At 43.0% G+C, this 133,924-nt stretch overlaps 2 protein-coding genes across 3 annotated transcripts; both read left to right on the plus strand.

Moving 5' to 3' along the window:
- The first annotated feature begins 14,123 nt into the window (after positions 1 to 14,123).
- On the plus strand, positions 14,124 to 109,991 carry CHN1 (chimerin 1). Its single transcript, XM_084288952.1, has 13 exons — positions 14,124 to 14,319; positions 33,456 to 33,494; positions 36,281 to 36,336; positions 43,907 to 43,938; positions 45,056 to 45,169; positions 61,068 to 61,356; positions 82,554 to 82,631; positions 92,849 to 92,933; positions 103,127 to 103,300; positions 104,015 to 104,092; positions 105,275 to 105,412; positions 106,401 to 106,506; positions 109,068 to 109,991. The coding sequence occupies exons 1-13, from the start codon at positions 14,301 to 14,303 to the stop codon at positions 109,237 to 109,239; spliced, it is 1,380 nt and encodes a 459-aa protein (XP_084145078.1). The 5' UTR covers positions 14,124 to 14,300; the 3' UTR covers positions 109,240 to 109,991.
- An 11,697-nt stretch (positions 109,992 to 121,688) lies between these two features.
- On the plus strand, positions 121,689 to 131,948 carry CHRNA1 (cholinergic receptor nicotinic alpha 1 subunit). 2 transcript variants are annotated; one of them, XM_084289211.1, is made up of 11 exons: positions 121,689 to 121,767; positions 122,296 to 122,472; positions 124,023 to 124,168; positions 124,291 to 124,335; positions 124,755 to 124,864; positions 125,062 to 125,257; positions 125,681 to 125,918; positions 127,070 to 127,293; positions 128,419 to 128,658; positions 130,508 to 130,668; positions 131,059 to 131,948. In XM_084289211.1, exons 1-10 carry the CDS (start codon positions 121,704 to 121,706, stop codon positions 130,637 to 130,639), a joined length of 1,572 nt encoding a protein of 523 aa, XP_084145337.1. In that variant the 5' UTR covers positions 121,689 to 121,703; the 3' UTR covers positions 130,640 to 130,668; positions 131,059 to 131,948. The 2 variants fall into 2 exon arrangements, with proteins under 2 accessions (XP_084145337.1, XP_084145338.1); XM_084289212.1 differs by having other exon boundaries at positions 131,183 to 131,948.
- The last annotated feature ends 1,976 nt before the right edge of the window (positions 131,949 to 133,924 follow it).

Genomic DNA, 133,924 nt, shown 5'->3' on the forward strand with positions numbered 1-133,924 from the left:
CAGCTACTGGAATTACAGAAGTAATTTGCTTAGAGACAGACACAAACATTTTAATTGGTCATCATAAATGATAATGAGGGGAAAACATAGTGAAATTAAGTGCATCCTAATAAAGTAAGGTATGTTAAATTATGCTGAAGGAAACTCCAGCAATGCTTCTTGACATGATTAATATACTCATGACAATGTGTCTAATGAAGGTTGTTTGCATTTATGTGCTGCCTGTTGCCTCCCTCAGTGGAGAAATAATTTGAACTGCACTCATTTACATTGCAGAGCAGTAAGCGTAAGATACCTTGGAGTAGTATTTTCTTTACATTTATTTTTAACCACTGTGCCAACAGTGGTACGGGTATGATTTATTTAACCTGTCTTATATAACACTGTGTAGGGATAGGTCTAGATGATACCATCATGAAAAAAATTGGATTTACATTAATCATTGATTTTATTAGTTTTTAAATTAAATTAAAAAAAAAAAAAAAAAAAAAAGGTTCTTGTCCTTTCAACTCCAACTTTTAATGTGACTTTTTTTCTCCCAAAATTTAAGATCATGACCTTTCTTGTTCTTTGTTTGCTTCCTCTCCAAAATATTGCTCTGTTTGGTGAACTCAGGAAAGTGTGTGTGTATATATATACATATATATATATATATGTATATGTATATATATACACACACACATACATATATATATATATATAATATATTTAGTGTGGAATGTCATGGTTTTGCATGTTGCTTTCTTCCTGGTTATGTTTGCTTTCTATGGCAACCTTTATTTCCAGAAGTTAGTAGTCAGGAAAGCAGTTTCTGCATGCTGTGTATCACATCTTCAGCTAAAAAGATTATGAAATCTTGACATCTTCCTAGAATTAAGTATATTACAAAACCTGTATTTAGATTTGGAAGGACTTCCTGAATTTCCAGCAATGTGGAATGTTTGGTGTTGCCCAAGTCATCATTAGAGATGCTCTGCAGAAGTCAGGAGCGCTACTGGGGAGCACAGGGTGTATGCTGATGGTTTCATAATTGTGCAAAATGCAACTGCCTTCAGAGCTTCCCATTTCCTAGGCAGGGGGTTAGTTACAATCTGATTGCAGGGCTGTCAGTAGAATAACAAGACAGGTAAACTTGATACAGTTTAAACCTTACTCAAAGTCTCTGTCCATCTACTGTTAATCATTTTTATAATGATGCATGTTTCTCCAAGCACTTTTTTTTCCTATTCATTTTTGGGGAAGAGGAGAGGGAAGGTTCTTAAGTTTTACAGTGAACTACATATAGCAGAATTTAATCTAGGAATTAATCATAAAAGTCTTGTGATTATGGAAGTATATTTGTTACTTTTTTTTTTTTTCCTGATGTGTGCACCTATCAGATAAGGGTGCACACACCCACAGAACAGAAATGGCTGTTAAAATATGCCAAGCACCAAGAGCTCAAGATACCAAGGATCTTGTCTGCCTAAGAAAGCGTCACTACTTTGACATGGTTAAACTGGCATAAACACGCAGCTTTAGAGAACGTAAACTTTTGTTTTGATGTCTACTGGTTTATTTCAGTCCAGCTCATGTTTCCTGAGAATGACAGTATTAAGCTACATTTAAAAATAAACAAATAAATACATCATTATCTTACAATTATTTAACTTAAACTAAAGCACCTTCTGTAATCAGGCTTTCCCAAATAAGAGAACAGAATCTGCTTTAGCTGGCTGCTAATCACCATCTATGCCTCTGTCTTGCTGGTAAACAATAATTTAGTCAAAGAAAATGTGAGTGTAAATGACTTTCTGTGTATCGTGACCTACTGATCATATGTCTTTTTTTTGTTGTTGTTTTTTTGTTGTTTTTTTCTTGTAACCCAATATTGCATCTTTCCAAGGCTGAAGTTGTTCCTCTGAAGTCATTGTCAAACCTAGCACCTTGCAGTAGCTTAGACTAACAGGGAAGCTTTTTCCTGAATATTTTCTCAATTTAGATCTTCAGCTGCTCAAAAATCTATGCTGTTAGTGTTCGTGGGTTCTCTGAATGCTGCCATAAGGCTCCGCCCTGAAATGTGTGGAGAACTTGCCTAATTTAGCTACAGCCATTCAGACCCTTCCTTGTCTGTGGCAAGCAGCGATTACCGTGCCTGTTGCCAGTGGAGCTGAAGAGCTGTTAACAGCAAGACACTTTGGTGTGAGATGTATACTTGAGATACATTGAGCATATATCAAAAAAACACCTGAGACTTAAGTGTTCCTGAAGCATGTTGGTATGCAATTTTACATTACACAGGAACCTCACTTGTTTTACACACAGCATGTGTGGAATATCTTTCGGGTTTTGTCTGGGGATTTTTGGGGCTGGCTTTTCTTTCAGAATGCCAATGGAAAATGGCATTAACTACAGAAATAGGACTAGGAACCATGCTGACCAGGAGGCAATTCTATGGGGCTGATGCACAGCCTTGGGGAGGGACAATGGGCATAAGAAGGATGTAAAACGTGCCTAGGCAGGTCTTTACGGTGTGGAGAACCTGGGCTTTGGTCTTCACCATGCTTATGTAGTAGATAGTTTGGCTTGGGGATTGCTTTATGCTCAAAATGCTTTGTATCCAGAAAATGATTTTTTAATTTTTTTTTCTCCTAATTTTGCCTGGTAACTTATTGCAGCCTAGCTAGTTCTGGGCTTCCAGCAGCAGCCCTCCTGTTCCTGTCCTGTGCTGCATTTCTTTCCTTTGCGGGTTCTGCATCATCAAATGGCTCTCCTCCAGCAGTGCTTGTGCTACACTGCAGAGGTAGGGGCAAAGACTTCCTGAGAATCTTTTCCAAAGTTTCTCTGACCTTCCTAAAGCTCTGTCAGTGTGCTGGCCTTCATACTGAATCCTCTTGTTTGGTTTCACAACGATCAGAATCCAGGTGCTTGGGAAAACACTAGCTTGAAAATAACTTCTTAAAAAATAAACAAACAAACAACAAAAAAAAAATACCTACAATTTCAGTTGTCCATCTCACAACATGTATCAAGAAAAATCTTGTAGTTCAATCTAAGTACTGTGCACTGATCACTGCACAAGTATTTCACAGAAGTGTAAAAAGCTGGCACATGGCAGTAAACCATAAACAAAGAAGCTTAAATAGGATGCAAATACATTTTCTAGTCTTGTCATCTCTGTAATTGTGCAAAAGCACATTTCAAAACAGCTTCTCTAGACATGCAAGTCTCCAGTCTCTTCAGCATTTAGCTGCAAGTTGCACAGGCTGTGCCTCTTGTATGCAAACGTGCTAATGCAGATCACCCTGTCAGTGTGCAATCCCATTTTTGACCCTGCAGTACTCCTTAGAAAATTGAAATAATGATATTTTTTATTGTTCTTACATGGATGGTTTTCAGACATTTTCTCATAGAAGTGCTGGGTGTTACGTTGCTATTCAGATTGTGAATTTTGCTCTGATGAACTGTTGAACAGGTTCCTATGTACTCAGAGCAGTGGTACTTAAGATCACAGAATCACAGAATCACAGAATTTCTAGGTTGGAAGAGACCTCAAGGTCATCGAGTCCAACCTCTGACCTAACGCTAGCAGTCCCCACTAAACCATATCCCTAAGCTCTACATCTAAACGTCTTTTGAAGACTTCCAGGGATGGTGACTCCACCACTTCCCTGGGCAGCCTGTTCCAGTGCCACACAACCCTTTCAGTGAAGAAGTTCTTCCTAACATCTAACCTAAAACTCATCTAATGAGAAAAAAAACATCCACATATATAGATTTGTATAAATGCAAAATTAAGTAAGTATGTTTATTGGAGCTGTTTTGACTCCAAGAGTAAAAATTAACTGTGCTCTAGTCTCTTACTCCTTAGAAGTTAATGGTTCACCTCTCAGCCTTCCATTTTGCTGCACAGTAAGGGAAATCCTCCTGCTTGTTTTGTTCTCATCCAGCACCAAGCAGCTTGCAGATGCTAAACAAGACACCTCTGTACAACTCCAGGGTGTGCACAGTAGAACTCGATTGCACCTTGGAGTATGGTGTGACAAAGAATGGAAATGTCATCATGTACATCACAGCTTGCCTGTACATGTTGAAATTAAAATGTCCCAGCACAAAGTATAATATCCATAACTGGGGCTTCTAACAGCTAGTCCTGATTGGGAATTATTTTTTTCTACTGCAGCCTGTATTGAGGGTTTATCCAAAAATAGCACAGGAAATACAGTGCACAGTTACTGGAGCAAAGCATTTGTGGCAGTTGTCCATGGCACGCTCCAAGTCTGTGAACTGCCTCACATTTGTCTTTCATTTAAAAATGTGAAGATGACTTTGGTAAGTGCTGACTGCAGCTCAGCTCCCTGCCTACCAAGCAGGGGGCTGGAGAGAGGAGTTGCAATCTATAGTTAAACAAGGAGGATTTATAAATTGGCAAGTAAAATTATCCTGTGTTAGTGATGTCTTGCTTATACAAGACAATGGATAATAAATTATTAACGGAGTGAGGTAATTCCATTTTATGCTATTTCCTGCTGTCTGTAACGAATAATTCAAAATCTGGGGGTTTCCAGTTTCTCAGGAACGAAATGCCATCTAGTGGTAACTGCTAAATGTTTTGAGCAAGTACATTCTTTACATTATCATAAAACGTGTAGGTATTTGTGCTGATATCCTGCATTTTACAGCACATTGAGCTGTAAAAGCGCTTGAGAGAGGAAGATGGAGAGGCTGGGGAAAGGCGCAGCTCCCATGAGTCTGCTCCTCCATCCCCCGTTGTGCAGCGCTGCTGAAAACTCCCTTCTTTCCTCTGCTCCTGGTGCAGGCAGCCGGGCTTTCCCCTGCTAGGGGCTGGACAAACTTTCAGACGAGCTGGCAGGCGGCTGCGTCTCGCCGTTAGCTAGTAGTAGCAGACAAAAACATTAATTTGGCTGATGTTGTATGAAGGGAAGCTGAAAGCTGCCTTCGCCGACTCCATGCTCACCTGTCCCTCTCCTGGTAGGGGGCTTTTCCCTCTGGTTCTTCATTCCCAAAGGAGGTAAATGGAAACTGTTCCCTCTTAGTTGCACAAGCCCCTTCATAGCACAATTTGTTTATATTCTCCTTAGAGAATATACATGTAAGCTTTAAAACACATCAAAATTGAATTTGGCCTCTCAAATACACTCCTGGAAGAAGTTGCTGCCATGAACTAGCTGCTGTGCTTTGCTTCCACAGCACAAAAAAAAAAAAAAATTATTATTTTTTTTTTCCCCTGAAATTATATTTAAATGTGAATGTGAGCTGGGGGTTGGGCCCAGCAGTCACACCCTGCTTGTGGTTTGAGCCCCCTGGTGGGCTCTGCTTCTGTTAGAAGCAGAGCTGACTGAAGGCAGAGCTGCACTCTCATCTTCCTGTGGTTTTGTGCTTCATTGTGATTGGGGCAAGTTCTGCTTTTGTTGATGCATCTGCTTTTTTCCACAGTTTGAATAGCTCTATCTACTGCTTCATGCTACCCTGTCTCAACACAAGATGATCACAGCATCTGCCTCACCAACCGTACTTTGCCCAAACTTTCTGTTAGCAGTGCGTCCTGGATGTAGCCACAGGCCTGAGGTTGGTGCAGCGATTTGCAGATCGCAAGACCAGCTGTGCAAGCTGATCGCTGACTTGGCTTCAATTAAAACTGCCACATGCACAGCTGTAAAGAGGATCCAGCTGCATCTCATCCTGTCCACCCGCAGTGTGAGGAGCTCTGTCCTGCATGGAGTTAACTCAGCTGCACTTTAGGAATTCCCTGACAAAGGAGCAAAACTTGGTGACTTTGGTGGCAGGGCTGCCTTTGCAAGGAGCCTGCAGACACACGGTGACCTCTTGCTGTCAGCATCCCAGCCCAGCAGTACGCCAAACGGCTGCCAAATTCAGGGAAAACCTCGGACTTCACCTCATGAGCCACGTGAACGGCAAAGTGGGTTCAGTACAAAAAGCAGCCCCAACAGTGCTGAAGGCACAGAGTAAGGTGGGAGATGAGCTTCTTTAGGCCTGCTAACAGAAGAGCTAGTGCCTGCTGTGTGTTTTAGTTCTCCCTGCCAATCAACACGACCATCACCCAGGTATGGGGTCCAATTTCCTGGCATGCCAGAGGGGAGTTCAGGTCAGAGGAGCAGTGCCTGGTGATGACAGAGCTGGAGAGAGCTGAGGGCTCAGGATCTCTGTGTGGGAGATGGAAGGTCGTTTATAGGCAACGGGGTTTCAGGCAACCAGGATTTCAGCTTAAGGGGTGGGGGGAGTTCTACCTTTCCCTCCCTATTTTCTGCTTGTATGGACTCATTTCTCACCTCTGTTTCCTCCTTCTCTGGTGATTTTTCAGGTAGAAAGCAAGCTGTGTTAGAAAAAGCAGGCACATGGCATTTTCTTGGCTCCTGGCAGTAATGGCTGATGAGAGTCAAAGTACTCAGCTCTAAGGGGTCTGTCCCAGCCCCATACCACACCTTCCCTTCCACCCACACGAGCTTTGTAATCGCAGTGCAAAGGTCCAGTGAGCTTCAGCTGCAGAGCTGAACTTGATTCAGCTGCCACCTGCAGTGCTGGGGTGGGCATTACTTGGTTGCATAGGTCCCCACGTGTCGTACCTTGGATAAAAGGACCAGGCTTCTAGCACAACTCCACCTCCTTTGAAAGAGCAAGGTTGATCAGTTTATAGGGACGGATGCTAGTTACAAGGCTTGCTTGTAGCATAGCACATTGCTTTGACACCTTGGAACAGAAACCCACAGGTTCTTTAGCAAATCTGGTGACTCACAGACCGTCACAGCAATAGCCAGCTGTTCTTGCACCTTACAACAAGCTTGCTTTCCTCACTGTGTATAGAGCTGTCCAAGTAACTGATACATTTTATAGTCCTATAAAGAGAATCAATAACACACCAAGTCTTAGTAATTGTCTCTGGCACTGCCAATTTAGGACCTGGATATCTGTTAATTTAGTTCTGCTTTGCGAGGAGCTTTTCACATGTCTTAGTTGACAATAAGCAAAACATTCACAGTCAAGGGATGCAAGTGTTTTATTGTTAAAGGAAGGGGAAATAACACTCTTTTCTCCCCTTTCTCTGCCCTCCTCTCCCCAGCAAAATGGTGGCATCAGTTACAGCAAAGTTTCTCTCTATGGAAAGCACATAATAAGTCATGCCTTTTGGCACAGATAAAAGGGCTTAGAAGGGATCAGGTAATTCTGTCCTTTCATAAGGAATCATTGCTGTAAACTCACCTTCACTAGAAATATTTTGAGACTGGCAGATCAATTAATGAATAGTGAAAATCTCAAATCCTAATTAAATCCCACTATTACTTCCAAGGGTGGTTTGTCTCCTCTCCAGGAATACTTGATTTAAACAGCTTGTTTGTTTAACAGGAAAAGCTATTGATCCCTTCAATAACACTTTAAAATCATTAAGAGAAAAACTTTAATCTATTTCAGCTCTTTGAAGTTGCTTTAGTTAATGTCATCTCCCTGTGATCCTGAAGAGCTAACACTGGTCTTGAAAGCTATTTCCAGTGTTACTCCGTGCTTCTCTTTGTGCTCTGCTGCTGTTACCTGAGTGCTTGCAGAGCTGGCTGTGATAAGTGCAGTAAAGCTGAATGGTACCAGCAGTGCGTATGTTTGCTCGCTCAGTTTGAAAGGTTTTATGTTCTCCTTCGGAAGTCTTCCTGGCAGAAGGCACAGGAAACATGGCTGAGCTGCAAAGCAGTTACCTAAGGCTTTTGTTATCTAAACACTCTGAGATTTGAACTTGGGAGCATCTTCAGCCCATCAAAGTTCATTCTACAAGGGCAGTTGCACGTTTCCACTTGACAACTAGGTTGCATATGTCAATAGAGTAGGAAATTCTCAGAACATTACTAAAGTTCAATTCTTACTCATATAGCCCACTTCCTAAATTTTTGCAAAAACTGCATTAGATCAGGAGCTGAATTTTGCCTTACCGGTGCCTATCCACCCTTATTCATACAAAGCAAGTTACTGAGCTTTAAAATACCCTTACAAATTTCATGTGCTTTTAAGCTTGAACATTTTTCAAAGAACCCTAAGTAGCCTAGATGATGCAGCTCTGAGAAGCAAGATGCGTGAGAACTGCCAGATAACTAAATCCCTGATTAAAAACATTCTGTTTTTATTTTTGAATGGCTTCAGTAATATTGGATTATCTAAGAATGTAGAAATAATTTAGAGGGCTCTGGTATTAGAAAATCAAATAATTGCACTAAGAGAGAAGTATTTTAAAGAATGTGGTCTTAAAGTAGTTAAAGAGTAAACAGAATTTTTCATTATTTATTGGGAATAAAAGCTGCAAGTTGAAGATCTGGTACATAATAATTCTCCCTTGTGGATGTTCTACGCAGCAGCTCTTTAGAACTGCAGGTCTGGGTTGCTTATGAGAAAGTTTAATATCTTTAGCAATTCTTCAAAGCCATGCAGTGGATCTAGAAGCCTTGATTTACTGCACTGAGACCACCGCTGATTCTGTGGCATAGTTTATGGCGTCGAGTAGGAGCTCATCTGCTTGGGGTTAAAGATGTTCTGAAAATCAAGACTAGAAATGTCTCGAAGATTTTTTGATGGCTTGCTTGTTCTTGGTTTCCAGTGTTTATGGATAAAATTATATTCATAACAGTTTATTCCCAAGACTGTTTGGCAAATGGCTTGCCTTATGCTTTTTAAATTGTAATTACCAGATTTTTTCAAATACATACATGCTCTATTTCAACTAATGCCTTAATATGTATTTTTAAGCATGGTGTAAAAAGGAAATATTATGAAAGTTAAATAGAAGCTACAAGCTGCATTTTAGAGGCAATATAAACACACTTGGGTGTTTTACAGCCAACAGTATTATCTCCTTTGACACTTGAGGCTTGTCCCTAGGAGACAGAAAGCAGAAACTTCCTGGAATTTCTTTAATTACCCTGTTCATTTCACTTAATAAAACAAGCAATCAAAAACATATTGTGGGTTTTGTATGCAGAACTCTTAAAAACGTAACTTGGAGTGCATGCCAGTGTACATACAACTGAGCAAAAGTGCAAGCAATTTTGAAATTTCCTAATATTTTATTAACTTCATGAATAATTGATCATGCATTAGAAGTAGCTGATGATAGAACACGCTAGTAAGAGTACACACAAGCAATAAGAAAGCTTGCTGCAAGTCTAGCATTAAAGAACATTTAGACCACAAATAAAAATACTGTTTAGCAGTTCTAAGTGGTTTGGTCACTTGCCTGTTCACATACCGGTTGCTCTCAGTGTCACCTGGAAACTGGTGTGGGAGGGAAGCTCTGAGTGCCACCGTCGGTCCTTCAGGGCTCCAAGGACCAACATGCTGCGTGACCGTAATCCCCAGTGGGAGCTCTGGCACCTCGTTTGTGTGCTCACACCCGCAGGAACATCACACCCTAATGGGAGGTAAGTCTCACTTAGTTTTGGTCACATCTAGCACTCTATGCAATAGCAACTATAAAAGAAATTTGGGTAGCTCGGGGTAGCTCATATAGCACACTTTGTTTTCCAATGCTTTTCCAGCTCCTGCTCTTAGAAAGAGCCATCTTTCCTTTGCAGGGCTGTAGTATTGGAAGTACTTTTACATTCACGTTTGAAAGTATTTGAGGAGTTTGGGTGAGGTTTATTGAATAAAGAGACCAAAAACGCTTAGACCGTTTTAGGATTCTGCCTCATTAATTCATTTGCATGACAATCACCTTTAATTTCACCCCTACAGCACTCTTAAAATCAAATGGACTAAAGGTGTGAAAGCTTGGGGAAAAAATGGGAATGAGGCTGTTCTTGATATGAAAATGACCTTTGAACTGGACAACAGGGAAGAATTACCTATCTGAGAAGCTTCAGGTAGCCACCTAATTCAGAGCAAAAAAAAAGGAATACTTCGGATGTAGCCAGCCCAGCATCTTCAGTGCTCCAGTGTCAGCGGTGTTAGAGCAAAGAGGGGGCAAAGGTGGTTATTCTTGTAAGGTGTTGCATGGGAAAAGCTGGCTATGAAGAGTAATTTGGGTGCAGCCTTTCTTTTTAAAGGAAATTACATCAAAGATTAAGATCATAGGATTTTCTCAAGATCCATAGATCGTATCTACTATCGGTATTATCTGTTCATGTTGTATTTCTCATCACATTTGTGTAGATGCCTTGGAAATCCCATTTAGTGGGAGCCGTAATGTGAAAGTCTTTAAGAATTATTTTGAAAAGGGTTTTGCTCCGGCAGCATAGAGAAGAATGAGCTTTTTTCTTTTGATGCTGTCAAAGTCAGTCAAAAACGGCATGATGTCTCATAGCAGCAATCTAAACACAGCAAATAGTTTTGATGTTAAGCAAACAGCTTTCATTGAGTCTTGAAATTAGGATCATGTTCCTGTGCTGCTTCCCCTTAGATCTTGGGACATTCACTTCTAGGGTAACCAGAAAAAAAAACTCGTTCTAAAGGTTGCTGGTGTCACTTTGTCTGTTAAACATTTCTCATGACCCAGAGAGCCAAAAGCAGTCCTGTTAAGCTCATTTTTCACTTCCCTGATGTACATCACCCACTGTAAAGTTGTTAGGAGATACAGTGCAATGCCTACTGATCAGGACAGGACGCCAAATGTGATCTTATAATGTTGTGGTTGTGATTTAAAACAGAAAGAATGGTGGATATGGTGCACGTATCTTGCTTTCCTTGGCAATGATCATCAAAATCAACGAGCAGGTTTCTCCCTGTAGCTGCTACTTTGCTCATCTGCACCCTGCAGATAAAAGAAAAAATATCTTGACAGCTTAAAAAGGAAAAAAGATTTTATTGCCGCAGAAATCTACAGACTGGTGCAAATCTGAGCAGGGTGCTGAATACGTCTGGTTTGCAAAGGTTGCTCGTGGCTACTGTGCTTGGCGCAGGGATTATGGCTCCCTCTGTGCCTGTACAGCGTTGGACAATGCTAGGTTTAAATGACTTCGCCATTAGTAATGAACACCAGTGGCATCAAAAGGCTGGTAACATGCAATGCCAGTTCTCTACTTGGTGATGGGCTTGATGTTACATCGAAGTAGCTGCCGCTTACAGAAACATTAATTTCAACCAGAAAGCTTAAAAAAAGCTTGGTAGTCAGTCTTCCAACTTTTTATTGATGACTTCTAAATTAGATAGAACAATTGAATTTATCTTACTGAGCAAGTGGTAGAAATCTGCCTCACCGTTTTCCAGGGAGTAAATGTTGCATTGCAAATAAGAGGAACTGGGAGGGTGCTCAGTAGCACAGCCGCTGGCTGCTCCCCGCCCGCTCCAGGCACTCCCAGCAATTACACATTAGAAACTAAATTAAATTCTGCACATGACAAGGCTTCTACGGAGCTGTTTTCCTGCTGTCAAGGGGGTCTGTTGCATGAAGACAGTAACTGTGATGAGATGCTACCCCTATTCAGGTAACATTTCACCATGTCTTCATTTTTACTATTTCCCATTAATGCTGGACAGCTTTAATTTATGTGCTTTCTTTTTTTTTTTCCTTCGCACAATATTATATTTACAAACTGGAAACCTTTCTTTACAGTTGTGTATAAATCTTTATAAATGTCAGTAATTAATTTTAAAATCTCATTTATCAACATATGATTAGTGAATTAGTTAAGGTTTGAAGAATAAATGTCTAGTAATTAGAAGCAATTTTGTGCCAGACCCTCAGACAAGGTGATGGATCAAAGGAAGACCACAGTGGGTAGCGGGCCACTGTGCTCTGCGCTCAGCAGCAAAAGTGAGGGGGCACAAGGACAGGAGCCAAAATGAAGACCTAAACACTGGAAAGCAGCCCTAAATCCCAGGAAGGAAATTTAACACAGGGAGTGAAGCAGTAGAAACTGCCTGTGGGATTTAAAGAGCCTTGAGGCTTAGGGGACAAGGCAAGAAACCAACTGAAAGACAACGAGCAGACCAGAGAATAGCATCTTACATCTCTATTACTCTTCTGCAGACCTTCTTCTTAGGTACAATCTCAGTAAATGCACCCCCAGAACATTCCTACCAGGTGGCAAGTGTAATGCTTTTCCCAGAGGATGTGATGCTTACAAACCGATTTTTAAAAGGAGGGCTCTTCAAGGGCTGCAGATCGAGGGGAACAGAACACCAGCGTTGTCCTTGCTTCTATTTAAATCAGTGGCAAACTACTCGGTAGTGCCAACCTGGGTCCTCTTCTGCATGAGGGAGCAGCAGGCGGGGGCCTTGTGCTGGTCGCTCCAGCGTTTCCTCCCTCCTCACCCCAGCAGCAGACGGCAAGTGAGTTGAGCTCCAGCTCTCTAATGAAATTCCCAGGCTTGTTGAAACGTTATTACGGGTGCACTATGATGTGCTGGCCTGGAGAGGCACGATGTAGTTTTAGGACAGTGTTATGTGCATGCTGCCTGTGCCACCACCTACCAGGGCAGGTGGGGAGCTCTGGGTACGAGGCTGACCACAAAGTCCCTTCCAAAGCCGCTGCTGTTCTTCACACGCCAAAGCACACTCCTGAGCCATGCAAATAATTTAATAAGAAATAATGATCCGGCTCAGTTTGTTTTGAAAACTCAGATCAGCTGCAGAACTCTTCCTGGCAGAGTAAAATATGATGATAGCAACTAAGTGTGGAATGACCAACACACTTCCTTAAATCTTAGCCATAACTGCATTAATACCAAAGACTTGATTAGACAATTGAAATGACTGTTAAGGTCAGCCTGAGTAATTTGATCAACTGCAGTATTGATAATGCTTATTATGAAAAACAGTATTACTTTCTCTGGAAAAGAAAACATTTCTAATGTAAACAAGTAGTTCGCTAGATAGTGATAAAGATTTTGGAGTAGTAGAAGAATAAGAGCTGGTTATCTAATTCAGGGACATTAAAGGGAAAGGTTGCTATTTAATTCCAGGAAATGCGGGGGGGGGGGGAGTATGAAAGTTTAATCCCTTTCAAAAATAAGGGAAGCAAAACACTCTGTGCATGCAAAGATTAAATTGTGGAGGCAGAATGGCAAAGATTATTTGTGTTGCTTCTTCCAAACCATTTTCCATCTATTTTAATCTCCTTATTTCTCAGTAGCCCAGCTGCTCAACAAACTTTCACACGTTATACTTGCAAAATTAAAAAGTTTTGTGAAAGCTACTATTCATTTGGGAGGAAATGACTGTGTTGAGACGAAGTGTTCCTTTAAAAAAAAAAAAAAAAAAAAAAAAAAAAAGCTTTGCACACCCCCTTGAAAGAAAACGCGTTGCAGGTACTGGCTGAGCCTGAGCACAGGTCCCGCTGCTCCTCAGTGCCCTCACCGATGCCTCTACCCTTCCCCTGGAGGCTGCGGGATCTGCAGGGCTGCAATTAGCTGGATTTGAGTGAACTTCTCGTGCTGCCCGTGCTGGAGTTGCACTCTGTGCCTGCGTGGCGGGGCGATGCTGCCGGGCTGGGAGCCATCGCGGCTCGCGCGGGTGCTGGGGGAGGTGGCCGAGTGCTGTCTAACTGCTGGGGTTGGGGGTTTGGTTTGGGGTTAAAGTCGCAAACTGCGGCACAGAGGCACACCGGGCGCGATGCTCGTTTCGCTCAGATGGTTCCGCTCCTAGGATGCACGGAGCCGGGCAGCTGATGGCAGCCGGGCTGGTCGGAACTTCTCGCGCCCCAACAGCTCTGAGAGGGGCTGCACAGCGCCCTGCGGGACGTGCCCGCTGTCCTTCCGCCCTGCCCCAAAAAGTTGTGTTGTTTTTTTTTTTTTTCACAGGAAAGGGGTGTTTGTTGACAAGACCGCTCTTTCTTTTGTACCAGCTGCGCGCAGCTCCGAGGCGGTGCCTCAGGAGGGCTGCGGGGACGCGGGCAGACCGTCGCCCTCCGGCCGGCAGCTCCCCTCGCCTCGGGGGCACGGGGGCCGCTCCCCCGCCCCACAGCCGCCCGGAGGGGGGCCGCGGGCTCCGCTGCCGGCTCCTTCCCTTTGTGCCCCGGCGGCGGCCGCGTTGTCACGGCAACCGTCCCGCGGGCGGCGGCGGCGCAGGCCGGGCGGGCGGGCGGCAGGAGGCGGGCCGAGCGGCGGCGCAAGATGGCTCCCCGAGGCGGCGGGCCGCATTGAGCGCGGGCAGGCAGCGAGCAGCGACGCCGGGGCCGCGCCCGGCCCCGCCGCGGCCCCCTCGGCTCCGCGCGTCCCCCCCCGCCCCAGCCCCGGGGCGGCCCCGGCGGCGTCAGCCCCAACGGCCTCGCCTCGCCTCGCCTCGCCCCGCGGGCGCGTCCCGCCGCTGTGCCGTGAGCGCCGCCGCGCCAATGCCAGCCCCGCGCCGCCCGGCCAGCCCCCGCCGGTGCCATGGCTCTGACCTTGTTCGGTGAGTAGCGGCCGCGACGCCCTTTGTCTGCCGCGGGGCGCGGTCCGCGGGCGGCGGCCGGGGGGGGCCGGCGGGAGCTGCCCCGGGGCGGCCGGGCAGCGGCGGAGGGCTCGGGGCGGTCCCCGCCCGGCAGCGGCAGCGGCTCGCGGGGCTGGCGGGGGCTGGCGGGGCCCCTGCGCCCATCGCGGTGCCCCAGTGGAAGCGGTGCGGCTCCGTCCTGCTCCCCGTAGAAGTTGCCACCTGTTCTGCCGGGGCTGGGCTGGGCGCCGCTCCTCAGCCCGGGCAGCGCCGTGCCGCGGGGTCGGGGTCCCGCAGCCCCGGGTGCCGGGCGGGGGCGGAGAGCGCTCAGCCCACAGGTGTGGGTGTCCCGCAGCCTGCCCTGCCTATCGTGCCGTGTCACGACAGCGGGAGCGTGTTCGGGAAACCACGGCTCGTTACACGGGGCAAGCGTTGTAGTTTTGTTAACAAAAACCCCAATCCTGGACTGTTGGACATACACACTTCTGTTGTGCGTAGCTAACGTGTCACTGCGACCTTTGGCTGCAAAACCGAGGCTATTCTAACGTCAGCTTCTGAATAACGCGGCGTTTGTAAGTCAGGTGCCTGTTTTCTAAGCTTACCTGATTAGTTTTTAACTCATGCGCATTTTATCTACTTAATGACGTTTTTCTATTAATATAAATTTGCATTACAAAGGAAATTGAATCAGATGCTTGTGTGCTATTGCATCTGCTGTTAGAGTAAATGACATTGATGCATGTAAAAGCTAATGAGCAAACAGAAGATGGAGTGGGGTGCCCTGCTGTGCCTGGTTTCTAAATAAAGTCTTGCCAAGGGTAAAAAACTCAGGACTTCATCCTTAAAAAAAAAAAAAAAAGTTACAGTAAAATGGTGTAGCAAATAAGATTACCGTGTGCTGATAAATTAATATGAAACCCTTCATAAATGTAAGAGCTTTGGAGTACACCTTAACACCATCAGTGCAAGAGCCTGAGCAGGATTTGCATGAAGGCAGAAAGCACGCAGGGTGTTTGCAGATGAAGTTGTGATTAACTTACCATTTAGTTATCGTGGCTTCCTGTGTTGCTCTGTGTCCACTGAGCTGATTTAGCTTGCCACACTTGGTCTCTTAGCGCACAACTAAGACAGACCAAACATGCTTTAGACTTAAAGAACAGCCTTCAGCTTTTATCCTAAATTTTGGCTGGCTGCGGGTGGGCATGTTTCCAGTCACCAAGCCGCAGCTGACCTGTAGTAACTCATTGCACATGTAAGCCATGGAAGAATATTTTCGATTAGTGTTAACATGAGCCTCTTTCCTCCAAACCAACATCAGCAAATGTGGGAAAAGGTGGGGGGGAAAAAAAGTACCTGAATGAATGTATCTGTTTGAGGGATTAAACGGCTGTAATTGTACTCTTTTAAGGTCACACCTCTCTGATACCAGTAGAACTGTCCTGAGCAGACACCTCCCTCAGGACCTGTTCGCTTTGGTTCTATGCATTCACACAAATTCTAGGCTCGATATAGCACCTTTTTTTTCTCTAACCCATAATGGTGTATTTGAAACTTCAGATGTTCTATGTCTGCTTGTAATAGGATGTGCTATAAAGCGTATAAAACTTGAGATAAATGACTTTGTCAGCTTGGGGAGGAAAATCCACCAACTTTGCAGGGATCCTCTCAATTAATGTGTGAGCACAGCAAGAGGAAGAGGAGAGGGATGGGAAATGTCTTAACGTGCTTTCATCCATGCTCCCGATGCCTTATGGCTGTTTCAGTGCATAATCAAAGCCTGTGCCGAGAGGGGACAGAGTGAGAGCAGGGTGATGTTGTCGGGGCTCCAGATTAAGACAGAAGCCTGGTTATCCAGCAGCTGGGAGGCCAGGTATGCCACATTGTTTCTCCTCAGCAGAGAGGATGGGAGCTCTCTGTTTGCAGGAGATCGCCCTTTACCACTGGCTACTGGCCATGGTTCGCACCTTCAAGGTGTCACCGTGTGGCTTTCGGAAAGCTGGTTGGTGAGAGAGGAGCTCATGGTGTGTCAGCAGTGCTTTTCCTCCCCAGGAAGAGGCTGTTTCCCTTGTCCTGACTACTTCTTCCTTTGCAGTCACAGCTAATTGTCACATTTTCTTCCTATGTTGCATAATAATCTGGACAACTCGTCACTTTCTCAGCCTTAGTTACTTTAAAGTTCTCTGCATCCTGTCCTGTCTACCTGGTCATGACCTTCCAGGGTGTCCTGTGCTCGCTGCTGCTTGTGTGGGTGTTGATGGGGTGCTGCCCACGGTCCCTTGACACGGGGTACAGCAGCCTCAGCCCTCAGCACCTTGTAAGGGAGAGGAGAAAGAGCAGCCCCTGCTGGAAGCAGTCGGAGAGGGGAAGGCATGGAAGCTCCTGGTGGAGCAGGTGTGCAGGTGTAGCGCTGTTTTTCGTCCTGCAGCAGGTTCACCACACGCTCAGGTTGTGGTCACTGAACGTGTAGCCCCTTTTCTCTCCTGTAGCCACTTCTTCCTGCCTGCTGCAGCAGGTGGAACAGAGTTCAAGCTGTGTCCATCCCTGTCCCCTTGCAGCCTACCATCAGTGGCTTTGTGTCCTGTCTGCTGTCATTGCACTGGGATAACTCGAGTGCGGGAAAGATGACAATGTCAAGGAAAAAGGGGGAAGTTGTCCCATTGCTACAGCTGTTTGCTAAGGGTGGTTTTGTTTCTGGCTGTCCTGAGAAGTGTTTAAAGCAAGTCAACATCGAACTTTGAAAGGAAAATGTTTTTTCATTGTGTTTCAGTGCTTATCAGTTCACTTTCTGTTCGTTTGTTTGCTCATCAACTGTCTTGTGTGAACAAAGGAAGACATTTCAAGATGGCCAGGAGAGCTCTTCGTGACCATATGTATCATTAGTTATTCATGCTACTGCCTCCTTGCTCAGAGCACACCCGTGGCTGAAAACTCCCCTCCTGCATACTGGTGGGAAGAAACGAGAAGTGAAATGATTCCCATTGAATATGCGGAAAGCCTGATCCCTGATGAGTGGCTGCAGGTGAATGGGATTAGAGACAGAGCTGTAGTCAGAGTGACAGATACGGTTAGTTAAGGAGATGGTGAATAAGGACAGTTTAAAGAGAAGTTTATAGGCAAAAAAGCAGAAGAAAAGAAAAAAAGCAATGCGGTCAGGAAGGGTAGGGACAATGCAGCTGATTATGCCTTCATTTCGGGTGTGCATAGGTTGTTGAAAAGGCACCCAAGTATTAATTTGCCTGCTTAACAGAATTCTTTTCCACAACTATGAGCTCTGGTGTATTGCTGCACAGAAGTAATTTTCTATTAATCTGTCTATTGCCGTGGGTATGAGGCAATCCTCTGAAATAGGCTCTGCCATACTTGAAATGCTAATTAACAACTGGCTGTGTTCAGCTCTGTGCATTGTGGTTACTGTTCTCCACCGAACTGCACTGTCTCACTGCCGCTTCGAAAAGCAGGCTGTGCTCAGGCTGCCACAAGCACATAGATGTATTTCCTGATGGGACAGCCTTGAAGTAAAGGTGTCATATAGAAGTGAAATCAGCCCTTGTTCTCTACATGCTTGTTTTGCCTGTGTGGGGAAGACCTGTAAATTTTTCTGTGCTTGGTTGGCTTAGTCAAAGGAACGTGGCCAAAGTTCCTCTAAAAGCAGCTCACCAACGTGTCATCCAATGTGTGGAGTCGCTGAAGTAGGAAATACGCAGGACTGGATCTGCTTACTTCTTGCTGTCTGTACAGAACAGGAGGTAAACAGATGGCATGCAATTCAAGTTGTTCACCTCTGTGTTCTTAGATGTAGCTCTGAACTTCTCTTAAAACTTGTGGCTAGCTGTGATGGCAAAAGTTTACCAACAGAGCAACTTAACCAAAGGGACAGTTTGTCCCAGAAGAGTGGGTTTTGAACCTGTTCCTTCATGGGAATAGGAGAGGTAAGTTTTTCACAGCATTGGTGCATTTATGACGGGGCTTTTGGCACTATAAGAAATGTAAGTGTGGTGTGCTATAGGAATGGTAGACACAGACTAATTTTAAGGGAGATTTTGGCAAGTTAGCATTAAGTTGTGATAGGAACTTGAAATTCTTTAATTAGACAAAACAATAGGCAAGGGCAGTGGTTTTTGTCTTTTTTTTTTTTTTTTTTAAGCAAGATTTAAAGATTTAAAAGTGAAGGTGGTTTAAGCGCGGATGGAAACCATGTTAGAGGTGAACTTGATCTTCCAACTCCCATTCATGTATCTGGGATGGAAAGTTGCCAAGTGCTGAGAATCATAAGATTATTTTCTCCTAGTTGCTGTCCTAACCTTACCTAATTTGCAGAACCTAATGAAGCAAATAAGGAGAGCAACCTTGAAAAGCTTTTGCTGGCAATGCAGTCTCAAGAAAAAATCGAAAGGGAAACCTGCTTAGGAACTAGGAAAAGAAGATGGATCTATTAACTGGCAAATTGGTATCAATTGATCAAAATATCACAGAAGTGACACTAACACTTATAAATGAGGTTGAAAAATGTCAGTCATGGCTTCTCAGCTCAGTGCTTGAGGCAATGGCTAGAATAAAATTGTATTTTCCATGAATTGTGAATATTGTACAATAATCTTGAGAAAGCAGAGGTGTGGGGATTATTTCTGAAGCTGGAAAGCTTGTGGGCACGAGTAATTAATATGGGGTTTGGGAATTTCCTCCAAAGAGAGAGATTTCTAGTAACCAGTAGAAGATATTATTGGTTTGCCTTGGGCTCTCCAGGAATCTATCTGTTCTTACGGGAATATGTCAAAACACCTGCCCAGGAACTGTAGGCTAGAATTAAGTCAAGAATTGTGTGTAATAAACAATTTCCCTTCTCTTAACTAAAGGGAAGTAAACAAGGAAGAGAGGAAAATGTACACGGGTAACTAAAACGGAGCACGGAAAGATTTAAAATCCTGCCAGCATCAGCAAGAGCCCTCTGAACTTGTCCCCTCCTAACGATTGTCTGCAGCCAGCCTTTCCTCTGATAGAAACCCTCTCATGATGCAGCCAGCTCAGGCAGAGCACAGGACAAATTCACCCCTTCCTCCTTGCCGTCAGATGATGACCTGCTCGGACCTGGAGACATCTGCGTAGCACAGGATCTCACCAAGCAGGGTCAGAGTAAAATGTCCTTGGGATCGGAGGATCAAGGAGGAGCTCCCAGGCTTCACTGATGTGGAGTCCAGCTCAGCTGAGGACTGATGTACCTGTAGGTTTTCTTCTGTTTGTTTTGGACTCCCTTTATCTTTCTGCCTTGTTGGGTGTGGGGACTTTATTTTCTCACTGCTTCTCTCCAGGAGATCTTAGCTGCTTCTTTGAGATGTATTAAAAGATTTCCATATAATGGAAAGCATGTCTCAGTGTCAAGAATGTGTTTACATAATAATGGCAGTACCCTAGTTAAATACTGTGTTAATCAGCAAACTCAAGGCATAAATGCAGTACAAACCTTTTGGCAGATCCTATTATTTGTGCAAAATACAAGCACATTAACCGGAATCCTTCCAGAGTACAGGCACAGGTAATTAAAAAAAAGCGCCATTCCTTGTCAGATGATTTTCTTTCTTGTGAATTTGGGGCGTAGCGTGTGCATCTCGAGCTGTTTAGCTGCTCCACCTTGTGGGCAGATCGCGCAGCTCTGCAGGAGCGTGTTTGTGGATGAAGCAGAACAAGACAAACCCAAGAACTGGCCAAAGGGCTGTTTTGTAGTTATTTAACAAATATAATCATAAACTGGCTTGATGTCACATGAAAAATCGAAGGTCTCCATGTGAGACTTTTGCAGATATTCAGAATCTGTCATTTCAGTCTGATAGATTCTGCATTGCACATCTTCGTAAATGATGGCAGAAAATTAGCCCTCTAGATTTTGCCTTTTAATTCTGTCATGAAACTAAGAAAAGCATAATATAAAATCACAAAAATGTTTGTTAAAGCATTTAACAGTCCTAGTGGGACCCTATAGTTGTCTGACATCTGGGATTGGAGCATTTGCTCTGGCCAGATGCAGGAAGGTGCTGGGAGGAGTTCCCGTCCTGTGCTGGTCCCAAGGATTTAAATGGAAGGTGGAGCCGTGGTCAGTGTCTCAGTGTGAGGAGAGCTGGGGACACCCAGCTGGCCAGCCTGCAGTGCTTACTGGATGTGTGACAGCCTCTGCGGCTGTGAAAGAGCTGACTGATGTTTGACATTTCCAGCACTCAAAATATTTGTCCATCCTATATCTGAATTTAAAAAAAAAAAAAAAAAAAGCAAAAGCAAAATCTCTGAAGTGACTGCAGCATTTCTGGAAAACGTGCTCACAAAATCCTACTTATTCCTATGGGAATCTGTTTTCCATGATTTATTTTGATTCCTTGGTCCCCCAATCTATTTTTGTGTCTTGGCTAGCAGCTCTGTGACAAGCATTGCAGGGAGGTCTGAGGCTGCTGTGACAGGCAGGGCTGGTCAGAGCTTTTGGTTGCAATTGTGTTTAATGCTGATAGGATGTGGTGCTGTGGTCTGTTTTTTTGTATGCCCCTGCATTCTCTTGGTCCGCTGGGAGAATGTGTTAGGAGAACTGCAGCCTCTGCTCATGCCCCCCTGGCTGGGCTGCAGGCGAGACCTTGCTGCTGATGGTGAGCAGGCACTTGGAGTCCCTGGCATCACTGTGGGGAGCCCACGGTCACGTTCATCTGTGGTGCACGTGGCAGGAGTGGGCTCTGCCCAAGGCATCGCATGATTGGGGCTGGCTGCAAAAGTAAAGGTAAAAGACTGCTTCCTAAATACAGGAGGTGGTTGGTTGCATACTGCTTAGTGTGTGCTGCAGTGGCCAGCAGAGTTACAATTGCAGCAATTTAAGTTGGATGGCAAATGCAATAAGGCATCATGTAGCAAAGTCTTAGAGAACTTCTGCAGCCGTGGAAAAAGTTACCAAGTTATTCTGAGAGCAGAGCGGTTGGGGGACTGTGAAAAATGGAGTAATGGTAGAGGTCTGAAAAGCAAACCCAGTTTTAGCGCAGTACCTGACAGCTCCTGGCTCTCACATTGGCAAGGTCCAACTCGGTCTCCTCAACACTGAGTTAGTATCTGATAAGTATACAGTCCAGAGCAGCCTATAAAAGTTGCTGATAATTATTTGGTAGGGGCAATCTTCCATACGTTTTCATCTGCACTTTATGGCTTCCATATGAATCTGGACGCAATACTTCAGTGCAATGTTGGATCATTTTTCATTGGGGGGAAAAAAACACAACAGGATGTAGCTCTTCCTTGCCTCTGCCTTATGAACTGAACATGCACACAATAAAAGAAGCATGATTTTGACACAGCAATTAATTTTGCCGATTTCCTTTTTGGGTTTTCCAAAGAGTATGTTCAGAAACATGACTTGAAGGTGTTGAAACAACCTTCAGCATTTTAACAGAAGCAGGGAAATATTTCAAAATAAAGCAGAGATTTTTCTTTCTGTTGAGAAAATACTTGGAAATTTTGTGCTAAGTATTACTTCAATGCCAAAATCTACATGGTAGAGGAATTACATCAGGTACTGGTTATCTGAGAAATAACATTTGTACCATAAGAACGGCTGCAAGTATGTAAGGAAGAATTACTGGCCTGAAAAACAGAGGAAGGAGAGGGAACTAATGAGGGCTTTTCCCGTTGTGTGATCCTGTGCTGGTGGCACCACCTATCTGCCCACTGCTGGTGGTGTCGGTGCCGGCTGTGGTCACAGCCCCGTCCCTCCCCGGTGGCAGAGCAGCAAGCTGTCCATAACCCGGTGCAGCATCTCTTGTTCCTTGGCTTTTGCTGAAACTGCCCTGTACAAGAGGACACCTCTTCCACAGGCCACCTCCAACCCAGCAGCAGCCCAGGATGGTCGCCTTGCCCTAACTCACTCCTCTTCAGCTTCAGACGTGGGTCCATGTTTGGGTATCCCTGGATTGTTTTGGGTGTCCCTGCCCCACTGTGGCATGGCAGGCACTGGGACAGGGGCAGTGGGCACAGCAATGCTGTGATGTGGTACGGGTGGCTCTGCCAGAGCAGGCTTTGGGGTGGTGGGTTGCAAGCTGCTTGAATGGAGAGCGCACACATGAGGAGCTGCTGAGCTTGATGGCATCTCTTCCACCTCCTGCAAAGGACCATGAGGAGCAGGAAGGGCTTTTCTCTGTTTGTTTGTTTATTTATTTATTTATTTTTAACTTTTTTTTTTTTGCTGGGTTAGCCCTGCTATTATTTGTCATTCTGAAACATAAAAATGTAAACATTTTTTTTTGGAAGGTTTCCTCCTTCTGCTGTGCAAAAGCAAGCATGGAAGATCCAGGCAGGACTTGCCGTGTCGCAGAGCTGTGTTGCATCTGCACTTGTCCCTGTACGGAAATCCTGTAGATCCCAATCTCTGACAATTGCACGAACACTCTGCCTCGCAGCTGTCCCCATCTAGTCACGTAGGTAGGCCAAAATCATTTTTTAAACTATAAACTGGAGTCTTGATCAGTCACATCCTACAGCTTTCCAAGTGTCTGGTTTTTGAGTTTTCCCAGGTTGCAAGTGGCCACAATAGAGCTCTCTCTATAAAGTCAAAGTAGAGCTAGATACACCAAAAGAGCTGTTACCCAGAGAGGCAGTGCTGCCTAGGGGATTGTTGGGTTGGCAAGATCGGAGAACAGAGATACCGATCTTTGATCTACAGGGTGACTTCGTCTCTGTGGGCCTCTGCTGCTGTTGCCAGCAGCTGTTCGTGTCTTTTGTAGGACACAGTCTGCTTTTTGCTTGTGGACACTGCCATGGGCTCTCATTTCCACTGAGGATGGGCCAATATCGCAGAAATGCATCTGGTAATTGCTGAAGACCTTCTGCTTAACGTGGTGCTGGGGTAAATGAGAGGTAATAAACCCAAGCTCCCATTATTTGGTGACCCATTTCTTGTTCTTGTAGTTTAGTGGAAAAAGGGAGAAAGAGGGTCAAAACAGAGTTAAGAAAGCCCTGGAAATTAAGTACTTGGAGAGGAAAAAAATACAGAGTTACCCAGGAAATGACTTGAGGGTCAGCTTCAAGCATTGATCATACAGAGCTTTCCCGACAGCTCTCCTGTTCCCAGCGGGCAGTGGCAGAGCTCTGTGCCGAGCTCCTCTGCCCACAGCCTGCTCCCTGCTCACAGAGCTCAGCCTTCATCCTTGGGAGCGCAGCCAGAGCCAAGGACAAATGGAGAGTCCACGCAGGCTCATGCTTCGCAGGCTTGCAGAGCAGCAGGTATATCTACGGAGGAGGGAAAGATTTATGAGAAATAAGTATTTAATGCTATAAACAGGGAGAGGCTGATGGGTAAATGTTTTTTGCCTTAGTTCTTTGACTATAGTTATATTGGTGAGACTTGGAATCGCCCAAAAGGAATGTGAGATTTTTATCTGTTCTACCTGGAACATCCTATTTGGCGTCACTGGAGGCCTCTTGAAGTTTTTATATGAGAACAGAGGTAAGGAGTGACACCTCCAGCTTTTGGACTGGGGAATAGCTTGCAGCAACCGGATAATGAAATTTGGAATAAAAACCTAATTCCAATGCAAGAAAAGGCATCCCACCACACTGCGTCCATTTCCCTTCCTCCAACCCTGCCAATAATGTGTTTTAGGAGTTTCCTTCATAATACTGTAAAACAATGCTGGTTCCAGGCAAGGGTACTTTACTTGGTAGTCTGTCCTCCTCCTTCCAGCCATGAGTGTTGATGTATTGCATCTGTTCTGGAAATAAGGACGTAAATGCAAGCCATATTTTTGCATGAGCAATGGCTCATATTATTGACGACTGTTTTAGAAAATGAAAAATCTGTTTGTAATAAGAATCATAATTGGTTTGTTATAACTCTGATGGTCTAAGAATGTAAATGGGTCAAGTTTGGGAAAGGAGAGGCAACAGCGTCTATTAGACCATGACAAAGAGAGAGAGAGAGAGAGAGAGATGCTTTGGAGCACTGAGTCCGTCTTGAGACTGCTTGTAATAGCAGTCAGAAATCAGATCTGCTCTTAATTTTCTCTGGGGTGATTCTGGTTTTGCCTGGGCTGCTAATGGGTGGTTTTGTTTTGTTTGTTTTTTCCCACAGGAGGCTAATGAATTCACAGCAGCTATCTTGGTCTGAAATGCAAGGGAGGACAAGTTCTCAGCAGATTTTTACCAATGCATGGGGAGACAGGGTCAGCATTGTGCTCTTTTGTTGTGGTTCAGCTTTTAGTAAAACCACAAGACTGTATTTAAAAATGCTTTTTAGAGCAGGAAAGTGAATGTATGTTCATTATCTCAGTGCTGGATGTGAAAAACATTCAAAGCATCCAAGCGAATAGTGATAAAACATGCCTCCCCATTCAGTAAATTAGGGCATTATGCAATGGATGGAGGGGTTGTATTTCAGAAGTGCCTGAAAGCTCTTCCTTTATTTAGGGTCTCCTCTGCTCAACCTTGACTGGACAGATTTCTTATTCAGGGGAAGGGATTAATTTACGGCTAGAAGACACTTTTATAACATATCATATTGTTCTTTTTCATTATTAGGGTGACCGGTCAGAATATTTGTGTAATCGAGCTCCGCTCAAAATTCCCTCTTGGAGGATATGTTAGAGAAATGGAGACAAAAAGGTATTTTTGTGAATGCCTCTAGGCTGCGATTATAGAAGTTGTCACTGGCTGGAAGTTAGGGTAAAACTGATGTGCCATTGCTGGTGCCATTAATGCTTGGAAGAGCTAAAACAAGTGATGGGAAATGAGCTTGGTCTCTGTGCAGGAACGTTTTTAAAATGGGACAAAGAAGGATTTGTGGAAACAAAGAATAGGAAAGGAAATGTAGAAGGGCAAATATTTTCTCCTACATTATGACTCGCTCTGGTGGGAATGAAAACTGAGTAAGAGTGATAGCTTTGACAGGTATTGGTGCTCACTTCCATGCAAACTTACCTGACCATGATCAAAACAGTGTCTCTAATAAAAGCCAGCCTGGATTTACAGTAGGGAAGCTTGACTACAGTGTTTGAGTTTGTGTTACCAGGCATTAATCTGAACTGCTCTGAGACTTTACTGTCCTAACACAGAAGTTATTTGAACAAAGCATCTGTCAAATCTAAAGAGGTGATTTATCCAATAAAGGCTATTTTGTCAATTTCAAACGTGCAAAATTTTTTTGCAGATGACCTTTCCTGTACCCCTCGGGAATGACAGGGAACTGCCCAACTCATTTTCCCAGTGCCTTGGGGCTGCAGACACTGCATTCAGCTTTACTGCAGTGGGTTAAATAAATAATTGACAAGTGTTTTTTTCTCTGAAATGGAGAAATTAAAGAGGCAAATTTGATTTTGATAACATTACCAATTGGGAGCTGTCTACCATGTAAACCAGGCATTTCAGGATACCTATGGGTCTGTAGAGCTATCATCAACCTTATGGTGATACACATCAGAGGGTCAGAGACAACTGGTGGTCAGGCTCCCCTGTCAGCACCCACAGCCACGTTAAGTAGTTATTCCCACTGTATGGCTTTTTTTTTTTTTAATTACTATTATTGAGAAGAGAAGATGGTGTTTCCAGAAATGCTGGAAATTCCCTTCAGCCTGTTGTCTGAAGGCAGAGAGACTGCTGTAAACTGAAAGCAGAATTAAATTCTGTGTTTGTTAAATGTCCACAAGGTGGCACTTGGCATCTTTTTACCTCTCTGAAATCTTTTTTTTTTTTTTTAATGCTCACAGCAACGCTAAGAAATAATTTTAGAGGTTATGGAACTTTTCTTAAACAGTCAGCTAACCGTGCTTTCATGGGAAGTGTATTTTTTCCCTTATCAAACTGCAGTCAAGAAAAGGAAAGCAGCAACTGCATACTTTGCTCGTTATTGCAGACATGAAAATTTCAGCTGTTAAAAACATCTAAGTAATTTTTTTTGTTATTTTTCTTTTTTTTTTTGATTGTCGTATTTCATTCTTCTAGTCAGATGTGACTGTTTGTCTGGCAAAAAGGAGGAAAAACAAGTTCTTGCTTCCCTGGCTTCAGTTCAGTGAAGATCTAGAAACAGATCAGCTGCAGCCTGTTCTAATCACACAGCAGATGAATTCATTTAACAGCAGCAGTGCCTGTGATAGGCAAAATATTACTCATTAAAGTTTTCCCATTATTCATAAAGAGGCAGTAATAGGAGACCTGATAATAAAATGCACTGAACTCTAGCTGTGTTCAGTGGATGCCTCGTTCAACCCCATTAGAAGCATTTCCACTGGATTTATCATCTTCAGAAAAGGCACCAGGATGGCAGTGTGATTCCCCACCCACTCACCCACCATCAAGAATGATGCCATTTTCAGAGCATGGCCTTCTTTTAGCCCCTTCATTTTCATTGAGAGTGCTTAATTAGTTATGCTTGTTTGGAGTGGTGTAAGCACAAACACGTGAGGACAGAAGGGCAGAGGAAAATAACTCTGTTTTGTTGCATTAAAACATTCCCAAGGCACAGCCTGTGCAACTTGTGCCATGCTGCAGCCAAAGGGAGGCTTTATTCTGAGTTCCCATTTTCACTTGTTTGTAACTTTCCCACAAATTGTTTTGTACTGTTACATTCCTCCCAGATGGGAATGCCTTTGGGAAATATGAAGAAAATGCGTTCAGCTGTTTCCGTTCTCTTGCTTATGTAACTCAAGCACAGCTTAGAAGTCTGGATCTGCCCACGTGTGTGGGGTTTGATGGGCTGGAGATCAAGGCAAAGGCTTTGAAGATGGAGGATTGTTGCTGGTGCCCCTGCCTGCTGCCCCATGGCCTGGGGCGCGTGCAGGCCTGGGACCGCTTCGCTGTGGCTGGGCCTTTGTCCCACGGGAGGAGAGCTGTGTGAGACGCAAGCAGCTCCTCCTCGGACCGGGTGTGCAGGCTGAAGCCCAGCTTCCCGCTGTGGGGTGTTGTGCTGCCTGGCCTCCAAAATGTGTTGGAAGGGAGAAAAACGACGGTGGTTTATGTGGGAGCTTTTGTGCTGCAGCTGCTTTCAGCACGTCACGGTGCCTTGCCTGAGGAAGAGCAAGACGCGTCTGCAAGTTTTCTAAGCTTTTCTTTTTTTCTTAATTCAAAAGAATTAGTCTGCCAAGAATAACATTAAAATAGCTTCAAAGAGTTGGTAACAGTCTAGAAGTGTCAGTCATCGCGGCTGAGTGTCAAACAGTGTATTGGATATTCTGGAGAGATGAGAAGATGCCAGGAATAGCCTCAGCCCTGCAGGGATCTTCCTGTCCCCTTGGCAGATCCTGTGATGCCCTGCTGCAGCAGTCATGAAACCCATTGTTTGCCAGATGGGTACGGGTTATCTGTACCCCAAGGTACTTGTTCTTGTCTCTGCTTTTAGGAACGAATAGAGCAGCATTTTTTTTAGATTAACATTTTTGTTGTTGTTTTATTGAGTCACTTTTAAGCCCCAAATAAAATGAAAGCATTTCTTGTAACATGGTAATACAGTAGTTTTGAAGAGAAAGGGAACATACCAAAAGTTGCTTGAGGTCTCTTAAAAAACAGGAGGAGCCGCATGCTAAAGAAGTCCCTGTCTGTAGGAAAAGACTTGGCATGAGGCACAAGGCCTGGCCACGAGGCGCAGCAACCACCCCCAAAGCCTTTGGCCACGGCTGGCTCCTAGCACCATTGCTCTGCCCCTGGTTACACTGATCGGCTGTGGGCAGCAGGGGGATAGTGGAGGGATGGCGTCCTTGGAGAAAAAGCTGTGGGACCCCAGGTCTCATCTGGCAGTGGCAAAAGACCCATGATGTGTTCCCTCCTTACCACAGCACGTGTGTGAGGACTTGTACAAAACGCTGTCTGTGCCAGAGACCTGCGTCTCCTATCTACCCTGAAACCGTGGTGTAGTAGTCCATCTGTTTTACTGCTGCTGCCTCGGGCGGTGGCTGCATTCATCCTTTAATTACCTTGATGCTATTTGAGTTTTATTTTAGTTGGAACGCATAAAAGCTCTAACTGCTGGGGCCTGTTTGGCTGCCGCTTGAAACGTTTCGTGATGGCTTGAGTTTAGTTTCTGAAATGTTGTTGGCACTTGCTCTCTGAAAACAGAGATGAAATGACATTTTGTGTTCAACTTTGATGTTTTTGTGGCTCGAGAATCTCACCAGCTATATAAATTATAGCTTTGTTTCTGTAAGTCAAGTCCTCTTATGTGAGCCCTTTGGGCATATAGAAGGTGCTAATAAGCAACATTTTGAGCCTGGGGAGGGATTTTCCAGAAGTTGTTTTTTGGGCACAAGAAGGAGTCTGTTGTATGGGTCAGCAAATGGCCATGGCTGCTTGTCATCCGTCTCTCCGGGAGTTCAAATTTGATGCATGCTGCTGCCAAATAAAGCAAGATACAGCATCTAAAAACACATGCTAATACTTATTAGGCCGTAGCATACAGAAGAAGGTTTTATACTTGCATCTTTTCCTATTTATCACTTACACCATTCTTTGGTCCTATAGCTGTTCAGAAAATGTGAAATTAGATTTACTTCTCCTGATCGTGCTGAGGTTTGGTCCCCATAGCTAAGGATCGCCCTCTTCCACAAGGTTTGCCATTTGAGGGAGGCCTCACCAGTGTCTGACAGGGATATTGCTGAATACAACCCGCGTTTGGGTCAAGAGCTGCTGTGCCAGCAGAGAGCTGGTTATTTCCTTCCAGACAGCATTAAACTAATTTCCAGCATGATGTTACGGATCACCATGCTGCAGGGAATGACATGCGGTAAAAGAAAAACAAAACCAAGTTCCCTATAGCAAACCTCACGGTAAGCCCTCAGCTGCTTCATGGGGTTACCATGCATGGTTACGCTGCTGCTGCTCTGCCCTAGAGCTGGCTGCTCTGCAGTGGGGAGGCAGCAAGAACCATTTCAAGCAGAGGTAAACACTTTTATTCTGTCTATAAAAGGAATACACAGAGACAAGCAGTCTAAACAGTTTGAGGCAATAGTAACAGTTTTCATTTCTACAGTTAAAACGTGCACTTGGAAAGTACTAAAGTTGTCCAGATTATATAAATGGATAAAATGGCAGTGGGTAGGAAAGAGCAAAATAATGAAGGGAAATGCTACGTAGTAGTGTTGCAATTAGTCATATCTGTGTTTATGGAAAAATCAAGAGAAGCTTTCAGGGCATTGGTGTCTGTATATGAACTTCTCCTAAGTTGCTGCATGTTCTTCTGTTGGCAGAAACACTTTTCTAGTGCAAGCACAGATTTCTGACAGTCATCTTGTGCTTTTCACTTCTGAATTGCAGGTGTGCCATGCATGAGTTTGGGTAGTTCCCTTTTTCTGTCATTAGTGGGTGTGCTTCAGGGAGGGTAAGCCGGGCCCACACAGCAATGCTTCTGTCCCACTGAGACATTTCTGCCTGTGAAGGGTCTGCTGCCTGGGCTGCTCTGGCTTCTTCTGCCTCCCTTCTCTTTGCCTGACTTTAGGCAAGTTTCAGGGAAGCCTTGAGTAGAGGTGAGACAAGATGCTGAGCAGGCAGAGTGGGCTGGCTAGGTGAGTCATAACAGGGCAGCAGAAATAGGCAGTGATCTCTGCTGTCCTTCTCCACTGGAGAGAGGGTGGGGGGCCAGCAACCCATGCACAGAAGCGGAGACAGCATGACACAGTTGCACAGGGGTGTAGGTCCTTGCCCAAACCAGAGGCACCGCAGTGAGCTTCTGCTGTCCGGACTCGCCAGCTGTTACAGGTCTGCGATGAGGTGCTCGCTTTGCAGAGTAGTGTGATTTTGCTGTTGACTCAAGAGTAAAAATCAATCTACAGGGTAAAGGACTGTGCATTTACTTTCACATGTCCTGCAGCATTATTTCCCTGTACCCTTTTACCTTGCCTATTGCTTTAGGATTTAAACTGCTTTATCAATTTAACATATTCTTACTCTTTTCTGTACATATACATATACATTTATTCTCTGATGGTCCTCTGAGGAACTTAAAAGTACAGGTTTGGAGCAGGCAGCTGTTTCTTTTCTGATCTATTCTAGGCTGGAAAATTATTAAAGATCAGTATGGATTCAGGGTAGAGAACTTGAAGAAGTCCTATTATATAAAACTAAAATCTTGCACCCTTCTAAAAGAAGCAAAGTTCTGAAGAATCCAAGAGCTGTCATTGCTTGGGATGGCAGGAAATTATCAAACATTTTCATTTTTAAAGCTTGGGAAGACTGTTCAGCTCCGGCACCTGCCACCTTAAGTTTGAAACTGCCATTTCTGTACACAGACAATGTGCCTGATCTGAAAATGTCCTCGCTGGTGAGAGTGGCCCTCGTGCTGGCAGAATTCTCACCAATACCGGTAGGATCACATCTGGGCAGAGCTGGTAGCATCGGTTTATGCATTTATGTCTTCTGCAGTGCTCCAGACTGCTGGAGAAGAGCAGCTTTAAGTTGAATTGCATCTCATTTAAGGCAGAAAGCATGGTTAAGATAAAATGCTATGCACATCTCAAAGAAAATTATTCAATTTTATCATGGAAATATTAGCAGAGCTGAGATACTGTGCTGATGGGAGCTGTATAAAAATTTGAGAAATGTCAGTGTGGGGTTTATTGTGTTAATTAGGAGGTGGTGCAGCATTAGTGAGAAAACGTATTTTGGGTTCAGTGTCTTTTTTGTTTTTTTTAATCATGCCTTAAAGTGCTTTTCGGGTACTTCGGATGCCTAATTGGAGATGCTGTACACCGAAGCCTGTACTGTCTGAAAATCATAATAATGCATTTCCAAATGCTGATGACTTGGCAGACGGGACCATATCAATTAGTCTTTAAAAACAGGTAGTTAACAGACCAATCCAGTGCATATACTCGTTTTATTTTATCGTCATGTAGCAGAGCGATTCGGGTACTAGAAACATCCTTGCTCAGAAAGGAGCGCTGCAAACCCTTCCTTTGCCGTTGTTGCTGCACCCTGTACTTGCTGCTACAGTGTTTGTATCAGATAACATTTTTTTAAAATCACAATAGAAATGACCTTTTGTATTTTCATTAGTTCATGTGGATGGCCTGGGGGTATTCTAACACTGGTAAAGCAGTAAAGCTTACAGACAGATTTTCTAACAAAATACTGGTGCACAGCTGCATAACATAAATCATTCCTTCCCGTTTCTGAATGTTACATGTTAGTTATGTGGAAGTTACTGCTGTTCTTGTCTGACTTTAACAAGGTTTGGGTTTTGTTTTCTGATTTTTGTTTTTGTTTGGCACAAATATTGTTGCTTCTCAGTTTTATAATCATGCTGCCTTTAGCCGTAACAGTTATATGGCTTGAGTGCAAGCAAATACAGGTTAGACTGCCAATATATTTGTATTTTCATAGCAGTCAGCTCATACTTTGCAAATATCGTGCATGTTGTCCTTCACTTAAGTTATTTATTTGTAAATCCAATCAGTGCCTACGTTGCCAAAAATAAGCCATAGCAAAAGGGAATTCAGCTGGTGGGGTAAGAATCCTCTTCTGGGACTAAACCCATTACTTTTACTTTCAAGTTTTGCCATTTTTCCATGTGACACTACAGTGCAAAGGGATTACATTGTAATGCTTCTGAAATGAATCCACTTGCTCTGCTTTAATTAAAAATATCCAAGTAGGAGTGAGTAACCACTGCTGCATCTGTTGCTGCTGATTTTCTGCCACTGACCTAGCATAGTGTGGGCAGCTGAAGATCTCTGTGTGTGGCAGGTCCCCAGGACACGGCGGCACATCTGCAGGGCCTTCCAAAGGTCAAAAAATAATGTTCTGGGCAATGGCAGTTTGACCAAGTGCTGCCTTAATGCTAAAGTAATAGTGAATTGTATTTATAAACCCTGCTAACACCGAGACAGTCCGCAAGGACTGCACCTTCTCCATTCACCACTGAAATAACAGGGTAAAAAGTCAAGCAAAATGCTAGCTCAGACAGGTTAGCAAGCATGCTGGGGTGGGCCTGGGGAGGGTCTGTGCCAATTAAACTGGAAACTATCTCCTTCCTCTGAGCTCTGATTTAGAGAGATTTGGACATGACTGTAGGTGGGAGAGATGGGCTAAGGCAAGAACTTGAGGGCAGATTGCTTTACCCCGAGGGGTGGCAGAGTAAAAGCCTTTCCCAGCTTCAGGCTTGGTTTTGGAGGCATTAGGGATGCTGGAATGGAGATGTCACAGAGGCTGAAATTAAAGAACAGGTCCCCAGATTGCTAGATATTTATATAACCTCACAGCAAAAAGTACAAATCGGTGTTGTTTGGAGGCAGCAGGCGGTTGCAGGGAGAGCTCAGAACTGAAGACCTCGGTGAGAAGAGATTTCCTATAGCCAGGCTGGTGCCTGGCTGCCAGGCCGCTGCAGCTCTGGGCTTTTTCTTACAGGGAGAGCTGAGTAACTCTGTCTGCTTCAGGGCAGGTAACAGATAAGCTCAGCACCCTGCAGAAAGCTTCAGTACCTTGCAGAATCAGACCTGAAGCTGGTCGAAGTCAAATAGTGGATCAGAGATTGAGTTTGTGACAGAGCCCTGAGCAAATATGTCAGATCACTTGTCAGCAATTCATAAGGGAGACAGAAAACACTGTTGGCTCTTTATTATTTATTTTTTGAGTAGTAAAACTATGGATTAGAAATATACTGTTACTTTTAATACCCACTGACCACTTCCAGGCAGAGTGTATATTCAGTGTGAAAAGCTCTCTCCTTTTTTGCAAAACATTGCATAGTATTTCCATGCTTGGGTTTTGTTTTTAGGGGTTGTTAATTGCTATCCAGAATAGGAAAAAGCTAATGGCGGGAGTTGGATGAAGACTGATTTATTAGAGTGTAAACTGAGATTTAAAAATCTTTCTAGTGTAACTTAAAAAGAATCTGAAAATATGTACGTAATAAAATAATACGCATTACCTGCCTCCTCCAATCATTTGGCTTCTCATCTGCATGCTTGTCATTTTGCAAATGGTTTTCTAAGAAAATATGTTTTCATGTATTCTGTTTAAGTAAGGAAGGGGAACTTTTAATAGGTTGCTCTGTACTTCATTAGTAAAAATGGTTATACAATTTAGGGGCAATATTTATCATAATAAATCTGCAAGGGCTTCTGGAGGGTTGTGTCTATGTTAAAATGTTTCTAACGCAACACTGAAAATTGACATTGTCCTTTCAGATACTGATGAATACAGACCACCAGTTTGGAAATCTTACTGTAAGTATCTCAAGCGAATTTTTGTTTGTTTGTTTTTTTCTTCTCTAAGTCAGAGCTAAAAAAAGTTTCAGTGGGATGCTTTAAAAAAAAAAAAAAGAAAAAAAAAAAGACATTTTTATTTTCTTTAAAATGTGGTTTTACAAGCATCAAAAGTGAAAGCATTCATTGCTATTAGAGAGAGATGCAGCTGTTTATCCTCAAGGCTAACAAATGCAGGTTATTCAATGGGGGCAGGTTCCCTGCACCTCACTGACACAACGGATCATGCTCCTGTTTGGGGCTGGCCAGTGTTGGTGGGGCTGCCTAGGCTGGGGCTTGAACAACCTCTGTTCCTGCCTTAAGGTTACACTGGTAAACTTTTAGGGCTCCTCTACGTTAGTAACTTGCATCGCTAGAGTTGAGACTGGAACTGGTTAGGAGAACTCAGAAATGATTTTTCCTCAGAACTTGCTGATGCAGTAAAATGAGAGCATTTGCATGGCCCAGAGTGACCGTGAAACCAAAATTAGGTTTTCTGAAGGCCTGACGAGAAGGACCTGGTTTCCTACCAACTGTCATGTAACAGAGATAGCTGGGGCCTGAATCCATGAAATCTAGTGGCAAGGCCTGTCTGTGCCTTTTGAATCACCATGTGTAGCGCCAGCAGCTTGTCATGTGCCACATCAGCCGCTTAGCAGTAAAGAATTTGACTTGAGCAAGTTCTTTTCTTGCAGTGGATGGCTAAAAGATAAAATTGAGACACTTTGCTCCCTGGCATTAAACGTCATCACTCATGACTGCAACATGTTTTTCTGCTTGTTACCGAGTTCTGTGTGTTTCGCTTTTGGATATGAGTCACAGTTCTGTACCTTGCCTGAGCTCAGGGAATGCTGCCTGCTTGGGCAGTTCGTTCCGTGCCATGATCAGGAGTAGGAGAGCCCAGATTTGTTAATACCAGAACTTCACTGGTAGCTTGCAAAGAGCTGAAGGCTTGGGTGCATGCAACATGTGTGTACCAACTCTCCTGCACAGTCATGGTTCACCACGGTGAGCCTTTCCTCAGCTCAGAATGAAGCGTGTGGTCATGGGGTTTGCTCGTATTTCTGTCTCCTGACTGCTCAAGAGGAATGGCTTGTTTGACTTCCCTGGTAATAAGTGCAGCAAAGGAACTGGTGTTGAACAGACTGAAGTGCACACACCAATTAGAGGAGGAGGAATAGGCATCCTGTTTTGTCACTTAACGGGTCTACCTGCTGTGCTTCTGACTGGAAGAGGACAAAAGGTACTGTCTTCTGAAAAGAAGAATTTCCTTCCAGAAAAATCTTTTCAACCTTGCTTGAAGTAAGGTGGGAAACAATTCTCAATTTCTAGCCAATTTCTACAGAGCATGCTGATTGAGTTTCACAGAAGAGCACTGGAGAATCACAGAGAGATCCATGTACGCTTTGTGAATTTCTTTTTTCATTTGAACTTGACTCTCCAGTTCTCAGAATTGGACATGGACAAGGGCCAGCGCCATCAAATAGGGCTTTTACAATGGAAGCTAAAGGATCTGTGCGCTAGGCAAATAAATGGTCATGCTATGCTTGAAATGAAGATTGCTATTTTATATGTGTATGCTGTTTTTCATCACTTGCAAAAATCATTTTTGTAATACCAATAGAGAATGGTCAGGATTGATTTTAGTAACATCAGGAAAAAACATTGGCTTTTTTATTTGGAACAAAGGGAGTAAATTTTTCCAGTCGATCTTGTGATTGCCATATCATTGGGCATTTTGCCATTTTTTCCATTCTCATGTAATTTAGCACATAAATAATGTATTTCTCCATGGAGAAGACTCATCGTCAAATGAGAAGTGTAACGAAGCCAAATCTTACTGGGTAAGTTAATGTGTGGTTTTATTACCTGAAGAAGGTGACAGCACACATTGTTAGACCTTGGTGTTAGTACTAATGTTTGAAAGACAATTGAATTTTAAAAGATTACAGTTCCAAATGTCTGTTTTATTTGTTCTAGAGTATTATTCAATTACTAATTTGGTGTTGATAACCTTGTTTTATAGGTGACTTGTCAAACTCTTGTTTGCTCTTTTTGTTTTGGGAGTCAGAAGTCACTCCATCTGCTTACTAAACAAGAAAGTCCCTACATTAATACCATTAAATTTACAGCTAGCTCCTATGAATTATACTGGTTTAATAAGGCTTATATTAAAGGAAAAAAGAAAGTTTGGAAGATAGCGATAAGTTTAGGTCATAATCTGGACCTTAACTGCTACTGGACTCCTGATGTTGTTAGATCTGTAAATGCAAAGGTCTTTTTGTTGTTGTTGTTGTTTTTCAGCAAGGTCATCACTGAGTAGTGAGAAAAGCAGAGGGTTTGTGCAAAATTCTGAATGACTCCTGTAAGCTCTCATATTTTGGGTCACCAAAAGTGTGCCCAGCATAGTAAGATGGGACTCCATCCGCTTACTGAAAAAAATCTGCTATCTGCCTGATTTGACATATAGTAAATTTTAATTTGCATTTATCCTAATTCCTTTTCTGATCTGCTTGATGGAAGGTTGGACAGAGACTCCCTAGTGCTTGAGCAGTTAATCGTAAAAATAATCAATAATCCTGATTTGGCTGGGAACATTCTCTTTTCTGACATCTTGTAAGTAATTTTTGAGACCTTGATATATGTACATTCGCATTTAAATCTTGCAGCAAGTCTTCCTTTTCTTAACCAGAAAAATGTAATGTTAAAATGCCTAATTGATGTAGTGATTCTGTATTAATCAAAATTTAACTTTTTTCTTTTCTTAGTGTATCAGCTGCAACAGGAAGCTCCCCATCCTAGAAGGATTACCTGCACTTGCGAGGTAGGTATTATAAAACATTTTGTTTTATAGAGCCCAGTAATTCCAAATCTCTTCTCAGTGTTGTGCAACCCAAACAGTGCTTCCATGGCACTGTATGGCGCTGTGATTGGAGTAAGTAGCCTTGGGGTCAGTGGTGCATGGAAAGCCACTTGATCTAAAAATAGAATTAAAATACATTTTGAGTTTGCTGTATATACCTGAGAATCATTTGCCAGTTTTTAACTTATTCCTACATAAATGGAAACATGCCTTTCCTCTTCCTTTTGGGGACAGAAATTCCCAGAAGAAAGAACAGAGCTGTAGAGGGGGAACACACACCTGTTGTTACACACATTGCTGCTAGATGCCTGCAGTAAATCAGCAGACAGAAGACTGAAACCTCCTCTCACTCTTATTTGAGTCTTAGTACTAAGAACTCATTAATTCTAGTAGCTAAACTATGCCCAGCCACAGCTTTTAAGGATCCACACAGAAACAATGGAACCCTGTTGAGATGCAGCGATACAAATCACTGTGATTTGTAAAAATGAGATGCTCACAGGGCCAGGTGCTGAGGCAGACCCTGAATGGCCAGCGTGCCATGCACGGTGTTGCAGCAGACCCACACCTTTTTGGGGTTGTCGTGCTGGTAGGTGGCATCGGTATCAAATACCCCTGCCAGCAAATATCTGCTCAGAACTGCATCTCTCATGCAGCTTCAGTTACGAACCTGGAGAATATTAATTTCAGTTACAAAAATGCCAAAACATTAGGTTCAACATGTCAAACAGCATTACGAACCACATCTTCATAACCACTGGAAGTTATTACATCGCTGCAATAAAACTTGAGCATTTTTATCATGTGCCAAGAGAAGGGGAATTAATCCTTGAAATATGTTAGTCATTTTGACATAGTATTAAATATAGAGGGACATAGCACTGTCAGGAACACTAATAGCTTACAGTTTAGATCAAAAAAAGGATTACTATACACAATTAAATAGGTGTTTTGCTGTCATCTTTCTAAATGCCCAATTGTGATTCTATGAAGTAGTCTGTCAATTTTTAAGATAAGAGGTAGAGATTTAACAGAAATTAAATTTTTCATTTAGAGGAAGCACTCCTGTCTTCTCTTAATTATATGGATTTGTATTTTTATAAAAGTTGTAATAACAGCTGGTTGCACTTAAGCAAGGCATAGCTGTAGGACAGAACAATACATTAATTTTACAAGAAGCATTGTAGCAAAAAGTTTCCCTTTAACCTATGTTTCCATTGCTAATGAGTGTCCAAACAGGGAAAATCCTGCTAAGGTTGTTGAGCAGATATCTTTTGTACATCAAATAAGGTGGGAGGGAGGTTTGAAGAAGAGATCTGTAGAAGACTTGAGCTGTGAAAGAAGTTTTGTTTACTCTCATTGCGATGTTATTAGGAAGGTTCTTTTCTATTTTGTGTGTTCTTTCTGTTAGGGTTTTCCATTACATTACTATACAAAATACTTGAAGTCTTGCACTAACAGGCTTGTAATTCTAAGGGGGCTGAATGTCCACTTTTGGCAGCAGGACTATTTCCAGTTTGAGAGTAATAACTTGGCACGAATGGAGATTTTCCCATTGACTTCAGTGGGACTATTCATGGCCAATCTGTTCGCAAGCTTTGTTGTATCTTATCGTGTCCAGGCCAACCGCTGGGCAAAATGGACGTGGACCCCATGCCAGCTGGAACCTCACACACTGTTGAGGGGGGCATCATTTTCTGTTTTTCTCTTTTTTTCTTCTTTTCCTGTACTATGACCCATGTTGTCATTCTTCACCCACTTTTCCCTCTTGCACTTTTTCTCAAAAAGCAGAAGGATGTTTCAGAGGACAATTACAAAAATGTTGACAGAAAATAAAGTGCTGAGAGCCCTACCAGCCTGTTGTGGCTCAATTGGATGGCAACCTACCTTTGTATTCCATCGTGCCTGTGCTCACCTGGCTAGGATGAAGTTCTTAACTCCCTGCCTCCCATGTGTTTAGTGTTGTTAAGTGTTGTCGAATAGCTGCTTTTTCTTTCCTCTCTCCAAAAGTATTTCACTGGTGGAAGACATGCTAGTATGTGTGTAGGCACATGTATGTATGCACATACATACAATGTGTGAAGGATTTTTGGTAGTCTTCTCATGCTGTTCCTTGTGAGGTGCTGATGCTATGCCTTTGCAATCACTGCAGTCTTTTGTTTGCTGAGTCTTATCTCAAAGCTCTGCTGTTATTTACTCATGTAACAACAGCCTTATAATGTATGCTCATAAAGTTGCCTGGGCCCTCTGCTGGGCCCTCTGCCCAGCAGCTATTCTTCAGTTTCTTCAGTTAGATGCTTTGAGAGCTGCAGGTGTGATGGTTTTAATGCTTACAGAATTAGAATCTTCATATTTTCTGTATTCTTTTTGGCTTCTTAAAAAAAAAATAACAGAAAGAAATATAAGGGGTGGGAAAATATCAGTAGTTTTGTACTAAGGAAATCTCAGCAGATAACATCATGATTGTAATTATTGCCTAGCACAATGCATATGTCCCTGACATTCAGGGAGAAACTGTAAAATGATAGAAGCATCCAGCATATCTAATAAGATCTCTTGCCATTTTATCCCAGACTAGTTTAACTGCAGAGAGTTGTTCTGAGGTCTTTTTGCCCTGGGCAATACGAAATCACAAGCAGATTTTATACTGAGTTCTCCATCATAGTATTCTTAGAATACTATTAGCCTATCCAGGCAAATAAGCAGAGATATAAATGTGTATATATAGTATTGGCATATTAAAAATGTTTCTTCCCTCTGGACTGATGGAGATCCTTCAGCTGTTCATCAGATCCAGGTTGCCCTCCTTTTAGAATCAAACAAGAGACCCATTCATGTCAGGCAAATACAAAAACATCTGTATAAAGCTGCTTCACATACAAGTTACACTGACCGCTGTAATTCTCTCATCTTAATTTCAATATTGATAATTATAAAAAATAAAATTTGTTAGGTATGATAGAGGTGGTTTACAGGGTTTAGAAATTAGTAAGAATTGGACTAAGTAAAAGAGCTGTGGAAAAAATCAGTCAGTTGCAGATAGCTACAGAACATTTTGCTGCAGAACAAAACATATTAAGTACATGTTTTCTCATTAAAGTATCCCTTTATATAAAAAGCCTTTGAAGCTTATTTTTACCTAATAAAGGTAAAATTGAAATAATACGTTACAATGCAGATAAGTGTTTTTCGTTATAAATACTGAACAATTAATGCAGCTGCTTCAGATTTGATGTGAAAATATATTCAGTGAGCAGTAACATGTTTAACCTTTCTCTGTGGTCTCAGCCTCTCCTGCTAGTGCTGAGCTTTGTGACCTGCTCTTTCTCAGCTGGGTTTCTATTAGCAGCCATGCATGAGTCAGTGGGGAGCAGAGTCTTTTCCTAAGTGGTTGAATTATCCAGCTGTATAAACAAATTCATAAATATTAGGATGAGAATTTTGGCCCAGAGAACATCAAAGAGGTCAGTGGGAGGGAGCAACATGTAATTTGGTAAGATATTAGCACCTAAATTGCTCCCCTTGCGTTATTGTATTCTAGTTATTGAAATAAGCAAGAGTGAGAGTGATGATTAGAGGAAAAAGCACTTGTTAAAGAATAGTTGGAAGTTACAATGTAAAAAACAACAGCAAAAAAGAAAAACCACACAGTCTTTTATTTTAGGTGCAAAGGCACGTGGTGTATGAGTGCTGATACTGGGAGGTGTATTCAGCAGAATGAGCTACTTAACATGAAATGCTCAAATACAGAGGATTTGAGTTTCTGCTCTGCTACACCAGTTTTGTATCAGAGCAACATGCAGTTCAGAGGAGGTACACTGAGCTAGGAAGAACAGTGCATCCACTGGGAATTTTTTATTGTGAACACACAGTGGAGCCAAGGCTTTTAACACTACATAATGCTCATTTGTAAACTTAAAATATTATGGAATCATCAACTTTGAAGAGCATTGGATTTCTGTGTGAGACTTGCATCAATATTGTGATGCCATTTGTCCAGTTAATCTTGTATTGCCTCCCTGGGATTTCTGTTTGTTGTACATACAATTTTTTATATATACACACCTGTGCACATGCAGGCACATTGAGGGTATCCTTGCCCGTCTTCTGAAGGCATTCCATGATAAATTTTAAATAATTATACGTGGAAAAAATATCAAACAGTCCAATGATGGAGGCAATCACTGCCCTTTCCTGCCCTGTAACGAGGCTTCATCATGATCCAGTGCAAGCAGTTAACAAGCTGTTAAACGGCATCTCTGCGTAGCCTCATGAAAATGGCCTCTGTGAACGGTCAAGAAGCATGGCAGAGCTTGGGCATATATAATGCACATCGTTGTTAGAGCTGTTTGCAGAGATGGCTTAATCTATGCCACATTCATCCAGAACAGCGTCCCAGCCTTCATGGTAAGGAGGCCCTTTTCCAAAGGAATGGTTACTGTAAGGTGCTTGCCAAGTCTCACCCATTTGTCTGTTTATTCACTTGGTTTTATTGGCTTTACCTCAGTTGGCAAGGGAAAAAAAAATCAGAAATAAAGCAATGGTGGATAACTTCATTCACCTTTGTGTTTCTTGCAGGTATCACAGTGAGGTCTGAAACTTCTCTGTGGCCTCAGTGCATGTACAACACAAATAACAAATTGAAAGCCAGTATCTCACAATTAATGCAGCTACTTCCCATCCGACTTGCAGATGAAATTTCCAATAACTCTGTGAGGCCCTGTGAATAAGGGCTTTTTTTTTTCTTCTAAGTAAGAAGCAATATTAAAACTGTGCCAAACATAGGGTAAACAAACAGCAATAGGACTGTTTTCCCATAAATAAAGATTTCTGAGAAGTCCAAGGACATAGCATTCAGCCAGTCTTTGCTGCACACAAACTAAATGAAGTAGCTAAGGCTGCTTTTACTCATACTCAACAACACTTTGGTCCAAATGCACTGCCAAATCAGACAAACTGCAGAGGACATTGGGCTGTATTTTCAGCTAACAGCTTTAATTAAAATGACCACTTTCTTGCTACTTCTTTGTGTTTTTGTTTGTTTGTTTGTTTGTTTGTTTGTTTTGTTTTGCTTTGTTTTTTGTCAGAACATATTTCCTTCCTAAGGTGGGTTTTAGTTCCAGTCCAGCTGGCTGTTTTGGTTTTTGAATCCTGAGCTTGAGGCTGACCCAGTGTGAAAGTCAGGAGCTAACAAAGCTTCAGCGCTGGCTTCTTTTGGTTTTTGGTGTTCATGTGTAACTGGAAGATATGCAGGTACCTGCAGCTGTAATTTACAGAAATACGATGTGGCAGGAAGTCCAAACAGACATGAAAAATCAGGAACGTTGCATAGTGTTAACTTAGAGCAAATGGCGCGCTTTCTTTCATGCCTAAGTTGGTATGAGTAAAGCTGGTGTAATGATACTCATAGGAAGTGTTGTAGAAAGCTGAAGCACAGTGTTTACTGTCTTACATGATAAATCTGGCCTACAGGATCTCTGTTTTTGTAAGGTCATGTGGACGGCACTAAATGTGTAGCCCAGCTAGTGCTGAGTGAATGAGAAGGCCCCTGCTGAGTTCAGATGGAGTTGCCTTCGAATCTAAATGCATACATTCAATCTAGGTGACAAAAAGCTAATATTATGAAAAGTAAAAAAAAGTTATGGAAAAATAAAATACAGAAAACCAGGCTATAAAACTAAGTGAATTCTGTTTAGCCACAGTCTGAAATGGGTTCCTGTTGCGCTGGGGTTTATACAAACTAACCATGTTGCACATCAACATTTATACAGACATTTTTGCACAGTTTGTAGAACTGATCAGGAGAGAGTCGATGTTAACAAAAGCAGTTATTTTGCTCTTTAACTCATCATCCACCAAGATGGACTGCAAACCATGCTAAAATCGCCTCTGAACCCATTGGAGTTTTGCTCTGCTGCTTTGCCCCAGTCTTCTGCCAATTCACATTTTCAAGTCGTTTGCACAGAGGGCAGTGCTACAACCTGTCGTGTGATTTGCAGGTATTCTGAGGGGGACTTGTCACATTACTAATCCACTGCTGAAATGTAATGATTTTGCCTATTTTCTGGTTCTATCATATACATTCACTGTATTGCTGAGATGAATATAAAATCACAACAGACAGACAACAAAATCTTATTCATAACACGAGTCTCAGGGAGTTTTTAAAAAATAATGTCTTTTCTTGAGAGTTTTAAAGGTATCTGTGCAAAGATAGGAACTGTTGCAAGCTTATATCATAATAATAATAAAATACTTTCACTTTTTCTGTTTTCATATTGTTTTCTTGCTGTTAATTAACTAGTCTGATTTTAACAGAAATATGTAAGAGTTTTTTTTTTTTTCTTTCTTTTTTTGAAATGATCTAGTCTCCTTAGGACCTTTGAAAATAGTTCACGTTGGTTAACTCTTGTTTGTTTTCATGTGGGAAAGGGAAATATTTTAGAATATGATTAATCTTTCCAGTGATTGAATGTTTTTTTCAAAAATGATGAACCATCAAAACAACTTTTTGTTTTCTGGGAGTATGGAAGAGTTGTCATTAGACCGTAGATCGGGTAATATTTTTTGACGTTTTGGACATCTGAAATCTTTATTTATACTCTACTGAGATAACTGGAGGGAAGTGCTGATTTTAATAGGCATCTTTTGAAAAGATGGAAAAAGGGAACTGAAGTGGCAGTTTACTGGAAGTATTTTGTATTTTATTATAGCTGGGTCATTTTAGACTCTTGTAGTTCAGGTTGTGTAATTGTCAAATTTTATTCCCCCCAATTTTTCAGCCTATAAATTTAGCAAAGAAGGATAATCTGGTGGTTTAGATCATTGTGCTGATTTGTGGGAGCTCTGTCTGTAGTTCCACACGTGTCAGAAATCTTCCTGGACAATTTCAAATAAATTACTTCATCTGAAATACATAGCAGGCACATTGTCTCCTGACACCCTGACACTGTATGATCTCTGGAGCATGGACTGTCTTCTGTTACATAGCGTGACATATGCATACATGCTGCGGAGGTCTTTTAGGTGATACTGCAGATCACACATTTCAGTGAAGTCTAGTACTACATAATTAGGTACTTGCTAATGATCCCTTAATCTGCCTCGTGCCCTCACTCTGATGGGATATGATAGTGGTTGAATTTCTCGCAGCAGAGACAGCAACAGCTTTATGATGGGCGATACCCTGTACATTTAAGAGTTTTGTAGATGTTTCACTGTGTAAATGCACTTAATACAGTACATTTATGTGAAATGAATCTTTCATTTAATTTCTTGACAGCTTGCACAAACAATGCTCACTACCCAAGTAACCCAAGCTGTTCGTTCTTTCTCACCTCTTTTTAACCCGCTCAGAAGTGCAGTGTTCTCCCGAAGCTCAGCCTTAGCTCTCCTTCTGTTCCACTCCCATGGAAAATGCTATGGTGGAAAATGATTTTGATCCGTACTTCTCTTCCTAGTTCTAATTCTGTGTTACAGTGTGCTTTCTGTGTCAATGTGAAACATTACAATTTCCGTTTGTTTTTTCTAGGTAGAGAACAGACCCAAATATTATGGAAGAGAGTAAGTAACATACATCTCAACGTGGTTTATCCCCAGATGTTGGTTGATAATATTTACAGAAAAGGTTGAAAGTGTTCGCTGTGAGCACATTGCTCCTTAAGCCTGTTTTGCAAAGAGGGACATGGGCCTGACACGCCAGTGCTCCCTTTCACAGGCAGCTTTCCCTTGCAGCAGGTGGCTTCGCAGTACTTTGCTCTGGTAGCTGCTCAGCTGTCTCTGTGTGGGACCGTGGCAAGGTCAGGAGTTGCCTTTTGGTGGACAAACCATGAAAAGTCAGTCCTGCAATGCAGAACTGCATTTGCACCTCAGCCCTGTTGTTTCTGCCAGGCTGCTCCTTATGCATTTGCAACAAGGGACTTGGCTCCATTTCCTTGCACTGTGTCTTGTGTGAGCATCAGGTTATTATTACAGCATTTTTGTCTACCTAAAATTGCAGGTGCATTTTCTGATGGCTATAGATATTATTGAGTGATACCTTAAGTGAGAAAACGATGTGTTTCTGTTTTATAGGGGGTTGTCTCCAATTGACTTTTGCAAAAGATGTATGTGTATAGAAAAAAAAAACAATATTTGAAACACAGATATAATGCATATATAACATTTACGTGTATATTTGTCTTCAGAATGCTGCAGCAAATATGGTTAGGTTTAGTGTGGGGAAAAAAACAGATCTGATGTGTATATTCTGGTAGAAGATAATGTGGCATTGCTAGGTTCTTACAGCAGTAATTGCTAATATTCTGTGCAATCCCTAACATTTTAGCAAGTTGCCATAATATCCCTGAACGCTGCAAAGTGTTGGATTGCATGCCTCTGGCACAAAACATGTGAAGCCAAGAGGAGAAAATGGACTTCTTTCTACATACGAATTTCATGGTTGCAGATTGTAAAAGCAACGTACTTGTTTCATAGATGAAGAGAAGCCTTCCTAAACAATTTAAAGTGACTTCAAATATGGGGAGAAGGGAGGTTGATTTAAGGTATAGGTTCCTGCAAAACAATCATTTTACATTTATTTTTCTTTTTTAAATACCATAGTTGGTCTTTTTTCAGAAGAAGAGGAAAAGGTGATTTGAAAGTGAAAAGGTGTGTGTTTCAAAATGTCTTTGTTCCTCAGATTCCATGGCATGATCTCAAGGGAGGAAGCTGACCAGTTGTTAAGTGTTGCAGAGGGAAGCTATCTCATTCGTGAAAGCCAACGGCAACCTGGAACCTACACTTTGGCGTTAAGGTTGGTAATTAATATTTCATTTTGAAATTTATAAAATATTAAAAAGATTATACTGTTGTGTTGACCTTAATGCTTAAACTTCCTTATGTTTTTTTAATATATTTTTTTAATCATGGTAAGCATTTAATGAACTTGAACCTTTTTTAACCCTTATTAAAGATTTGGTATCTTTAGCCTTTAGCCTTCTGAAGTGCTTTAGCCATTTCTGAAGTGCTAACATTCCTTATTGTTTGCACTGCCAAGATAATAGCAGTTGTGCTTTTGCTGGTTGTCCTTCATTTGGCTTTTTTCCATGATGAGACCCCATGTGTAGACACTGAGGGAGCAGGCAGTTGAGAAATAGAAGGAATCCTATGAGATCCCATGAGTGGTCGGCTCTGTGGGTTACTTGCTAGCTAGCTGTTGCTGAAGAGCAATTAGTTCTTTCTAGTTCCTCTACAGAGTGGCCAATAAATCAGTTGATTTTTTGTCTGAACCCCTCCTAACTAGCAGTGTTTGCAGATCTGTTTCCTCGTTCTGTAAAACTCTAGCAAGTAGATCAGATAGTATCAGATAATAAATATTCACATATTTAAAACATGTAAATTTTAAATAGTTTAATTACTTTTAAAGTAATTGAGATTATTTTGGTCTGAGCTGTCAAATGGGAAATGGTGTTTTTTTTCTGTTTTGAGTTGTAGTAGTACAGGAAAACAATGAAAGAGAAATATACAGTTACTGAAAGTTTTATGTAGGTAAAATAAGATTATGATTAAAATAAAAATATCCTGGAACACTAAGTTAACGTAAGTTAGTTTTCTTTCTCAGAAAAAAGAAAATGTATGCTGTACACAGATAATTGTTTCTGTAGTATTAAGATTCCAAATAGAAACATTATTAACATTCATACTGATTTGCATTAGCAATGTGAATGAATTGGTATTGCTTATTAGGGTCTAATACTACCTCTACTTCTGCTCTTACAACATTCATTCACAACTTAAAAGAGAACAGTTGTCTTAACTCTGATCTTGGAGACAAAGAACTCCTGCTGTTTGCTCCTGATGATGCAGAATGCACAGGGCCTGGGCCTGTGACTGATGAAGCTGCTGAGCATCTTGCAGGATGCACTAGTGTAGTTTGTTTTACAAATGCTCCTCAAGTCCAGCAAGACAAAAGACGGGTCTTTTCTAGGTTTGATGGTATCTTTTCCAAACTGGAAAACCCTTTTGAAAGCCATAAAAACTCTTTTTACAGCCAATATAATAGAGAATGTATAGCTGTTGGTGATCAGTTTGGGAAACAGTTTGAAATGATAGCAAAGGTGTTGTTATTTACTTACTCTGAAGAAGTGCAGCATTTGGCAAAACACCTCAACCTGAACCTGCAACACACTGTAGCCATTTCATTACATTGGAGCACAGGCATGATTACCTGAGCTTGATTACACGTTTATTAAGGGTTGTGTCCTAGAATGCTGCTTTCCTTTTCCCGGCAAGTAATGCTCTGTTGTCTTGCTGTCGGCCTTTAACATCTATGAGTGAGGGTCTTTGTTTGCTTTCATACTTCAGGTGGAAGATCTCTGTGAACTGCAGTAGAGAGATTTCTTTTTTCTCTGCTGGGAAGTATGGCATGAGTCTGCATTCCCTTTGGTTGAAGGCAGAGTTTTTGCTGAGGTTCCGTTTTTCCTCTCCCTGGAATTAGATACTCAGAATATACCAATATTCCCAATGAATGTGGTTTTGATTCTGTCAAAAATATCTTGGTGTTTGTTGTTTGATTGATTTACTTATTTTGTAACACATCATATCTAACCTACTTCAACGTCAGGTATCGGCTATATAAAGTTACTGAAATAGTTTAATTGGAAGTTAGAAAAAAACACCAAATAAAATCTTGGCAATAAAGAAAGCTACACCAAGAGATAGAGGCAGAATTCCTTATTACGACTATCCGAACATATTTTTGAGCGCATCATTCTCTATGCTGCAAACTGATAAGAGATTAATGAATCGTAACTCATTTTTGAAAAGTGGTTGTTGATCTTGTTCTGAAATTAATATACAAGATCATCTCATAGAGGGCTATATTTTAGGGGAAAAACACCCACTTTCTCTCGTTTTGTCGCTATCCTAATTGCTTGCTCCCTTCTAGACTGTACTTACAGTGGGCATCTTCCAGAAGTACTTGGATTGTCTTTGCTCTGCACTGAAGTTTTCCACTTGTTAAACAGCTTTATTCTTTCTAGAAGATAGGGAATAAACTGTTAACACCACGAATCATAACTCCTTTGTAGGCAGACAGAATTCACAGACATGAAAACATGTTTTTGTGAAATCTGGAACAGATTGGACAGTCACATGAAGCTGCAGCGCTCAGCTACAGCCAAAGAGCACAGAATCCAACTGCAGTTGGTGCATGAAGCTCTCTGAGGTGCCATCCCGCTCCTAGTGCAGCTCTTCTGCATTTCACTTTTTTAGCTCATTCTAAGGGATACCTTAAGTCATCATAAATGGAGCAGATCTGAGAAGAGATCTGGTTAATTGTTTGCAAAGAGTTTATACCCAGTTATACACCTTTGTACCTGTATCAGCAAGTTCTGTGACTATGAATACATGGGGCTGGATACAGTACATAGTCCAGTCCAGTATCTGCTCTCCAATACCTTTTAAGAGCAGATGTTGAAAGAAAAGCATGCAAACAAGATGAATATATAGTAGTAGTTATCTGGTGTGCTGTGCCCTCTCAATCTCTGAAGATTTGCTGTTCAGAGACTTCTGAGCAGAACTGTTATACATGCTGCTCTTTCAGGGTCTCGATGGAAAGAATTTTTTTTCATATAGTAGCATTCTGAATGCATTTTTGAACTCTCATAGATTTTGCTGTGTGCATCTGTAGCCTTAACTATGCCTTAACTATGCTTGATGGGGAAAAGCATCCTTTTTTGTGGATTCCATCTCATAATTTCATTTGACGCTTCCTAGTTTTTGTATTACGAGAAACAGTGAACAATTGATCCCCATTTACTTTTTCCATGCCAGTCACGTCCCCATTATTCTTCTCTTGATAGGTCAGTGAGCCCTAGGCTATACATTCAGGTTTTGTAGTGAGGCTGTTCCATACCTCTCATCATCTCTCTCATCTTTCTGTGTGCCTTTCCCTTACTCTGTGATGATCTTTTGGAGGTGAGGGGACCAGAACTGCACATCCTGTTCAGGATGAAGTGGACTATGAAGATTTCTTTCTTTGTCCTCTAAGCCTTTCCAAATGATTTTTTGGATCACTATGGAGCATTAGGCTCTGATGCTTTTATAGAACTAACTTTAGTAAATCTAAAGGACTTGTTCCTGAGCTGCAATAGCTACATACATAGCCTAGCACAGATTAAATGATCTCATGTAGGACAGGACAAATAATAGGTTTTACAGGCTTAACAAAGTCAGTCGGATGTTCTTAGTGCAATGCTGTGGAATGGTTAACTGAATTCAAAATTCAGATATTGAATATTTATTTTTCTTTAATAAGGTAGAGCAAGTGATTCTTACCCCAAAAAAACTTCTCAGTTATGTTGCCTGTGAGTTACTATAAAATCTGCTTGCCTTTTACATAAGAAGCTGCATTTTGATCATCTGATGAGCTATTTTTGTCCACTTTTGACCATTATTGTGCAGTTAGTTTGCTTCATGATTTTAAGGTAGAGTACCTTTTAAATCGAAATTTGAAACAAAAGAGGTTTTGTTTTCAGAAAACAAAATTTTCAAAATTTGTAATGGAGGTAGAAGTATGTTGTTATGGAAAAAGAAAATGATAATTTAATTATTTTTTTTTGTAAATGTATGAGTTTGGTTAAATATTCAAAGCTGTCCTTCAGATAAAATGGATGCTCAGAGCCTAAGAAGGTCAGTGAAATTGTATCAGTTAAGACACCATGTGAAACAGAATGAAACGTAAATACAAATGAGAGCATCAGATTAGCACCCTATTTTTAATGCATATACTTAATCATGAATGCATTTTTTTGCAGCTTATTAAAAAAAAAAAAAAGCACAACAGAAATCACCAATGTTTACTATTTAATTAGAGAATGCTAATGAAAAAAATTTGCATCCCTGAGGTTTAAAAAAAAAGACTATCATAAAATTATTTTAGATATACACGTGTGTCCATATATATCAGGACATCTCTGTGACTATAAAACATACAAAATACATTTTATTGTTAATTAGACGTTCCAAATGAATGAAAACTGAAAATTCCTAATTAACTCCTGGAGGTATTACATCTGCTTTTAAATGTGGCAAAACAGTAGTACAGTGCTTAATGCTAGGACGTATAGCAAATGACAGTAACAATACGACATGGTTTGCAATGTAGCCTTTTGTGGTTGAGAGCTTGTTTAATAATTAGGATGAGGATAAAGAGGAAATGGGTAGAGATTGTGCTAGCGGTAGGCGTTGAAGTGTGATGGTACTGCATGTTCTTTTGAGCAGATATCTGCTGTAGCACGTTTAGTTGGTTACCATGGTTTCCCTTCCTGCAAATTCTATTGTTGTGATACTGAGAATGAATTGAAATAAGGTTCTGCAGCAGGATTAAAAAAGGTAATAATGTTAGCTGTGATTATGAGTCATTTTTTTATTTTTTTTTTTAATGTTTGGGGGCTAGGGCACATTAAAGATCATATGGCACCAGGAGAGAATTCTTAAGGCAAAATAAATGTCAAAAATTAGTAATCCCTATTTTAGTCAACCAACTGCATGTATTGTGCAAGAAATTGATACATTTTCCCTCTCTTCCTAAATTATGAAATTGCATTAAGAAACTAGCCACTAATATTTTAAAAGGAGTCATAATTGGTGGGCTCTTAGAGTATAATGCTGCAAATGAACCTTTTTAATTTCAGAGGACAGTCGCTTTGATAGCTGAATGCTGTCCATTTTCAGTGGGCTCTTCTGGGACACGTATGCAGTTCTCTTCCAGAATATGCACTGATTGCCCTGGGATTACTTACCCATCTAAAATTCAACATCTGCAAAAGGCTTCTTGACTTCAGAGGTCAAAACTGCGTGCCTGCATTCTGTTAGGAAGCCTAGTTGTACACACTGGGACACAGGAGAGAAATGGGAGAAAGAGAAATGTTTGAAACCACTTTCATTGGCAGTAGTTGAATTACATTATTTATTTTTTTTTAATTATCAATGAAGCAAAATTTGGTCATACCTTATCCTGAATCCAGAGATGATCTCTAAGTAGTCTGAGAGAGGGAAGCCAGCAAAGCAGTACCTGACTGCATCCCTTCACCCTTAGTAACAGTATTCTGACATCATGTCACTTGGTAGGAAAAAAAATACAAAGACCTTTTTCAACACTAAACTTTGCACATCCTTCTATCGCTGTATGTTTTTTACCCAATTTGCAGCTCTGCACCAGGCATTGATTGGCAGTAGCAAGGGCTAAGTTCAGTTTCTAGGAACCTTTCTAGGATATTTACACAAAATTTCTTGGTCCCCAGCTGAGAAACGTGGGAATCTATGTCCACATAACTGTCTGTGTGTATATACACACACATGCATACGCACAACCTTAAAGCTTAGCTGGGCTAAGTAGTGTTGCTCTAAAACCTGACCAAACATATCTGTGGGGTATGCTTGTTTCAGTCTGGCCCATTTTAATCAGTTTTCTCTATTCTGTGTGAAATGATGAAAGAGTGCTTCTTCCTCTGTGGCAGGCTGAAGCTCTCGGGGAAGGACTCTCCTTTCTCCCAGAGGCTTAGGCCGTCACACTTCCATAGGCACAGAATTCAGGTGAGTGTTTCAAAAATTGGCCACTAAGGTATCTAAAGCTTCTTTTAGATGGAGGAAACGGTTCATGCTTAAAGCTATTTTAATAGGCTAACATAGCAGGTATGCCAGCTGATATGCTGGGCTTTTTTTTCTTCCTTGTGAAGAGCCAAATATTTCTTTTATGAAGGCTTAAATTCTACTGAAACTAAAGCTGTCATCCTGTTGGCTGGAAACATTGTATGAGCTAGAGCTTGCCCCAGGGAAAGGAGCATGCTGATAAATTTTGGAGCTTGCTTTTATGCTCTGAAATAAAACAATTGGACCTCTATTTAAATGACATTCCATGTAAAAGAAGTTTATTTTTCTATATAAAATTTTGTACTGAATAATATACTCTATTACTTTGTCAGTAAAGTGGAATGTTCAACTACCAGTAAATAACAGAGCTGTCCTGCGTGCTGTCTTAGGTAAGTGCAGCTGGGCACTACCGAGATGTCTTCGCTTAAGTATTTAGAATAATAATAAATAGCTACTAACCTTAATGAGTAATTAACTGGTTACCTAGGCCTTCCCACAGACTAGAATGCTTTTTTCCTTATGGTTCATGTCTTCTTGCTGTGTTCCTGTTCTCCTTCCCTCCTCTTCCCATCTGTTGTTGTTGTCAGCTCTGTTTTCTTTTGGCTAGAGTGTCTAATTTATCTTTGGCAATTCAGCTTGCTGCAGACTTTCTCCCGCTCGTGTAAGTTCAGTACTTCTCAGAGGAATATTCTCTGCTTTGGTAGCGGTGTGGACTTTTTGGTAGCTTGTCCAAGAGCTGCCTGCATTCAGTGCATGTAACTCAGGTTCATTTTATGCCATGTCCTTCACCTCTGACTGTAGCTTCTGCTGAGCCACAAAGATCTATTGTAACCTAGTGTACAGCGAAGGCACTTGGGTTTGTGGTGAGGCACCATCGTGGAGCTCAGGTCTGGGTTCACTTCTTGGCTTCACATATGACGTAGCTCAAAGCTTTTCTGTTCTCCATGCTTTACTTGCTTCTCCGTTAGGGAGAGTATTTTCTTTCCTGTGTTGTCTCACAGGTTTGTTCAGTACATCAGCCTAGGATCTCTTAAAAATAGCCTAGACAAAGAACTGGAAAGTTGTGCCCCATCTCTCAGACCACCCTCAGTCAGAGCTCCTGAGCAACAACCTGTATTGTACTGTGCTGTTCTTAGGGTCTGCCCAGGCTGAAGCTTCTGGGTGCTATCAGACTTGAAGCAAAAATGTCAAATTATAATGCAATTGGTTGAAAATTAAATTATGTATTTGTGTACATAGCATACACTGCTTGATCCTCCTTTCCCCCATTCCTTCCCTTTCAAAAGGATGCATTTCTTTTCTGTCATCCACAGGTTCTACTGGAGTGTCTTTTTGCTCTACTGCTCTTAGAAAGTGATAGAAGCCTATCTTCAAGTTAGTCCTTTGGTTGGCCTCTGCTTTTGTGTGCTTTTGAAATACATATTTATAAACCTTTGTGCTTTGAGAAACAACTTTTTTCCTGTGCCTCATCAGTAAACATAAAAAGTCCTCCAGCTGTAGATACTATGGATGCTTTAGAAATAGGTTTTCAAAATAACACACAATAGCCTCATATTGTCATTTAATCTCATAATTGTTTTCATCAAAACGTTTATGAATTATTCAAACACCAAAAGAACTGACAGCAATAAACATTCTGTCCCACTTTTCCTCTTCCTTTTCCCTCTTTTATGCTTTGCTGAGTTTAGTGTAGTTCGTCCTGTTTTCATAGGTGCTAGGAAGAGCATCAAGCTTTTTTTTTTCTTTTATAACTTGAGTAAATGGAGTCTAACAGTTTCAGTAATAAATCACAGTCTGCCCCGCTTACTGCTGCAGTTGTGCCAAGGATGAAATTATATTCTAGAAAACAAGAATGTAATAATAGAAAAGTTGTTGGTCTGATCTACTAGTGGCCCAGAAATTTCTGTTATTTCAGGCAATACCTAAACACACAAACTAGGTATGCACATGTATTTGTTTGTATGTATTACATACATTTTAAAACAGTTAGGGTACCAGCTGGATGGAATCTTTAAAGTTATTCTGTTTCACTGAGTCCTATTAAAATGAAAAATCCATGGTATGCTACATAATTTTAGTGGGAATATTATTTTACAATGAGTTTTTATCATCTGTTCTCTCCCACTGTTAATTCACAAAGCATTTTAATGGCAGATCAGGCATCACCCTAAGAGAACTAAATCCTTATAGATGGGGAAATGCTGCAATATAGTAATTAAACTATTCTTCTATCATTTATTTATGTAGTCATGGTTAAGAGACATTAAGGGGAGTTGCCTATGTAGAGCAGTTAATTTTTTTTCATTAGCAACACAACGCTGTTTTGAAAATAACACAACATTGAACACATTCCCATAAAAAGTTTACAGATTTTAGTCTGGTGTATTAAAATGAAACTTTATTTGAAAAGATTTCCCAGTATAAAGCATTTTATTTTTTAACAGCTACTGTGCAAGACAATTTATACTCCTTTGAACAACTGTCAAGCACGTAATGTCCTAAATTCTTTGCAGTATGTGCAGTGCACTGTATGCAGATGTCACATTACAAATACAGTATGCAGTCAGTGCCCCATATGCTGACTCCCTCTGTGCGCTGTCATGCCCTTACAAATCAGAGAACTGGTTCCTGGCTCTGACCAAGTTCTCTTTGCTGCCTGGTTGTACCAGTGGTTGCATGTGTGCACCATGGCTTGGGCACGTCTAACAGCACGTTACTGCACGTGTGAGAACCAGGGAGGCTGTGCTGTGATGTTGGTGACCACCTGTCACTGTGGTCCATTCATTTAACCACTCCATTTCTTTGTGGGAAAATGGAGGCAGCAGGCGCTGAAATCTGTAGATGAAAAAATTCTATTTTAGGACTTAAATGCCTTTTATTTTCTGTACAGTCCAGTCTTCACAAGTCTTCTCCACAAAGGATTTTTGTCTTGTGAGCCATCAGACGTTGCAATAGGTGTCAGAAGAGCTTCAATGGAGATTTTTAGCCTAGGAGTAATTGTACTTGTTGCTGCCAGTGAGTCACCTATGGCTTTTTTAGTTGTGTTTAAGTGACTGTACAGTTAATAGTTTGTTGGATTGGTGAATCTTTTATTATCATACATATAAACATTGTTTCATAGGTTTCATTGTTACACATGGCAATAAGAAAGCTTCACCTTTTTTGCCTTTTAGAAATGTTTGTGAACTTTTCATGTTGTATATTTATGCCTGTTCATCGTTAAGGAATGTAGCTTAGAAGAAAAAACGGTTTAGAAAGCAGTTGGTGAATCTCACTGTTGTATTAAAAAAAAAAAAAAAAAAAAGAAGTGAGTGATTACCAGATCAGAGGTAGAACACACTGAGAAAACAGCTTTTAAGTAAGTTACAAATAGTGTAATAGCTTTAAGTAAGTTGAGTAAGCCTGCTCTGAAGGTTAGGATCAACAGTGGTTAAAGACAAATCAGATTTGACAAAATCTCTCTGGAAAATAAATCTTCCTGTAGTTATTTTTAATCTAAAGGAAACTTAAAAATAATCCCCTCCTCCCTTTTTTTTTATATTTAAACTTCAAGTTCTTGAATAATATCCTATGAAGTTTATATTTAGAGACAAAAACAATGTAGGAACAATAAAAAAGCAATGTTTCTCCACTCCCCTCTCCAGAAAAGTGTAGTCTTTTTTTCATCCTAGCAGATAATGGAGGGTAACAGAATGGCATAAGTATTGGTAAGTTAATTGCACTTGAAAAGCTATTTAATGATAATGACATTTCTTTGGGTTTTCACTTGATATCTTGCACTCATGTTTTCTTGATATATTGAATAAAAATATTAATATTGTCTTATCAAGATCAATTAAAAGCAAGTTACTTTTAGTATGAGAGCGTCAGTACCAGCAAAAAGAATTAAGGTGCTCATGAGTAACTTAAGCCTCATAGGAAAAAGCATTGTAAATCAAACCAAAATGATTGTGTTTGAGCATTATGTTGTGGCAGTTCTCTCTCAGTTGTAATGATTACAGTGAAATTTCCATTCTAGACCTAATGTTGTTCTACTTCTATATTTACCAGAAAAAAAAAAAAACATTGGGTGTAACCTACAGTAAGAATGTTATACTCAGGATGCATAAAATTTGCATGCACATTTAGAATTTACTGAGCAGACAGTGGTGAGAGTTGATAGCTTAGCTTAGAAAAATTAAAGCCCAGTTCTGCTTTAAAGGAATACAAAAGATCTCAGTAGCATGGAGTCATGCTGTAGAATTAATTCACAACAAAAAATTTGAAAAATGTTCTCTAAAGGAACAAAACTATCTGCTTAATGTGAAGCTGTGAAAGTTGCTGACGTTTCCACTAGTAACGTTTCCAGAAGGTGTTTATTCCATGCATGTCAACAGGTTTCTAAAGTAATACTTCCTTTTAAAGAGAAAATATTAGGCTCTTGCTGCTTTCCCATGTATGTATATATAGAAAGAGGCTTAAGTGTCTTAATCATTAACCACAATGATTCTTTTCCCAGGAAACTCCAAGGTTTTGTCAGGTACAGAAAGCAGTAAACATTACCCAAAATATTGGTATTGATTCTGATCCAATCATCACAGCAATCCCAGGGACTTCTTATTGAGTTTAAGTGGAATAGGGCATGCAAGCACAGTACTAAGAATGTATCATACAGGAGCTTCATTTCAAAACCAAATGTTATTTTCAAATGATCTATCACTCATCAGAAACATTGTGTGATCCAAAGTGCTAAGTGGTCTTACTGCATATTTATTGATCAGCTGACTTTTGTTCACAATTTGAGATGGTTAAAATCAGCTGTTAAAGATAAGACATTGAGACAAAACATTTTTTTTTCTCTTAATTTTATTAGATTTATTTACAAAGCACACCACTACATTGCCAAGGGTTGATAATCTTTCCAGCCTTCATTGTTCTCAGCAGCTTTTTCCCTACAGCAGTTGCCTCTCCCTTGTGTTGTCCCTGACACTGCTCATCATCTACACAAAGGTGCCATTGCTCTGGTTCTCCCTGCCTGCTGTTTGCAGCATTCTCCTTGCACGATATTGTTTCCCTTTTGGACGAGGAAGTCTGGGGAATGATGCAGTGAAACATCCTTTGGTCTCAGTTGAGAGAGGCTGCTGGGAGGCTACTGTCAATGATGCAGCACCAGCTCAGATTTTTTTATTTTATTTTTTACCTGGTCAAGTGAGTTGGAGGTTGTGTCTATATTGGTGTGGGGTTGCCACATTTCAGTTCCAACTCTGAGATTTTTTTATTTTTTTTTTCTGAAGGATGCCACTTTTTTTTTTTTTTCCCCAGGTTAAACTTAATTATCATACATTCACCCAGCCCATGGGTCTGGTGAGGTTTTAGGGATAACTTTACACCTAATTAATATTCATCAAGCTATACTTAAGTCAGTCAGTAAATACTGCACTTCCAAATGGCACAGGAAAATTCTCTCTGGCCACAGTACTCTGCCACTTTTCCCAATTTTATCAGAGAATGGGGATTTTTTGTATCCACTTTTTATAAAATGCACCTTTACTTTTAAGAATTAACGTATTTCATTTACACATCTTGTGTTCTTGCAAGCTACTGCTGACTTTCAGCTTTCGGAGGAGGTGCCGTTTCTCAGGCAGGTACCCTGGGAAGATGGCAAGTCCCAGCATCCTCTGGTCGTCCTCAGAAATATTGCCAATTAATAAGAAATCATTAACAAATAAAACCAAAAATAAGCTTCTCTCAGGAGTCGGAGAACTTCTGGGGTAACTGTAGATTTTGGCAGCATGCAAAACTTGTACTTCTTTGATGAGGAAAATGGCCAAAAGAGGATCTGTGGGATCATTTGTTTTCTTTTGCGTGGACACGGCATGATCAGGAGACATTCCTGGTTGCAACGTTGCTTACATTTCTGTAGCTTTTTATGGAGTGTCAAGACTCTAGTCTTACGTATTGGGTGAGAGTTTTCAGAAGTTATAGCTGAAATTCTGACACCTAATTTTAAGCGAGACTTCTACCTTCTGGCCTCAAAGTGTGTTAAGACACTTTCTCCAAGGGAAGATGAAGCCCAAGTGACCTTCAGGCACATGTACAGATCTTAATATTTCCCGGCTCCAAGTACGAAGATGCTCACAACTTAGGAGGATATGAGTAGCCCTGTGGGGTGTTAACTTAATGGTCTCACAGCAGCTTTGCATTTTACATAATGCCTTTGTCTTTAGGTTGTGGCTAGATACTCTCCTGATCATAAAATAGCCTGTGAAAGAGGTGAATAGCTACTGTACAAGTCTTTATTTGGACTGTAAAATCCATCTTCTTAAATGGTAAGAAAGTGTGGATGGGCTCTCAGTCCTTCACTTCTTCCTTTTGTTTGATCAATGAATGCTGCATACAGAGTAGGTGGCAGAGTCTGAAGCCCGTCTTTCTCATGCTATGATACCTAATTCAGCTCCCCAGTCCTTTATTACTACCCACATTTGCTCTACCATTTAATCCGTTTTCCCACGTTGTTATCCACTCTGCCCCACTGGCAACCAAGGGGACTAGACAGAGTGATTGCTTTTCAGACAACTTGCAATAAGAAAAGTCTTTTATCTGTAGCCCTGCTGCTTGCAAACAAATGGACAATAGACACAATGAGACTGTTTGACGGGTCAGAGGTCTATCTCTTTTTCTTGGAAAAACATCTAATGTTCCCCTTTTTAAACCAAAAGAGAACATACATTATCTGTACCCTGTTTTCTATTTCTTAAACAAAAAATGGCTGGTACTAATGCTTGCCTCTAGGAAGAGACTATCAGGAAGTTGAAATATCAAATATTGGCTCTACTTAGTTTCCACGGTGATGTATAATTAGCTAGGCTGCAGTAATGTTATAGAAGGTAAACATAAGGAAGTATTCCTGCTAATGGAAAAGTTTAAACCATAATATTAAATAAGACTGAAGGGACTGAAGATTAAATTTGAATCGATTATTTGCAAATGGATGTGTAGGTTTGCATTTATATTGTAATTTGATCAAAATAGTATCATTGTGTGGCCAGAAATTTAAATGAGTTTGAAAGAAATAAAATGGAGGATTATTAGACATGGTATTGATGGTACAATCTCTGTAAGAGGTTGTTGGTGCATTGATTTGTGTGAGGTTTTTTTCTTGCTTGTTGCTAATACCACTCAATTTGAAAAACAATAAGTTTCCCCGGAACATATCCAATAAGGAATGAATAGAGAGAAAGTGGTTCGATCTGGAACAAATGGAAAAACAGATAAAGGCAAACCATTCAGTTTTCACCCCTTGCAGCACCTTTTCCATGTGATTATGGCACTGATCTAGAATAACTTGTTTGTCTAAATACTTTCCTTTAAACACTAATTGTTAAATTATCTTAATGTATTTTAAACTGAGAACATTGAATGTGGCCTTCAGAAGGCCACATGTACAGAAAGAAATTGATGTTCAGTTCCCCAGATCCGTGTAGGAAGAAGTTTCAGTCTGAGGTTACAGGATGAGTTTAGGCATGGGGTGCTGTTAAAGAATTAAAACTGTGGGATGTTTTCTATGAGATACATTTGTTGAAATGTGGGGTCAGGAGTGGTGGGATAAAGATGATGTTCTTTTGGGAATCCCTATTCCTTGTAATAACTATCCTGCTTTATGGGCAGCAATCTGAATGGATGTACAATGTAAAACCTACTGGGGTAGGACCACCTTCTGACCCTGATGGGAAGAGGGTAAACTTTTGGTGTTTCTCTGCATTTGGCCATCTTGTTCTTCAGAGCTTTGTTTTAGACTCTGGAAGGATGTTATTGAAATCAAGACAACGTGTGTAGTGATACGCCCTGAGGAGCTTTTCTGTGCCTTATCTTCCCTTGATAAGATTAGTGTAATACTTTCTCTTAGAGAAAGCTAAGAATAATAAGTGACTTTCTGCTTCTATAAAACTGCTGTAAGTACTGTCAGAGCATATGTTACCGATAAGAACAGCAATTCACCTGATGCACCTCCTAATAAAAATCACTGTATTGCATGTTATCATTTAGATATATTATTTTTCACCTTCAGACTCACTCTGTTTTTCTTGTCAAATTTTAACGTTGTATGTTCTCTGTGTGCATGTTCCCACTGACTTTGGCAGGATGCAGTGAAGGTTGCTCACTTTAGCACTGTGAGGTACTGAGCGCTCTTAGCTCATATTGACTTTACTGACAGTGGAGGATGTGCAAGGAATATGGCTCATGGTGAAAACTTGTTTGCCACATACTAAGTTGACTAGTTTTTGCCACTTTGTACAGTGAAGTATTTACATTGCTGTATTAATTATGTTGCCATACCACTTGTGAAATCTAGTATAGCCTAGTTCCTCACTTATTTGTCCTAACTTAGAGCAGGAGGGGTAGGTAGGAGTTCCTACCACTTAGGCTGTAAGTTAGGACACTACCTTTCTACTCCCTTAATGACTTGTGTTCACTCTGGATTACAACTTGTGATCAAATTAGCATTGGGTAAAAGTGCTTTTTTCCGTTTTTTGTTTTTTGTTTGTTTTTTTTTTTTTTCAGTTTGATTCAGTGAACTTCTAATTTGTGTGGCTTAAAAATGTGAATACAAGTACCAATTCATTTCAAAAAAAATGCCCCTTCAGTTTCTACACATCGTGTCCTCTTTCGTTAGTGAGCCAGATGTGGATTCCTGAGAGCCCCCCAGGAGTGTGTTGCTTCACATTTCAGTTTTCTTTAAAAATAGCAGCTCCCAAAATTACAGTGGCTGTCAGGTTATTGGTAGGGGGGATGGTTTGCTTTGGCATTTCTGAAAAACAGAGGAAAAATATACATCCCAAGACAAATGATTTTGCCCATATTTGCAGGAAGAATGCATGTATTTCACCTGAGGCAAGGTCTAATAATATGCTTTCTGCTATTGGGCAGTGCCCCATGGAAAAGAAATCACTTTAGCAAAGCACCGTGTTATTTTATTCCTTCACATCTCCTATGAAGTTTTTGATTGTGAAATAAAAATAATCCATCCTTTCAAATTCAGTTTTTAACATACATTTGGCTGATCTGACCTCACAAAGCGTCCTGATGCCTTGAGCCAGCCTTGCTGCTCTCTGACCAAGGAGTGACCCAGAAGCGAGCTGTGAAGGCAGCTCCTTGCCTCCGTCTTCTCTGCAGGAAATGCACTGGTTATTGCCAAGTGAGCGCAAGCACTGGTGTGTTCTCACAAGTTGAGATTGCTTTCAGGCAGCAAATTGTTACAGGTTCAAAGTAGGGTTTGAAAAGGTGCTAATGTTCAGGTAGCATTGGTGTTCTTGCTTACGGTTGCCTAAAGACTATCAAAATTCTGTTCCACCTAGGCTGCAGAGTTGCTAGCATCAGATAGCTTATGCATTACATGTCCTGTATGTTACAAAGATTTGCTTGAAGCTCAAGACTTAACAACCATAACACAGAAGGACTTTTGTACAAAGCTTGAAGAGTTAGTCCTTGGCCTTCAGCCAGGAATAAAGAATGCTTGCCCTTGTGCCATTTTGTCCTGTGCTGCTCCACTGCTGGCAGCAGTTCTGCTTCAGTGTAATTGTTGGCACCAAAGCTGAGCTGAGCGCTGAATGGCCTCTTCCTGCAAGAAAGCAGGGGTGCAGAGGTCTGAGACTGCATCAAAACTCCGTATTGATCAGCTGTAATAGAGGACTCTTATGAGAACTCTTCATATCAGAGCCAGGCAAATTAACTACAGCGATGCAGTAGTAAAGTACTAAAAAAAGCCATGAAGAGTGTGAAGTAATTTTCAGTTTTTCCACAGAATAATAGAGAGGCTAAAAGAATGCGAGAACAAATAGCTCCTTCTGGGACAGTCACTGATTTGGCTATCTGTCTGTGGCTGTTAATCTCTCCTTCCTATCTGTGCTAAGTGGTAGTTGAGTTTTTCAGTCGCGTCTGGACTGAACACAGGGCATAGTCGCAGCTTTAAGTGATAAAGTTGTGGGTTTTTTTTATTTGTTTGCAAAGGCTTGATTACTCTTTCTTATTCTTGCTTACTGTTCTTTAAAAAAAAATACTTTCCCATTTCATTGAGGCAGATTTGGAAGTCAAACCAGAAACTTCAGACTCTACTACGATGGAAAGCACTTTGTTGGGGAGAAACGTTTTGAGTCCATCCATGACCTGGTGACAGATGGATTGATTACTCTTTATATTGAAACCAAGGCAGCAGAATACATTGCCAAGATGACAATAAATCCAATTTATGAACACATAGGATATACAACTTTAAACAGAGAGCCAGCACACAAAAAACATATGCCAACCCTGAGAGATGCACATGATGGCAAAGAGTCTACAGGAGAGGATGAGGTAGCAGAAAAGAGGGTAAGCAATTGTTAACCCACACTCTTTTTTTCTGATAGACTTTTTATTTTGTAATTTTATTCCCTCCCCCCAAGTCCTAAAAGTATCTGTAGATACTTAGTCTACCTAATTATTTCCGGTATTGCATTAATAGTAATATTTTAAAGTGTTGTAGTTGTGTGTGTTTTTTTTTTAATCGTACTTGTGCATATTGCAAATTTCTCATTCAGAGATCTGTTATTTATCATTGTAAGGTTCCTTTCTTCATTTTTTTTTCATAATTATAGATGTTGCCATTAAGTCACTCCTTTATGTCAAATAGGCTATTTTGTCTTAAAATTGTTTACAGTGTCTAAAACAAGTGCCTGTTGGTCAAAAAAAATAATATTAATATATTCTCTATTCCCCAAACAAAATGCATTCCATAATCTCTTCAGAAGTCTGCATACAATGACAGTAAAGTTGTCTACATTATAAATAAGCCTGTTCATTAAGATGATAAAATGTTAAAACATTTCACTTGGCTAAGTTCAGCCTGTCAGAAGCTGACAGAGCTATTTTTGGCCTCAGCCAGACTTATGAAGAAGGATTGCTCTCTTCAGAGAGTTGCGTTATCAGCTGAGAACTGACTGCGTCCTGGATTAAAAGAGAAAAACGAACAACAAAGAAATCTTAGAAGCAGTGACAATGGGAATATTGAAGGAGGTTGGGAAAATATCAGGCAGACCAAACAGCTGCCCGAACATTTATTCATGTGATAGAGACTAAGCTTAAAGAAAACAATATAAATTCTGTCATGTTAAACTAATTACTTTGTTTGTTGAAAAGCCAGCATGGGAAAGTCTTTTTAAAGTGTATTCTTACATAAGCTTACATGTGAATGCATGTATAGTACTCTGAGATGCTCCCCTACCTCACTAATGTCACAGTGATGATAGGAGTTATCTAATATGCTTATATGGCTTGCAAGGAATACTAACCTCAGTTTGGGTCATTTGTTTGTTTTTCCAGTCAGAAATATGTCTGTGATCTCAGTTTGTCTTGAGGGGGAAGGAAGGGTCTCACTAATGATTCCCAACATACGTGACCATCCTAAAGAAACTAAACTCCCTGTGGAGTCCACAGGGAGGGGAAGGTCATAGCTTTGGTCCTTCAAATCCTTCTCCAGCAGATTCTGGAGCACCAGACCCGACTGAATTTGCTGAGAGATGAAGCACTCAACTAGTTTAAAGTACGAATCTTCATTGTTTGTCCTCCTGCGATCAGACCATGCAACAAAAGACATTTAACAAAGCCATTTAACAAGGCAGGCATACTGGTGCTAGCTGACCACATGAAATATTCAATTTGTTGCCTGCTAAGTACTGGTGGTAGAGGTGTGACAGTTTCTGGCAGCTGCTGACTTGCAGCATGCTGTTTCGGAAGGATTTCTTTGCTTGTTATCAGGGAGGGTTCACTGTAATGCAAAGCCTGGGTATAAATCTATAAGAGTTCTGTAAGTCAGCACTTCAGGTGTGTTTGGTAGAATTAACTCTCGCTGCGTTTGGTAGCTTTCAAGTGATGACACGACTGTTCTGTCACATTTTTTAGGCTAATGGATAAGTTTGTAGTAAAGGGATTTTGATGATTATTATTGAAGGATATTGTTGTGTGGGTTTTTTTTTCTGTAGAATAGTTATGTCAGACTCAAAGCATGAAATGTCAACAAAGTATACAAAGAGTTTTGAACCATGTTTCATTAATAGCTCAAGAACTATTAAGTATCTCTAACAGGCTGAAATTGTAGATGAAAACCCTTTACAGAGATTAGCTGTGTAATTGCAACATCCCACACTGTTTGGAAGTTAAAAGCAATTCAAGTTGCCTCATCTGCAACGTAGTTAAATTGCAGTGGTGTTTACTGGCCTGAAGCCCAGCTTTTGAATCTTTTCACTTTATTTGTCTTGGAGCCTTATGATGTGGACACAGTGGGGCACGCAGACATCACAGTGCAGTTAAATTTGGAGATTTCAATTTAATTTAAAGTCATTACCAGCTGAGATTACTGCCCTTGGCTACAAAGAGAAGGCACTGTGTGGCCCTTTTGCTGTGGGGTGGTGCAGAGGTCACATCTTTGCAGCCTTTACACCTCTCAGCACCCCTTCTGGATGATGACATGGAGAGTCCTGAGTATCACCCTCACCCAGCAAATCCTGTGACCAGAACCTGGTGTTGGCAGCAACCTCAGCACTTTGAATGAACCCCAGGGTCCAGCTAAGGCTCGCCAAATCCTTCCTCTCTCCTTTGTAAGGCGTAGGAAGTGGGGAGGAGGGAAAATGTGATGGCTTTGCCAGATAGCTCATGGAGGGTGCACCATAGGAGTGGTGGGGAGAGACCTCGGAGGGCTCTCCCAAGCGCTTCTGTCACTCTCCACAGGGCTTGGCTACTTGCACACCCAACAAATCTGCCCCCTCAACAAGCTGGGAGGGCTGCTTCGGGTTCAGAAGGGTGAATGTGAGTGTGGCAAGCTGGTGGGCTGTGAGCCCTGTGGCTGAATCACAGCTGGTGCGACTTTCCCAGTCTCAGTTAATTTTATACAAAACACTGAAATCAGGAGGTGGATATTTGCATGACATAATTTGCATTTAAAGCAAGAGTCCAATACTGTATGGCAGGAAATAGTTGTCTTGACTTTCTTAGAAGCCTCCCTACTATAAAAAGGTAACAGGATAACAGCAAGGATGTAGTTAAATAGAATACCAGATTTCTCTGCTAAATTATAAACTTTTTGTTGATAAAATTATAGGTAACATAAAAAGAAGGTGTATATCCTATGCTAAGTTGCTTGGAAGGTCATTCTACCTTTCTTGTGTAGGTTGCTGCTTCTTATTGATATTTACATGAAAACTTCAATTTATAATCACGCACTACTTACCTTATTATGAACAGTCATTTGAGTAATATAACCAAGGTATAAGAAAGGTTTCTTGTAGGACATTGATAAATAGATCAAGTATTTTTTCTTTGTCTCTGGTTAGAGGGATGGAAGAGTAATTCCTGTTGTCCAATATGAAGTGAATATCACTGAATTGATGTTGACAAGTCTAACAAAGAATACAAAGAAAATTGTCCAAAATCCAACAAGGAAAAAAACACCCTTGTCCTATCATCCAAATAGAAAAACCTGTGTGCTACAACGTTAGCTCAGGGATGATGAGAACATTTCTGCAAGGAACCATATTTGTCAATGCATCTTTCCCTGACTACAGTATAAAACTGATAGATTTTCTCTAATTTTTCACTGTACATTCCTCTGTAAACAGAGGAAAAAGTCTGGGGTCTTGGGCGTTGGTCACCCTGTGCCAGGATACATTCCCAGATTTGCAGGAATGGATGTTCAAATTCAAATCCAAGCTTTATGACTGTTCCCCAGTCCTGTGTGAGTGGTGTATAAAAAATAAATCTTTCAGAAGAAGGAAAGGAGAGAGGCACAGGCGCTGACTGGGGAACAGCTGGTGGGAATGTAATTTCACTTCCTGACATAAAATCAAGTAGAGGAAATTGGGCAGCCAGAGAACACACCTCCAGCTTGAGGATGAAATATTAAAGAGCACTTCTCCTAGCCTTGAATTTGGTATGGGGCTGTGGCAGGGAATGCCACTAATGTATGTTGGATGCCTCCTGGCATGCACTAATACTACTTTTCAGCTATTAATTCATAGTAGAAGAATTTATTGTATGTTGAGTGACTTGTCATATGCAATACATTAAAAAAGAACCTTAGTAAAGGGGAAGGATTATAGACTGCAAAAGATGATAAGACGAAAATTACATGATTTTGAAATGAGGGCTGTAGGACACAAGTCACAATACTCCTAAGTACTTAGTCCTGCAAAAGACCATATTGTGGTGTGATTTAAGATGCAGTTTTTAACAAGAAAAACATGAGAATATAATCCACTACCCAGCATGAGCTTCACTGGTTATGAGAAGGATTCTGACTGCTTACCTTGTACAAGTATATATTAAAAATAAAATAAAAATCACTGCTTAATGATTTATGATTCCCGTAAGCTGTGAAAGAATTAAATGGTCAGAGATAACTGGAGGAGTAAAGATTGAAAACAGGAGAGAGCTTGTCATGCTTCAATGCCCTGAATAGATATTTTAGCTGCTGTGCTAAAAAGGTAATGCTGGTTCCCAAAACAGTCTGCAGATTGTTCAGAACTCAATTGTGCAGCCATCGTGGTCTGTGTGTTAAGAGAGAGGCCTGAGATTTGTTTGAAAGGGAGCTTCCCATGTGGATTCAGTCTGTATGGCCTAATGTGGAGGTGGAAATAATACCCGCTATCACAAGATTTACTATTCCGCCCGTGCCTTGAATACTGATGCATCTCTGAACATTTTTCTCTCTCAAAGGTAATTATGGCCTTGGAGGAGATGACTTGATTCAATTAAATACCTTATAAAAATGGTAGCTCTCGAAAATTAATAAATATCTATATATATATGTCAAAGCCCTTCATGAAAGCCCTGCAAAACATGAAATTATTTTTTTTTTCATTTTGACATGCTTTTGAGATAATAATGTAAGAAGGTGTATGAGTGATTTACCCAAGATTTAGCATCTATTATAAGAAAACAAAATGATCAGTTATGAGCTGTCCTGTCTTTCAGAATGAAAAGCTGAGGTTAATGTTAGGATAGCAACTGAATCACATTTATTCTTGTTTACATTTGTGACGAGTGCTATTTCTTCAAGAAACTGCAGTAACAGCAAATCAATTAAAACCCCCTTCCAGACTATACTACATTCAGTTCAGTTCCCAAAGATGGAAAGAACTGAGAAGAGGTTTGTGCAGCAGTCGTCCAACAAAAGCACCCTTTTGTTCTATTTTTAATGGTCTGAGTGGTGATACCATTTTTCCTCCGAGGTAATGAAGGCTGATTGTCTGCAACTCTGTTCAAGGAGATTTGGAAATGTAAATCTGTGTCATTTTAGTAGGAAACATGCTTTTAAGCCTGCCTCCAAAGATAATCCAGAGCACAAAGTTAATTGCAATTTCTGTGTACATTTCTAATGGATTTGTACCAGCTTCCACACAGAAAATCAAGGATTGTTCCTTAACAGTTAGGGTTGTTCCCATAGGGACCAGTCTCACTTCCCAAGCTTGAGCTGATACTGATACTTTCATTAGGGACACTAATACTTTTCTATTCTTGTTCTCAGTGAAATATGTTAGTGAGATCTGCTCAAAATCTTCTTTCACCAAGACTCATTTATCTTCAGGGAAAGGATATCAGAAAATGTAGCCAAGAAAGTTAGAGTAGCCTGTTGTAAAATCGTAATCCCCCTTAGCAAGGTCTGTGATGGAGGAAGACAGCTTTGAATGTGATTTGGCACCCAGTAATGCCAACATGGGGAGCAGTAAGGACTGGAAAGAAGGCATGGTCAGAGAGGAAAGTGTGCTTTGGGGGTGAATAAACCTTGATCTGGAGGCTCTTTGAAATATTTCCACTTAATCAAATTAACTTTTTTTTTTTTTTTTTTTTTTTTTTCAGAAAAGATGGGTGTGTAAGATGTAAGTCTCTAGACAAGCCATATCTAGAACAAGGATAGTGACAAAGCAATAATGCTATTAAATGTATTGCTTATCAATGTTTACCTTGAAGTACATTTAAAGACACACAAGGCTGAGCACTGAAGACTCCCAGGGGTTAACTTGAGGAGATTGTCAACTCTTTTCTCACAAATGTTCCTTCCCAGTCCCTGCGCGGGTGTCCATGACAATCACTCTGTAAGTTTAATGTAATTTATAAATAAAACATAACTCTGTGGAAGGCAAAAACTTCTATTTATTTCTTCTGGGCTTAGCCCATCTTTCAGCAGGCACTTCAAAGCACAGACAATTTTGTCAATACCAAGGAAGTTAGCCGAATGAAGGACGAGTCTGCTTTTTAGGTGGCTGCTGCAGCATGTCGGCAACATTGTACTCCGCAGAGGTTGCCTCAGTCTTCCTCGTCTTCTCTTCAGTGCATAGGCATTTCTGGCAGTACGGACCTACTGCTGTGTTACATACGCCACTATACTTGGCACATGCAGCTCAAAATTAAACTGCAAGTGCTTATGGTATATTTTCATAAGCACATTCGTTTTTAGCTTAACTATTTGTTTATTGAGACCTGAAAAATGCAAGCTAATTGTATGTGCTGTCCAGTATGCAAACATCAGCACAAAGAGGATTATTTTCTACAAACTGCAGATTGCTTTTTCCTCTCACAGTTGCTGAGAGTAACCTAAGGCCTTATTTATGTTCAGTGTGGCAGTAAAATTGATATACTAAAAAGATTATATAAACTGATCTTGTTTTAAGATTCAGAGCTTCCAAATGAAGCATAAACTTTGCTAATTGAATCCCCAGGTCACACAATATCTAGCTTTTCTCTTTTCAGTGCCTCATGATTGCAGAGGGTAAACTAGAAAGCCAGACTTTTCAAGGGTCTCTGGCTGGACCTGTGGCTCAGCTTCTGTGCTAAACATGGTTCCCTGGCTCTCCTGGTTTTCCAGAGCAAACCCTTTCTTCTTCTCTCCTTGCCACAACAGTCAGTGTTCAGCTGTGCCCTATTAGTCCCTGTGCTTTACAAAAGGCATCCCAGCTGTTTCCAGGTAACCTCACAGGACCTCACCTGCCTGGCTGGCTCTGTGTGGGCCCGTGCCTCCAAAGAACATTAATTTAATGCCCACACAATAATGCAGGGGATTACTGTGGAGTGAAAGTCATATGCCTGTGCTGGTAGCCTGACTGCATACTGCTGGTCTAGTATTATGAAGTTAAAAATAAATAAGGCTGCACAAATTTCAGAAAGTGAAGAGTGGTTTGGGTCAGGTTGTGTTTCGAATGCACGCAGCACGTCTCCTGTGGTGTTACTGTGCTGCAGTAATGGTTTGCTACCATTTTGTGGGTACCCACAGCTGAGGATCAGCATCCCACCTCAGCCTTGTTTCATAGGTGCAAGTCACTTGCCTGCCTGCTGAGAAGACGTTCCACGTTACCTTCTACTTTGTCGCTTAAGTGTGGTTTTTTGTGGTCTGGCACATATGAGATTTGTACGCAGAGGTGGAGTCTTTGTAAAGTCCAGTGCTTAATTACAGCAAGGAGGCCATCTGTCCTGTGAAATCAGGGGGCCAGTCCCTCAGGCTCACAGACCAGGCCTTCAGCAAAGGTGTGGGGAGTAATGGCACTCGGTGCGTGTCCTGTGCCTGTTCAAGCCTTTGTAAAATTAATACTGAACAAAATTGTTAAAAAGGCTGTAAAGCAGTATGATTGCTGTGCAATTAAGCCTGAAGAATACTGGCTGTGTTGTTACTGATAAAGTGAAGCCATTAGCAAAGAATAAGGTGCTGGTTTTTTTCTGCGTTTCTGAGCATTCAGAGGTAAGTCCATGTGAAGCCCTCACTGGTAAAGTGCGGTTCTTTCCAGGGTCAGTGATGTTTGATGGTTTGGATCTGGTTACATTTTTAATGCATTCTAAAAAGTAGCATCTAGCCTTAGCTTCTCTTTTGTTTACTGACAGAAATTTCCTTCCTTTTCCATTGGCGTAGCCCAGCAGAGGGAGGGAGGAACCTCCCTCAGCCCGTGAAGAGCCAGAGCGGGTGGCTTTGTCTGGGCTTTCTTCAGCAGGAGAGAGGTTTTCTGGTGGACCTTAGGTAGGGTATGGAAATAGAGAGGTCCAGCTCAACTCCTGATGAGCAAGGTAGAGCTCATGGCTTTAGCCCTAACAGGAGTGGGGCTGCTTCCCATCACTCTGGGCCTTATACTTGTGGTTTCCAGAAAGACTGATTAGATGTATAGCAGGGAAACCCCACATAAATTAAGGCCTTTTTTTAATTGGAAAAAAATAAAATGTTCCCCTTGACTTTTTATGTGTTCTCACAACTTTTTTTTCTAGTGGTCACAGAAAGGAGCTGGTGGATCCTTCTCAGAGCAGGCACATGATTGCTATTTATTGCTTATGCCACAAGCCTCCCGGGCGGTGAGGGACTGCAGTGGGTTGTTAGCTGGCAGCTCTGCCGTTTGTTGTTCTGTTTCCATAGCTGTGTGAGTTTTGGATCTTTTTTTTAAACTCCTCCTCCCATCTGGCATCTCCTAATTATTTTCTATTACTAATCACTTCTACAGGAAACAGACTGGACTGTTGAATTAAGAGACCTATAAAAGGATAATTTTATTATTTACAAGTTTCTTACCTCACTGAGACTTTATAACGTGACACTGTATAGCTGGTGATAATCACCTTGGGCTACAATTGTACCTAATCTTATAAACTAGGCAGGGTCAGGTCTGGTCACTTATTGAATATGAGACTCCCAAGGCAGTGCCGGGGCTGCAGGAAGTGGTGTTAGTAGCACCTTTTGCTGTGAATTAATATCCAAGATGTCGTGTGTTTTATACCCTCTGCAGTTCTGCGTACCCTGCATGACTCTGTGCTGAGGGTCTGATTACCAGGAATTTTCTCCTCTTACCTCCATCTCTATTCAATTAGGGTTGCTATTTGGGAATGTGGTTTATTCGTTGTTTTTTTTTTTTTTTATTATGATTATTTAGATGGCAGGGAGAAAACATTTTGCATTGGTCAGTGTTTATGTGTTCACAAGTACACATACATGTACATATCAGATGACTAATGTACAAAGATTGAAAGGACGACAAGCTGTGGAGGTCTGGTGTCATTCCCTGTTCAGTTGGATAGTCAGTCCCGTGATAGGCAGCCACATCTGCTCCAGTAATTGCCCATTCATAAGTGGTTACCAAATCCATAAGACCTCTGAAGAGTGAAGTGCATGTTTTAGAGGTGGTAGCAGAAAGAGAAGTAGTTAGAAGTATTTGGAAGCATTGGACTATGAAAAAAAAAAAAAAAAGAGCAATCCTTTGTCTTGTGGTTAATGCTGCAGAAGTTGATCTGTTCCAACCCTTCTTTCTTTACTTCCAGTTTTTCACAAAAAAAAAAAAAAAAAAAAAAGATGTTTTCAGATAAAATTCCTAATGCTTAGTTTTAGCCTCTAGCTGAATGTTTTTCTTCTCTGCTCTTCTTACTTTGTTCAAATTCAGTTTTGTTGCTAGGCTCAAAAAACTGCTTGCTCTTATTGCTTCAAACCTGTCACACTAGTCATCAGTGAAGACATCAACTCTTGACAGTCTTGCAAAGTCTTCCTTAGATCATTAACTTTTAGAGCATTAAACTTTTCCATATTTAACATTTTTTTGTGCGTGGCATCAGCAGCAGTTAGGAACAGTGTTGCTTCTGGCATTCACCATTATTACAGTCCTAATGTTTATGCAACAGGAGAACCATGAAGTTGGAAAATCTGACTCTTGTTGTTGCTCTGTCCTTTGTCATCTTAGCACTAGTATTCCTCACATCCATACAACTTCAAAGATAACTACAGGATGGAGTGTTCCTAACAGACCATATTATAATGTACTTAGACTATCTTGTTTTACGTGGGGATTTTTATTGCATTTGTGTAGAGCTAAAGCAGTTGGAATAGTTTGCCTAAGGAATATTAGAGCTAGTATCGCAAAGTATAATGTCCTGTATTAAACCTTATTAAACTATCTGAATTAGTACATTTTCTTATGGCTTCCAATTTGTGAATTAGATTAGTAGCACTGCTTAAAGGCAAGCAGTTTTTCCCCCTTCCTAAATGAGAGAAGATAAATACTGTGAAAATATGGAAGGCTATTCCCAATTTCCATTCTGCATGTAATAGTAAAACATTTGAAAAGCTCTAGGCCTTATTTCGTGTACCAAATAGCTTATTGCTTGAAGATTTCTGGTGATTTTGCATTGCTGGAAAAGTCTTGAAGCATTTACCAAAGTTAATATGATAGTGAATTACATCTGCATTCAGGCATTTCTGTGAATTGGATGATGATTAGACTAACAATGTGCTTAATACAAATGCACAAAAATTGTGAAAAGTATCATGTGTTTTTCTCTTTCGCAGAGTTTGAAGCGTTCAGTCTCTTCAGTGATGGCTTCTCATTCACTCTAGCCTCTGAATCATTGCTAGCATTTGTCGCGGAGCTGCAGCCTGGTGCTTGGAAACTGCCAGTCACTTTCATCATATGCTGGTGTGCAAGGCAGGCTCTGCTCAGCAGGCTGGCAATGCTGGGAGCTTACAGGCTAACTTTTTGTGGCCCTTCTCTTGGGCTGTTCTTATCACTGAAAATACAAACAACTTCAGAAATCTTCTGAGCAGTGCCACTTAAAGTGGTAGTTTGAGGGTGGCAGTATAAAGAAAAAATTGCCCCTTAACATGAGATGAAAAATGTGACTAAGAAGTAAGCAGTTATACTGGATAACTATTTCATTGCCATTGTAAATAATTTAATTTCCTTGTCTATTGTCAATAACTGAATTTAAGAAATTGAAATATACCCCGAACTTAGTGGTTTTTTAAAGTTTAACATGCCCTATACTCAGAAGAGCTTCTGTCCAAAGATCATAAATCTCTGAAATCCCAACTGGCAGATCTTTGACTTACTGAGTGGGGCCTGGGAGCAGCGTATTTCAACTGAAAATAGAGATCAACTGAAAAGTATGTTGCAGAAAACTGCTGGACTTACTGAATGAAAAATAAAATAAAGCAAAGTCTGTCCTCTGTAACAGAAGTTGTATAACCTGTATCATGCTGATTCCTGCTTCTTCCCAAAAAGATCTCCCTTAACTAATCCATGTAGCCCAAATTTATGATGGGGAATTGCATAGCCAACCCCGCTGTGAATCATTCAAAATGATTTGAATCACTTGCCAAGGCAATCGGCTCCAGGGCAGACGCGTTCTGCAGTGGAACTGGGGATCGGACAGGCAGGGCTAATTTTTCCGGCACCGAGCCCACTCGAGGGAGCCGCCAGGACCCGGCAGCCCTCGTGAGGGAGGTGAACGAGGCGAGAAGGAGGCGTAGGCGGAGCCAGCAGCGCCCCCTCCCCGGCCGTTCAAAAGCCGCCCCTAGGGAGCGCGAGTGAGCAGGAGCGCAGTGACCAGGACTGGCGGGTAGGGCGGGGCGCAGCAGTTAGGGCGAGCAGAGAGGGCAGAGCGCTCCCCCCTGCCCATACGAACACCTCCTCTAATGGCGGTCTACCGTGTGTGTTGATCTGCTCAAGGGTAGGAAGGCTCTGCAGGAGGATCTGGATAGGCTGGACCGATGGGCTGAGGTCAACTGCATGAAGTTCAACAAGGCCAAGTGCTGGGTCCTGCACCTGGGGCGCAATAACCCCAAGCAGAGCTACAGGCTGGGAGATGAGTGGTTGGAAAGCTGCCTGGCGGAGAAGGACCTGGGAGTGATGGTTGATAGTCAGCTGAATACGAGCCAGCAGTGTGCTCAGGTGGCCAAGAAGGCCAACAGCATCCTGGCTTGCATAAGAAACAGTGTGACCAGCAGGGCTAGGGAGGTGATTGTCCCCCTGTACTCAGCTCTGGTGAGGCCGCACCTCGAGTACTGTGTTCAGTTTTGGGCCCCTCGCTACAAGAAGGACATCGAGGTGCTTGAGTGCGTCCAGAGAAGGGCGACGAAGCTGGTGAGGGGCCTGGAGAACAAGTCCTACGAGGAGCGGCTGAGGGAGCTGGGCTTGTTCAGCCTGGAGAAGAGGAGGCTCAGGGGCGACCTTATCGCTCTCTATAGGTACCTCAAGGGAGGCTGTAGCGAGGTGGGGGTTGGCCTGTTCTCCCACATGCCTGGTGACAGGACGAGGGGGAACGGGCTAAAGTTGTGCCAGGGGTGTTTTAGGTTGGATGTTAGGAAGAACTTCTTTACTGAGAGGGTTGTTAGACATTGGAACAGGCTGCCCAGGGAAGTGGTGGAGTCACCATCCCTGGAGGTCTTTAAAAGACGTTTAGATGTTGAACTTAGCGATATGGTTTAGTGGAGGACTTGTTAGTGTTAGGTCAGAGATTGGTCTCAATGATCTTGAGGTCTCTTCCAACCTAGAAAATTCTGTGATTCTGTGATTTTGACCATTTGAGACAATGTTTTTTTGAATGCATCTCTCAAGGAAGAAATTTTAACAGCTATAACTTTCTATAGGAAATGTGATTCTTCCTGCCTTTGCATGAAGATTTTCACGACAGAGGCATTGAAAAATGTTAATTAGGAAACTTAGAGAGAATAAATAGGAAAGATGAACTGTATGTAGAAAAGGAGTAATGGGAAAATTGGAACACTGGTCAGCAGGATGTAAACAAATTATTTTCTGAGAATCTAACCAGGGATTTGAAGATTCTACGAGTGGCAATAAACCAATCATTTGACTTTGGGACTTTTCAGAATGCAATTCTACTACCAATTTCTCTCTGGTTTCATTCATTGCAAGTTTCAAATCAGTCCTGATTTAAATAGTTATTTATGCAAAGAAACTGGGAGCCAACATGAGGGATTCATGTGAAGGATGATCAGCCTTCCTCATTTTCTCCTTCTGCCTAATTACATCGCATAAAATGAAAGCAGACCCTGACCCACTGCAGTGGTGCAGCTCTGCCCATGGACACACATCCACCTAGAACATTGTTGATAGGGTCTGCCAGAAGTGCTAATTGGCGTTTAGGATTACCACCTTTTGTAATTTTTCTACAGTGAGCTGGTCCATAAGTAGGTTTTTAGCATTGTAAATTTTGCGTGAATGTTTCCTTTCAATGTCACAACTCTTCTATTCTTTCAGAGTAAAAGATGTTTTCACCTTGATTTGTGGAGCTGAATAAAGTGTTAATTAAAGAAAGATTAGGACACTTTGCACTTTCAGTCTTATTTCTGCTAAATAAGTATGATTATGTTCTGGAAGTATGTTGAAGAAAGAAAGTGTGATAGCACATGTATCATAGCAACATAGCTTATTCAGGAAGAAGTGGATGAATTGAAAATAGAGGATGTGCCAGAGGATGAGGTGTGGTCTGAAATACAAAGAGTGTTTAGAAATTAATGAGCTGCAGTTTTTAATTACAACATATATTGAATTATTCCAAACTGAATTACTGTGTAGAATTTAAAAAAAAATAAAATACTAATATTAGAGGCATTAGACTGCCAGAGGAGACTAATGTGAAATGAATATTACACATCAGGTAAGAAAATATTACAGACAAAAAGAAATTTCCATCTTGCTTGCCTATGTCATACCATTATCCAAGACTCCTATTCCATAAGAAATAAATTTTAAAACCCTATAAATATAATAATAGAAAGACCTTGTGGATTTCATGGTTATCCCTAAAGGTATGAATTTTCAGATACAAAAATATATAAAGATTTATTTTGAAGCCTACTTTTAACAATACGATTCTTACATGGGTACGATAAAGGAAGTGAAGTAAATTTATTTCATAAAGTTTAGCCACCATCAACATTCCCTTGCTAAGAGGCAGGTAAGGTCCCACATCAAAGGGTTTGATTAAGCCTCTTATGTGCTTTCTCTCTCTCTCAGTTTGAGGAAAACCTTATAACAGTCTGTGTCAGATAAGAAATAAACTAACTGTAGCTTCAGAAGATTAGTCTAACTGTCTGTTTCTCTTCATGATACTTAACTGTAGTATATTAGTAACAAAAAGCATTTGCCATAAGAGTAACATTTATGCAGCTGCCAATTTGCATTACATTTTGACTATGATCACTCCTCTAGAGCACATTGTCTTGGAGCATTTGTAAATGACTTTGAAGTTCTTTTTGCAATAAAAAGTGCCACAAGTCAAGAGATTTTTGCTAGAATTAAGCCTTGCTGCAGTAAACATTTTGGTCACAAAGGCACAGGTCCCTCTAGGCCAGCAAGGAGCCACAAGCCGACCTCTGCTCCATCAAGTCCTCTCCCCACAGGTCTCATAGCTACAGGAAAAGCTGCAGCAGTTGATGACTTTAGCAGATGCAGTTGGGGCAGTGGGGATCGTATTTGCAGGGAAGAGCTCTGGGGCTTTGGCTAGTTCACAGCAAAGCTGGAGGACTGGTCAGTCCATCTCACCCACAGCACAACCCGTCAGGAATTGTATTACTATTTCTACAATATACCTAAAGTTGTGGCTAGTGCTTGCAAAACCCAGCTTAGCATTGTTATTCATTGCAGCACCTGCATCCCTGCCTGTGCACATTTGCCCGTGTCCACGTGCACCCCTGTAGCGCTGAGTGACATTAATTTTGAACATATTCAACATAGTGCCCTGGGGATATGTATACCTACTGAGGATGAAGAAAATCCCTGGTCTTAACCCTCCTGCTTCAGTGGACACTGGGTCTGGTTACTGACCTTGCTAAATGTGAAGTTTGGGGATGTTAACAATGTCCCCAAGAACCAGAACAAAAGCTGAGCTTGTTCCTGGAGGTACTCTGAGTTTTCTTTTTTTTTAATTATTATTTTTTCCATTGATAGATCATGATTATGTACCAAAATAGGTATATAATTTTCCCTAGGAAAAGAAGTATGTTGTGTTTGCCACTGAAAAGTGTCTTGCTTGTTTCGCTATCCAGAACAACAATGTTGTTTTGTCTTGTCAGTTACCAAGAGAGAAAATGGTTACAGCGGCACTTCTTGTCAGTGCATAGCATCTACTTGCTGTTTCCAGAAGGCCCACATCAGTAACTGTGGGAAGCAGATCCACAGCCAGCTGGGACACCAGCAAGGAGTAACCAGGCCAACCCAGGTCCGAATTGAGTGCAGTGGCTAGTCGGGTGTAGGACCAAGGCTACGGCAAAAGAGCGGCTCTGTTGGCTCAGAGGTCTCTCCGCTTGTTTAAGAGTTTGCTCACTTGTTACGAAGACAAGGTCTTCAGGGTGTGTCTGGAAAGACACCAGTACAAACATAAAATCTTCGCAAATGGTGCTGATGCACTCCGTGCTGCACAATACGGTACCAAGATAATTCACTTTTTATGCGATAATTTCCATCAGCTTGTCCATTTGGCAACTTGTTCCCTTAATTTAAACTTTAGATATTTTTTTTAACTATCATACTTTAAACCAAGCCAAAGATTTGTATGAATTAAAAAGGTGATCGGCTCTGGGGCAGACGCGTACTTCAGCGGAGCGGGGGATCGGACAGGCAGGGCTAATTTTTCTGGCACCGAGCCCACTCGAGGGAGCCGCCAGGACCTCGTGAGGGAGGGGAACGAGGCGAGAAGGAGGCGTAGGCGGAGCCAGCAGCGCCCCCTCCCCGGCCGTTCAAAAGCTGCCCCTAGGGAGCGCGAGTGAGCAGGACTGGCAGTTAGGGCGTGGCGCGGCAGTTAGGCCAGCAGTTCGTGCAGTTAGGGCGAGCAGAGAGGGCAGAGCGCTCCCCCCCGCCCATACAAACACCTCCTCTAACGGCGGTCTAGCGCTAGCTCAGCTGCAATGGTGTACACCAGGCACAGCGCTCTCCAGGAAGTCTGTGCGCACCCAGACCGACTGCCCGCTCAAAACTGCGGCAGTTCAGGTGTCCGGGTGCAGGGAGCGCCTGAGCCTGTTGCTACCACCCGCGGGGGGCAGAGAGACTGTGTGCGTGAGGTGCGAGCAGGTGGACGACCTGGTCCGCCTGGTGGCAGAACTCAAGGAGGAGGGAGCTGGGCTTGTTCAGCCTGGAGAAAAGGAGGCCTGTAGCGAGGTGGGGGTTGGCCTGTTCTCCCATGTGCCTGGTGACAGGACGAGGGGGAACGGGCTAAAGTTGTGCCAGGGGTGTTTTAGGTTGGATCTTAGGAAGAACTTCTTTACTGAGAGGGTTGTGAGGCATTGGAATGGGCTGCCCAGGGAAGTGGTGGAGTCACCATCCCTGGAGGTCTTTAAAAGACGTTTAGATGTTGAACTTAGCGATATGGTTTAGTGGAGGACTTGTTAGTGTTAGGTCAGAGGTTGGTCTCGATGATCTTGAGGTCTCTTCCAACCTAGACAATTCTGTGATTTATTTATTTAAGGTTTTAATTATTTTTTTTTTAACTTTTAAAATAATTCTTGATATAACATGCTTCTTAACATTCCCTGCTGTGGAAATAGTGTTTGCTTTTATCTTTCAACATAATTTAAAAAATCATTACAATCTAAAAAATAGCCATTTCTTTAGCTTTGCAGTATATATATTGGGGGATAAGGGGAAAGTCTGATTTAATTAGAAGCAAATCCATTTGGAAAATTTTGTTATGAAAAATAGATTTTTTTCAGCAGTAGTTTCCCATCATTCAAGTTTGTCTTAAACCCAAACTCACCTGTGGGTAACTGAAAAGGGGGATGCATGGTGAACAAGGATTTCCATAGGGCTGAGTGCTGTGTTGCAATTTTAAATGTCTCCAATTTTACATAAAAAGGGAAATTTCGGGGCTTTCCTTCTCCCCCCAGTAATAATTTTGTAAAAGATATGATAGGGAACAATCTATGCAGCGTGGAATGGGCCTCCCCCAAGGAGGACTGAGTTGAGGAAATTGGACTCACTTTCACAATCTGACTGATTAGCTTTTGTAGACTGTATATTGAGCCCATAAAATATGCTCATAAAGGGCTCAGGCAAGGAAGGATTTTCTGTGCATATACATTTGGCTAGGTTAACTATGCACTGAAACAGCACGACAAAATACACAGTGGCTAACTGCATAGAAAACCAGGCTCGGTTTTCAAGTATGTTGCTCCTTGAGATGTGTACAATAGGCTGTCGTCTTTGATTTTTAAAAAATGCATGCAATATGACTGCTGGTTAATACGGTTATTAAGATGCATTCCTTAGAGGGAAGAGATTGTATTACATATAAAGCCTGAAACAGTGAGGGCATGTTTAGTCACTGCAGCATGACAACGCCATATGAGAATGAAAAACCTGCGGTGTACTGCACGTGCATTTACGAGACCGAAGGAAACATGAAACTGTGTTTGAGGGAGGAGCCAGGTGCTCATGAAACAAAACACTGTATTAAGCTGTATTAAGCACATGGGGTTCAGGATGTCTGAGCAAGCCTAACATGAGCGTTTTAGGACTTGTGAGATTAACCCAGTGCTTTAATCTTCAGCAGGTTTTGTTGTTTGTTTTTGTTTTGTTTTGTTTTCCCTAGAGTAATTTTAGTTTATTACTCAACAAATGGGAAAGGCATTGATTTGCCTTTTTAGAAAGATAATTTGTCTGATGTTGACTGAATTATATGACTGGATTAAACTTGCATAATGTGACTTTCAGAGAGTGACTAATTGGAATTTACTGCAAGCCATGGATGACTTTAAAATCAATTCTTTAGAGTCTTCATAATAAGACTTACTGATTGTGAGGTTAGTACCATAAAATATGCATATATTATCCAAATAACACCGAGAACAAATAGTGCTCAAGAAAATAGCTGCTTCTACTGCATGTGAAGGAGTGCTCCAAGGGGAAGAAAGGAAAGCGGTGTCACAGTAGGACCCCAGACTGAACCACCGTTATGGCTGAGGTTTTAGGACAAATGAGAACATTTGAAATAGCAGGTTATAATCTTCGGGGGTTTTGGTTTGGTTTGTTTTTTTCTTCCTTCCCTGTAGTCCATATGTACAATGTACAACCTCTAAACAGATGTCTCGGTTTAAAGGTTGACGTTTTGCTGGACTTGGGTTTGTTTGTTTGATTTTTAAGTCACTGAAATATACAGGACTGAGAGGCTGTTTGCAGTTGTGTGCTTTGCTGAGAGTTTGCTTGGCCATTAATTTCAGTCATTCTGGTTTTGGTTTACCTCAACCCTATGAAATCATGTTCTTAAATTAAATTTTTAAAAGTTCTCCAGTCCCCTTCCTCCCGTGGTCTGCCCTGTATACTGCTTCCTAAACATGCAATGATTGCTTATCTGTCACAAACCAGTTAAAAAGTAACATAAAATCAAGACTTTACTTTGAAAAGGGGAAGGGAGAAGACTTTCCTCCTTACATTTCTACCTCTTTTTCACCCCATGTGTAATGGACAGTCTCTAATAATTGTCCCCATTAAGGCAGACTTCCGACACAGCAAGCTCTGAAGACAGCTGCTGGAGAATGGAAGTGCTGGAGGAGGCTGGTGGGTGGGCATGCAGGAGCCACCAACAGAACAGGCGTTGGATCAGAAGCCAGCCATGGATGTAAGAAGAGCAGGGCTTGCAGGCTGGGAATGAGAACAGCATAGGGTGATCAGAGCCAATGAGAGCCTCAGAAGAGAATTGCATCCTGCAGGATTTGAGCTGAATCCATAGATCCATTATTTCTCGTGCACTCCCAATGGTTTTAAATCACCCAGGGCACCTGGAGGATGGGAACTTGCTCCCTGCTACTTTAGTAACTGATGAACAGATAATCTAAAGATCTGAACCTGCCTGGTGGCCATCTAGGTGTGTACAACAAATATTGTTTTCCAATTCAGATTTCAAACTGAAGGAAGAGGGCTGTGTTAAGAGCACTAGCTTGCAACAGCAAACCTGCAAAGTTAGGAAATGGCAGAAGAATGATGTATGCGTTCCATGATTATGTCATCTGAAAGCAGTTTTAGGATGGTGAATTTTAACTATAACACTAACTTATGTTGGGAAAGTATATGTTAGAAATACATAACATTCTATTTTTCATATTTTTTCATTAAAAAAAAAAAGTTTTCTTAAAAACGTTTTGGTTTTAACTGTCTTTCAGTCCAGGTTTTTGGTGTGCACAAATATAGTGCATATAGCACATGAAAAAGGCTGTATGTGTAGGTGTATGCAGTAGTCCTTTATTTGTGTACAGCAGAAAGTGCTTTCTACTGAACAGTGGCAAACTGATTTATGTAAAACCAATAAGCAGTCCTTGTTAGATCACTGTAACATGAAGCGATGTTAGAATTAAAATTCATAATCTTATAACTACTTTTCAGATTATAACATGTTTTCGTAATTACAGCCATGAGATATGACCTTTCCCTGTTGGGTAGTTTTGCTTTCCCTTTTATTGTCAATCTTAAGATTTAATTTTCCAGGATCTAGAGATCGGTTTCTGCTAATATGACTCTAAAGTGCAATTGAAAATAAATCAGTTCTTCAGAATTAGGAAAAAGAAAGCTGACAATTAAGGAGTAAGCATACCAAAAAAAAAAAAAAAAAAAAGAAAGAAAAGGAAAAAAGGCTCTCTACCAATGACTGAAAATTCAGAATGCTTTATCTTGCTTCTGAAGTGAAATTGTACAGAAACTAATAAGAGTTGATTCTGATAGTAAATGTACTCTTGGAAATGGCTGGGTTATTTATTTCCAACAAATTAAATTTTCAAAGGGTTTATTTCCAAGTATCAAGTTTTGGTGATATATTTTTTCCCTTTAAAATAAGAGGAATTTGGAGTTCCAAGGAAGCATGTAACAAAAGTGATTTTCCAAAACTCCAGTTTGCCTCCTGTGCCTGTTGTCACCTGAAGCAGTTTGGAGAGGGCAATTCCTCTGTGTCAGGTTTAGGTCTACCTTGTTCCACAAGGACTTTTGCCTGCTGTAGTCTCCAGGAATGAAACCATAAAGTGACTTCAAGCTCATGCAGTCCTTTCTTCCTAGCTGAAGGCCTTCTTCTTCCTCCCCTGTGTCCCTACTATTCTTACATATCCACATAGACAAGATGGTTAGTTTTGGGGATCTCTTCCCGCTCAGCTCTTTTTTCTTCATTTCCTGTTGCCACGTTACACTTACCAGTAGGACATGCAGGAAAACATGAGGGATGCGTAGGTACTGACCTGCCACAGAAATTAGTGGTTAAAAGCAGGATAGGCAGATTGAGGTAACCATTGGAAAATGGTTTCTCTACAGGGTGGATCAAGCACCTCCTGTTTGTGATGAGGCTGTGAAGTGAGCTGGGTACTCCTAAGGCCTGTGTAAGCCACTAACGCTTGAGAGCTTCACCCAGTATCCTATCTAGCCAGGGTTTCGGTTATTAGCTATTGACTTGCAATGCAAATTAGTGGTTGGTGAAGCCCATATGTTGGACCTTAATCTCTGCAATTTGCCCCTGTGTGGAAAGGCAGCAGGTTGCTAAAACCTGGAGGGAGGGTAGCGGTGGCTGCGCAAGGGATCCAGGGAGGCTCGTGGTGAGCATTTCTCTTGCTGTATTTGCACGACTGAGCTAAACGGTGACACTGCAATCCAGCTGCAAAACACACCAATTCCACCCAGAAGCCTGCGACAAACTGTGCTCGTCTTGGCTTGTCACTGAGTCATGAGAGATAAAAATACCTTTGCTGCAGAAGGGAGAGCGGTTGCGGTGCCGCAGCCTGTGCAAAGGGGTGGGAGGGCTGGACCCTTTTGCAGGCAGGTTGTGCCCATGGAGTGATCCTCAGGGGACCTGTATGCCTAGGGGGGACAGTGGCCAGCCCCAGGGCGTGGGTCACAGGTGTAGGTAGACCAAAAGTCTGGGTTTGCTGTTTCTGAACTGTTTGCAGATGCGTGGGGAGCACTAGGAGGAGGAAGGCAGGAGCGGGGTGGCCGTGGTGCCCCGTGGGGGTCCTGTTATGCTGGGGCTGTACCGGGTGCTTGTGTGAGACCCTGCGTCCTCGCTTTGGGCGAGGGGCAGCAGGGACCAGGTCGCCCTGAAGGAGGGCACCGCAGCTTCTGGGCCTTGGGGTCTTTGGCAGGAGGGGGCCTGCGGTGGGCTTCTGGTGCCTTGGATCCTGACGGGCATCCCCGGCGTGAAAACCAGGGGCAGGTGTACCTAAGGGAACAGGGGCGAGCTGATGATCCCAGATCCCAAATAATGTGAAGGGGGTGGGGGGGGGCGAAGCGTCGCGGCGAGGCCCGGCTCCCCTTCCCCCGGCCTCCCCCCGGGGGGCGCCTCAGCCGCCGCCGGGGCTCCATTGGCTGCGGGCGCGGGGCCGCCCCCGCCCGGCGCAGCGCCCGCCCCGCGCAGGCCGGCGGGAGGCGCGCGGCCCCGCTCCGCAGCCGCCGCGGCCGGGCGCCGCTGGAGGGCGAGGCTGCGGGCCCGGCCTCCCCGCCCGCCTCCCCGCCCGCCGCTCGCCCCATGCCGGCGCCCAGCCGCCTCTCGGCCGCGCCGGCCTGCGGAGCGCTCCCGGTGGCCACCATGGCGCTGGCCGCGGGGCGAGTGTGAGCCGGCAGCCCGCAGCCTCCCGTCCCAAAATGCCGTCCCGAGAGTCCTGGCCGGGGCCGAAGGCTCCCCGCGCGGCCGTGCCCGGCGCCAAGCAGGAGCGGCGGCAGCAGGACTTGCTGCTGGCGGCCCTGGGGGTGAAGCTGGGGGCGCAGAAGCCGGCCGCGACCATCTGGCAACCTCTTAAACTCTTTGCTTATTCGCAGCTGACGTCGCTTGTCAGACGGGCAACGCTGAAAGAAAACGAGCATGTTCCGAAATACGAGAAGGTCCATAACTTCAAGGTAAGGGACTGCGCGGCTTCGCAGGGCGCCGGGCTGGTGCTTTTATTTTACGAGGGGTCCTGGGCAGTCTGTGACTGCCCCGACACTTACACGCTTCGGTTAAACCCCGTGGCCGGCTAAACCCGTTAGGCATCCCTGGGTCATAGCAGCAGAGGAACGAGGACCTCGCGGGTTGCTTGCACACATGTGTTTGCTTTGCTCCTATGTGTCGCACCTGGGTTATCCTTGCTGTTTAAACTTGTTCCACACCGAGGGATGGTAGCCGGGAGAGAAGCTGTCAAAGTTTTCTTTCAGCTCAGGTGATCGTAATTCAGTTTTACTTATGACAAAGTGATGCTGAAAAATCGTTTAGGTCTGTGATGAGAGGATTAAAGCGATCTTATCTGGGTTTGTGACTGGTAAATAGCTTTGGAGGTAAGAAGCATGTTCTGCTGCATCTGGATCAAGCAGATGGTCGGCATTTCCCTCCGTTTCTGGCTTTTCTCCTGTGTTAATGAATTGAGTGTGACGAAAGGAGCATGGCTTACTGTGGGGCTGCTGGAACTGCTGACATTAGCCACCTTGTGCTGTAATAAAAATTTACTCGGTCTTCTCTGTAGCTTCTAATTATTGTTCTAATTTTTAAAAATAAATTATGTTCTTTATTAGGACACGTCAGTGCAGCATATGCATGTTTTGTGTCTACATCTGTAATAAGTGTCCAGTAAAGATTCAGTAATTCAACCTTTTGGCAGTCAAATGCATTGCATAATACGCAGCCTGTATCTCTCAGATACCAAGCGAATTGATGTCATGCTGAACTGTACATGACAGCACAAACTTCATGTACAGTACCTGAAGCCCAGATTTTCTTTTTAATGTGTGTTTTTTTTCCCTTATAGCTTTTGCTTTTATTTATCTTATCAGAAGGGAAAATAATCAATGTCATATAGGTCATATAGGATGTCACATCATGTTTTGTTGGACTTGAGTTCTCTAATAAAGCACACATTTGAAAATCATGTATGAAACGTTACATGGAAGTAGCATTTAATAGGAACTCTTGGCATGATCTAATCCTGCTGTCTGTCAGTTAAATGCAGAGGTTGATTTTTTCCCCACAGGATCCTGAGGCATCCTAGAGGTCTGAAATATCTTGCAACTTTCATTCGTTCCTTAGAATGTAAAGATAATTCTTGTAGCTGCCAGTAGATAATGATTTTCCATATGCTACAGCATGTGCAGGATAGTATGTATTTAATTTTACATACATCTATACCCGTTAGTTGCTTTCCTTCAGCTGTCTGAAACAAATCTGTTTTGAAAATCATCCAATAACTTGATTTTCATTCATTTGGTTTTGTTTTTGTATTTTATTTTGTTTTTCCCCAAAACTGTCTCTGGAAAGTTTTAAAGCCGTGAGTTTTCCATCTCCTTTTTTGAAATCAAACATGTCTGATCCAAGGTCATAGATACAGCACAAACTTTGCATACAGATTGTTTTCTTTATAATGGTTGTACTGTAGTCCCTCTTTATGTAGAGCTGGTAGAAGAATATACCTTTTAAAAGTAACTGTTTTCTCCAGTCAGTGCCAAGCAGTCAGCCTGCACAGATAATTTTTGCTATAAAAGAGAAGAACAGGACCTTGCACCTTAAGCGGTGTGCAGCAGCCAGCCTGCCTGCCCAAGGAATGCTGCTGCCTTAACAAGCCCTGCCCATGGACCTGTCCCTTTTTTAAGAAATAATCATATGCCCTTCTGGGTTATCGCTTCTGGGTTACAGACCTGAAATGAGCGCGGCTAGTTGATTCTCAGTTTTATTGCTCCTTGCCTCTGTCAAATTTTTCTTCTCAAATGTATAGGCGTCATCATTTTAAATGTCTAAATAAGTATCCTAGGTCACCTGCCAAGCAGCAGATGTGCCACCCTTGTGGGAGAGGAGGAAATGTCAGTTCCAGAATCCTTTCCAGGCCTTTCCTTGGAGCTAGGCTTCTGGAAAAAATAACTTATAGGGTTCGGCTACCCAACAGTGACTGCTGTCCCCAGGGGCTCCACCAGCAAAAAGGAGGGCATACACTGCTTCGTGCCTCTGCAGCTGATGTCCTCTTCGTTGCACGGGTACAAGGCAGCAGATAGGGACCTCACACCTCTTCCCAACTGCTTCTGTGGTCAGTCACATCACTGTTAATGCAAATAAAGGGCTTTTAGAAATCCTTTTATGCTGGAAATGCTGTAGCATCCTGGTAGAAGGAGGAGAAATGGAAAATTGTTAATGCACAACAACTAGCACTGGGTCTTGAGAAGAAGGCAGGAGCAGCCGCTCTGCAGAAGGTCCAGGTTAGCTAGTGCCAGGGGGGCTTGGGCACAGATGGGGAGACCCAAATTCATCCTCTGCTTCTGCACCGTGTGTACTGTGGGCAGTGGCAGCCAGGGAAAGAGCAAGCACAGGGACGTGGGGGGGCTTTAAACCCTCTGGCTGTTGCCTCCAGCAAACCTTACATGTTGCAGAGGATCACCTAGGGAAGGGGTGAGCATGAAAGCTGGTTTTAACTCTGAAGCCATCAAGCTCTCCTGAACAAATCTGCTCAGCTACGTTCTACTCAGAGGGCTGTTGGAAAGAACGTAAGGGCAGTCCTGCGAGGAGTGCTGACACAGGGTTGGTGGTTTTGAGAGGTTTTGATCTTACTTAAATCTGCTGGCACGTGAGGTGCCTTTTGCCTGGCGTGGGCAGCCTGCCCGGCTGGGGTGGGCAGACACGTGCAGCAGGGCTGGCCAGCAGCGAGCTCCTCGGCCCTGTAATGCTCTCCTGGCGGGCAGCACTCGGCTGCTGGGAGCACGTCTCGAGCACGGACACGCAGCGGCTGGGTTCTCTTAAATTCATCTCCTTAAGTAAGGAAAGGGACAATGGTTTGCAGATGGCAGGTCTGACCACTTTTTTAATGCATATGCCTCAGGATAAGAGCTAGATGTTAAAAATAAATAAATAAATACTTTTTATGTATATTTGTTTTTTTTTCTAATTTATAAAAAGCTTCTATTAGTGTTTTAAGTACTAACAAAACCTCCTCTATGAATGAAATATAAAAAATTAATTTTCTGTTAATTCAAACATATCAGCTAAGAGAAATTTTAGTCGTCATTGTTTGATGCAACATTTTATTTAGCTCTAACTGAATAATTGGATCTGAAGGTGAGCTAGGTCTGGGAGTGGGACTTGATTGGGTCTGTCTGTCTGAATATTTCATTTCTTTTGCTCTCCCTCTTTATGCTATGCTTTTCTGCAATCCAGCATGCCAAATGAGAAAAGGGAAGAAAACTGAGATTAACAGCAGGAAATCTTCCTGGCAGTGAATTTGTTAGTCAGTGCAGTAATCTCTCCATCACTTGGCAAATGTAAAATACATCCAGACAAAGCACCTTGAAGGTCTTTACCCCACTCCAGCCCATGTGGCTCACGGCCCCAGGACTATTTCGCTGCAGTGGCTGGCTGCTGGTGTGCCTTCAGCTGCCGCCGGCCCTGGGGGCTTGAGCCTGCAGAGCTCTGCAGGAGTTCGTAACCACTGACAGTCCCAGGCACAAAGCCACTCTGCTGCCTGGATTAGCACCACGGTGCTTCGCTGAAGCAGGGAGGTGTCTGCAACTGTCAGAGCTGGGCTGAAGTTTGTGCTTCCTCACACCGCATTCCCTAGAATGTTGTCTTGCTTCTCTTTTGCACCTCATATAATTTGTATGTCCCCAGAAAAAAAAAAAAAAAACAAAGACTCATCAAGGAGCAGTCTCTGCTAGATGGGCTTTGCTGGTGTAGATGGACTCGAGCATCGCTTTTGTGGAGACACTGCTGATACTGAGGGTTATTCCTTGGGAATAACAAATAAGCTAACCTGGCCCTGGCTCAGATTTTGCTGGTGTAATTCCATCTTCACTAGGTGTTTTGCCAGTGTAAAAAGTCGTAACAAATTAATTCCATGCAAAATTGTGTTATTCTAACAAGAGCTGCTTGTGAGAGCTGTGCCTAAACCCTGAGAGCCAGAAGATGGGCAGTGCAGAAGAAACGCTGCAAAAAGACCCAAAGCTGTAACAAACTCGTAATGTTGAGCAGAGCCATTTTTCTGGGACTTCTGAGACGAACCAATTTCTATTTCTGATCTTCTGAAAAGTGGGGCAAGTGCCGATTTGGGGCAAATCGGTCTAGCTCCACTGAAAAGAGTGTGCCGCTTTTCATTAAGTCCAGCCCTGGCAACAAACGTATTTTCAAAACATCTTTAAATGAGTCACTGCACTCGAATGAATATTCAGGAGAACAGGGTGCCTCTAGCACAGTCCCCCGAGAGAGCCTCTGCATGTATTCAGAGATAAGAAAACCTCAGGAAATTTTAGGTTTCTTTAGACTCCTAATACTTGGGGAAAATGTTCAAAGGCATGGAAAATATCTGGAGAACAAAAGTGAAGGAAAAGCCTCCACAAAACTGCTCAGAAGATCTCAGCAGTTCTGCACAGCTGCTCCGAAAACTCATAGTGTAGTATAAGGCAGTTCAAGCCAGAAAAGCTTTTAGGGATTGATGGATATTTTTTTCTCCTAAGGTATTTAATGTTACTTTTACTTTTAAAATTTTTGTGGAAAAGCCTTGGCTTTTCCAAAGCAGCTTCCAAATAGTCCATTATTATTTAACCCTCTCTGGTTTCTGAGTGGTAGTCGCTGAATTCAAGATTTCCTCAGTTTAAAAAAAAAATGTTTTTTTCTAATTCTTTATTTAATCAGTAATTCCTTCACACCTTACCAGTGGTTTTAAAAGTCCTTAGATGTGAATCTCGTGTCTTCCATGTGCCCAGCCCCAAGGGTGAACCAGCTCATGACTGTGGTGGAAACGCACTGCTGGGGCAGACTGGGCATTTGCCTTCATGAGCCCGCAGTGCTTCTCGTGCTCTCCCGTCATCAACACTTTTTTTTTCCAAATTAGCTTGTAGCATCATTAGAAAAGCATTTCTCTTAGGAATCTAAAGTTTTGTATTATATGTATATCATATATTATATATTATATTTATATCATTACGTGTAGTATATATGGCATGTATATGGAATGAAACAGGCAGTGTTCCAGTTTCTAGATATCAATTTAAAGAAAATCTGCTATTCCATCTTGAGGGAAAGGTGACTGCTTTTATTGAATTTACAAGGAAGAAAAGCCTACAACCTGCTGCTTCCTCTGCTGTTTTTTGCCGTGGCTCTTGTAGAGCACAACCTAACCCCAATTTCTAGTTGTTCTCATTTCTGCTGACATGCTCAGCTCAAACCAGAAAGTCTACAAGACGTGACAGTGCTTCTGGCTCCAAGCAGGCAAGGACCTGGAGGAAGAGTCGCCTGCTCAATGTTTGTGTCAGTGTATCCGCTGCTGGTAATGATGCTATTTATACATGATGCTCTGAATCAGTCTCCCCTCTGTAGAGCTGTTGGACAAAGTCATTACCACTGGCTCCCCACAGGTAACACTGCACCTAGTGTAGGCAAAGTCACCTCTGGTTTTGAAGATCTGTTCCAGTGTTCTCAGTTACTTTCCTTTCTGTTACAGCCTCGCATGTAAGCAGATTATCTTACAGCTGCGGCGCTGCCGTGTGTGTTGTCATGGCACTCATCTTGCTTCTGAGATTACTCATCAGCAGCAGTATTTGTCTCACAGTAGGAAAGTCGTGTTCTGTAATATTTGGAGCGCTCAAGACTCTTGTTTTAGAGGACCTATCTAATCATCATAATATGTGCAAAGATTGAAATGAAGCGGTGGCTGAACTGATAGTTGAGTCCATTGATTTTCCTCACCAATCTCTGCTGTACCCTTCGCATCCAGGCAATCTGTGTCTGGACCAGGGATGGATAAAGAGGACATGCCTACTGGGTGCCAGCATGAGCACGCTCGCTGCCTGATAAAATCTGCTGTGACAGTGGAGACAGACATTAATAATACAGGCTGAGTTCATCGTTTTAATTGAGACTTACAGCATCTCCCATATCCAATTAAAACCTTGGTAGAATCCCAGCAGGCAGAGTTCGGTTGATGGAACTGCAAATCAGTGAGGACCACTGAGCTGACAGGCTCCATCAGCAGTGTCCTGTGATCCTTAGGCATGAGTTTGAAAGGCGGCATAGCCAGCTAACTGCAGCCCTGGAGCATCATGCGGTGTAAGTGCTGGGTGCATGCCATTTGTTCAGTCCCCAGCCAGCCTGGGCTCCTCCCGGAGCACCGACAAGGCTCCTACGCAGAGCACAGGACTCTGGAAGAAGGTAAAGCTGCAGCGTTTTTCCCATCCTTTTTCTAGTTGATATATTTCATCCCAGCACAGGATTTCCAAAACCCATTGTTCTCACCAGCACTTAGCGTGGAGAGCCATGTAAGAGGCTACTCTGCTCTGTATGGACCATGGATCCTGTTAGAGCTGCCATTCGGGGAGACCATGGCAGCAGCCACTAAATAGGGAAAGTTTTTTTTATGGACTGTCAGAAGGCCTGTTTTTTGTGTTCAGTGTTTATTTTGCATATACATAATTTGCCAGATCCAGCCTTGCTTTCTTCCCGGCAGTGGCTGTGTGGAAGCTCTGCAGATCCATCATGTTCTTTCACATCACGTTTCCAAAGCACTTTGCTGATATTCCTTCATTTTTCTCTTACCTGCCTTGACAAGTTACATAATTTAGGTCTCCCAGTTACGAATTCTAATTATCTGCTGGCTCATTCTTGGCTTTCAGATAGCAGTCAAGGCTAGCTGAAGAACTGCCTAGTAAAAACAAAAAGCATTAAAAATAAGTGGATTTACGAGATACACAGGTAACTTCAGCAGTGACCTTTACAGAGGCTGAGAAATATCTGAGAGAGATCTGCTTGATGAGTTCACAGCTTGTGGTATAATCTATTGTCAGTCATCAATTTAGTTCGGTTCCCTTAAAAGTTTGTCTGTTTTTGTAAGCAATATTTTATTAAATTCAGAACAAAAATAAATTCAGTTTTATAACACATTGTTACTAATCAAATAAGGTAAGATATTTTTCCTGTGCATAAGAAAATGTCTTTTATCCTTCCGACGTACAGGATAGCTTAGTAATTTTATCTAGATTTTGAAGTAGGTATTTTCCTTTAAATTTATCTAGAATTAGATTTTTCTTTTAAATTTCATATTTCCCCTGGAATTTTACAAATTAAGATTATCTTTCTCTCCTGCTCTCCCATTTTCCATGTTCTTAAAAAAATTACTCACACTTGAAGCCTTATGGAAAGAGAGAGAGAAAAAAGGTTTTAGGGCGGGAGTGAGAATGGAAGGGGTGGGAGATATAAAGCCCCAGTTGGCAATTGAGTGCTCTCACATTTTATAAGACAGTAAAATCTGCATGTGGCAGATGCTCTTTTTATAAGGAGAAAGACACCCCTTGTAATTTAAGTCAGGATCTCTGAAATTCTGCTGGGTGTGTTTTCAGAAATTTTTCTGGGAAAGCATCTTTTAGTTTTGAAAATCAGCAAGTCACTTGGCAGGTTCTTAGAATGGGGAATTGAATATAAAAGTTGGAGTGCTGTATGAAAGGGTCGTGTCATAAATGCAATATTGTTTGCAGGTGCTGGCCCTCTAACTAGCAAAGGGATGCAAACGTGTTCCTTTTTAGCATGCTGCCAGGCCTTGCTCTGCAGGATGAAACGGGATTAGAGGGCTGTTCTGACCTCCGAAGACCACTTTTTTGCAGTTTTCTGGCACGGCTCACTTAACTGATTTCATTTCCAGAGGTGCTGTAGATTCAGAGCTGTCCAGTTCCGCTCCATGGCAGTGGGGAGATTAACGCTCTGGCACCACCACACTCTGTGTAAAGACAGCACCGCTTACAAACCCCAAAAGCAGCTTCAGAGCTGATCCTGCGGGGTTGCAGGTACTGGGGATGGAAGGACATCATAGGCCTTTGGGCGTCCTAATTAATACTGCCAGAGAACATCCCCAGAGCACGTCAGATAAAAGTCAAGGCAAGATAAAGCATTAAGGAAAAAACTACCTGTAGATTTTAGGTTGTTTAAATTTTGCAACCAAAGTAGTGGATAAGAAAGTAATTTGGATGGAGCAGTGTAAAGCTAAGCCATCTCAGGACAAATGTTCTACCTGAGAAGTTAATTTCCTAAGAAAATTATGTGGCAAGGCATTTCTGTGTGTGGATGGAGCCTGGGACGCATGGGATGAGAGAATGAGGATCGTGAGACAATGACCCTGAAAGCCAAGTCAGTCTTGGTCTCGTGAAGAGTGACCAATGCATGCAGTACCAGTAGGGAAGAGAGGAGTCTGTTTTGCCCCTGCCCTTTTTAGTTGTTTTTTTTGAATCACATTTTTGTTTTCCTCAACACAAGTTTTGAGAAGTATTTTAAAGAAGTGTTTTTGGGGGAATGTTCTTTTGACCAAAAAAAAAAATAAAGTGACTGAAAGGAAGCTTTTTTTTTTTTTTTTTTTTTTTCTGCAGAAGTTGTGTTAGTCCTGCAGGCATTAAAGCATAGCATTTTGCTTGAGGATATTAGAATGTGCTCATTCTGGGAAGGGAAAGCTGCCAGAGACCTGGAGGGGGAAAAAAAAAAAAGCACAGGACTGAGGAAGAAAGCCAAGAGGATGTGGGTAGTGCAGGTGGGTAATGGAGAAGAAGGTGTGAAAAATCTCTTTGTGCTAGGAAGAAGCAAGAAAATGGAGGTTGCAGCTGCTGGCAGCCTTATCATCTGCTTCATAGAAGTCAGCTGGAGCTGGGAGGAGAAGGGAGCACATTGCACCTTCAGAGGAGTGGGAGGCAGTGAGGGTGGCAGCTGCTCGAGAATGGTGCCAGGCTGTGAGAAAGCTGCACCTGGCACCCCTCCGCTTCCTCCAGAGATGTCAGGGCGTAGGGCGAGAGGCAGCTGTAAGCCTGGCTTAGCACGGGCACCACCTGAACGACTAGGTGCATTCAAGAGCAGCTCTGCAGGCTAATGCAGCAATCTGCCTGCTGCGGCTGCCTCACGGGCAGCAAATGCTGCAGAGCTTCAGGGGAGGCTGCAGACCTTCCTGTAGCCCAAACTGGAACTCTGCCTGCATTGCTAGGTGCTGCTCCGTGCTGTTGCTTGTTGGAGGTGTCACCTGGGATCCAGCTGCTGCGTACAGCTGGCAGAGGGGATGCCGACCTCCTCTGCTGGTTATAATCGGAGCACTGTGGTTAAAACCAGAAACACGGACACGTATCAGGCAGCCCTTCTCTTTTCTCTTCTGCGCTGGTGTGATCAGACACTGCATGCATGTGAGGGTACTGCCCGTGCTGGTACCACTGAGTGACTGGAGAACTGGCTGAGTTAAGCCTAAAGCTTTTTTATTACATTTCACTGCAAATTTTGTTACTTTATGATCACCAGTTACCAATTTTTTAGCCAGTCTATTCTAAACAGACATTCGAAGTCTTGTACAGTGGCTTAAGCAAGCAATGATTTTCTCTACAAAGCACCCTGTGGTTTCCTACAGCATGCGCTTTATCAGAATAAAATCCCGAGCGGCTAATGGTGTCTGAAGGATTTGTAGCTCATGTGCGAGCCAGGACTGAAAGCAGCATTGGCTTTTTCTTCCCTAGCTTTGAACTTCTTCCTGGGTCCGTGAATTCTTGTTGCCATTTGCTAGATTAATTTAGATTTTCAATATGTGGCATTAGTCTGGAGAGAATTAATTTCCTTTCAGAGTCAATCTGAACTGGAAAGCCCCCAGCTGCATTTCCAGGTCTTCTGTGCAACACTGGTGCTTTTGCCTGGCAGGACAATCTCAGCCTGAGGCAGTCACGCAGTGCCCAGCAGAGAGACATACCTCACCTCATACACACCTCACAGAGGTGAACTCCTGAACCATTGCTGTCTTGGGGCTGGAATCCAGTCCAGGGAGAGGGGTGCCAGGAGCAGGGAGAGGGGCTGCAACCACAATTGCTCCTGTGTCCCACAGCAGTGCAGTGGGAGCAGACCCCAGTCCCAGTCCTGCTGCTCCAGATGATGCAGGATGGACAACTTGCTCTTCCACAGGACTGCATGCTTCACAGCAGTTAAATCTTTGTGTTGTTTTTTGTGTTTTGTTTTGTTTTTCCCTCTCCTGCAGTGGTAAAATTCCAGCAAATGTGCATGCAGTGCCTTCTAAGAAAAGGAGTTCTGGCTGTTTAGACACATTGCTATTGATGTCTGTGAAACAGTTGGGTCATTTTCTATAATTTTCCTTTCTGCTACTGTCTTCCAGGTGCATACGTTCAGGGGCCCGCACTGGTGTGAATACTGTGCCAACTTTATGTGGGGCCTCATTGCTCAGGGAGTAAAATGTGCAGGTAACGCTTGTTCTGTCTTATTTTTCTAAGTCACTCCCAATGTTTTAATGACTGAATTTGCTGCCTGCTCCACTGTAAACCCATGCAGCAAGGGTCTGATCTGTCCTTGTTGAAATCAAGGAAGGAGATGTGTTCCCTCTGCTGCTGGTGTCCCCATGTTCATAACATCACTGTGGTGACGCACAGCATGTCTCGAGTGCTCATGGGGGGAAATGACAGCAATCATTGATTCTTTTGTTTGTTTGTTTGTTTTCAGAATGGAGGGAAAAATAGGTAAATGTGTTATTACCTTTATTTCCTGTATAGCACTTGTATGCATTGGTCGGTGTGAGAGACTCGTCAAGGGTCTCTATGTGCAAGGTGGGCAATCAGCAAGTTTCACGTTGTGGCTTGGAAACAGACACTTGGGTTCATTTTCTTTCTAAGCCAGCAAACTCAGTGTGCCAAACACCCTAAGTCATGTTCCAAGTTTGCAAACTTTAAATAATAGTAAGAAAGAGAAATGTTGCATAAACATGCAGGTGCTGATATAAATGTGTTACACGCATGGGTGTCACTGCAGGCATTTCTAGGATTAAGCCTCTCCAAAGTAAAACACTTTGGCAGTTTTATTGATGTGATTCTTCTGAAAAGAAAGGACAGTCTTCTCTTTTCAAAGGCGAAAAAGGATCAAAGTGATCAAAATAGTTTACTGTATTTAAAATGTATTTTATGACATTCTAGTAGCCACATTTATATAAACGGTGCAAAGAAATGTTGATGTATAAAGACCTGCATATGTTGCCCTGGAAACTGAATTTTCAAGCTAATTTAAGAAAATCTGCTCTGTCTAAAGCTTTTTGAAATCTTGTCTCAAGCAAAAAAGAGAACTCTTTACGTTATTTTGCAGTTCTGTGATAAAAATTTAAACTAATGTATAGCCAATTGTGATTGAAATATTTTAAAATCCTTCCACCAGAATTATTTGAAATGCAGTATTCTATTATCAATAGACTCTGCACTGTCCAGGACTGTGTATTAAATAGTGCTCTGTTTTAAGAGAAGATTATGTAAAAATGGCATTTTCTTCCTCAGTATTTTTCCCTGTACTGAGTATTTAGGGTTGCAGCCATGTCCTCCACTGATGAGTTAAGACTCAGTAGTTACTGCATTTGATGTTGCACAGGGTATATGGACAGTGTTAGAAGAGAAAGAGGAAGCGTGATTTTCTTCTTGAATCGGTTTCTGAGTAAAGCACTTATTTTTTGTTGACACATGAGCTAATAAATGTGCCATCTTCCTTTCTCACCTGGTGTAGAGTTCCCAGTTTTGTTGTTTAGAAGAAGTACTAAACATTTTCAGATTTTTGATAACTAACATTCATCCAGAAGATCAATAAAACCAAACAGTATGAAGGCTCACAATGCTATGTGGCAATGTGGAATGAACAAATAATACTACTTTTATAATTAAATCTGAAGTGCTTATGATTTTGTGCTGCTTTTTTAGAATATAACTATAGCTTATTCTCTGGTTTTATGTAGATATTTCTAAAAGACTGGTTTTCTTTCCTGCCTATGGGAATAGTAATAAGTACTGCATGCCTTCTTTTTTCCTCCTTGACAGTATAGAGGAACATATGTGTATTAGATGACTTCATAGTTTCAGAAACTATAATTAGGGCTTTCTATCTTGTGTAAGGTTTCATATTGGTGTCGGTAGCTTCCAGCATCTTCGATGATCTTATTCATATTTTAAAATCCCACATCATACGACCACGCTCGCTTGCTGAAGCATCTGTGGGGGTTGAGGCGCCTGGTGGGAGAGGTGGCCTAGGTACTGCTCAGCCAGACCTACAGCCACTGAAAGACCCGTGTCCTTTGAGCAGAGGCCAAATCCTGTCCTCAGTGTGATGAGTGGTGACCAGGGAAGGCACACTCTGAGACAGGAGAGCTTTATGTGGAGGAAATGCAACAGAGCATTTAGCACACGTGTTAAGTGGAGAGGTTAAGGGTATGGAGAGGCCTTCAAACTCCATGAAAAAAATACTAATTAAGCATGGTTCTCTGAAGAGCAGATTTATGAAAGCCGCACTTCCCAGCCTGCAGATGTGGTTTGCTGTGTGTGGCCTGCGTGGCTTTTCTGGAATTGAGGGACCAGCTCTCCCAAGGACGTGATCCTCACTGCAGGGCTAGGTTCTAGCTGCCAGTCAACTTCAGTGATACCTGACAGAAAATTAGGGGCTTCCCAGATAATATTATTCTCATACGTTTCATAAAGCTCAGCAGCTAGGCAGAGGAGATTTTGGTCTGTTTTTTTGTTGTTTTGCAGATCAGCAGAGGAGGGCTGATTAATCAGCATGGCTTAGCCTAGATTGTAAGTTTTTGTATTTCATTTGATGGGATTTTGTTTGGCTGGATTTTTGAGTTTGTTTTAGTGCCGTTTTGTGTCACCCAGATGGTTGGGTTGCCGTGTTTCTTTCTGTGCCTGACCCGCAGCAGTGCATGCCTGGGCCCACCAACCCAGGCCACACAGACCGCCAGAGCAGCACTGAGATGGCGGCACGAGGGCAGAGGCGCGCAGCACGGTGGGGCCTAGGTTGCCACCAGACCCAGAGCAGCGTGCAAGAGCCCAGCCTTGAGGGCTGTGGCTTTGGCTGTGAGATTGCATGTTTGGGGAAAAAAAAAAAAAAAAAAATAGTAGTAATCATTTTGCTGCTGAACTGAGCCATTTTGATGTGGAAACAGTGAGGCATAGTGCACAGGGAGCCACACGAGGCCATTGCTTTCCAGAGAAGATACGTACTTCAAAAAAATTACAGCTTTTAGCAGGAGGCAGCCCGCTTGTGTTCAAATGGGGTTCAATGTCACCCTGGGGAAATCCACAAGATCTGTTTGGTGGTCTGTGTAATCATGTTATTGGGAATACCTATGAGGAAAACTGCACTGATCATATGCAATTGTATACTTTTTAAAGTATTTGCTGTTATAGCAGACAGTTGCACATCTCAAGAGGAATCTGTTAGCTGTACAGAAGTGAGAAGAAACATAATGGATTACTGTTTGGGCTACACTCAGCCATCCCTCAATCCTCTTCTCAGCAGAAGCACAAAAATATGCAAGAATAGGCATGTGGGACAGCCCAAGACTGGTCAGCAGAGATAAATGTCATCCATTTCAGAACAGAGGAGGGGAAGCTGGAGGAAGAAGTGGAGCTTATTTGTAATGGCTGGTAGATTGGCTTTTGTTACACAAACAAGCCAGTTCTTTGCAAAATAATAAACCAGAAGCAAATGCTCAGAACCATACTCGCACCATAGCAACCAGCAAGGATGCCTTAGCAACTTGAACTGCCCTGACTCGGGCTTTGTCACAGGCCAGCATGACTGAACGTGTCCCCTCAGCCAAAATACAGCCTTGAGTGAGTTCTGTGCCTTGTTGGGCATTGTCCCATATAACTAGTCTCCGGAAGGTCGGCTGTCCATAGCACATGCTTGGCCAGGCTTTATGGCAGGCAGAGAAGGAAGAGTATGTCTCTTTGCTTGCAAGATTTGCTTGTATAAGAGTGAATCCTTATCACAGGCATCACCAGCCCTCCTGCCTCAGAGGGTCATGCTTCCAATTTTTGCATCCTAGCCACAGGCCCTTAAAGTTTCTTTGAGCTGAAAGCTCATCTATATGCAAGGAATCTGCCTTTTCTGATGTTGTGCTCCATCTTCAGCATGCTTTCCTTTGGGCTTTTGCCATAAGTAGAAATCACTGAAGAAGTGTTTGAAATTATAATGCCAGCAGCTTGTGTAAACATTGAAGCTCAGCAGAAGTTAATGAAGCTCAGTTCCAAATCCAGTGCATAAACTTAAAAAATAAAAAAATAAAGTATTCTTAATTACATTCTTAAGAAGGTAAGCCTCCTATGGAAGGCTCCCTGTGCTTACAGTGCTCATCCCATTCCCCAGAATGTGTTCAGGAAAGAGACTAGAATAATATCCAAAGAAAAGTTGTAGAAAACACCGGGGAGTTCATTTAATGAATCATACAAAAATGAAAGATTCAGAAACGTTAATGGAGACTGGTGTGTTATCAGAGCCTAGAGCAGGGCATTCATGCTGTGTTGGTACACGGCCCAAGCAGACTCACAGAGCAGCAGGGTGGTCAGCTTGTCAAGGGCTACAGGTTTCCTGCCCCTCCTCAGCCCATCAGAACTATTCAGTGCTTTGTATACTCACCTCCTTCCTTTATACCCTTTTGCTTATTGTTCTTAAGTGATTTAATCAGGATGTTTTTTAGAACAGACCCACACCTGTTCATTAAAAACACATCCAAACTTCTTCTGAGGTGCGTAGCCAGGTTCTGCTGGTTTCCTTGACTGTGTAGAGCGTGGACAGAGCCACAAACCAGAACAAGAGCAAAGCCACAGAGACAGGGTTCAGGGTCAGGGGCTGTGGGAAGGGGACTGTTAGGAGAACAGACTCTGCCCACCTCAGGCAGGTGGAGATGCTGTTGGAGGAGATGCACACCGCCTGACAGGCTGTTCCACCAGCTCGGGATCTGGTGGTGTTCCTGTGAGGAATGAGCTCCAAAATTTTGAAATGCTAATCAGGCAGTGGAGCCTTGCCTCAGAGCCGTTCCCATGGGGAAGCTGTTCCCATGGGGAAGCTGAAACTGTAAGTCCTAAAAATGTCTTTATCTCCAAGCCCACACAGACCTGGAAGCCTCAAGCAAGCCAGCGGCCCATCAAGGGAGCTGTTGAGGAGGTAGGCAGGTGTCATGGCAGGGAACCAGGGAAGTTTCTGACCAAACTTATCTCTGTGATCGTTCAAAACTACCATACAATCAAACCACCTCCACCAGATATCTTCTGTTGAAAGAACATTTCACTTATGTTTTTCAACCAGTTTCTGGAGGCACGGAACTATATGTTCTTTTCATTTGGAATAAGGGGGAATTGGCTTGCTCCAGGAGGCTTCTTTTCTTTTTGTATTTCATAAGCCCAGGTTTTTCTGTAGCGTTAGGAATTTTGTTGCCAAGTAACTAGCTGCCCTGTAGAAATTCTTTCCTAAAGAGCAATGTACCCAATAGTGCATGACATAGTGGTATGGCTGCTAGCAGGTTTAGGGGAGCCTATATATGTGCTTAGAAGCAATTTTGCCATAACATTGCATAATGAAGTGCTCAGGACTGTGGCAGGGCTAAGGCTGCTCCCAGATGTGAGCTGCGGGTTACCAAAGGGCATGCCTGAGGCAAGGTGGCAGCCCAGCGTGGCTGCCTGTCATCTGCTTGGCACGGCCCTGCCGGAGAGGGCAGACCTTCACAGCACAGCCCTGCCACGTGCTTGGAAGCACACGGCGGAGCTCGTGGTGTCACTGGGATGGCTGCATTAGTGTGCCTGTTGACATGCACTGCGTCCGAGAGAATAGGAAACATTGCGTTCTCTGCTCCAGAAAAGAGCATTAAATTATTAAAGAGAAGTTACTAGCTCATGACTGATTTATGAGAGCAAACTCCTTTCTAACCTTTTCACCCTTGCAAAAGTAACGACATCAATAATGTGTGCTCGAGTAGAACCCATCATCTTCACATCTCGGGTGGCTTACCGAAGGCAGCGGCATTGTCCCATCTGTCGGGTGCTGTGGTGGTCCTGCCCAGGGCATTGCACTGCTCCAGTGTCGGCGGCTCTGCGCTTCCCACCTCTCCCACGCTTGCCATAAATCTCTAAAGAATGCTTCATGCTTTTTGCAGATAACATACGTCTACCTTTTAGCTCTTAAAGCTGCTCATCGGAGTGACCAAATGCACGATTTTTCTTTGGGATAATTCACAAATACAATTAGAGTGATGTGTATATAATGTATGGGATTGTTCCAGCGAAGCATGGTCAGCAGCCATGTTAACCAGTAAATTGTAAACCAGAGGAGATCTAAAACTGACTAAAATCAAATCAGCAGGATAAAAAAAAGTGACAGCTAAGTGTATTTTAGACTCTGCAAGTATTTATAATGTGTGCTCATGGGGCAGTATTAAAATACATGTATCTTTTGGTTCTGCTCATGCGTTGGTATGAGTGCCTTACTTGTCCTTCAGCTCAGTGGACGAATATCAGTATTAGCTGTTTCTAAAACATTGCAAAACCTTTTTCTGGGCATCATAAGAAAGTATTGTCACGCTGGTTTTAAATTTAATACCTCTCATAGGAGCAATGTCACAGCCCACCTGAGCTTCTAGATCAATATGCTATTAAAGTAAGGGTAGCTTATCACAGACTTTTAAAGCTGTCATCTAAAATGACTTTTTTTTTGCTAAATTTCCAAACTTCCTATATGCTTTTGAATTTATGGCTGTATTTTTTTAGCCATACTTGGTGTATTTGAAAGGTGGCCACAGTTTGATAGCACTATAAAAAGGAATGGTATGCATGACTTACAGTTCTAGTCCTGAGAAATCACCTCTGTAAAGGTGGAATTCTGATTAACTGAAGTCAGCAGAAGTTTTTCTATTGACCTGCCAAAGGTCATGAGAGATCTTTTAAATCTGCCTTGTATTATTATAGGATTTATCGGCAGATATGGTGCTTTAGGGGAGACTTCTCTTTAGCCAGTCAGTGGATAGGTTCTGATGAACTTCTTTAAGAAATGGGTAAGGCTCTTCGTTACATTAGAGTAGATCAGGGGTAAAATTGCTAATGCCAATTTAGGTGTTCTGGATTTATTTTGATATAACTGAAAGTAAGTAAATCTTAGATTTGAAATCAGTCTTTTGGTCTTACTCAGTGAACCCAACCAAATCATGAAGATCACATGTGAAGGAAGCAAACAGTCCTAAGGCTTCACTGTGTGGAAGCACAAAGATTTGGGACTAGGCTTTCCTGTTCCTTCTTAGCCAATTCTCAGACAGTGGGTTTCAAAGCTTTCATGAAGCACCTGCAATGAGAACAGAGGGCATTTTTATTTAATAGTGTGCAATTTATAGTGTAATTCCTGTCTTTTAGTAACAAGTAAGCTGGGTATCATTAGAGTAGAAGGTTCCACACAGCTCTGTGGAGCAGAGGCTTGACCTCATGGCTGCATGCTTTTTACCTTTGCATTAGCAAGACAGGTGATCATGCTTCATCTGCATGTGGCTCTGGTTGTTAGGTCGGTCAGGGACTAGTGACTGAGACATGACTGTTGTTAGCGCAGGAGAGGGACCCGCCTTATAGAAAACATAGCTTTGGGAATTTCAGCTTATTTATTGAAGCAAATATGATTTCTCTATTGCAAATTCACCAAAATCTCTTAGAACTGTATACTGATGTTGAATCGCTAAAGTAAGGTGATCTCCTACATAAGAGGTGAAGAGCCTTGTTTATTAGAAAGGTATCACGCAGCCCAATAATACCAAACATAGTGCTCATGTATTTTGTAAGCATTAACTATCTGAAATATTTCTAGGTTTTAAATGTTTCTCAGGAGTGTTTGTAAGCCCTTAAGCAGTGGGATGGTGCATAAAATCCAATCGAGTGTAAAGGAAGAACAACAGACAGCAGAGGAAAGTTGACTTTTTCTTTTGTAATTATTTTTCTGGCATTAATGAGGTCAGATCCAAAGCCAATCTGAATCTGTAGGATTAGCAATAACACAATTATTTTCTGAAGCAAGGTTCTCACATTGGAAACATCTCTGTAAGTTAGCTATTTTAATGAAATAAAACTTTCTTGTATATAAATATAATTAGGATGATCTCAGTGAATGTGGTAATTGCTTTAAGTCATGTATAAGATACTTAGAAGCATGTTTTTTCTATTTTTATATATTTTAGTCTTAATTAGCCCTGGATTCCCAGAGATGTAACTCTGAGCTACATTGCTATCTATGTGAAGTGGCTAATTTGTACTCACAAAATTACTAGTGAGTCCTTGTAAGACGCAGCCATTCCAGTCCTGTAGACAATAGTTTTGATAGACATGTTAGAGCATTTCTGATAAATATTTTTGTATTTTAAGCTTTTCATCCATGCTTTAGTAGGTGCTTCTTGCAGCAGTTTTAGGAATCAATGTACAATAATTAATTTGTATTCATAAATACTATTACTACTGCAAAGTTAGGGTTTCAAATTAAAGGAAATCAAGAATTAAGGTTTTCTCTGGGGTAACAGTTTGCTTCCCTTCTGTGTGTGCATTGAGATATTGCCCCTAATTATTTGGCTACATGCTATTTTTACTCCACCACTTCATCCTTGTTCTGAAAGCAGAATGGATGGTACTTGCTTACTAGCACCTACCTAGTAATTTTTATTTCTCCTTGATGTTAAAAGTGTAGCCATTGGGCTTGCTGAGGGCACAGTATTGAAACTGTGCTCCAAAGATGAATAATTTCTCCTCTGCGTTCCCACAAACCTCTAAGGGATTTTGCAGCACCAGAGAAAGCCAGAACATCATCTCCTTCCCATTTTACAGCTGAGGCACTGAGATTCTGGAGGATTCAAGTCAGATGTTTCCAAAGAATTTTGGGACGTGATTTTCCAGAGTTCAGCCAAGGAGCACTGGTGGTATTTAAACGTGGGTAGAGGTGCGCTTGCCACCACTGACAGGCACACTCAGAGTTTATCCAGTAGTGTCGCTTGCTTGCAGGAGCAGGTTTCACCTCGATGGCTTTGCCTGAGGTGTGTTCACCACACAAACTGACAAACAGGAGTGAAATACAGAGCTGGCAGCTCCCCAGCTTGGGCATTAATCGCCCTCACAGGGCAGGGGGCGTTCCTGCACAGAAAGCTGAGGGGAGCTTTAATCAGGCTGGAGCTGGAGCCCAGGGCTGGTTGAGGTGATTGAGGTGACATGCCAAACTTGAACTGCAAGCGGAGAGGGGATGCTTTACAGAGGAGCCCGAGTGACAGCGCTGATGGCTTTACAGGCCTGTTGAGTTAACGCAGTGCTGTTAGGAGCAGGCTGCAGCTGACATGATGGAAATTAAACTTCTGGGCTTTACTGTTTTGTAAAGAACAAAGTCAAATAATCTGTGGAGCATTAAGGAAAAAGACAGGTATTGGCAAAAATCCAAAGGGAATCTCTGCATGCAGCTAGCTGTTCAGTACTGCAGTGGGAAGTTAAGGATTTCCATCGAGGAAATCATTGATCATCCATTGATCCTTCCAGCGCCTACATCCCTTAATTCTGCTGCTGTGGAAATGCAGGGGGCTGTGTATGGCACCGGAGATGTGTGGGGCTGAAGTCTCAGTGAATACCAGGTACAGGTTAGACCATGGCAAATGCCTTGACCATGCCATGCCATGCTGCTTGCCGGCTGGGGTTTTCTCACAAAAACCTGTGAGTCTTTGTTACAAAACAGGAGAAACTGCAGTGAAAATGGGGGCACTGCCCTTGGCTCTGGGTAGTGCAGGAGCTGGCTGGGCACACCAGCGCTGCTGCTGGTGGCAGCATGTGCTTAGCTTAAAAAGTACTGCACTGCTCTACCCATCTTCAGTGCATGGTGTTGTTTTCCTATGCTTTTTTTTTCTTTTTTTTCCTTTTTTTTTTTTTTTCCCCAAACCCTGATTAATATGTTTTGTGTGGTTTTGGAGCGACCAAACGTTTTTCCATAACCTGATTATCTGATTTCAATTAAGTTTCACTTAAGCTAAATTTCATTCTCAGTATGTGTGCAATGAAGGTGTGGAGTTGTTTGTTTATGTTTAAAAAAACAAAACCCACAAATATTCCCAAAGCTACTTTTAAAATAAATAGAACTGTTTTGGTGACTGCCAGCTTCACGGACAGCCTGTGAGCCTGTATCAGAGGAGCAGTCCTTGTGAAGTGCCGCCGGCAGTGTGGGGACTCTGCAGCTGCATCTCTGCTCCCCCTGTGGGGAAAAGGGCCCTGTCACCAGTGATGCTGTGCTTGGGCTGTCGCACCTGGAAATCCACAATGACGTGGAAGGAAAGTTTAGGTCATGGTGGCGACACAAATACTGGCGGGGAACACAACTGGCTCTTACGCTTTGATTTAGTAAACCCTGGGGAAAGTTAATCAGTTCATGCTGGATCTTTGAGGCATGGAAGGAATGTATTGGGTAGAAAATATGTTGCTTTAAGTCTGTCCCAGCCTTGTGCGTTTGGTCGTTAGGAGGTCTCTGCAGAAGTAGTAGGTGCAGGATGAGGTCAGGATCCACGCGCACTCGGCAGCAGTGACCTCGGGATACATCTTCACCAAGCACCAGCCTAATCGTCCTTTCATTTTTCTCTCAGATTGTGGTTTAAATGTGCACAAGCAGTGTTCCAAGATGGTCCCAAATGACTGCAAGCCAGACCTGAAGCATGTCAAAAAAGTGTACAGCTGTGACCTTACCACGCTAGTAAAAGCACACTTCACAAAGAGACCGATGGTGGTAGACATGTGCATTAGGGAAATTGAATCCCGAGGTAAGGCGTAGTTAATGGGCTCTCGTTGCTTTACTGATAATCCGTTTAGATTGATCTGGGTCATCTGTGTTTCTGCTGAGTGTATGATTGCTCAAAACAGGTTTGCACAAGACATTTTATGACTGCCAATTACCCCGCACTGTTAATATTATACTTCGTATTATTTCATGGTTCGTACCCATTTATAATTTTTATAGATTCTGCTAGAAATTGCTTAATGAACAATTACTGCTTTATAGCCATATCTTGGCACCTATCTTTCCAGTAATATTTTTATTAAAAAATCGAGGGAATGTGCTAAAGCAAAGCCAGTTAGTATTGATGTTTCCTCTTGCTAGTTCCCCTAGCACACAGAATATCCTTTTCTAGAGTTAGAATATTTGTTTTCATTCTGAAATGATGACTGAACATCTCACATGCTAATCTCAGTTATTTTTAAATCCGTTGTAATTGGCTTAATATGTTTCTTCAGCTCTGAAATCATTAGCATAAACGTAATTTAGTGCTGATTTAACAAGGCAGCTAATGCAGAGGTCAGGGTTAAAAGGCCAGGGTGAGATTTCATTCTGAAAGGAAAGCCTGATAAGGCTTTTAAAACTGGTCTGCTTTTTCTCCCTTAAATGAAGAACCTGGGAAAAAAAAAAAAAAAAAGAACTGGGTAGAAGGAAACTAAAATTAATACTGATTTTAATCTTGTTAAAATATTCATTGCAGGTCTTAATTCTGAAGGACTGTACAGAGTCTCAGGATTTAGTGATCTTATTGAAGATGTCAAAATGGCATTTGACAGAGGTACGTTCTTTCCCGCATGCTGTACCTTCATGCTGCTGTGTTAAATAGACACGGTTTTTCTGCACAGCCCCTGCCTGTCTCATGCTCCACCGCGCAGGCGGTCTGAAGGAGTCTGGGGGCTGTTCTGGCAGAAGAGTGGGGGAGTCTCCCCCATCAGAAAAGCACATCAGCTTTTCTTTGGCCTTTATTACCAAAATCTGCTCTTCTTCTTCCATCAGTGTCTGTGCTTCAGTGATGATGTACACAGGAAAGGGTAAAGCTTTCTGAACTACTGCCCTAGTTTGCAAGTAAAACTACGCTCAAGGGGGTGGGGGAAGGATAGGACAAGCAGTGAAGTGCCTTAAGAGGACTGTGCAATTTAAATTCATCTTTCTGGATGAAAGCTCCAAAATAATAAGATAAATACAGTCATGCAAAGTTTGAATTATTACAGTCTAAAGGAAGTCAGTGAGAACAGACTCTTCTCTCTGGCAAAAGGCAGTAGGAAAATTAAAGGCTTTCCAGCTGCAGTTTCCCTATCCCAGTAGAAATCAAGGCCAAAATCCATTCTGGAAACTTTCTCTCCTGCTTCAGCAGAGAACTGGACCTATTCACACAACATCTGCCTCCTCTGCAGCCTTAGTAGGGTGGGGATGTGCTGGAGAAGCCAAGGTTTGGATCCATGTCCACTGCGGTCAGGAGTAGGTAGTACACTGTAGCTAAATGGTGAACATATGTTTTTCTTATAAAACAGGGAGGCTGTGGACAAAATTGGTTTCCTTTGCCTTTTTTTTTTTTTTTTTTTTTTCCTCAGACCTTCCCTGATTTGTCATGCAGTGCTGACAAACGTGTTGTTTGGCAATGCAATGTGTACAGAAATAGCTAAACTTCCACACGTTTCTACAAGATAGATAGAGCTAGAAGAGGCAAGCAGGTTTTTTTCCTAAAAAAAAATAAAAATAAATTTCTGTAGTCATTTGAAATGAAGAAAGGATAAGTATCTATGTAAAAGTCTTGAGGTTTTAACTGTGAAATGATGAACTTCACAGCCCAGTAATGCACTGTTTTGCTTATAAATCCAAAATGTATAGTCGTGTCCAATTTAATAATGTTTGCTTAAGCAAGTTATTATTTTTGTTTTGAATGGTATTTTACCTCTCTTTGCATTTCCAAGGCTTTAATGTCAATGCCTTCTTCATACAGATGGGGAGAAAGCTGATATTTCTGTGAATATGTATGAAGATATCAATATTATCACTGGTGCACTTAAACTGTACTTCAGGGATTTGCCAATTCCACTCATCACGTATGATGCCTACCCAAAGTTTATAGAGTCTGCAAGTATGTATAACACATCTTCCTCCTGTTCTTCATTCTCATTCTTTTCTTCTTTTTGTGCATGACTTGCCTATTGACATATTCTGTCCCAGCAACTGTTCTGCTGCATGTTCTATTTAGTAAGGATCAAGGAATAAATATGTGTTGCACGTTACAACACAATCACACAGTACCACACAATTGTAGGTACATTTTTCTTCCCCTTTGTCACCAGGAATGCTTCCTTTTCCTCACATTTACATATTGCGTTGTTTTGCCTGTGTTGTGTGAATACCTAGTATTGGATAGTGACACTTAAAGTCTTTGCTTTTGTCTTGCTAGAAAGGTGATTTATGAAAATGTTTAGAAATAAGATAAGCTACTTGTTTCTAGAGATGTCCATTTTGAGTGTTTTTACAAGCTGATAAGTGCCCATCCTAAGGCCACTGTCAGGGCTGGCCTCTGCAGGCATGTAAGCCCAACTGGAACATCTCTGCCAAGCATCCTGGCTGCCTGGAGCAGCTCTGCGACTTGACAGGCACACCGTGCCCACCTGGAGAGATCTGGGGTTGGCTGTGGGTAGAAGGGCCAGATGCTGGGCTTGCTGCTGCTCTGGAGAAAGCTCTTTTCAAACAGTGTGGACACCATCAAGGAAACTGATGGCAAAGTTCCCAGTACCTTCTGCTGTTCCAGGGCTGCACCTGTAGATTGTTTGTGCAAAACTAGTTCAGTCAGCAGGGGCTGCTTGGGGATTTTTTTTTAGTAGGCTGCAGGGAATCTTTTGGAGTATAATTTTTAGGCAGTTTTCTTTGTCTAAAACCAATCACGTCCTGACCGTGCTCGAAGCACCTTTGGATAGGCAAATCCTCCACAAAGAGGTTTGGATAGGTTCTGTAAATAAGTAATCCAACAGAGCTGTGAGGTCCTGCTCTCCTCTGCAGGCCACCGTTCTTGTCCTTCCATGCGTGACATCCGGCTGTACGTGTGGTGACCATGAACATCTGTGTTTCAGAAACCACCGATCCGGATGAACAGCTGGAAATTCTCCATGAGGCGCTGAAACTGCTGCCGCCTGCACACTGTGAAACATTAAGGTATCTCATGGCACATTTGAAGAGGTAGGTGGACTGTCTGGAAAGAACTAAGCCAAACTCGTTTGTAGGAAAGTCCATGTTAGGACCTTGAAAAGAGTTTGGGCAAGGCCCACCAAATTCTGCAAAGCAAATTTAGAGTTGTTCCTGGAGTCCGGCTGTGGTGGTAAATGGTAGACTGCACAGTGGTAAATACCCAAACACTGTTTTTTACCCCACTTCAAGCATTCACAAAGTATCTGAAGGACATAAGTTAAAAAAAGCCCACAGTTTTGAAACACAAATGTCATTCGCCTAACAAATTTGCACTGTGTTTAACGTGAATGTTTATGGTAAAATAAAAAAACAGCCTGTAGTATTGCTGGGAGTAGTAAGTTACTCCCCGGGCAAGGAAATAATACAATTTAATGCCTATGGATTGGTGGCTTTTTCTGCTGTTTCATCTAACCTGATCATCCCTGACACCCTAAAAAAGATGGTGGATAGTGTGCACAGAGTTAATTGGCCATCTAGCCCCAGGTGCAGTGAGGTTTGCCAGCATGGATCCCCCCATGCCAACTGCCACTAGGAGCATCAGTTCAGTGTGAGGTTTCTCCACCACCCTCAGATGTGATTGAAACTGGTCATTAGGTTTAAAAATTGCTAGACAGATTGACAGATGAATAACCAGTGCAACAGCACAGGTCCTATTTATTTCAGGAAAGTAGGGGGGAAAAATCAATATGACATGTAAGGGTATCAATTTCAGCTTCCAAATAACTCAAACTTATTGGCAATATATAAGAATTGCTCTCTTTCTTTAGAAAAAGACTTGATTTTAAGCTCTTTTTTTTTTCCTTTTATAGTTCTTCTACAAGTAGGAATATGTTGACTCTGCTGAGTACCTCAGGCAAAATTCATCTACAGGGTTTCTGCCTGATTTGTCCATTTATTTCAGTGACATTTTAAATGTATCTCTTAGAACAGACAGAGGGATGAAAGACTCAGAGAAATAAAAAAAAAAAAAACTTACTGCTTGTCAAGTGTGAAGTTAATTTTTCCTTAGCCTGTTCAAGAGTTAAAATTGCTGCTCCAGTTAGCAAGTTGCTTTGGCACGTTGTATTTGTGGTATAGGTGAACAATAAGGTAGAAATTCACTCGTTTTTAAACTTCCCATTGGTATGTTTGTTAAAACGGGCTGTGGGGATGGAAAAGTTGTTGTCATGCTGCTGAATTCAGGTAATCAGACACAGCTCCTTTACCTGAGATAACTACTAGTTGAAGACACAGAAGTTTAGAAACATCAATCCCACTTGTTTTAAAATAAAAATTCAAACAGAAGACAAAAAAGGGAGAAAAGGCTTATCTTTATATATATATATATATATATTTATTTATTTATATATATATATATTTATTTATATAAATATATATATATATTTGTATAACAAATCTTTATATATATATATATATTTGTTATATATATTTGTTAATGCAACAAGAGTTGCCAGAGCAGTGAAAAAAGAGAAATTACAAAAAAGCTTTCAACTACTGCCCCTGGATATGTAGTTGTTTCTGGGAATCCATATGGAGATTCATTTGTATAAAACAATAGTGTATATTTTAATTTTTGCATTATACAAATTTATTTCCTCAAGTGAGGCAGTTCACCAGGATGAATCAAGGCAGGAGTGACCCTGCTGGCACTGGCTGAGCAGACATGTTTCTGCAGTAGCCCTGGCAGAGAATGCCTCTCCTGGGGGTATGGTTCTTGGCCAGGAGTTAGTTTCTGGAGGCAGCCTCCACATGTGCCCAGAAGCAGGGCCTCAGTCCACAGCTTTGATGAGGTCAGGTTCCTGTGGAGCAGCAAAACGCGGCCTCTCCTCATCCCTCCTCTTCTGCAGATGGAAACCAGGCAGCAGGAGCCCACCATGGGCTGGGGCTCAGCTGCTTGGCAGATGTTAGGGTCCACAAAAGAAGAGGCAGGGTGGGAGTAGGCCTGTCAGAGCACAGACTAAATAGCATGCTGCAGATGCTGTGAAAATGAGCTTCTAGTGAGATCCTCATGGTTTCAAAGCCACCCCAAAGTGATGATTTCATTTCTTTTTAGTACGAGCCACAGGATGTAATTTGTGCTGGAGGGGAATGAGGTGCATTCAGGCCAGCTTAGCGCACTTAGCGTGTAATGCGTAAAGGCAGTGACTTCACGTGTACCTTGCCTGCATTGCAGTTGCATGCGTGAGGGAGCAGCAGTGTGACCACGTGGCATGGAGTCACATCATGCATCTCTGGTGAGCTCAGCTGCTCACGTAGCAGCTCCAAGAGGCTCTCCAGGAGCATGGCGTGCCTCCCAGGGGAACAGCCTCCAAGTGCTGCAGATTAAAGAGAAAAAGCAAAATTGTCCCAGTTTCACTGAAAGTGCTCATCAACCTGTGTTCCTGGTGGGAGGACAGACATCTGACTCAGGTCAGATCCAGGTCTGGGAGAAAGGCAGAAAGATGTTTCCAGCTTCTCCTCCCTATTTTTTTTTGTCAAGTCTGTGCAGGTACTGTGTGGCACAGAAGGCATCTTTCAGTCAGTGAAAAACACTTTTCTGTCCTTTCTTACAGAGTAACACTTCATGAAAAGGAAAATCTCATGAGTGCAGAGAACCTGGGCATAGTTTTCGGACCAACTCTTATGAGAGCGCCAGAACTGGATGCGATGGCTGCATTGAATGACATCCGTTATCAGAGACTTGTGGTGGAGATGCTTATAAAAAATGAAGACATTTTATTTTGAATATTTTGGGGGTTTTGTAATAAAAAGGAAGCAACAGTGTTCTATGGATGAAGGAATATTTTAAAGTAATTTAATGGCTCTCGTCGCTGCATTCCATATTTGCTAGAGCTTTCGATGTATTCAGGATAAAAATGAAGGAACTCTTTGTCATTTCTGTAGTGCCATTCAGCTGATGTTGAAAAAGGTTAACACATACTTTCCAGTACTAGTAATCCTGGGTGTTTATCATGTGAAAATAAAAAACAAGAAGCCTACAGCTATTGCATGATTTGCTCCCTGTTCTCCCTGCTCTGGTGAGAATCATTCCATGAAGAAAACAACTGATCTGGTGCAGCATCTTTGTTCTGGATAGTTTGTGGTTGTAATTCAGCATGTTTCTCAGTGTAAACCTGTTGTGAATTTGCTTTTATGTTCTATGTAATTGGTTTCTGATACTAAAAAGAAGGCCGACTTATGTGAAATTGAGCCTCTGGCAGTTTATTGACACTTCATATCATTCTCTGCCACTTTTTTGGCTGATTTGTTCTTGGTTTTCTTTCAGTTTTTTCATCATATAGTAATTTGTTTTTAACAGAAACAAAACATGTACTTTAAATGTTACTTTAAGTAATTCTCCATGATGTTTATGGTGGTTGCAGTGAAATCTGCAATGCTGAGCAGTGTTCCTTTATTATGATTGCTATTTCAATTGTAATTTTGTATTTTTATCTGGCATGCATATATTAATTTATTAAATTTTGCTTTTAGAACTCTAACACAAAGCTATTTATTTGTACTTAATGAACACGTTTCAAAAATGCTGTTTGTTTCACTGTTTACATTGATAACTTTCACACTGAACAGCCTCTGAATTAAAAGAAACAAGTTAGTGGGGATTGTTAGCGTTAGGTAGAGGTTGGACTTGATGATCTTGAGGTCTCTTCCAACCTAGAAATTCTGTGATTCTGTGGTTTCGGCCTTGACGCAGAAAACAAATTTCATCAAAGGTCTTTACAATTTCTGACAAGACCACTCTGATCTAAATACTTCAGGGCCTGATGCTTTGTTAAGGTTCCCAGGAAATTCTCCTTATATTTCGTTTGAAATTTTCTTTCTTCATTGTCCGGGGTGCTTCTACAGAATGCTTCAGAACTCTTACGTAAACCAAAAAAAGATACCATCAAGCTATCTACTCCTTCATAAATGATGTATACTGCTGTAATTAACTATATACAAACTGGTGTTGCAGTTCACCATTACACAGCTATAGATGCCCTGAGTAGTTGGATACACCACCAAATTCCAGATGCAATCCCTTACAGAGTATTTGTTTTGCACTGAAGTTGGGGTGAGGATGAAACAGCAGCTTTGAGGAAAGTGGAAGTCAAAAGTGGAAGCCAAAGTCCCAGCTTGAAGGGTTGGCAATAATTGAAGAGAAAAAGGAGAAAGGAGTGAGTGAATTTTGGGCACGTAAGCAGGGTCCTGTGGGGAAGAAAGACACTATAAGGTACTAGGGATAGGGGAGATGCTTTGGTTGGGCACCTTTCCCAACACCTGCTCCAGAGGAGAGCAACCAGGTGAGGCTGCTTGGAGGTTTCACCCATTCCCTCCCCTCAGGCACCAGGAGGAGGAGGAATCATTTTGCAGTTGCAACCAGCTGATCTCCCTTCCTGTGAGCAATAAGTAGCCTCTCTGCACCAGTAGCACCAGTAGCCTTTCTGCCAGGAAGGGGAGGAGCAGCTCACCTGGAAAAGTGAGGAGCAAAGGCTTCCAGAAGGAAGAGGGCGAAGCTGGGGATGCCCATGGGTAAGTGCATGGCAAGCATTGGTCTGGGCTGGGTGGCTGCTGTGGGGCTGATGGAAGGGACAGAGCAGGGAGAGGCTTTCAGAGGATGGAAGGCATCATCCCCCCACTTTTTTTTTTTTTCCCTCCCACTGTCCCCACAATGTGGGATGTTTTCCCTCACCCCTGTGTTGCCTGATGGCCCTAAGTGTCCCCCATTCACTGCTGCTTCAGCTAAAAAGAAATTACTTGCTTTTACTTAATCGTCATTTCATGTTAAGTGTCTAGTTAGAGCCCCCCATTTTAATCTTGTTATCATTTTAGTTACTATCCTAAGGAAATTTTTGTCTTTCCTGAGTGATAACCATTCAAGCAGGTAGTACGCAAATAAGTGTCTTTGCAGTAGGCTTAGTACTTCTTTTTGCCAACCAAGAAAGTATCTTGCATGTGCATATAGGCAATCACGTTAGGTTATACTTATTCAACTTTTTATGGAAATACAGAAGCTAGTACTCCTGGTACTCATACTACTTAATTGAAGATAAAATAACCTAGGTCTGCTGGTAGCAAAGGTCATCATTGACTCTATTTGTTCCTTAAATGAATTGACTTCCACAATGAATAAACATTATCTGTAGTTTGTGAGTTGACCTTAGGGTTTCCAGTGCTGCAGGACCTGTATCTGATGGCATGGTGGGGGTGCTGGAGCTACCACACTGGCACCAAAAAGGGCACAGGGGGAAGTGGCGGGGGGGGTGGGACGGGACCTGAGGAAAAAATCCTGCCTTGGACTTTTTTTCGAAGAAATGAGAAGCATTGGAAACAAGTACAAGAGGGTGGTAGTGGTAAAGGGACTTGAGTGGGATCTGAAGGAAAGCAGATCTTTCACTGAGGACAAAGGAAGATAAAATTATTAAAAATGATTGAGGCAGGGAATGACTTTGTCTTATGAAAAATAAGCATTGGAACTGTTGGGGAAAAATATTTAGGGCTATGAATGGGGCAAACTGTGAGTCTCAGGGTGAGAAAGGAAACCTTTCAGTGGTGGTGGGTCGACGCTCCTAGCAGAGGAGAAAACTTGGAGGTCCCCACGCATCTGGTGTCTGAGGGTGCTGAGTTGTGTGGGGTTGCTGCTCGCCTGGATGAATGCACACTGCTGGGACCGGCCATGCCCTGCACCAGGGGGATGGGGAAGCAAGCTGCCTCTGGCACCCGGATGGGAACTTCTGCTTGTCCCAGATTAGCTGACAGGATAGAAAATGTATCATAAGCAGTTTTGTACTATACCAAACTTTTCCTGCCCCAACGACTAAGTAGGAAGTAAAGGCTCCTAGAAGGCAGCTGTGATGTGCTCGCCCTGTTCTCAACCTTGTTTTTGCCTGCTGATGAAAGTTCTGCAATGTTTGTATTACAGCTATAATTATATTGCAACAGGGAGAAAAAAATAAAAATTGGTGAACCTAGCAATCATGGATTTCTTCTTTTGTAATGCAAAATTACTGCTTAGCAACTGCACACCAGACCTAGAAAGCTTATGTAATGCAAGAGAAGAGGGGTTAGGAAGCGTGTTGTGGATTAAAATGATTGCTGAGCAAGTCATGTAAGGAAGGAGCTCACTGTGCCTTGGGCGCACACTAACAGCAGCACAACTGAACAGCCAAGATGTGCCAGAGAGCACGCTGTGGAAAGCTGGGGCTCGCTGCGGTGCCTGGGTCAGTGCACAGGGCTGGCCGTGCCAGTGTGCACCCCAGTCAGCCTTGAGCCTGGGTGTTGGGCTCCCTGGTGCCGCCAGCCAGGCCGCAGCCTGCCTCTGACTGGCTCTACAGAGCCCCTGCATGGGCTGAGGGCTTCCCTGTGCTGGCCTGATCTGTTCCCTGCACGGGCTGCTTCTTGGTGCCACCTTCTGCACGTCAGTTTGGACAGCACAAGTCGTGAGCTGCTCTGATTTCTATTCCTGGCCTTGTGGCCAGAGTGCTATTTGTTCTGGTTTGATCTCTACGAAGAGCGATGTCAATGAGCTGCTCGAGGGATTTGTTTTAGACCTCTTAGTTGGGCATCCTTTCCTGCCCCTCACGTAAGTGTTTTGTCTCAAGGACATGCGTAGCTCCTCACATTACTCAGGTCTTTATCACTACCCTGCCTCAGTGGATTGCAGCAAATGATTCTCAGGCCTCTGGGACACTTTGATTAATGTATTTCCTGAGGCAATTAGGCATTGTTTTGAAAAATACGTTTAGCAGCCAACCAGGATTCATTTTCAAGAGCTATATTGCCTGCAGTTTGTTGTTCTCACTATGAATTTTAGAATTTGAAATTTGAGCTGCTTCTCTGCTTCTTTTTCCAGGCTGCATCAGTAATGCAAATAGGACAGTCCAAATTATCAAAATTACCTTTTTCTTTTCTTTTCTTTTCTTTTTTTTTTCATTGTTATTCGTATGGTGGTGTATTGTAGCTCTCACTGGGAAGATCACTCACTAAGCCCAGAAGAATTTAGCATGAAACTGTTCTGCTGTGACATCTACCCCCAAGTCTTCTATTACTGAGCAACTTCATCAGCGAGCCTCGGCCTAGCTGAACTGCTACTGCTTGCTGGGCTCTAGTCAGAGAAGCCACCTTTGTTTCTTTGTCTGCTTCTATTTACGTGAAGAAATACAATAAGAACCAGGACAGACGCTGTCTTCTCTTGGACTCTCTGCACCGTGGCCTGAGTAATAATCAATGACTTTTTTCCTTTTTCCCCCTCATTACACTGGCATGTGAGTGTGCTGAAAGCAGCCAGAAGAATGAGGCCCTCAGTGCTGTCATGGCCACATCCTTCCCAGTGTCTGTCACCGAGCGTCGCTCACCTGTGCGTGGAGAGGGTGCAGGAGGAGGAGAAAGTAGAGAGAGACCACCAAGTCTTTACAGAAAGTGCCTTGGATGCAGCCATTGTCTCCTAGGTAGACAAACTTCCCAGTTAGGCTAATCTGAAAAATAGACATTATTCAGACCGGTAAAACCTCTTTGTTTCAATGCCAGTTTCTCTTGTGCTGCTTTAGCTCCTGCATTGTTTATGTTACACTTCCATTGCTCCCTGTGCTGTTTTGTGTGTACTATTTCCCCAACCGTCTTGAATGTGAGGTTTTGAACTTCTGTCAAATCCCAAATACTAACAAGCAGGGAAATCAGGAATTTGGCTTCATGTGCACTCCCAAACACAGAGTCAGCGTGGACTTCACAGAGTGGAAGTGACCTCCTGGCTCCTGCTTCACACATGGGGCTGCCGGGCCTTGCAGCCACCGCTCAGTGCAGCCTGTATTCCAGCACGGTGTTGTTATTTTTTTAATCCTTTGGCTACCTGTTTGAAAGCATTTCTTCAGTAGAGAGTATTTTTTCCCCTCTTCAGTTATAAACACAACCTGTAAGCTCACTGTTGGCCAATGCAGAGGACAAATGTGGCAAAGAGCTTGCAGCCTGCAAGGGGGCAAAATAAACTTGGAGCGTGGCAGGTGAGAGCTGCACAACAGGAACCACAGAAGCCAGTATTTTCCATTCATTACCAGCAAAAAGCTGTGTGAGTACTGGCAAAGATCCCAAGGTAAGCAATAAAAGTGCGTATTTTGGCACGGAGTCAGTGGCTGTCGAAGTACACCCCACAAAGGCAGGCCTGCCATGGGAAGGAGCAGGGCTTAGCCCCTGGGAACCAAACCTCCTGCCCCAAATGCTGCCATGAAGGGGGTGCTGCCTTCACCCGTAGCCGTAGGTGAGATGAATGCTTTGCAGATATCCCTCCTACGTGCTTTCTGGGACCAGCAAGGGCTTGGGGAGGGGGAGCCCGGTGCGAGAAGGGAGAGTGCTCTGCCAGGTAGTTTCAGAACTCAAAATAAAATAGACTCGCTTTGCACGGTGTTTACTCAGCTAACACTGGCCATGAAAGACTTGCTAGCACAAAACAAGGTGCCTTGGGGCTCCCACAGGCTCATGGAGGTGTTTTGCAAGGTCGTAAATTTTATCCTGTTTTGCTTTTCCCAGGAGTGATGGGAATGGCTCTGGCTGTGGTGTGCGAGCACTCTGTGGCATGCAGACCTCCAGGGCACCTCCATGCTCCGAGATGGAGCTGGCCGTGTGGGGTACGTGCTGTGGGGTGCTCCAGTAGCCAGCTGCTTCTGTGCTTGATAGGGATGGCACTGGTAGGAATGGTTGTGGCCAATGCTGTCCTTGTGGGCCTGCACTCAGAAGAGCTTATGTCAGTGACGAGCTGGGATGATGTGACTTTCTGGTGGACTGGGTAAAAGAAGGAGCTAAGCAGTGAAACGTGCTTCCCACACTGCCAGTTCTCCTTTCCACTGGCTGCTCAGGGGAGCTCCCCAAAAATGTCTCTAGGAAAACTCTGAAATACAGCATACAGGCCAAAATGTGTCAGGTCCCACAGGAGCTGAACAAGCAGCTTGCTTTTGTGTAGTGCTGTAAGTGAATGGTCTGCACTGCAGTTACTCCAACAGAGAATCAATCCTTATTTTAAAACAGATGTGTATTTAAACATGTAAATGTGAGGATCCAGAGAGCTCCTTCAGGCCAAATGCTGCCTTTCTTGTGAAAGCTTCTGTATGCAGTGGCATGCAGGTAAGATGGTAGATGCATTTCCAGAAGTCATGCAGTGCCAAGCTCTGCTTTCGACACTTGTAGTAACTCAGCTTTGTACTATAAAAGCAAATTTGCATCAGATATGTACCCACAACATAATATAATGATACAAGGCCATATCCTGAGGCAGATGCATCTCAGAGAGCCCTTGGGTGCCCAACGCTTGATTAACCCTTGCCTAGGTGACAGCCTGGTCAGCACATGACAGGGCTGGCAGTGCCCACTGGGCCCCCAGGTCAGCCCTGGGACACTCTCTGGCCAATTTTACTTTCATCTGTCACTTCTGTGCCTTGCAGGGTTTTCTATGCCTGCAGAGAGAGAACTTCTGCTTGGTGGCTAAGGGTGAAGCTCAGAACAAGCCCCAGGGATGGCTTTGGGGGTGCTGAGCTTGGCTTGGCACCGGTTTGTCACAGTGATCTGAATGTGTCTAAATCGAGTGAAGCCTGGGTGTTTTCTGCCTCACTGGCCTAGCCTGTACAGCTGCATGATGTTTGTCTGGGCACTGGAGGAACAGAGCTTCTGGTCAGAGGGGTGAGGGACTTCCTGCTTCAGTCATAGAGTAACAGTTCAGATCTGATTGCTTTTTTGCTCTGTATTTATCTCCCTAGAACAAGTCTCTTGCATGGGACCTTTCTGCAGTAACAGGCAGTAGTGGTGGTTTGTGTCAGGCCGAGTGCATTTTCCAGAGATGTAGGAGGCTTCCAGAGAGAGATTTGCCCTTCTGGGGAGGGGCAGGGACTTTAATAATTTTCATACAGGTGTGGCCCAACCCCATCCAAGCATAACTGAGATTTCCCTAAGCACACCAGCAGTGTCTGAGGAGCTCTGCAGTGCAGGAAGGTCATTGTGAGGGGACGTGTCAGCCCTTTGCTGTCCTCACAGCACTCTTTCCAGAAGCATGCTTCTTTCTGATGAGGTAAACGTGCACTGTGTCTGTGCTGCAACATGTCAGTTCTGTAACCACAGAGGTTACAACCATGCTTTTGACCCGAGTTCTTGGTATTTTAATTCTTTGGGCTTGGGCAGTAGAAAACAAAAGAAATGCTGAAAACAAATTGCCACGAACATCACCGGGAATAAAATACATCTGCAGGATGGCTCAGTATGGAAAGCTACAACTTTATCTTTAAAATTGTAGATTAAATCCTACATGCCAATTCAAGATGATGTCTACAAATGCTTAGCATGTTCTTATGTGCACTGGGCTAAGCGGGAGAAGTACAGTCCGTTAGGATCTCTGGATTTGCTAATTCCTTGAATGTGCTGAAAATATCTATTCCTTTTGTGCTCTGCCAAGAGATGGCTCCCAACAGCGGTCTCTGAAATGCGGTGCTGTGTCCATCGCCCCTTGTTGCTCACCTGTTGTGATCTGGTGGTGACTGTGAGCAGTGGCTGGCTGTGGGAGGTGGCTCCCAGCGGGATGCGTGCCCTGCTGCGTGTAGCTGGAGGGGTAACCAGCACGTGGCCAGTCCACATGATGTCCAGACAGCTGCCTTCTCCTGTCCAGCGTGGCCATGAGCTGCTGTCACCAGCAATGCCGCTCTTAAGATGCCAAACTGTATTATAATCTGCATCTACTGCATTCACAAGCTTAAAATTATATATATATATTATTTACTATATTATTGCTACTTCCGAGGCAATCAGCTCTGGGGCAGACGCGTTCTGCAGCAGAGCAGGGGATTGGACTGGCAGGGCTAATTTTTCTGGCACCGAGCCCACTCAAGGGAGCCGCCAGGACCCGGCAGCCCTCGTGAGGGAGGGGAACGAGGCGAGAAGGAGGCGTAGGCGGAGCCAGCAGGGCCCCCTCCCCGGCCGTTCAAAAGCCGCCCCTAGGGAGCGCGAGTGAGCAGGAGCACAGTGACCAGGACTGGCAGTTAGGGTGTGGTGCGGCAGTTAGGGCGTGGCACGGCAGGGCGGGGCACAGCAGTTAGGGCGGGGCGCAGTCATTAGGGCATGGCACGGCAGTTAGGGCGAGCAGAGAGGGCAGAGCGCTCCCCCCCGCCCATACGAACACCTCCTCTAACGGCGGTCTAGCGCTAGCTCAGCTGCAATGGTGTACACCAGGCACAGCGCTCTCCAGGAAGTCTGTGCGCACCCAGACCGACTGCCCGCTCAAAACTGCTGAGAGAGACAGGTAGCTGAGGAAGAGGTAGTAAGTCTACCCAGGAGGATGCCTAGGGCGAGGAAGTCGACTCCACACCTCAGGACTGCCTCCACCAGGACTGAAAGAAGGGTGATGTGGGCAACTCCCTTCTCAGGGGAACAGAGGGCCCTATTTGTCAGCCTGACCCTTCCCATAGGGAAGTCTGCTGCCTCCCTGGGGCCAGGGTCAGGGACTTTGCCAGAAAGCTTCCCAACCTGGTTCGCCCCTCTGACTATTGTCCTCTTTTAATAGTCCAGGCTGCAAGTGATGACATTGAAGAGAGAAGCCTGAAGACCATCAAACGGGACGTTAGGGGACTGGGATGGTTAGTGGATGGAGCGGGAGTACAGGTGGTGTTTTCGTCCCTCCCTACGGTGGCAAGGAGGGGTACAGAGAGGACATGGAAAGCCCACCTGAGAAACACATGGCTCAGAGGCTGGTACCAACATAGAAATTTTGTTTTTTTGACCATGGGGCGCTCTACTCTGCACCCAGCCTGATGGCCGCAGATGAGCCATCTCTAAGGGGAAAACGGATCCTGGACCAGGAGCTGGCGGGGCTTGTTGAGAGGGCTTTAAACTAGGTAAGAAGGGGAACGGCTGAAACAAGGCTTGTTGGAGCTGTGCCAGGGGGAACAATGGCAAGGCTGGGAGAGAAGGCAATGGCCCAACTGAAGTGTATCTACACTAATGCATGCAGCATGGCTAACAAACAGGAGGAGCTGGAAGCCATCATGTGGCAGGCAGGCTATGACTTGGTTGCCATCACAGAAATGTGGTGGGACCACTCTCATGACTGGAGTGCTGCAATGTCTGGCTATAGGCTCTTCAGAAGGGACAGGCAGCACAGAAGGGGTGGTGGTGTGGGTCTATATCAGAGAGAGTTTTGATGTTGTGGAACTTGAGGCTGGGAATGATAAGGTTGAGTCCCTGTGGGTTAGGATCAGCGGGAAGGCCAACAAGGCAAGCATCCTGGTGGGGGTCTGTTATAGACCGCCAAACCAGGATGAGGAGACTGATGAGGAGTTCTACAGGTAGTTGACAAATGTTGCAAAATCATCAGTGCTTGTTCTCGTGGGGGACTTCAACTTCCCAGGTATATCCTGGAAGCACAACACAGCCCAGAGAAAGCAGTCTAGGAGGTTTCTGGAGAGCTTGGAAGATAGCTTCCTGACACAGCTGGTCAGTGAGCCTACCAGGGGAGGTGCCCCGCTAGACCTTCTCTTCACAAACAGAGAAGGACTGGTGGGAGATGTGGTGGTTGGAAACTGTCTTGGGCAGAGTGACCATGAAATGGTAGAGTTCTCCATTCTTGGAGAAGCCAGGAAAAGGACCAGTAAAACCACTGTATTGGACTTCCAAAGGGCTGACTTTGAACTGTTCAGGACACTGGTTGGTAGAGTCCCTTGGGAGATGGTTCTGAAGGGCGGAGGAGTCCAGGAAGGCTGGGTGCTCTTCAAGAGGGAAATCTTAATGGCGCAGGAGCAGTCTGTCCCCACATGCCCAAAGACAAGCCGGCAGGGAAGAAGACCGGCCTGGCTGAACAGAGAATTTTTTAGTGTGGGGGGGGATTTTTTACTGAGAGGGTTGTGAGGCATTGGAATGGGCTGCCCAGGGAAGTGGTGGAGTCACCATCCCTGGAGGTCTTTAAAAGACATTTAGATGTTGAACTTAGCGATATGGTTTAGTGGAGGACTTGTTAGTGTTAGGTCAGAGGTTGTACTCAATGATCTTGAGGTCTCTTCCAACCTAGACAGTTCTGTGATTCTGTGAATACACACTGCTAATATTTTCAGCTGTTATGCCCTTACTCTCCCTGCTGTAACATCCACCAAGTGGAATTCGAAACAAGTCTATCTTGATGAGCAGCTGAGCTCCCCACGTGGCAATACGCGTACCCCCAAGGGATGGCTGAGGTGCAGGTGGCTTTACCCTCTGCAAAGGGGTAAATGAACGAAGGCACCACAAAATGGGGTAGGCAGAGTGGGGAACAGGCGTGTAAGCACCCCATTAGTGGCAGCATTGTTCAAGGTGATCTCTGTTCTCTTTGTTAGCTTCGCTCCCACTTCCCCTGCATGGCCCCTGCAGACATCAGAGCCCCCTGCACCTGCTCTTTCCCCCACTCTAGTCAGGAATTGCATTTGTGCTTGTAAATCATGACAAATATTTCAGTCAAAATCTTGTTCCTCGCTGTCAGAAGCACTTGGCATTGTGCTCACTTGTAATGGGGCTGTGTGGTGTCACCCTGCCAAAAAGACTTATCTGCAGTGGTGCTTGTTCATGGCTGGCTTCCTTCAGGCTAGTGTGGGCAGCATCCCTTTGCAGAGCTTGTTCCTGATGTGCGAATTATAGAAGCAATATCCTGAATTTGGTTAGCAGGGAGTTGTGGGTTTTTTTGTTTGTTTTTTGAGTTGTTTTTAACCTATGTAAGTGCAACCTGTTCTGCCCTAGCATTGTGCTTGCCTGGGATCTGGGGAGGTCTTCACAAACTGTGCCAGAAACCTTGGAGTTAAACATATGTGAAAAGGCTTTTCTCTGTGGGAATTATATATAAATAATCTGAAGATTTTAAATAAAGTATTGCAGTTTCTCCATCCTGCTTGTTGTGGACAGCCAGGCCTTTTCAAGGGACACGAGCCTGTGTCACCCAACAGCTACCATTTGCTGGAGGCAGTGGTTTTGCTCTCCTGCATCTGCTCAGGAGCCTGCGCTGTGTTGCACGCAGGGACTGCGTTATGGAGCCCATGGGACCCAAGGGCGTTGTTGGCGTCACAGCCATGCCTGTGGCTGGCTGTGCAGCAGCTGCTGGCCCTGGGCAAGGCTGGGGAGCAGCCAGCCGCCCCTTTGAAATGAGAGCGCAGGGACAATGGGAGCTGCCGGCTGCAACATGAGCTCTGCCGAGCTATGTGGACGGAGGGATGTTGCTGGAGGATAAATGTAAACCTGGGGGCTGGGTGCCGGGTTAGCGGAGGAGAGTGGACGAGGGGGGTGATTTAAAAAGAAGTACAAATGCAAATAAAACAAGATAAAATTAAGGCATCCATCATGAAGCACTGAAGCAGCTGACAGGCAGCACAAAGGACGTCGGTAAGACATACAAAGTGCAGCTGGTGTCACCCAGAGGCGAAGCGAGGAAAGCTCTTTGTGGGGAATGTTTTCCAGAAAAGGACATTCAGAGCGCTGCGTACAGGTGGCTGTGTTGGCCATCCAGACCAGCAGCCTGTCTCTGAACAGCAGGTGCCTAGGGAGAAGCACTTTTTTGCATCCAGCAGCACTCCCCGGGATGCAGTGCCAGCCCCCTGTGCCTTGTGACAATGGGGCTTCTGTGACAGGAATCGCTTCTGTATTTAGTAGTGTGAAGCTAATTGATCTAGCTGTAGTTTTTGGTCTTCTCCAGACCGTTTTACAAACCCTGCCCAAAGCCCTTTCTCCCTCTGGTTTCTCTTCTAGCTGGGGGGCCGTACTCTTATCTATTTGTTCTTGGTACAGAAGCCATTCTCTACCTTGGATGTCTTTGCAGTTTTCTCCTGTGTCTTTTCCAAATCTCTCCTTGAAACCAGAGGACCAGAACTGCAAGCAGCGCTCAGGGCACCATGGATTTATAGCAACATGGTCTGGCCTTGTTGCTTCCTCTCCTTTCCTAGGAACCAAGAGGCTGGCTTTTCTCAGTCAGCTGAGCACTGAGCTTTCACAGAACTGTCCGTCTCGTGGTTTTGATCCTATGTGACATCAGTGAGCTCAGAGGAAGTCACTGTTTATTTTATACATATATACTTGTTTATATAATTATTGAGAGATGGTCTTTGTCTTTACTTGCCTAAATATCCCACTGTAATTACCAAACACCTCACTCTTCACCACTTTTCCAGGTGATTTATGGTGCTAATAAGCAGGCATCAGCATGCCCTGGAGGAATCCACTGGATCTGCCCTGCCATGGAAACCAATCCTGTGGAGACTGGAGATATGGAAACATATCCCTACCATTTGCCTCTCCACAGTTCAGTAAGCCTTATCCATGGGAAGGCTTTCCCTTTTTTCTGCAGGTTATTTAGGTTAGCTGTCAGGGTAGGGACACTACCCAGTACCTTCTGAACATCCCAGTAGGTTCAAGGTGATGGATCTCTCTTGAATGTATTTTTTTCCTATCTTCAAAGATCCACCCGTGAAGCAAAAGGAACAGCAGCCCAATTCCCAGAGTTCAGCCTGTATGCCAATGAGGGTACATCAGAAATAAGTGACCGAGCTGTTTTCCCTGGGAGAAATAAAATCCCTAATCTGGCAAGCCGCTCCAGTCAGAGGGTGGTGCACACGTGGCCTGATCTCCAGTTTGGGAAGGTTCTGCAGTCTTGCTGTGATGCCCTGCTACATTACAGACAATCCTTTCTTATTTATTAAACACAAATCACAGTGCCACTTAGAAAATATGGCCTTCTGTAAACAGTAGAAGATACTTGACCAGTGAAACACATTGTGCTCCCATTCCCCAGCCGGTGTGGTGGCCCTCAGCTGTCATTCCCCAAAACAGGTGGTGTAAGGCAACACCTCGGTGGCTATATCACTCCAGCCTCTTGGCAGGAGGCTGTCCAGCCCCCCCGGGGAGATGTTAAAGGCACTGCGTGTGCTCCAGGCTCTGTGGGGCTGCAGCAGGAGGGAGCTCAGGTGATGGAGGTCTGTCGTGTGCTCCTCCTGGTCTTCTCCGCAGGTAAACGAGCGTGGTTCAGTGATTGTCTTGGGCTTGGTCCTTTGGGAGGGTGTGGGAGCATGGCTTTGTGTGCGTATTGCTATAAAAGCGCGTGTTCTGGGAGCAGACTGCCCAGAGGGAGGTTTTATGACATGCCGTATCACTCAAATAAGAGCTTTGGCATGCTCTGATAGCAGCTAAAACATTTCTAATTTCAGCCCTCAGATAGTCTGAAGTGAAAAGTTTGTGTTTAGTTTTTTTCCTCTCTGTGTGTTTGCCATGCTCTTATTTATTCTAGTGCTAAATTTATTTCCAAATTAATGAGAGGGTCTAGCAAACATGGCTTGAAATGTAGAATTTCACCAGTTTCAGGACTACTGTCAAGGATACAGAACTGTTTTGCAGCTGGGTATGTTGTACCAGGATAATTCTCCATAAATCATCCTTTGAAAGAATAAGGATTTTGTGATCCTAAACCTTTTTCACCAAAATCAGGAAGTATTCCAAATTCCTACCAAGCCCCTCAGAAGCTAATAGTGTGAAGGATTTTAGTTGGGTTAATAAAGCATGGCAAAATGCTTAACCTAGCTGTGACACTCGATGATCACAGCGTAGGAAGAGAAAGCAGCCGTCGGGAAGCGAGCAGTGCCCGGCTGCGCAGTCCACGCATGGGGTTTTTGCAATGACACTCGGGTATTTTAATAAGGTCTGGTGACAGGACAAGGCTGAGACAGAATCCTTGGCATCTCAGCTCAGCTGCATGACAGGACCTGGTGAAAAGGCAGTTAGGAAATATGGGGAAATCCTGGCTTAGTCTGGAGTCAGCGGCAAAATTCTTGTTGAATTCAATGGCCCAGGATCCCAACTGAGAGGCAAAAAGGCAAGGGAGAGATCTTCCAAGTGTGCTTGTGGTGAAGCTCAGCTGTTCTCCACCGCCTCTTGCTGCTGTTAAGAGGAGTAGGTGGCTCGGCAGACAAGGGAGCACGGGACATAGAAATATAAGCACAATTTGTGAACTGCCTCCTTCTCTGCCCTCCTGGGTGCTGCCAGAGTGACTCCCGGCATCAGAAAGAGCTGGCTGTGTGTAGGCCTCAGGTGGACGAACCTGGACATTGCTTTCACCCAAATGACTGAGGTTGGTCCTGTTTAACACTACTATTACTGGCAGGACCATAGAATCGAAGGCAGACAGGGCAGCAACATAAGAAATCGCTGATGATGGGCATTTTCTGTGTTAAACTGCCCAGAAATACTGAGCTCTACCACAGCCATGGGTTGGGAGAGCCTGCAGGGGATTCCTAATGCTCAGTCTGACTTCCACAGTCACGGCCATTTGTTTTTGCTCATCTACGTGTTGGCAACTCTTTCTGCCTTCATCCTGATCTGACCTGCAGATCAGACAAGGAATTGTCCCTGCTGGTGGCATTTGCAGCACGCAGGTGAACTGAGAGAGGAGCCACAGGGCAGGCTCAGTGCTGGCCAGCCGCAGGGACCAGCTGCTGGTGGCACTTGCCCTGTGCCTGGCCCCTCAGCATGTCCCCATCCCACTGACACCTCCCTGCCCTTCGCAGCTGGGCTGGCCCTGTGCTATGAGCATGAGACGCGCCTCGTCGAGGACCTGTTCAGGGACTACAACAAGGTTGTGCGGCCTGTGGAGGACCACCGGGATGCTGTTGTCGTCACGGTTGGGCTGCAGCTCATCCAGCTTATTAATGTGGTATGGTGTGGGCATGCGTCAACACTGGTTGACAGGGTATTGCCAAATGGCATGGCTTCCCTTCTCCTCTAATCCTGATGTGTGCTGCTGGTGTCTCCTTTTCTTTCTTTCTATTTTTTAAGGATGAAGTAAATCAGATCGTAACAACCAATGTCCGCCTGAAGCAGGTAACTAAATATTGCTAACTATTCTGTCCTGTTCAAATAAATATGCTAGACACAGCCAGGGATGAACTACTTTTGGGGGCAGCTTGAACCAATGGATCAGCTGGTGGAGTATTTCTTCATTCTGGGGCCTCAAGAACAAAAAGCTTCAGATGCTAGTGGCCTTAAGAAAATAATACTGCACCTTTATGTTCCTTCTCTGATAGCAATTCAGACAGTAGGCTTTGGGTATATTTATTTTGGATTAAGTGTCTTAAACCAATATTGAAGTTAATGTTTAAAAAAAAAATGAATTAGCTAGGGGCATAGTAATATGTGTCGATGCTTTCATGCATAACCCAAAGCTAGGGAGATGGGTGTTTCTAGGAAGTATTGAGCAGTGCTGGGAGAGGTTCTCCCTGGCTGAACTCCTCCCTCCGCAGCAATGGACAGATGTCAACCTGAAGTGGAATCCAGAAGACTACGGTGGTGTGAAACAAATCCGCATCCCGTCAGATGACATCTGGCGCCCAGACCTTGTCCTTTACAACAAGTAAGCAGCTTAGGAAGGGACATCCCTGTCCAGTGTCACCTTTATGGAAACTGAGACAGGAGAGCGTGTCTGCTTTCTAATGCTGTCCCATAGCAACCCCATCCTGCTGCAGGGACCAGAGGCTGAGCACCAACTGCTTTACGCAGCTAGGCTGCTCCCAGGCCACTGGGTAGCCGCTAACATCCTTCCTTTCACAGTGCAGATGGTGATTTTGCCATTGTTAAATACACCAAAGTCCTTCTGGAACACACGGGGAAGATCACCTGGACACCTCCTGCCATTTTTAAAAGTTACTGTGAAATTATAGTCACGCACTTCCCGTTCGACCAGCAGAACTGCAGCATGAAGCTGGGAACTTGGACATATGATGGTACGGTGGTGGTTATTAACCCGGTAAGCAACAGTTTGGTAACTGGGAAAAGCAATAAAGACCTGGGTACTTTCGTAGAGAAATCTCAGGTTTAGAATGGAAAATAACTGACTGAAAAACAAGCATACACTACCTGTATAATACAGAAGCCCCATTTGTAGATCAATCACAAAAATTGTCCAAGTTTGACTTACCAAATTCCGAATGTGCTTATTTCCCATGTCCTCCCCAAATTTCCCTTCAGTGGACTGTCTCTGATTCCTTCTTTAAAACATTAAGTTGAACTCTGTGCAAAGGATGATGTTCTAAGGCAAAATCACATAAATTAAGAGTGGTTGCTTTGCTTACAAAGACGCATAAAGTGCCTGACTTATTAGAAATTCTGTTCCTGAGTGACTGCCAAGTTGGGTTTTGTTCAGAACATCTAATACTCTATTTTCTGTCAGGAGAGTGATCGTCCTGACCTGAGTAACTTCATGGAGAGCGGTGAGTGGGTGATGAAGGACTACCGGGGCTGGAAGCACTGGGTTTACTACGCTTGCTGCCCTGACACGCCCTACCTGGACATCACATACCACTTCCTCATGCAGCGCCTGCCGCTCTACTTCATCGTCAATGTCATCATTCCCTGCCTGCTTTTCTCATTTTTAACTGGGTTGGTTTTTTATCTGCCCACAGATTCAGGTATGTGAATTTATTCATTCTACTGCCATAGAAATTGCTCTTCTAACAAGTTTTGGAGAAATTCTGAGCATCTGAAGCCACCACCCAACCCAAGGGGTAGTGCTTGCTAAACAGATGTCTTAGCTCAAAATAACAAGTCTAAACATTCTGCAAATAAAAGGTAAGCTCTGAAAGCTGAAACTATTAATAAGGACAAATTAGGCTGATTTCCCATGGAAAACACTGATTAACTGTCCACTTCTGCAAAACAATGATTTGGATAGCCGATTTTCTTATTCTGTCACTCAGGCTTTTAGTATGGTTGTACATCGCACAGTGTGTGAGGAAGCGGGGGGCCTGAGGCCCCTCTGCACTGTGCTGGAGCAGCCACCTTGCCATCTGTGTGCACACGTTGGCTTGTTTGACACAGAGTAATTCTGGCCTCTTCTGGCCTGCTTTGTCTCTGCTGAGCAGCTCTGCTGAAGAAAGCTCTTTTTCCCTGCTACCATGTCTCATGCTTTGTTTGTTCTGCCTTGCCCAGCTTCTCATACCACTTAATTTCAGAGACCATCCTATGAAAGACTTCCAACACAAGTTCTTTGGGTGGACAACTTTACAGAAAGTTGAAATGGATAGAAAAAAGCTGTGTGAATCATGATTTGTGGTTCAGTTCTGACATCCTAAGTACTGTAATGTCCCCCATAGCAGCTGACCTCTGGTTTTTTTTTTTTTGGTTTTTTTTTTTTTGTCTGCTCACTCGCTCTCTGGCAGGCTCATGCTGTGCTGAGGCAGGTGGACCCCAGGAGGCTCTGGAGCAGGCATTAATCAGGTGCATGCATTTCATCATTCAAATCCCACAGCTCATAAAGTGCTCCTGGCAAGCAGGCTTTCCATACCCACCACCTGTACCTCAGCCTAGTCATGTCTGGAGACTTCCATTGTACTGCTGGGCCTGGGGCTGTATGGGGCAGTCGGGTTTGGCCAGCAGCGTTACCACTTTGGGTGCTGGGAGTGCAGATAGCGTTCCAGGTGCATGAAAATGCATGTGTGTGGGTAGCCATCATTCACATCTGAACTTCTCAAATTGACAGTCTCAGTTCTGAATTATATGAACAGCAGTGGTATTGGTTTTTTTATTATAATTAGTTTGGTTTTGTGTTTTGGCATGGCAGGTGAGAAAATGACTCTCAGCATCTCTGTCTTGCTGTCTCTGACTGTGTTCCTTCTGGTCATTGTGGAGCTGATTCCCTCCACCTCCAGCGCAGTGCCTCTGATAGGCAAATACATGCTGTTTACCATGGTGTTTGTCATCGCTTCAATCATCATTACAGTTATTGTCATCAACACCCACCACCGCTCCCCAAGTACTCACACCATGCCGCACTGGGTCAGGAAGGTGAGCTCGATGCTTTTGCATGTTTTGTGGTTTCCACAGAGCATTGTGTGTGTGTTGTGTTGTTTTTTTTTGGTTTGGTTTGGTTTTGGCGGATTTTCTCCTACAAGTCAGCATGAATCAGGGAAGTAGATGCATAGTGTTAGATCTCTCCAGGCACAAGAGCCAGCGTTTCCTACTTAGTTGTGCGTAAAGGCAACGAGACTGCCAAGTTTCTCCTTTATGTAACAGAATTGCCCACTGGGTAAAGTCCTGAAGGGAATGGACGAGGCAAAGCATGGGCAGCTAGGGTACAGGGAGAAGAAAGCTGGCCAGCTGGGCTCGAGGGACATTACTATAGTCTAATTATCTATTTCTGCCTGCCCGGGGCCAGGCCCATCAGATCATGTGAACTGGGAGCACAAAGGTTGCTAGGGATAGCTGTGCTCTGCCTTCTGTTCTGCAAAAGATGGTTTAGCAAGAGCCAAGGTCTCCTCTGTACTTTTCCAGTAGTTGGGAAGGAAGATGTTTTCACACTGGCCTATATGGTGACCATGAGCTGTAGAAATAATTGGGTGTCCATTACTGCGAGCTCTTTGCCAGGCAGACAGCACCAAAGGGGACCCAGCCAGTTATTCTTATCTTTTATAAGCCTGCCTAGGTTCATATTAAGCCATGACATGAACAGGAGGTTGCTCTGCTGATTTCCTTTTAAGGCTACAGCTTACATCAGATTTGTTCTGCAGCACAAAAAATGCTGCAGAAGAGAGATTTCAAATGACAAACACTGCGTGTGCTTAAAGTTGATCTGGAAGCAAGGCCCCCTTACACCAAAGGACATTACACGTGCCTATAAGGCTTGTAATAACAAACAGTTGGAATAGTCAGGCATAAGTAGCCAGGAGACCCTCTTCTGGCTACACAGCCATGCAAAATCACTTCCAGAAAGCGTGTGATGGGCCTGTGGATGACACAGATACAATATGAATGCAGCATGTGGTGTGACATACTCCAAAGCGGAATTTCTACTGAGCCCAGGACGGGAAGTTATCTGCGACCTGAGCAGCTCGCCTTTGTTTATTGCAGAGCTGCATCTGCTAAGCAGCCCCTCCAAACAGAAATGTTCCTCTTCTGCCTCTTTGTTTTCAGATCTTCATTGATACAATCCCAAACATCATGTTTTTCTCTACAATGAAACGGCCATCCAGGGATAAACCAGACAAAAGGATTTTTGCAGAAGATATTGATATTTCTGAAATTTCTGGGAAGCCAGGTCCTATGCCTGTCAACTTCTACTCCCCACTTACCAAAAATCCAGATGTGAAAAATGCTATAGAGGGAATCAAATACATTGCGGAAACGATGAAATCGGACCAAGAATCCAGTAATGTAAGGCATTCTTTGTGCATGATTCATTTCTTACTTTCATACTCCTACATCTCATTTTTTGGCAAAATATCCATGACTCACAAAAAAAAAAAAAAACACCTCCAATCCCTGATTTGGCTTTATCAGGGGACAGTCTTCTGCCCTTGATTCACTCATTGAGGAGTGACAGATAATAGTCACAGATGGCAACTGAATCTCAGTTAAAACAAACAAAAAAAAGTAGCAGTGCTATGGTTTTCTTAATGTGGTATGTGAAGCTACAGAGCCGGAGTGTGAGTAGCAACACAGATTCCAGAACTGTAAGCAATTCCAAGAACCATTCCTCTTGTCCCTGGCTTGGGCATCTTCCCCCTGTGGTAGGCAATCTTAAAAAGCCAGGAAGCAAGCCCAACTGCAGAATTCAGATGTAGTTTTGAGAAGCCAACGTGACTTCAAAGTGATAATTCCCATTTTGATAATTTTTTTTTGTTGATCCATGAATGCTACAAGTAGTCCCTGCAAGAGAAACACATCATGAGCTACTCTGATTACTGTCTTTTTCCACATTGCAAGCCAAAGGAAGGAAAACTGCGTGTAGAGTCACATATGGCAGCGTTCCCCAGGAAAACCTAACTTTGCCTCCTTCTAGCATGTCCAATGCAATTAACCCCCTCTTCCATTTCAATTTTTGCAGCTCACACAGCTTTTGAACAGGTAACTCAGTACCAATCCCTCACCTTACTAAATGATCAGCTGCTTCCTGCTGAGAAGTTCATGTCTAGTGGTGACAGCTAACCTGCAGATGGGGAGGGGCTTCTCGGGGACAATAATTTGGCCTCTCCTCCACTCGGGCAGAATTTACACCCCAGTGTTTGTTCCTGTGACCACATTCCAGGAGCGTGTGAGATGGCTCCGGTTGCAGTCTCGTGTTCCCAATGGCTCCTCGGCAGATAAAGTGCTACCTTCAGCAGGGCTGACATGGTTTCAGTGCCTCTGGGCTCTGCTTCCTCCTGTACTTACAAGGAGGGTCTCCAGTTACTGGCAAGTGCTCCCTTCGGAAGTGGAGCCCAGCTGTTTGTGTCATCTAGGCACCACTTCCAAAGGGTTTCAAAAGTCAAATTCCAAAAATAAACTGCAGGCTGTGGCTCCTGGAGGCTTGTCACATCATGGCATTTGCTTATGAACCACCTCGAAGCAGTATTGATAAGTGTCCTCCTCTGGATGAGTTCCAGCAGCCCCTTCTACTTGTGGTGCACCAGAGGCAAAAGGAGAGTGTGCCTTAGGCCAGGGCACCTCGGTCATAGGGCAGAGTTTCAGGGTGGGAAGGCCAAGCCCCCAGTCCTGCTGTGCTCCATGCCTTGCCCTCTGCTCTTTGCTGATTTGTGCCATGATCTGTGACTGGGAAAAAGACTAAGGGAGCTTCAGAGAAGGCTGTCCCAGGCCTTGGAGTGCATTGTAGGCATGGGAAGTGGGCTGGAGCTAAACTAATGAATAATTGCTTAGGCATCCCATTAGAATGACAAGACAATAGGAAAACAAAAGCCAGTTCGGTAGAACTAATTGTTTAGCTTCCTACTTTTTAAGTATTCTTTCAAAAGCAACTATTTGACTAAAAATTAGGCTTTCCAGCATTCTTAAAATGAAATTGTTCACCAAATTGTTTTAATAATTTAGTCTTGAAACATGCATTTCTAGATAGCTCAGGCTTTCTGAACCACTGAGCTGCTTTTGCAAAGAAAATGAGTATTTTTTGCATACTAGTGGATCTTACTGAAGAGTCTTTCCATTGTTCAAGACTGTAAATTACAAAAATGCCCATAGCAGATATGGTTCTGCAGATATTTTAATATCTCCTTTCTTTCTTCCTCAGGCTGCAGAAGAGTGGAAGTTTGTTGCAATGGTGATCGATCATCTTCTCCTTGGTATATTTATGCTAGTTTGTATTATTGGAACGTTAGCTGTATTTGCTGGTCGCCTGATTGAATTAAATCAGCAAGGATGAACATCAGATGGAAACTATTTGCTGCCCTGGTAAGCATCTGAAAGCATCTTAACCGTCAAAACCTGGCCAGCCCCTGGAAGCTTCACAGGCAGGACTCAGTTCCCCTGGGAATGAGCAGGGATAATAAAATGTAAGGCTCCATACTTAGCACTTCTGAGCTGCTGCTTGGTGCCGTTTCATTGCCAAAAAGACTTACTTGCGCTACTGCTGGACCGAATGGCTGTCAGCCAGGTTTTGGTCCATTTTACCATTTATTGGGAATGTTAAGGTATTAATAAGACTGTCTGAGTTTGTAAGCCACAGACACAATTCAAGTGACATCAATAGCAGTACTAAGCTTTAGCTGAGCAATAAATCTTTATCCAGCTTTAGCTTCCAAGTTGGTTTCAATATCTGCTCTGTGGTTTTTGCATTGGCAGTGTCACAAATGACTCTCCTTGTAACGTGGACTGTAACCAGCAGAAATGTCTCGAAATCCTTGGTTAAGCACTTGATTTTCACATACAAACCTGAAACAACTGTTGTGTGTGACTCTACCTGCAGAAACTCTTGGTCCAGAAAAGAGGAGGGAATGTTCCTTGTTGTGGGAAGGATCCGCAGCCAGTTGGCTTTTGCAGGTATTTATTTGCTATCCAGGCCCACGATAAAGGACTTGCAGAGGAGGATTTTTCACCCTCTTCTATCAGTGAGTCCTGCTCTGTGGCCACCCAAATAAGCTACAGACAGAGACCAAGCACACCTTGGTGTCTGCTCTCCATTTTGAGTGATGAGTAATTGTGGGGGCAGCTTCAAATTATGAGAATGCTCAGTGTGACATCTTAAACACAACTCTCCGTCCTCTGCTCTGCTGAAATATGTCACGAGCATCAAAGTCAGACACAGCATCACAAAGAATATTCCTATGGAAAGCTTGAATACCGGTTCTACTCCATGTGGCAAAATGATAGGACCTCCACCCTCAAATGGCCTGAATTAACCAAGCTTTCTTCAAATGTTGAGCAGCAGCTCACTCTAGTGACAAAACTGAGTAGTGCTACTTTCGTCCAAAGACCTTTGATGTTGTAGGGTTGTTGGTTTTTTTCCAGTAAATATTCAACCCAGGCAACAAGCTTATGTTTGTTTCAATAACACAGTGTGGAAGTTCCAGCAGTGCTGTCTATTCTTCTCAAAAATAAATAAGCAGAGGTGGGGCAAAGAATACAAGTTACTCATCTTTCCAAGCTGGTTGCCCAAGCCAGTAAGACTGCTTTGCTAACATCTGTAAATAATTTGCTGTGAGTTTAATAAAATAACTTATGTTAAGGTTCTACAGGAATGTGTCATGTTTGCAGAGGATGGGCATTTGAAACACACTATGGGGAAAATTAGGCTCTTGTGTAATAGTTCAGTTACTGCAGTGGGGCGGTTTGGGCAATGTTTTGGTGAGGTGCAGTACTCGCCCTAAAGCCTAAAGCAAAGGGTTTCTTCAGGTCAGTCAATCACTTGTAATGCTCTGCTTGGCTCTTATGGTTTTGATGTTGGTAATCTTTGTCTCCCTGGATGATCATCAACCCCATAATTGGTGGCTGAAGATGTATGCTGGGCTAAGACTGCTGGCAGATGGAGGGCCTGCTGCAGCTCTGCCTATCTTCAGTAAGTTCTCAGCTCTTGGATGGAGCCAAGCAATTTCACAGCTTGCCAGGAGCTGAGCTGCCCTGTAATGGTGCCTGTGATGCTTAAACTGGGGGACTGTGACTGGCACTGAAGTGGCAGGACAATCCTCTTAGGGGAACCTGTGGCTGAATCTTCGCATTAAAAATAAACATCAAGTAATGAGATTTGTGGTGAGCAGCTGCAGTACGCTTGTTCAGTTTCCTCGAAACACCTCCAGGGTACTGGTCTCCAAATCCCATCTCTGTGTGTGCCTGTCACCTCTCCAGCTCTGGCTCTCTCTGTACACAACTAGCTGCCCTGTCAGTCATTTCCTTCCACAGAAGAAGCTTTGAAATTTATTTTATTTTTATTTGTAATAGTTTGGTCTGTCTTAGAGGCACAGTAAATCTTCTGCCTTCGTATTACTCTGAGCCTTGATGAACTGGGCATGTCTCAAAAGATGTGGCACTGGGGGTAAGGGGAGGAACAGCAAAGAACTTCCCTCCTTGGTTTGCAGAATCTGGGCACTGTATTCTGACTTCCCGTGCAGACAGTCCTCCAAATTTCAACAGGACACTTCAGGAGGAAGTTCACCTACATCTCCTTTTTTTGTTTTGAATACTCAAACTGTCTGGGCTGTCATTAATGTATGTTCCTAGATCACCTTTGCAGTAATGTTTTCTTAGGTATCACTAAGGTACCACTGACAGCTCCTGCTACTGATATCCATCCATGAAAACAATACCTACAGCCAGGCTGTCTTCTCATTTGGTACTGTCCTTTTAAAAGTGTCAGCATGTTGGCATACCTGTTAAAATAGCAGCTTTAGCAGCTTCAGAGCTTGTAACCATGCTGTCTTGGTCACTGTCAAAGCTAATTTGCTGTCAGTGTATACGTATGAATTGTCTAATGATTTCTCATTGACAGACCTGGCTGACCCGCATGCGTATCTCTGCTGCCCCGTTGCCTTCAGTAGGCAAATTTTGGCTCTGAACTTCGACTAGCAGTTCTGATATGCAAAATGAAAAACAGGCCTCGCTTACTCACTGTGAACTTTCTCTAATAAGTGCAAAAAATAATGACATCCAAGTGCTGTTGCTCTGCAGTACGCAGACCTAATTTAACTCAAGGCAGCCTGCTGGGTGAGGTGTCTTCTTGACAACAACAGCTCTCCAAGCAGTTACCTTGTCCTTCTTTTGACTGCCATCTTCTTGCTAATAGAGGTGGTTTTGTTCACTTTGATCTTGTGGATAACACCCTATTTATGTCTTTAAAAGAATGACCCACTGGAACGTCTCCATCTTTTTAACTCTGATGCTCTTTCCAATTTTTAAACAATTTGGCAATTAACTTTCCCCTTCACATTCCTTTAGCTGACCTTCAGCTACTTTCTGCTGTGCCACAGACGTTTTACCCTCCGAGATGCAGTCAGCCCAAATCTCTTTCCCCTTTTGCACTCACACCATTCAGGAGTCCTTACCCTTCTGAGGGGATTATTTGAATTTTTAAAAGTCCGTTACCTTGTACTGGTTCCAAGGGAGCAATTTCACCTCTGTGCGAGTCTGTAATCAGAACAGGCTGCTGTTCTCCGTCAGCACCAGGCAGATGAGCTAAATTTGATGGCCTTATTCTGTCTATTCAGCCAGCTGCATC

Source organism: Netta rufina (genome assembly GCF_964035555.1).
Source record: "Netta rufina genome assembly, chromosome: 6".
Taxonomy (NCBI): Eukaryota; Metazoa; Chordata; class Aves; order Anseriformes; family Anatidae; genus Netta; species Netta rufina.

Excerpts from the sequence above, each read along its gene's own strand:
- CHN1 (XM_084288952.1), top strand. Across the intron at positions 92,934-103,126 it reads TCAGGGAGTAAAATGTGCAG|ATTGTGGTTTAAATGTGCAC; the intron begins GTAACGCTTGTT and ends TTTTTCTCTCAG. Across the intron at positions 104,093-105,274 it reads CAAAATGGCATTTGACAGAG|ATGGGGAGAAAGCTGATATT; the intron begins GTACGTTCTTTC and ends TTCTTCATACAG.
- CHRNA1 (XM_084289211.1), top strand. The coding sequence starts at position 121,704 with ATGGAAACCAATCCTGTGGAGACTGGAGATATGGAAACATATCCCTAC. Across the intron at positions 124,336-124,754 it reads CCAATGTCCGCCTGAAGCAG|CAATGGACAGATGTCAACCT; the intron begins GTAACTAAATAT and ends CTCCCTCCGCAG. Across the intron at positions 127,294-128,418 it reads TGCCGCACTGGGTCAGGAAG|ATCTTCATTGATACAATCCC; the intron begins GTGAGCTCGATG and ends CTTTGTTTTCAG.